We start from the raw sequence: 144,179 nt of genomic DNA, 5'->3' as shown, positions 1-144,179 counted from the left end.
AATTAAAAGTTAAATCATTAAAAATAATAATTGTATTTCTTTGTCAATAATAATAAACGTATATAAAAAAAGAAAGCTATCAAATACGTTTTTATATAATATTTTACATATATTAATATATTATATAATATTCATAACCAATATTATTTAATGAATGTGGATATTAATATCTTATTATAAAAAAAGATAATATTTATATATTATTAAAATTAAAATGTATGTATTAATAATTTAAATCAATTAATAGTAGAAACATATATAATTATATTATTAAAAAAATATAATATTTTAATTTAATATTAATTATATTAAATATAAATTATACAAATTATATTATAATTATACATCATTATTTATTTTTAGATTAGAGAATTAAATTATTATATTATTAATTAATAGTTTGTTTAATTTAAGGTACTATTTTAAGATTTTATTTTTTGATATATTAGGTATAATTTTATTTTAATGTTCTCTATTATATCATTAACTAAAATACTATTTTTTAATCTTAAAAACATTATACTTATGAAAAGAACGTGTATATTATTAAGTTAAAATGCATGTATAATGCTTTAAATTAATTAATGGACAAATTATCGAAATAAATTGTTTGGAAATCAATATTACCAAAATATAATATTTGAACAATGAAGATGTAAATGTAATTTTTATAAGGATCCCGCTAGGGAGACAATGGATTAGGAATTACACGTAAACTACTACAAAAGTGTAATGGTTTACGTTAAAATAACGTGCGAGTAGAAATTGCTATATTCTATAGCAGTTTTTGAATGAGCTGAACAAAGAAAAAACCACGACGTATAACGATTTCTTCACAAATGCAACATTAAAAAAACCGTGGTACCCTATAATGGTTTACAAATATTGGTTTCAAATAATTTATTTTCAAATAATATTGTTCAAATGTTGTGTAGAAATATAATTGATTATATTACTAAGAGAAACGTAATAATCTAATTTGTTACTAATTATACTAAATTTAAATTATATAAATTATACTACAACTATACATAATTATAATTATTTGTTATTAAATACAAAAATAAATTATTATATCATTAATTAATAATTTTTTAATCATAAAAATATTATAATTAAATATATAAACTCGCTTTAAGAGATAAATATATTAATTTGTTAAACAGAATTTTTAAATTAACTTTTGATAATAAAATAATAAAATAATATTTTTTATTTTTTCTTTGTTGGAAGTCCATGGTTAGTTAGGACATTTATTTTGAGATTTATTTTTGATATATTGAGTATGATTTTATTTTGTTGGTTTTTTTTTTTACTATCTATGCATCAACATTTTCGAAGCATACAACTATTAAGAAAAAAAAGAATATTTTTAATAATATTAAATATTTTCAAATTTTATTTTATACAAAATCACAAATAAAATAACTTCTCGGTATGACTATAAATAATCCTTAAATAGAATGTATATTAGTTGAATTATTACAATTAAAAAAAATTTAAAACCCATATAAGACATTGAAGGTATAATCAATTTATTATTATTATTATTATTATTATTATTATTATTGTTGTTGTTGTTGTTGTTGTATAAATTGTAAAAAATATAATTTTTTATATAATTAAATATGTTTATGGTAATTTTTTAAAATATATTTTAGATATAAATTTAAAGAAATAAATATTTATGTGCATTACATGGGTACATATATTAGTATGTATAGATATAAAAAAATTTCTTCATTTTAATGTTTAAAAAAAATGGACTTTGTTACATTAGTATATACTATGCTTAAGCATTGTGGATTACTGCTGAAAAAGCTTTACATTTTTATAATAGAAAAGTTTTGTTTTTATATTTATATCTTTAGCTAAATCGTTTTCTCCAAAGCATATGATGAGAAAGGAAATTGTTAACGAAGAATAATGTCTCAACATTTTTTTATTTAAAAGATAATTAAACTCAAATAATCTTATTTGAAGATTATAGTTTATTTTAGAGTAATATTATATGTATTATCTCTGCATTGTGTACATTACTTTTGTATATTTTTCATTTTTATTTTTTAGAGTAATTGATAAAAAAATGAGAAAAGATAAAATATTAATCTTGTATACCATAAATAAAAAATATACAAAAGATATTTATAAAAAAATATAAATATAATTTTTTTTATATAATATGATATTAAAATTTTTATAACTTAAAATATAAATAAATTATATTATTATAATTCTTATTACTCTAGTATATATTTTTTCAATCAATTATGTTAAATATACACAAAATATCATATCAGTCACTCAATACAAAAATATGTATTTAATATCTCATAGTTATATTTATTTGATTACTGTAAATAAGTTTGATTATTAGTCTATCGCAAATTTAATTATTTTACAATTTTATGTTTGATTATTTTCGTAACTGATTATTTAATAACTATATGTATGAATCAATATGTATAAATATATAAATACATAATAGTTAATTTATTGATTGATTTTTAATATATTTAGTATACATTTAGTACTTTTATTTTTCAATTTGGTTACGTTTTTATGCAAATATTAAAATTATTATTCCTTTAAACCTTGTAGCAGTATGGTATTATTATATGGCCAAGAGGCCTTTGTATGAAGAAAATAAACTAAATAGAAATGTATAATACATTTTTAAAAATTAATAAAAATAAAATAATATATTTTACTAGATAAACATCTAATTATCTATAAAAAGAGATCTTCATTCTCTTCAAGATTTTTTCTCTCCGCTATTATATCTATATATGTCTGACCTTCATATTTTGCATGTGTCATATTAGCTCTTCTATTTTTTATTAATTATTTTAATCATCCGAAAAGTGACATGTAATAATGAATCAAAAGTATAAGAGCAAAGAATTATTATCTTTGCATGAGAGTTTCCAAGTATTTTTCTGGTTATATTCTGAATGCTGTTTCTGATATTGGTGTTTGTTGGCCTCGGTCTAGGTTAGACAAGGGAAATTACAATAACTTAGAAAGAAAGGAAAGGGGGAAAAATGATTATAATAAGGTCTATGCCTTTATAAAATTTAGTATAAAATCTAGTATAAAGTATTAAAAGTTTAGTCTTTATTTGGATCAATATAGACAGAGAAGAAAGAAATGAGGAAGAAAATTGGTAGAAAAAGGATTTTTTTTTTGTTTGGTTGAGAAAAAAAAATGAGAGAAGAAAAATAGTGTGCCCACATGAAAAGTTATTGTCTACTATCAAATGAAGAGAAAATGGGTAAATACTTATCATCACTATAATAGCCCTGTACCTTTATAATATTTTTGTTCTTGATAACAAACAATTAATACAAAAATTATTTTAATTTAGATAAAATATATTTTTTGTTTTTAAAATTTGTTAAAAAATTTAAAAATATTCGTAAGTTTTAAATATATTCTTAATAGCTAAAATTTTAAAAAGTTTAGAACCAATCTAACAATAATATATAATAATTATGTCTAATTTGCTTGTGTTGAAGGTAGTTCTTGTGAAGTTGTTACTAAATTAATTCTAAAATTTTTGAAAAATTAATCGTCAGAGATATATTTGATACAAATAAAAATTTTTTTAAACAAAATAAAATTTAGGGATATTTTTAAAATTTTTAACAAATTTAAAAGACAAAAAATATACTTTATCTTTTTAATTTTAATATAATTATTTTTTTTTCCTTTTCTCACTTTTTGCTTTTTTTCTTCATTTTCTTTGTTGTTAATTTCTTTCTATATCCAAACATTGGGTTATTGAACAATTATTTTTGTTTTGTTTACATTGGAATTCAAAAGCTCTGAAGGGGAAGGAAATCTAACGTGAAATCTAATGTTATCATATGAGTCCTTTTTTATGATGATAGAATAAATGTCATCGGTGAAAAAAAGGGGGTAATTGTCACTAAATTCCCCCACTTTCTTTTTGTGGAGAAGATCTAAGGAAACTATTATTACTTTTTTGACTTTTCCATTATCATCTCTTCCGGTTCTTTCGGTCAGTGTTGTTTGGTTGGTTGGTTCATTAAATTAAATAATGAACTGATCTTACAAGACATGAAGACAAAGATCATGATGCATATGATATGGGCCATGTATAAACCTTTTACTATGATAGGCCATTAACTGGATCAGTGTGTCAGAAAAATGCTACCCATTTCTCATAAATGACAAAACCATATCTATGATATGTGGGCCTCATGATTGAAAAAAAGGCGTGGGCCTAACTTTGAGCCTTATTTTTAAGTTCTATTACTTTACATCCATTAGCATAATTAACTAATTATAAGAATGTTTAAAGTATTATGTGTATTAGTATATAATGCTGGATAAATTTGTGATGTTATATATTACTTAGAATTGTCTACCTCATCTAATAAAAAAAATTAAATAAAAATTCTTTTCGGTCTTTAACCATTTATTTGATAGATATTGTGCCCCTAACAATTATAAAAACACAAATCGGTCCCCATCCACTTTTGTATTTGTTCAATCTATCCGCTAGAACCAATTAACAATAGATTAAAGCTGATGTCTCAGATAACGCCTCTTTCGTAACAGAGACAAATCGCTCACTAAACTCTTCAACCATCTCCTTCCTTTAAAACTCTTTCTTTCTCTTCTCCTCCCTCTTTTCCACCGCCACCGCACTCACACTCCTCCCTCTCCCTCCAATCCTCCCTCTTTGCCACTCCACCACATTTTTTTTTACTTTCTCATTTTTCTTCATTATTCACCACTACCATTACCATCACAACAACATCATGAGTTTCATTTATTTTAATATTTAAATTTTACTTTTTTTTGTAATTTTTTTGAAAAACAAATGAATTTTTTTTTCAAGTGACCAGGATATTTCTTTAGTGTGATTATGTTTTTATTTTTGAATTTTTGGATTTTTATAATAATATTATTGATGACGATAATGATTGTGATGATGATGAAGAGAAGTGAATACGGTGATTTGATGATGATTGTGGTGGTGATAATTTTTATGATGATTTCAGAGAGACGGTGAGACGGATTGGGAGTGTTGGGTGGGGGTGTTAGAATTTTGGAATTGAGAGAAGCAATGAAGAAAGAGGGAGAAGAGGAGGGAGAGTGAGTTTCAAAGGGAGAGGGAGGAGGCGATGGCAGAGAAAGAGAATGAGTGAAGTAGAGGAGAGAGATCGAAGATTAATGGACTCAGAGAGCGATTTGTTCCTATTACAAAAAAGACAAAGTCACATAGATACAATTATCTGACACGTCAATATTGACTTGCTGTCAACTGATCTCAGAAGATGGATTGAACAAATACAAAAATGAATGAGAATCGATTTGTACTTTTATAATTATTTAGGAACGTAATGTCTATCGAATAAATGGTTAAAAATAAAAAAAGACTTTTACTTAAAAAAAATAATAATTCAACCTTAAATAAAGTTAGCATAATCTTAAAACTCTCTCCCCTCCCCCGAATAAAGTTTTGCATAATATACAAAAAAAAAGTTAAAAACCAACATTGCAGCTAATATTCAACTTAAGAAAAAGAATATTCAAAATTTTTAAAATAAAAATATCTAAAACTCAATTAAAAAATTTAAAATTTAAATTCAATAAAAATTTATTTTTTAGTAGATTTCATAATAAACTTGTTTGATAATTTGTTATAACATTGGCAAAAATTGACTGCTATAATATTGATTCTCTAATATTACATCTTTTCTTTAATTTATAAACGAGAATTTTATTTTGTTTGATTAATATTTAAAAGCAATAACCAAAGTACATTAGATTGGTACACCAATGTTTTGTGTGGGTGAGATAATTTTAAAAGGTAATGTAATTTTTTAGGGCATTTAATTGATTTCACATAAAATACTTCCTTGGAATAATAATTTCAAATGAACTTAGAAATTCTAAGAATTCTTTATGAGGTTATTATATATAAAGTACTGGACTTCAAATCTCACTTGCACCAGAGAGAATTTTGAAATTACCTATTTACTTCTCTTTTTAATATCCTAAAACTTCCCACCACTTGTTACTGGTTGTCACCCACCGGTATCATCTGATCTAACCGAACTCATAAATTTCGAATCAAATAATGTCAATTTTGGATATATTATTAAGGTTATTTTTATTTTTTTTAGTCTTAATAAAGAGCTTTTTTTAGTTTTTTTTTTTATGGTATTTTTTAGTTTGACAAATTAAAAATTAATTTATCATAAAATTTGTGCTTTATTTAAGGATTTACATGCTAATAGATTATTGTATGTACAAAGTGATTATTATTTGAGTGGACAAATAAACTAATAAAAAAATTGATCTCTAATTTTTCAGTTTGCGGATATTTAAGTCTCTGAAAATTTAAAAATACATTTAAATTTTTGATCTTTTTAAATTTTGGATATATCGATTCCTAAGTTTAATTTGTCTAATTTTAAAAACTCTCTCACGTATACATCCGTATCAATCAAGTTAGTACAACAGAAATAACGTTTGATTTTTTTTGAACTTGACAGACCCAAATGAACATAAAAAATCAATATATCTAAATTTTAAAAAAATAAAAAACTTAAATACTTTTTTAAATTTTCGAAACCTTAAATACCAAATTAAAAGGATAAGGATCCATTTATCTTTTTTTCTAAACTAATTATTCGACCAAAGTTATTATTATTATTATTTTTTTTTTGTGTCATGAGTTAGCTTTGTCTTAGTCTTCCTATGTAAGGCATTGTCCATCTTGTTGAAACCCAAGGAAGAATGGTTCAAGCCCATTTACATTAGCATTTTTTGTCGGTAGCTTAAAAAATAAAAAGTTTGGATAGTATTCCTACAATTATAAAACCTTAATTACCGATAACACGAGGCTCAATCAATAACGTGGACTTTAATTTAATCAGTCTTAAAAAAAATAGGGAGCATAGGAGCGATGGAATATTGAATTATTAGCCTGTTACTCAGTTAGCATAGCTTGAAATCAATAAATAATTAATCATAGATGCTCTCATTCACATGTTGTCAAATGATGGGAAATAAATCATCTTACTTTTTTCTTTAATGTTATTGCCTCACGTACATTTTCTAAAAATATTTAACAACATCAATTTGAAAAAAAAAACAAATGAAAAAAAAATTCATTCTGCAAATTATAATCACAAATCATCACAATTTTTTTTTAATGTGGTCTTTGCTGTTGACTTTTGACATTTAGTGGCACAAAAAGTCTTTAACTAACTAATTAATCTAGCTCATTAACATTATCATTTTTTAGTTTGGACTATTGAATTTGAAAATACTGTGAAAAATAAAAAATAATATTAAAAAAATAAGTGGAAAAAAAAAGAAAAAAGGAGGGCCCCAATGGGAAACTACTCATTAATTTAACATGTGTGTCAATAATATATTATATTATTTGAATAAATGATTCAAATAACTAGTACTAAATTTTATTGGTAAAACTGAATTTTTTTTATATTATATAATATAATTTTTCGAATTCAAGTACTTGAAAGCCCAAAAAAGTTACAACCTAAAAGCCCATTAATTAATACTGCTATAGTACCGTGCAAATGCAAGCACATTGCATGGCACCTTTCCAAAGTGAGTATCAAATTTTTTTTGGTGGGATCACAAATAAGTTATAGCCTAGAAGCCCATTAAATAATACAACTATGCAAATGCAAGCACATTGCATGTCACATTTCCAAAGTGATGGTCAAATTAGTTTTTGGTAGGATCACAAATATCTGTCAATTTAATAGATCATGGTCAACATTATTATTCTTCTTCCTCATCTCACACTCAATTACTTTCTTGAGTGGAAAGAAGGCGAAATATAATATTATTCAACCATTCATTCCCATCTTATTAGGGTGTAATGCAAAGCAAAATCTTATATTTCAAAACAGATAGTATAAGGAATCAGTATTTTTTATATTTTGTAGTTAGCATTTAACTATTAAAAAAAACGAGTGATCTCTTATTATTAAATATAATTTTACACTATTAAAAATATTATTAATTATTATAAAATACAAAAATTACTGACCTTTTAACACTCCTTATTTCAAAATTGCAGCAATGCATGCCAATGAAAAAAAAAATTAAAGACAATATAATATACATGTTGAAATATAAAATATATATTAAAAATAAATTAAATATCACATATTTATATATAAATATATACCGATTAATTTGGTAGTTAATTTTTACTGTGTTACATTAAAAAAAAAAAAGCTTAGTTATCTAACAAAATTCAAGAAATGGTATAAAGCTAAGTAAAACTATATATTGCTGTTTTTTTTTTCATGAAGAAGAATTAAAAGGGGAGACAGAAACAATAGAAAATTGCAGGAATGACCTTGCATTAATTTATGCTAACGAACCTATATGAACTCAGAAATTCTAAAATAAAACTAAATTAAAAACCTTTTATTATTATTGTCCACGCAATATTTGTCAACTAGCCATGGCAACCACACCAAGTTTCTGAAGGTTGAGCTTAACAACGGTATCAACAAACATCTTGGTATCTTCTTCGGTGTTCCCTTGTGGTATATCCACAATATAAGACTCCAAAACAATTGTATAAGCCCTGTTTCCTACGTTGAATTCGTTCACCGACGTTACCGAGCGGTAATTTTGGAGGCGATGTTCGCCTCCAACTACCTTAAAGCTCAGTATGTGGAGGTCATCGTCTAAAATTTCGAGCCTCTCAGTACTAGTTGATGCTGGGAGGCCCGAAACGACGGTGACCTCCCTGATGCTGCCAACGCCGCCATCTCCTCTCATATTGCACCCCTTTATGAAGTGCTTGTACTTCTGGGGATGCTCGAAGCTTCGGACGAACGGCCATACCGCGTTCGCCGGAGCTTCGATCCGGTAGGTTATTATCGAAGTGCAGGTGTTTGGGGAGGGATCATTGAAAATGTGATATTTTTTTATGATTGGGTCAAGTTCAGCCAATTCTTCTTGTGTTAGAGCTTGCAAATTAGGGTAGTATATTTCTGAAGAGGCCATTATTTTTTTGTGGGTGTAATTATCATGAAGAAGAACAATGTGAAGAAAAAAAGGGAGGTGAGAATTGAAGAGAAGCTAACAGAGGAAGAGGTTTAGTATTAGCATGTGATATTTTGATATGAATAGTGGACAAAACATTCATATGATATGAAAAAACAACACATGAGGATGTGAATATGCTTATTAATATTATTTAGGCGAGTTGTCATATTTTAATTTATTTTATTTTTACGTTTTTATTTGGACATATATGCCCTGGGCAGTTCAATTTTAATATTTATTTTATATATCACCCCAAGATTACGTCACTACTCAAGTCAGGACCATATTGATTGTTTTGTAGTCTCAATAGATTTTATATGTCATCATTTTAATGTGGATCTTGTTAATAAATAATTCAAAAATATTAGTTAAAATTAACGGTATATGTGTAGACATGATACATGATAGAACACAATGATATCGTTTGATTCATGTAACCGACCTCATTTAGTGGGATAAAATTTTTTTGTTGTTATTGTAGTTAAAATTTTAATTATATATATATAAATTAAATATTTAAAGTGTTAGATTGTTTCTAATATATTTATTTAAAGAATAATACTACATATTTATTTTTTTGTTAATTAAATCTAATTAAATTAGTTTAATATAACAAAAATAATTATAGTTAGTATTATTTTAAATTTTATTATTTAATTGAGTTAGATTTAATTTATAAAAAAAATATGAATGCGCAATATTATTGTTATTTAAAAATGATTAACTAATAATAACATGAAATTAGAAAATGTTGTAGATTTTTATATATATATTTGCTTACTTGTTAAGTAAGGGGGGGATTTAAAGGTTGGAGTTTGGACCAAGACTTTAGCTATATGAGGAAAGGGCTTAGCTATGAAATGAAAGAAAGTTAAGTAAATATTTTTATTGATTTGTGTTCGCATGGACACCTTTGTCTTGTGGTGGTTTGAAGCTGATTCGGTGGTACTTTTAAGGCATAATTCTTTTCCTTTTTTAGGGTCTACCATTTAAACTAAACTCTGCGTCTTGTTGACTTTTACACTTTCCATTTATTCTTAATCTCATTTCTTTTCGTAGAAGTGAATGGATACTGGATATGTGAAAGATAAGGGATAACATTATTTATTAATATATTTCATTTTTCTTTTTATTATTATTATTATGCAATTCCATGCCTGTACCTTTGTGCGTGCTTCACAACCTATTTATTGATTTATTCATAACGGTGGATAATAAATTAATAATATATAGTTGTTTCACAACCTATTTATTATTCCATACCACTTATTTGAACTATTTATAAAATTAATTTTTATTTAACCGTGGAAGTATAAAAGTTGACTTTGCCTATACTTTTATTTATATTACTTATCCCAAATTGAAATAAAAATGGAGAATTATATACTTCTATATATATATATGTGTGTATGTGTGTAATTTTTAAAAATAAAATATTGTGTTTGAATATTTAATTGATGATTGTATTTCCATATTTTTTAATTTTCAATTGTCACCCAACGAAGGAATTATGATTTTCTCATCTCTCAATAGTCAATAACATTTCTAAATGAATTTATATGCATTAATTAATATGTAGAACTAATAAATGATAAAATTATTTACATATTTATTTATTATATATTACCAAAATTGGATTTTTTTAATTAATAACATAATTGATGTGGCATGTTCTTTAAAGTATTTCCTGAGTTATTATTTTATTTAATTTATTTAAATACATTAATTAATTAATTAATTAATTAAATTGTGATAAATATTATATTTTTAATATTTTATTTGACCACATTAACTATAACTAATGAATTACATTAATTATTTGATTTGACTAGAATAAATGAGTTAATTTTATTTTAATTTGTATTAATTTTTTTGTCTTAAATATTTTTATTAATAATTTATAAAAGTGTTATAATTAATTATTTATTTAATTTTATTGAGATAAATATAAAATTATTTAATAATTTATTAGACCATATTAATTATAAGTAATCAATTATATTAATGATTTGATTTGATTAGAATAAGTAATTACATAGTTATTTCAGCATAACGGCATAAGTAATTACATATTAAACATATGACATACTCCCATAAATTTTTTTAACCCCTTTATGAGGATTAATTATTTTTATGACAATCAGTAAAACTAATTATTTTGTATAATCAATATTTTAAGACCAAACTATTTTTAAAATAGTACTAGACATGAAGGATACTTTTTATTAACTACAATAATATAAATTTTTTAATTATTGATCATTTAAGTTACTTAAATTTTAACATTATTATGTATCATGTGTAGATTAAGATTAACCATGTGAGATAATGGAATTAGACAGTTATATTTATTTGATGTAGATAAAACTTTACAATTTTATGATAAAATTGTAAAAAATTATCTTCTAATATTTTTAGCAACTGAAATAGATACTTCTTTGTTAGTTAAAAGAAAAAGAATAATTATAGGAGAACTAAATTTTTTATGAGTTAAAACAATAGTATCAATTACATTAGCTTTTGTAACACATCTAAAAAAAAGGGCAAAACACTATAATAAGCCAATGCTAGGCCGAAATTACGTAAATAAGCCAAAACCAAAATCGTTTCAGTAATGAGCCAAACCATATATTTATATAATTCGAACCACAATGATTCGAACTCCATTCGTTAATAATTCGAACCAATACGGTTCGAATTACAACCAAGCTGGTTCGAATTAGAGAGAGAGAAGGTGCATCATATAATTTGAACCAGGCTGGTTCGAATTATAGAGAAGTTGCATCTTAGTGGTTTTGCATGCGGGTTAGATGGTGGTTTAGTTGGTGGTTTATGTTAGTGGTTTATGTTAGTGGTTTATGTTGATGGTTTATGTTAGTAGTTTATGTTAATGGTTTATGTTAGTTGTTTTATGTTAGCTCTTTTAAGCTAGTGGTTTATGTTGGTTTCTTATGTTGGTGGTAGGGGTGAAAAAAGGCCAAGCGGCCTGCCAGGAACCTGCAGCCTGGCCTGTGTTTGGCCTAACCTGGCCTGGCCTGTTATAAAATAGGTACAGGCCCAGGCTCTTTTAAAAGCCTTAATACATTAATAGGCCGGGCCCAGGCTTACTAATTAGCCTTATAGGCTTGTCAGGCCTACCTGGACCTGTTAAAATATAATTAAATATATAAATAATTATTTATTATTAATAAAATTATGGGATATTTTAAATTTATTATATTTTATTATAAATATTTTTGTATATTTTAAATATGTTAAAAGTGTAAAATTTTTTATAAATATTAAATATATGACATATTACATATAACTATTTTTATTAAAAAAAAAAATTTTAAATAATATTTTTATTTTTGTAAAAAAAATTATCAGGCCTTTTAACAGGCTTCAGGCCAGGTCAGGCTGAATAACAGGCCAGGCCTAGTACTTTATAAAGAGCCTATAACAGGCTGCAGGCCAGGCTCAGGCCAATCAACTGTATGACAGGCCAGGCCTGTTAAGAGCAAAGCCTGGCCTGGCCTGGCCTGTTTCCACCCATAGTTGGTGGTTTATGTTGGTTTCTTATGTTGGTGGTTTATGTTAGTTGTTTTATGTAAGTGGTTTCTGTTAGTTGTTTTATGTTAGTGATTTGTGTTAGTTGTTTTATGCCAGCTGTTTTATGTTAACGGTTTTAGTTAAGCTGTTTTATGTTAGTGGTTCTACTTAAGTTGTTTTATGTTAGCAGTTTACTTGTGCGGTCTATGGGTTTGTTTTGCATGTAGTTCTTGTTCATGTATATTTATGCGGTTTAGTTGTACATTTCATGCGCAGCCTCAGCGATGCATCAGGAGCATGCGACGGCAGCAGGGCATGCGACTGGATGACAGATACATTCCTTACTTGCAGATGGCCGGTCTATACCATCTTGCAAGGCTGAACGATAGATGGTTCCAGTTAGACGAGACCCTTGTCAGTGCATTCGTCGAGCGATGGCGTCCGAAAACGCACACGTTTCATATGCCGTTCGGAGAGTGCACGATCACACTCCAGGACGTGGCATACCATGTGCACCCTTGCTTTGTCTACCACTAAATCGAACCATACTGGTTCGAATTACTTGATGCAGCTTATCTATAATTCGAACCAGCCTGGTTCGAATTATATGATGCACCTTCTCTCTCTGTAATTCGAACCAGCTTGGTTCGATTTACTTGAATCAGCATCTCTCTCTGTAATTCGAACCGCATTGGTTCGAATTATTAACGAATGGAGTTCGAACTATTGTGGTTCGAATTATATAAATATATGGTTTGGCTCATTACTGAAACGATTTTGGTTTTGGCTTATTTACGTAATTTCGACCTAGCATTGGCTTATTATAGTGTTTTGCCCTAAAAAAAATATATATTTAATAAATTTATTATAGTTGTGTATTATAGAGAAGGGATTTTGAATTTATTTATGATATCGGGTATGATAATAATATTTTTTTGGAGTCTGATTTTGCATTTGGTTGAAATTTATTCATTCATAATAGAAGAATAGGGTATACTTAAGGTTTAAATTATTACTAAATGTTTCATATTCAAAATTTAACTAGATTACTCTCAAAGAATGTTGTTAGTGAGAATAAAACTCGTAATTAAAAAAAAGACTCTTTAGTTAGTAGGTATCATTATCAAACACTTATAAATGTTTGAGTGATTTCTTTTTTTTTTTTACACATAACAAATATTTTTTTTTTTAAAAAAGTGATTGTATTAGATGGACAAAATCAACTTTCATTTTTGAATAATTAATGGTTGTTTTTGTGATGGAATGGTTTATCACCTTTAATTATTTTTGGGAGTTTTTTTGTAGTTTCAGTTTGAGTTAGCAGCATTAAAAAAAAACTCTGGTAATATTGAAGGAGACAGAAGGGTAGGATTGGATAAAAAAATAACTGATAAGGTAAGAAATAGTAAAAAGAAGAGAGTAGTCGCAATCGTAGAAAAGAGACTGGATGTAGATTTGCGCAAATAATGTGACAAGTCTAACAGAAAATTTTTAATTTTTAAGAGTAGTTTATAAAAATTAATTTTTAAAAAATAATATTTTAAAAATTATAATATTTATACTTAATAGATTAAATTAAAAATAAATGTTAATAAATACAAACAACAATATATATATTTAATAAAATAATTTTAAAAATTTTAAAAATATTATAATAAATATTAACATAAAAATTAAATTAAATATTAATTAATATATAAAATTATATTAATTTTTCAATCTTAATAAACATAAATTATATTTAAAATTTTTTATTTTCAATATTTTTAAAAGTATTTCTATTTTTGTAAATTTATAAATATAAATATATAATATTTTTAATTTATCAAACATAAAATAAAAAGTTTATACTTCTAAAAAATATAAACATCTCATAAATTTTTTTATCAAACTAAGTGGCTATGGCGTATGGTCTATGTATGGTGGTCTATGGCTCACTTTGCAGTATGCACGATTCCCTCCCTCACTTGCCTCCTTAACTTGGACCCACATGCACCCACTATTTTATTGTCTGTTTTTTATTTTTGATTTGTTATTTTTGTTAGAAATAAAAGATTAAATTAAACAAAAAATTTGTGTATTATTGAGTATATTCAAGTTGTCTATTTAAGTTGTCTACAATGATACAATATAAAAAGATATTTATAGGTACTAAGAGAATTATAATAATAAAGACGTAATCTTCTATAATAAATATTCAGATATATTAAATAATACTAATTGTTCATAATTGATCCTAATTATATTCTAACATCCCCCTCAAACTCAAGTGATAACTTGAGTTTGAAACTTATTTAAAACAACGAAATAAAGAGGAAAAAAATTGCATAAACTCATAAAACGGGGCAGACAGAACTGCCGGAAGAAAGCGCAGATGGAACTGCTGCTTGTCTGAAGGAAGCGCAGACGGAACTGCCGCTTGTCTGAAGGAAGCGCAGAGGGAATTGCCGCTAATTTGAAGGAAGCGCAGACGTAACTGCCGCTAATATGAAGAAAGCGCAGACGGAACTGTCGCTTTCTGAAGGAAGTGCAGACGAAACTGCCACAAAGAAACACAGACAAAACGCAGACGGAACTGCCACAAAGAAACATAGACAAAACGCAAACGAAACTACCATGAGAGAACACAAACAAAACTGCCACGAGAGAACACAAACGAAACTGCCACGAGAGAACGCAAACGGAACTACCACGAGAGAACGCAGACGGAACTGCCGAAAGAGAGCAAAAACGATATGATTTCTTCATGAGAAGAGGAAAATAGCGGATGACATTGGTGTTTGAACATTCGACTCGAAAAGACACAAGATGGAAAGAATAAGCTAGTCGGTGAAGTGAAAAAGCATCATAAGGGTGACAAAAGGAAAAGAAGAATGGCATAAAAAATACAAAAACTACAGTGATTTCACCGCAAAGAAAACAATCAATCCTCTTCAAGGAAGATACTATGGCTCTGATACCATGTTAGAAACAAGATATTAAACTAGAAAAAAAGATTTGTGCATTATTGAGTGTATTCAATTTGTCTATTCAAATTGTCTAAAATGATACAATATAAAAAAATATTTATAGATACTAAGAAAATTATAACTAATTGATCCTAATTGATCTAATTATATTCTAACAATTTTTACCCCCTAAAAAATAACTCTGCAAATAAGTGAAACTATATGTTGTCTATGTGATTTCTACATGAAAGAGTATCTAAATATTAAATTTATTTATAAACAAATTTGTTTTTATTTTAAATTTTTATTGATAGTATAAATAATAATTTGATCATCTTTTATAAGTATAAATTTAATTTTATTTATTTGTAAAATAATTATCAATCTGAGCATTTATGAATAAAATAATAATGTACTCAATAAATATGATATTAGATGTATCATTCTTTATTTTTTCTTTTAAAAAAAATTGGTTTCTAATAACAAATATTAAGGTTGGGAAGAAAAATATACCGCAAAGGTACATAGATTAGAAAAATTTGGTTTTTATTTTGATTTTTAATAATTTGTGTCCTATTTTTTATCTATTAGATAAATATTATTATTAGTCAATAAATTGTAGCTTATATAATAGGTATTCTTCTTTTTTATTTAGAAGTCTCGAATTTAAATCTCAACTGATGTAACAATAAAAACAAGTATTCTTATTGAAGCACTAATTGAGGTATATTATAGTGTTAAAGGTAATGAAGGCAAGCTCAATTTCAATTTTAGGAGCAAACAATTGGTTGAAAAGTAGAAAGAACTATATATTAACAGGATTTAATCACTTCTCTTATTGATAGAAAAGAGATCATTAGAAAATAATTTTTAAAAAGAACTCTATCTTATTTATACTTGGCCAATTACCACACAAACCCTAATGGACCTTTTGGACCCACCACTGATAATTTCATTTCTAAAAGCTTTATCCCATAATTATATTGCATTGGCTCCATGAGAGATGAGTCATAGTGTTGCTTATCATTGTTCTCAAGTGTAGCATGATCTTTTCAGAGAGAGAGAGAGAGAGAGAGAGTGAAAGCACTATAAATATTTTCTTTCTTATGTAGAAAGTTTGATAGCATTGGTAGAGAGAAGAGGCACAAACAGCTTTTGCATGTGTGCGGAAATTTGGGCAGCAGAAAAGTGTAAGTTTTAATAATTAAATTGCTTCAAAGCAAGATAGAGAATCTATCTATCGATCAATAATGTATATGTTGGGTTTTCCCATCATTATTGTCATTTTTTGTACACACATAAATATGCACATATATAAAAAGGTTCAGTATCCCTATATCTTTGCTGTGGTTTCAAATCAATTTGACACTTGAGGCATTGAAGAGGCCAAAAGCTAGGTGAATTTAAGACAAATATTTTCTTTTTATTATATGTTACTGTTTTGGGAGCATTCACTGAAGATAATATATTGTTGATTTGTATATTATATATGAGGGAGGGCTAATTAATTAATTAATATGTTGAGCTATGCATAGTTCCCATAAATCCAAGAAAAGCCGCACTTATCTACTCATCTTAAAATAATCATACATGACATGATCATATCTAAGTTAATCAGTGATAGATGAGGACACATAAATAAAATAAGATTGTATTAAATAATTTATAATTATATTAGGTGAATATCAAAATTAATTATTAATATAAAATATATATTAAAAATATGAATGAATGAGTATAAAATATATATTATTAATTATTAATATATATTTTGAGTATATATCTTTTGTATTTGTTAGGTCATTCAGTGCACGAAATGTGTTTCTCTTTCGTATGTGTTTGGTATAATCTCCAACATTTTCTATAATTTCAATCTCACCTAATCCAACTTTTTTTACACAAGTAACTGTAAAAAATATTTACAATTACGGAAGTTTTTTTACTAAAATAAAATAAAAAAAAATATTTTTTTTTCAAACATGATTTTTAAACTTTATTAATTTTTCAAATACTTAAACTTCACAACAGAATATAGCAACAATTATCATTGTCTCCATAATACAAAGAAACAGATAACAAACAGCACCAATAACAATCATTATCATCGTTTTCAAAAATACACAGACACATTCTTGATTAAAATAATTTTTCTCTTAAAAACGCAACCTGAGTTTTAAGTTTTCTAAAAAAATTTCTAACACCTTAAAAACGCAACCTGGGTTTGTATTCAAAAAAATCTGACACCCAAAAAATGCAGGTCGCGTTTTGTTGTTTCAAAAAAATAAAACGTGAAAACAATAAAACGGAAGTTGCGTTTTATTATTTTGATGAAAAAAAATAAAAAATGATTGAAGATAGTAAAACACAGATTACGATTTATATTGACACCAAGCAGTAAATTTTTTATTCATCCGTCTATTTCATTGCATTATATCATTATTATTTTCATATAAAAAAAAATGAGCCCGACATAACCTCTTACAAGTAATATTGGGAAAAATAATTTATGAACATGAAAGTAAAAACAAATACAATATATTTAGGCTTAAATGAAAATCTGAAAACAAATTTTTATTTTTTAAAAATAAAATCACAATTTATTTTTATATCAATAAGATTTAAATTTATAAAAACATTTAAATTATATATGTGTGTGGAACTTTTTTTTTTTAATATTGTATTATTAAGAGTAAAATTCTCCATGATAAATCAAACTCTGTTAAGCATTGCTATAATCATATACAAGAAGTTAGTGACATTTTGTGTTTTTTTAATTAAAATAATATTTTTTAACAAAACGTTAATGATATTTTGTGTTTTAATAATTAAAATAATTTTTTATTATAAAATATTAGTGACATTTTATTCTTTTATAATTAAATTTTATTTTTATTATAAAACGTCAATGACATTTTATACTATTACAACTTTAAAAAATATTAAAATAATTAAATAATTTTATATTTTACATTAAAATTATTTATATATAAAAATTTTAGCAGTGTGTGTGTGATTTTTTTAGATGATTATTTTTATAATTATTTTAAAAAAGGGTCCTTGGACTTGTTTTGTCCTTGTCTATTTGTCCAAATCAAAGTTTGAAAACAAGGCAGCCAATGGAACACAAAAGGGTGAATGTTCCCAATTTGGTATTGGAGGAATTTCCTGCATTGCTAAGTAAAGCAAATGCATGAGGAGAGAGAGAGAGAGAGAGAGACCGTCCTTGAATTTATAAAAACCAACCTTTGCTGCTTCCAATCATATTTTTGGAGCAAGTTTTGTCATTGATGCCTTCCACATGTTCTAGTCTTCTCCTTCATTCATGCTTTGCAGTATGTCACTCACATTCAGCAGCTATGAGAACAGTGCCTCTCTGATCTACAACACTTTCTTTATTTATTTATTCTCATTATCATAAGTGTCAATCAATTATTATCTCCATTATAGAAGCTTTGAGAAAGCTACACTAATAAATATGAATTAACATTTAAATTATTAAAAAAGGAATGAACTTGTCTTAAAAACATAAAATAAAATTATTAAGTAAAAAAATTTATAGGTAAAATATAAAATTGAATTTTTAATATATTTATTATACATTTATTGAAACAAAAAATTAAAAAAAATTATTAGTAACAATCTTAATATATATCTTTAAGATACATAATAGCTAATTTTTTAAAAAATCAATTTAATTCTTAAAAGCTTTAAAGTTTTATTTTTGGTCTTTAAAAATTATTGACCCTTAGCACTTTTATACTAAAAATTAGTCACTAAATTTTAATAAATACATAATATGATTAAATTTTATTATTCTATTTAATTATTTATCTTTATATTTTAAAACTTACTTTTATGGGATTAAACCTTGAAGTGGTTCATTAGTCGAGGTACACTAAATTTTTAAGATCGACAAAAGTGTACCGTATTAAATTTAGTTCCTTTTTTTTATCAAGTGATTGGTGCACTTTTGTGGGACATAATTAGTGACAATTAAGATCTTAGAGGCTATTTTAGTGCATTTGAAACTTAACTCTTCACATCTTTATATTTATTTTCTATATGCTATAATTACCTATGATTCATACTTTTATTTCTATGATAATATAACTCATAAATAATCTTTATTCTTTTTTTTCTGTTCTTTATTCCCCTCATATTACCCTTTTGTTTATCCCCTCATATTTTTACTTCAATTTTTTTTCTCCAATAAAACAATGACTCCTAAACAAGCTCAATATGGATCTATATTCCTCCAAATAACTAACAGAAAAAGTGATTGTAAGATGCTGCCTGCCTGGTCTTGTAAACCGAGAAACAGAATTTCTTCTTTCTACAACAGACACCGAAGAAGCAAGTGGTCATTGATTCCCGAATTCCGATGAAGTTCTGGAATCTGAGCACAGCATCTTTTACACAATTACACAGGCTAAATAATTTTTTTTCTCGTGTTTTCTAACCAGCTATCTACCAATTATAAATCAACATATTTTTTTTTTCCATTACACAATTGTCTGGGTTTTAAACTGTTCCGGCAATTTTACTAAATTGTTTATGAATATTTCTTATCTCCCTTGTTTTCAACAACACAAAATGTTTATTACTCATTTATAATAACACAAATGCAAATGATTAAAATAAGTAATGAACAAAATGAGGGAAATATTGCTTATTGAATTAATGCACGCTAGTTAATCAACAAAGGGAGAGATGAGACAAAAATACCAAACGTTGATTTGCTGATGTAAATAAAGGTGTGGAGACTAGCAAGTTAACATAATACGTCATGGAGTATTTGACATGGCAATAAGAATGCTCCTATAAGCGAGATATCATTTTAATTTATACAACACAATTACACAAACAACACATCTCAACAATACCATTGAGAAACAAAACAAAACGGGAACTGCCTTAGATAGTTAGATATACAAAGCCCAGCCACAGATGCTAGAACAGAAATATTGAATACATTCAAACTACACTTAAAGGAAGGAGGGGAATGGTTACTCATTGAACCATATCATACATTTATGAGCCAAAAAAAAAGAACAAAAGAAAGGGTGGGAAATAAATGAATGTAAGTGGAGCAATGTAACGAATATATTTCCAAACGGCTTCATCTGTACGTCGTCTTGTTAGTTGATTTTTGGTCCTCTCCCCTGTTCATTCCACTTGTGAGGATTTGGATGATGGTTAGTATTTGGTTAGTTTGGTATGCAAGAATTGATTGTGGATTAGGTTTGGATGATTCTGAAAAACTGCAGTTAGGTGAAATTCTTATCAACACCACCTTGGAGAACCCCATCAAAGTTTAACGTCTTGAAAAAAAAAAATTAAAAGCACTTATCAAGAATCATGAGATTCTTGGTCCATCAAAATTATTCGCTGCTTCCCACTTTCTGAGCGGAGGATGTCTACCTTACTATATCCGATCTACACTCAGACAACAAATAAGGCAATTATTAGAAAAAAGAACCAAAAAGATTAGATCACTGACTTTCACCTAAAGAAAATCCATCAGTTCCCAGAATGATTACCTCCAGTGAACTGTCAGGAGAGAACCACCTCAATAGCACACCGAGATGCACTACTGCAGGAATTAGCTTGAAAAGTAAAGGAGTTGTTACCTGCAGAAATTAGCTGAGAAATTATTGATGGGATTATGCATTCATAATAAATTAATAGCAGTGTCACTGAGTTTAAAGCATTGAAACTGATGGCAGCTTATGATATACTTCACGCTTTTCAGACTTAAATAGTTGGTCTTGGTAAACTTCGATATTGCAGAATAGATAATTTTTTCCCACATCAAAGCTTGTCTAACATTGACATTCAAATCAAACTTTCTTTTTAATGAAAGAACAATCTCTTTGAAAGACAGAGAAGTTTTTATTGTCCTATCCATTTCTTTGCACCAAGTTTATCAGCTATATGTGTATATTGCCATGTTCACAGCATTTCAAAATCTGCAAGACTATAACCCCCAATTATGGATCAGTTACGGATCCTTGTAGCTGTTAATTCAAATATATAAAAATGTTTCGTACCAGACTAAGAGCTGTGGTCCCAAGAAGCAGCAAATATAGTTTACCCTGAAATTAATAAAATATCAGAATCCCTATTGGCTGGCAATAATTAAGTATCAATCTATATCACCATTTCTGCCTTTCTGGGTTCAATGGATAAAACAAAATCATTGTATAATAAGAACATTAGGGATGGTTTTTTATTAGAAACCGTTAAACTATCAAAGACTGGATTCATCAGTATAGTCACAACCATTTTAGCACAAACCTCAACTAGATGAAGATTAGAAGCCCGGCTGAGAAGAACAAAAGCAAATTCTCCTATCTGTGCCAATGACATTCCAACCTATACATATGCATGACTTTAGGTTCCTCGACCATTGAGAAGGAAAAAAAAAAAAGCGTTTAGACCATCAAATTACGAAATAAAGCTTACAAGTACTGAAGTCTTGTTATTGTAACCAAATCCTTTGACAACAGAAGCAATTATGATTGTTTTTATGACAATCACCAAAATTACAGATGCTACCAGAATGTCAACATGGTTCCAGAGAAAATGAACATGAATCAACATTCCAATGCTGGCTAGGAAAAGAGCAGCAAAAAGATTGCGAATAGGTTCAATCTGCAGAGAAAGTGAACATGTCAGATTCCTGCTATAAAATACTTTTTACCACCAAGCATTCCAGTTAAGAAACTAGGTTCATGAAATAATCAACAAATTTGTCAATGACAGAAAAATGAGAACCAGATTGTAAACAATGGCTTTCCAGAAGGAATTTCTACAAATATCCCAGTCTTGTGAAGAACATAAATCAAAATAACCAACGAAATGTGCATGGATCTTATTAGAAAGCAATATATTACACAAAGCTACATCAAGCATGTAACAATCAACTGCTATTTGGCATTGTGCCTTACTTGCTCTAGTGTATGTTGAGCCAGATCAGTGGTTGCAATCATCACTCCAGCCGCAAAGGAGCCTAACTCTAGACTTAGCCCCAGCTTATCACTACTCTGGAAACATAAAGGCAAAGAGATACAAAAGGTCAAGCTTCAGATGTAACAGTAAGATTATCATTATTGCTACTAATGCATAATGGCAAAGGGCATTCTTTATGGAGTCAATTCTGGCAATAGGCTGTGTTTATGTTTGTATTATTATATCATATTATTATTACTACTAATACTACAACCAATGTTTCTATTGCTAGTACTATTTGGGAAATGAAAACTAGGACATATTATTTGAAAACAATTAAAGATATTTAAGTGAATAAAGGAAAAAAAACAAATAAACAAAATTTCATGCTCACACTCACTCCACACAGATAAGTAGAGAATAAAGAAGTTTCTGCAGAGACGCAAGAATCCAGTGTGACTTTGATACCACAAATCTCCAGTTTCTTGGGAAGCAACTAATACAATCCATTAACTTTTTCCTCACATGAAGTAAGAAGCCTTCTTATAAGATAATAGCTTCTCAATTCTGGCATTCTAATTATCACTTCATGAGTTACCTAACATGATTCCTTACATTGGGAGAACCCTTTAATTTGTTTGGTTCATAGAAACCAGCATACATCATTGTCAGCATAGACTACTAAGCCTTTTGGTGATTAATAGTTGTAAATAAGCATATAGCTAAGAAGGTTCTGAGTACAGACATTTTTAAATGTATCAAACAGCAAGGGTTTTGCAAGTTGATGTGGGCTCATTATCTCAATTGGTAAAAATATGGTTTTAGAAGAAACTATTATGATTTTACTCCTTATAAATAAATCAGATTACAAAGAAACAATTTCAAATACAAATACAGTAGTTCAGGGAGTGAAAATTTAGAGAGAGAACCAACCCAGGCTACAAGCAAGCAGAAGGCAACAGACGCTAGCTGATAGAGCTCATTTGTCTGCATAAACAGGATTATTACTCAACAGCTCAGAAAGACAAAAATGTACAACTGAACAATGGCAATAGCTAAACAAAGAACCGAAGTTGCAAAATTTCCATTCAATTGAACCATCAGTGCCATTTTTACTACGAAGGAGAACAAGTAACTACTTCCACAGTCCACAGGTGAGATATTACAAGAAAAGTGGGATAAGAATACAGACCTGGGATGACAGGCTTATCATCAGTTTAAGTAACCATGGGAGGCAAGTACGAGACAATATTGACAGAACAGAGAGAAATGCAATCAAAGTCACCAACCTGGATTGGGAGAGAAGTATCATGTTAGGTCATATAGAAACTCCAGGGAACATGCTGAGTCAAATTACGTATAGAACACCAGTCAGTATATTTCAGTCGGAACCAAAACACTTCTTTTTTTTTTTTTGGGGGGGGGGGGGGGGGGGGGGGGATGTTCCACAAATTCACTAAACGGCACAGCAAGGTCCACTGAAATGCTTATCAAGGTAAGTGGTCAGCCAATTATAATGTGGAAGAGTCTCTGTCCTCTACCACTAAATTAAGTAATTAACAACTTCAATACACTCGTTCTCACTTTACATGAATAATTAAGTCACTAATTTGCTATTGGACTTTTGCAGCAATTATAAATTACTTTTTCTAAAACTTTTTATAGCATCAAATTGGCATATTGATAGGAACCGAGATCTAGCAGGAAATAGGGGATTTTATTGATGAATTAGGGATTGTAAATCACAATCCCTAATTGACATATACTGTTGGGTCTAACCAACTCGAGAGAATTTTCCTCTCCTGAACTAACAACTGAACAGAATTTTCTAACTGACTAAAAACTAACTAACCCCTAGTATTTATAGGCAGCAGCTAGTCCTGCTATACTAGCTTAAAAGGGACCTGTTTCTATCACATATTATTCGGAAGTCTACTGTTTGAATATGATTATGCATAATTGAGCAGACTAAAACATGAATTTTCGAAAAAGTCATCTTACAACCATATCTTGTCAGAAGACTAAAACATGCATGAATTTCACTAAATTACTATATGGGTTAAGTGAAAATGAGAAGGAAAAAGCTAATTAGATGAAGAAAAGATCATGTGTTGAAAATAGAGGTACAAGTTTAAGACTTTTAAGGTTATATACTTACAGCTTTGTCATGGATAACACTCCTTGGAAAACACCAGACGTGCCACCCAGAACAGGAAGTAATGCAAAAAGCAATCCAACAGCACAATCCTTCAAGGAAAATTAATATTACATGACTTAGCAAAAAATAGTAAATAAAGAACAATATAGGACATGATAACTGATCAAGCAATAACTAATTATGTACCTGCAAAATTAGGGTCCCAATAGTGACTTGTCCATGAAGGGCATTAGTAGTGTTCTTGTCCATCAAAAACTTCAAGACCTGGTAAAAACCATAGGAAAAGGAAACAGGATTGGTTACAGCCTCAGAAGGCATGGAGTACATGAGTCTGCATCTGAACTTTTAAACATAGGACATTAGATCGGATATGATGTTATACCACTGCTGTTGAAGACATAGAAAGGAAAGCACCAACAAAAACTCCTTCTGAGGCTTTACCACCACATAACTGCAAAATAAAGACCTATCAGAACTTCAACATTGAGAATGTCATATGGCAAAGTCTACTAACAAAAAACACGTTGAAATATAAAATATTGTCTTCCCAGAAACATCTGAAACAGCAACAGCACCAAAAATCAGATTATGCATAATACCTATTAAGAAAGTGACAAAGTGATAATATGGCTTCCTTTTTTATTAAACTACAAAGTACATACTACTGCCGTGCAGGGTCTGCATTTATAAGAATTAACAGGAAATTTATTTTAATTCTATTTTGTTTCCATCTACTCCCTTGTAATCAAAGTCAAACAAAATAAATCCATACTAGAACCAGTTAACCAATCTTCGTGGATCTTGGCAAATAAGGAGGAAAAGTAAACATTTCCCAGAAAGAAAGGTGACGTGAATTAGAACTTAGAAATTAATACTTGGTGATCTCTTGCCCCATCATCATATCTGCCCAGCAGTTTTAAACTAGTAAACTAATCATCCTTGGGATCGGGGGATCTCGTGGAATTTATGCAAAGCAGAAACCTTTCATTCAATAAAAAAAACTAAATTAAAATAATTAAAGTTTGAAACTTCAAGTTCAGTTGTAGAGATCAGTATTTATTTGTACTTAAGGTGTAAAAGGATTGGGTCATGCAATAAATAGATGAGATAGCAAACAGTTTCCATTATTCAGTTGTCTGAATTTTTTTTTTTTTTTTGGTACATGAAGCTATAAATTGATAACAATGACAAACAACAAAATAACTCAGAAATTGGGCGACCTGCAATTGTAGAATCTTACCGACACAGTAAGCCCACACATGCACATAAATAGAAAAATTTGAAGTAGCCCTCCTAGAACAGCAACTGCTCGAACAACACGAAGCTGCAATCATACAGGTATAAATTAGGGTAAGTAAAGCTAATTAACACATGGCACAAAAAAAAAGAAAAAGGAAAGAAAAGAGCACACTTAAAATAATAAATAAATAAATACCTTAGCTGCCGAGAACTCCAGGCCCAATGCAAACAGAAGAAATATTACACCAAATTGAGCCACTGTTTCCACCTACGTATTTGAGTAAATAGCTTGTATAAATAAGCTTGAGTTCAGCAAGAGGCACTAAACATCAGTATAAGCTCATGTGGCGATATAACTTAACTACTGTATGTTTTTTGTTGTTTTAAGTGGCATCGACACTTCTTACTTTGTTTAAAACAGTGAAGAGAACAAAATAGTCTGTCAAATTAGTGGAAAGTCCTTAGGCTCTTTTATGATGAAGTCAAGGGAGGAATGAGGAACCTTGAACTTAAGAATAAAATGTTTGCTTGCACAATGATTTATGTCTGTAGGCCAAAAGGGTCTACACTACAGTCATTCTTCCTTTCATTTTATGTTCCGATTCTCTTCAGCTCAATCAAATTCTTTCATTTATTTGTTGTTTAGAAAAAGATGGTTTATTAAACTTCTCCGTAAATGATGCCTTGTTTGTGTAACTGTTCTGATATAACTTACCAGCAGATATAAGTTGGAAAAAGTAGTTTCAAAAGGAAAAATGAAAATATCCAACATTGTATTTTGAATGCTTAAAAATGACAAATGATTTGGGTTAGAAATTTATTTTTGTGATAACTCACGATAAAATTGGATTAAGTCAAGTCTTAATTTTTGAACTTATCAAAATGGATTTCCTCTGATTCCATTTTACTAAATAAGCTATTTAGAAAGGGAAATATGATCAACCTATAAAATTTAAATTCAAATCAGATGAATTCCGCCAAATCTTACCAAATTTGATAGGACTTGTAAACCAAAGGCAGGGAAAATGATAAGAATTACCATATCAACTCATTCCAAACAAAAGATCTAATCTGCAAATCAAATAATCTCCCCCTTCTAATCATGCCAAAAACACCGAAAATATATTTTGCAAGAATGTGTTGTGCAGTATTAAGTCTAACGATTTTCATAAGTGAAGTTACCAAAATTAAAAGATAATGCACTATCTACAAGAATACACATCAAAAAATTTCACACACCATTTTTTCCACAATTAAGTTTGGGAGCCAAAAGCATTGACTCTTTTCTTAGATTTTAACAAAATTACAAATTGAAATCCAACTAAACTGGAGAGTATATACATCATAAAAGAGTTTAAAAAACATACAAACTGCAAAAGGATTACTGTTGCAAGAATACCTGCACCATTTCACTAATGAAGTTAAAGCCACCAGGTCCAACTATGGAGCCAGCCAGAAGATATCCAGTAATAACCTGTCAAAATATATTTTGAGTCAATGCTTGAAGTGATTTTACAGGGAAAATATATATATAACATCCTAAACATTCCATTTATTACTAATAAGCTTAGAAAAAAAATATTCAGACCGGTTGTCCCGCAAAAGCAAATGCAACGCCACCACAAGTTGCCGAAACTATGGCGACCACCAGGTCTGAAATCAATCTAAAAGATAAGATGAAAGAATTTCTCATCAGCAACAGCACTATAATCCATCTTATATGCTGAAAACATAATCAGCAAAAGAAGTTTACCGCAAATCTAGCTGGAGCACTGGATACTTGGATTTAAAGTTAGATATTATGAAAACATTATCCTGAAAGATGCATATTATATATAGTTAGAAGTTGCAAAACTAAACAGAAGATCAGGAAAAAAAAAAGGAAAAACCTAACAACACATTGTCCTCACCTTTCGGTCTATCAACATTGGGGTATCTTCAGCTCTATTATCATTATCCAAATTAAATACATGATGGAGTTGAAATGACCTATAGTTTTGAAAAAGCACACTTACATAGTATATCGAAACAAACTTTTACGGTAAATGCACCATATCAGACACCCAGTTTAAGTAACTGGAAGATACACTTCACATATGAAATACTAATGTAAAAATAGAAAGAAGTACTTTTCATCCTTTGTCTCGTTCTTCTTTGGCTTGACCCTGGCCACAGTTTCGAGTACAGCCTGATCCAGACATATATTAATAAAGGCCAGAGAATTGTCAATTGTGTAATATATAGAAACCATGGAAATATATGACAAGGGGTAAAAAACTAAAACGTGAATCACCACTAAGCACAGCCGGGTGAAAAGTTTCATATTTTCACTAAAATAAAAGGAGTACCTCAATCATGCTATTAAATCTAAGTTTATATTTTCTGATTACATCAAACTAGGATATCATGATTAGAAAAAAAAAAGAGTTGTTGTTTGCAAGACCAACCTGTTGCTCTGCCACACTGTTGTTGAAGCTCCCCGCATCAGGCACTGCAAGCATATTAAGAGGCAAAGAAGAATGAAAAGGCAGACGCCAAAAATAGGTTCCGAATTTTTCTTTTCTTATCCAAAAACACTGGCGCAAAAAGGTATACAAAACTTAAGTGCATTTCAAAAAATGCACATACATACAACACGCCCAAATCAGTAAGAATGAAAATGAAAATGAAAATGATTTTAAATCATAAGATGCGAAATGACGGTCGCTCCAATAACATGAAATTCGCACGAATCTGCCATTTTCTTCCTAAAGATCAGGAACCAGGGTCAATGAACATTGAAATCAACAAATTGATTGTGTTGAAAAAAATGCAATTATAGAAACTCCAAATAGCTCCGGAGTTGAGAGAAACACAAAATCCGAAGAAAAATCCAACGAGATTTTGCAGAACTGAAGATTTTATAGCCTAATGAGAACTAAAATTCACCAAGTCAGTGCAAATCCTTTCCAAATCGGAAATAAGACTGAAAATCGAGGCACTAAGATTCTAAAACATGCTAGCTCACAACCTAACCCTGTGAGGTTCTACAAACGGAAAATCCAACGAGATTTCGAACCTCTTCACAATCTAGAAAGAACTAAAAATTCAGGAGAAGGAAAAGTTGTAATTTAATCTAGAACCTTCGTTCTGGTCGTTCTCGGTGAACTCGTGCTCGAGAGCTCGATCGATCATTTCCGCGAAGCTTCCTTCCCTGGGTTTCGAGAGCGTAACATTGGACTCGGTCGAGTTGGCAACCAGTTCGATCCGATCCGACTCATCGGGTCGAATGGCGAGTGACGACGGAGGTTGAAGTAGAAGTACGAGCGAAACTGAGAAAATCAAGAGCGTTAAATGGTGGTGACTCTGGCGAGAAAATGAAGGTGATCTTGCAGGGAACATTGCTACGCCGAGGGCGCAGGGGAGCAACGTAGCAGTGCCTGCGACGGCGGAAACGGTGGTTGACGGTGGTTGCCGGTGGCGGAGAAAGAGAAAGAGAAAGAATTGAGAACTTGAGAATGAGCAGAACGAGGACCAAGGAAGACAGTGAGTGCTTGCAACTTGCAAGGTAAAAGGTCAAGCTGTGGTCATTCATTAATTGTCAAAAATCAAAATGCTAGTAATATTATTATTATTATTATTTTATATTATACTAGTAATAATTATGATTATTGAGACTGCTGTAATATGTATAATTAGAGAAAAACATTTCTAAGAAGTCAATACTAAAACAATTGAAAATTAATTAATATTAACTTAAATCTAAAAAAAATATTAATCAGCTAACCTTTTTTTAAAATTAGTTAAGATAATAAATGTTTTATACTCTAATCAAAGCTCTTGCGTTTGAATTTATAAATATTAAAAAATGTTTTTTTTATATAGATATACATAATGAAGGATATTTTATGAATAAAAATTTGTACAATAGAAGCTGAAGTAGATAAAAAGTAATTTGATCTCTAAATTTAAAAATTGGTTTTGGCTAAGTATAGTTAACACTGTTAATATGTAATTAATTGGTGTACAAAATTACAGATATAATCTAGGTTGACTATATTCTGGATGAATAATTTAGTTTTTAGCCAAATTTAAGTGAAAATTTGATCCTCGACAAAAAAAAAAAAGAAAACTATTACACAAATTAATCTTTGAAATATTATATTAACAAAATTAATTTATCTCATATTTTCTGTGATTCATAATCAAATTAATCTTTTAAAGATGAAATGTTTTTTAAATTCGTTTCTGAAAAATTTTATGAATTAAACTGGTCTTTTAAAAATTATGAATGAATCATATTTATTCTTCAGTTAATCTATTAACAAATTGTTGTGAAATATTAATGATAACATACATAACACCCAACATATTCAATTAGAGGATAATCAAATATATTTACAAAAATCTATTAATTTAATAGCTCGATCATATTGGAAATAGGATTTATGTTTGAGAAAAAGAATTAAATTAACATATTTTCATAAATATATTGGTCAGTGTTCAATTAGACGTGTCAAATATGATGTATATTGTCAATTAACGTTCATAATATCAATCATTGACAAAAATTATTAATGGTGTGATCGAAAAATAAATATAATTAATTTTTAATTTTTGATAAATTAATTTGATTAAAAAATCTTTTAGGAACGAATTTAATTATTAACCCAAATTTTTAATTTTCTCTACCTTAATGACAATGTTAAGAAATTTAGGGTGGATTTAAGTAAATCTTCTAAGTAACTTATTAAAATGACTTTGAAAATATAATTTTTAAAGTTGTAATAGTTATATTTGGTAAATTAAATTAAAAATAATTTTTAATAAGTATAAAAATATTAATTGTATTTGATAAAATAAATTATAAAATTTAAAAATTTATAATAGACAAAAATATATAAATAAAATTAAATATTTATTAAAATATAATTTTAATACATTAATAGTATAAAATATTTTATATAATCATTCAATTACATCTGTTTCTTTTAGATAATTATTTATGCAATCGATATGAAATATAATTAATTTTATTAACATAACACTACGTAATTAAATATATGTATAAAAATATTTTATATTAATAATATATCAAAATTAAATTTTATTTATTAATATAAAAAATTATATTAGATTTTAATTTTAATAAATACAAATTAACTTTAAAAAAATTTTTAGAGTATTTTTAAAACACTTAAAACTTTTAAAAATTATTATAATAAGATTAACAGATATTTGGTATTTTCAAAATATAGAAGAATATCTTATCCTTCATGTGAATAGTCAGGAATCAAAAAGATATATATTCATTTTTTTGTGCTTTTAATGTGTTTTTAATAGCACAGCTGGTTGATGGAAATGCACTTTGTCACCACTTGGATTTGTGTGTTCATGTCTTCATTGTTACGATAAGAATGGATGACCATGGAAGGTTTATGTTTCCTATGCTAAAAGGAACAATTCACATGACAAAGCAATTAATATAGTTTGAAAAAGTTGAATTTATTTGCCTATAAAAGCATAGACGAGGCAAATGGTTTGAACACACAAAAATAATAAACAAATCACTTCTCTCTTTTTCTTTATGTTGCTAATACTTTCTCTCTCTTTATATTAAATTTTTCTCCTCCCTCTTTCATACGCTACTAATATATAATAGAAATAAATATATAAGTTTCTTTTATTATTATATTATGATAATTATATTAGTGCATATCAAAGCTAGAGTCTTCTATTTATACTTATTTATTTTATATATTATATCTTCATTAGTTATTTATTTATTTTACAACACGTTATCAGCACGAGACTCTGATCAAATCTTTAGGAAGACTCAGGTAATATTTTCATTATGTCGAAGCTCTCTCATCTTGAATTCAATGCTCTTGATATATCTGGAAACAATTATTTACCATGGATATTAGATGCTGAAATCCACCTTGATTCAATGGATCTTGAAGATACCATTGAGGCTGAAAATAATACATCCCAGAAGGATAAAGATAAAGCCATATTTTCCTTCGTCATCATCTTGAAGTATGATTGAAAAAATGAATACCCCACATTAAAAGATCCTGCAGATCTGTGGAAAGACCTTGAAAAAGGTATAATCATGAAAAAACGGTGATACTTCCTCAAACCCGATATGTTAGAGAAAATTTTCTCGACCTTCCATGCCTCTCGAATGTGCTCCTGCAGCAGCAGTATCGAGAAAAAGAATTTAAAAAATATTCTGAGTTAATTTCTTGCCTTCTTGTTGCCGAACGCAACAATGAGTTGTTATTGAAAAATCATGAAGCGTGTCCAGCTGGCGCCGCCCCATTTTCTGAAGTAAATGTGGCAAATCATTACCCCAGAAGAGGTAAATGGCAAGTTTTTAATAACAAGAAAAATTATGGAAGGAAAAAGAATTATGAGGATCTCACCAGAAGTGGGACAAAGAAAGGAATATCGGGCAGAATAAATTAACCGAGGAGAAGTGTTTCCGCTGTGGTGGAAAGGGCCATTGGTCACGTACCTGTCGTACCCCAAGGCACCTAGTCGATCTTTACCAGGCATCTTTGAAAAAGAACGACAAAGGAAAGGAAACAAATTTTGTTTCAAATGATGCTGAGAACTCCACCACTCATTATGATGTATCTGATTTCTTTGAGGATCTTGAAGGAAATATTGGTCATTTGATCAATGATGGAATAGTTTAATATGTGGGATTGTGAAGTATATACGTAAATAAATAATGTAAAGAACTTATTGTTAAGTTTTATTTTCTATGTATTTAAGTTTCAAATGTGATGTACATAAATAATGAAATATTAATATGAATTTTGAAATCAATAAATGTGTCATGTTTTTAAAATAAAATTTTAGTATATGACATTATCTTATATACAGTGTTTCTTAGAAAAATAATTCTGATCAAGTATTCAATTTAACTGTGCATATTACTCATTTTATTATTTGTTTTTGAAGAATGGCAAGGATATGTAATGAAGATGTATGCCTTGCGGATAGTGCAAGTTCGCACACTATTCTCAAAAGTGATATATATTTTACCCATCTTGTGCCAAAAGAGGAATATGTTAATACTATTATTGGCTCAGGCAATGTGATAGAAGGCTCCGGAAGAGCTGTAATTTTGTTTCCTGGAGGAACAAAATTTATAATAAATAATGCACTATTATCTACCAAGTCTCTGAGAAACTTGTTGAGTTTCAAAGATATTCGCCGAAATGGATATCATATTGAGACTATGAATGAGGGAAATCATGAGTATTTATGTATCACAACTCATGATTCAAATAAGAAAGTTATATTAGAAAAATTACCCTCTCTTTCATCTGGGTTGTATTATACCAAGATTAGTGCAATTGAATCACATGCCACTGTAAACCAGAAGTTTACTAGCCCAAATGAATTCATAACTTGGCACGACCGTTTGGGTCATCCGGGAACAACCATGATGAGGAGAATTATTGAAAACTCTCATGGACATTCACTAAAGAACCAGAAGATTCTTAAAACTAGTGAATTTTGTTGTGCTGCATGTTCTCAGGGAAAGCTAATTTTAAAGCCATCACCAGTAAAGATTGGATTTGAGTCTCCTGAATTCCTAGAAAGGATTCAAGGTGATATATGTGGACCTATTCATCCACCATGTGGATCTTTTAGATATTTTATGGTCCTCATAGACGCATCTTCGAGATGGTCACATGTGTGCTTATTATCTTCTCGCAACCTGGCGTTTGCGAGATTACTGGCTCAAATTATTCGATTAAAAGCACAATTTCCAGAAAATCCAATTAAAGCAATTCGTCTTGATAATGCTGGTGAATTTACTTCCCAAGCTTTTGATGCTTATTGTATGGCTAATGGAATAAGTGTTGAACATCTAGTAGCTTATGTTCACACACAAAATGGGTTAGCAGAATCACTTATTAAGCGCCTCCAATTAATCACTAGACCCTTGCTTATGAGAACAAATCTCCCAACCTCGGTTTGGGGGCATGCTATTTTACATGCCGCAGCACTTATTCGTTTGAGGCCAACAAGTTATCATCAATTCTCTCCTATGCAATTAGCTTTTGGCCAGCAGCCAAATGTTTCCCATTTAAGAATATTTGGGTGTGCAATATATGTTCCCATTGCACCACCTAATCGCACCAAAATGGGACCCAAAGAAAATTGGGGATATATGTTGGATATGATTCTCCCTCTATAGTGAGGTATCTTGAGATACAAACTGGTGATGTGTTTAAAGCCCGGTTTGCGGATTGTCATTTTGATGAATCAAAATTTCCAACATTAGGGGGAGAGAATAAGCTTCCTGAAAAGGAACTTAATTGGAATGCATCATCGTTGATGCATTTAGATCCTCGATCAGGGCAATGTGAACTAGAAGTTCAAAAGATTATACATTTGCAAAGAATAGCAAATGAATTGCCTGATGCATTTTCCGATACAAAGAGGATAACCAAATCTTATATACCAGCGGAAAATGCCTCAATTCGAATTGACGTCCCAGTAGGACAAGTAGCCACTGAAGCAAATTCATGCCAGAAGCGTGGCAGGGCGGAAAATGCCCCAATTCGAATTGATGTCCCAGTAGGACAAATAGCCACAGAAGCAAATACACGCCAGAAGCGTGGCAGGCCTGTCGGTTCCAAAGACAAAAATCCTCGAAAGAGAAAAGAGGTAAATAATGTTCCTGTTGAAAAAGACATAGTAGAGACACCTGCAGTTGTCCAAAATTCTGATATAACGCCAGAAGACGTTCAGGTACCTGAAAATTGTGAAAATGACGAGATCTCGATAAATTATGTCTTTACAGGAGAGAAATGGGACCGAAATAAGACAATTGTCAATGAAATATTTGCATATAATGTGGCATTAGATATCATGCATGAAAGTAAGGATCTTGAGCCAAGATCAGTCGAAGAATGTCGACAAAGAAATGATTGGCCAAAATGGGAAGCAGCCATGAAGGCTGAATTAGACTCACTTGCAAAACGTGAAGTCTTTGGACCTGTAGTCCGTACACCTGTAGATGTAAAACCTGTTGGATACAAATGGGTATTTGTGAGAAAACGAAATGATAAAAATGAAGTTGTGAGCTATAAAGCCCGACTTGTGGCACAAGGTTTTTCACAAAGGCCCGGTATAGATTATGAAGAAACGTATTCCCCTGTAGTGGATGCGATAACATTGCGTTATTTGGTCAGTTTATCTGCATATCATAAACTGCATATGCATTTAATGGATGTGGTAACAGCCTATTTATACGGCTCATTAGATCGGGATATCTATATGAAAGTCCCTGAAGGATTAAAGATATCTAAACCATCCAATGAATATTCGCAAGGGTTATACTCAGTCAAATTGCAAAGATCTTTATATGGTCTAAAGCAATCTGGACGAATGTGGTATAATCGTCTTACTGAGTATCTGGCCAAAAATGGTTTCAGGAATGATGATATATGCCCGTGTGTTTTCATAAAGAAAACTGCTTCTGGATTCATTATAATTGCTGTATATGTTGATGATTTAAATATCATTGGGACTCCTGAAGAGATTCCAACAATTATAAAAACTCTAAAAGAAGAGTTTGAGATGAAAGATCTTGGAAAGACTAAATTTTGTCTCGGCCTGCAGATCGAGCATATAAAAGACGGGATCTTTATTCATCAAACAACATACACAGAAAAGATCTTGAAGAGATTTTATATGGATAAGTCACATCCATTAAGTACCCCAATGATCGTAAGATCTTTGGATGTGAAAAAGGATCAATTCCGTCCTAAAGAAGAAAATGAAGATATCCTTGGTCCTGAAGTGCCATATCTTAGTGCCATTGGAGCACTAATGTATCTTGCTAATAATACGCGACCTGACATATCATTCGCGGTGAATTTACTAGCAAGGTATAGTTCCTCTCCAACCAGAAGACATTGGAGTGGAATCAAACAAATTTTTCGATATCTTCATGGAACGGTTGATATGGGATTGTTTTACCCCTATGGATCCAAGTCACAACTAGTTGGCTATGCAGATGCTGGCTACTTGTCTGATCCACATAAAGGGAGATCTCAAACAGGATATCTGTTTACATATGGTGGTACAGCTATATCTTGGAGGTCCACGAAACAGACAATTGCTGCAACATCCTCTAATCATGCTGAAATACTGGCGATTCATGAAGCTAGTCGCGAGTGTTTTTGGCTAAGGAGTCTGATTCAATATATTATGTCATCATGTGGACTGATTGATCATAAGATAGCTCCAACTGTCCTGTTTGAAGATAATACAGCATGCATTGCTCAACTTAAAGGCGGATACATTAAAGGTGATAGAACAAAGCATATTTCTCCCAAATTCTTCTTCACTCATGACCTTTAAAATCAAGGGACAATTGATGTCCAACAGATCCGTTCAAGTGACAATCTGGCAGATTTATTTACAAAGTCACTCCCAAAATCCTCCTTTGAAAGATTGGTACATGAAATTGGGATGCGCCAATTTCGAGACGTTAAATGATGTCGGCAAGAGGGGGAGACTGTACTCTTTTTCCCTTGGTCAGGTTTTTTCCCATTGGGTTTTTCTTGACAAGGTTTTTAATGAGGCAGTCCCCATCACAAAGGATATTGTACTCTTTTTCCTTCACTAAGGTTTTTCCCACAGGGTTTTCCTTTAGTAAGGTTTTAATGAGGCAATAATCTTAAATGGTCATCCAAGGGGGAGTGTTACGATAAGAATGGATGACCATGGAAGGTTTATGTTTCCTATGCTAAAAGGAACAATTCACATGACAAAGCAATTAATATAGTTTGAAAAAGTTGAATTTATTTGCCTATAAAAGCATAGACAAGGCAAATGGTTTGGACACACAAAAACAATAAACAAATCACTTCTCTCTTTTTTTTTATGTTGCTAATACTTTCTCTCTCTTTATATTAAATTTTTCTCCTCCCTCTTTCATACGCTACTAATATATAATAGAAATAAATATATAAGTTTCTTCTATTATTATATTATGATAATTATATTAGTGCATATCAAAGCTAGAGTCTTCTATTTATACTTATTTATTTTATATATTATATCTTCATTAGTTATTTATTTATTTTACAACATTCATGACTCAAATCCGGATGTTTTTGGGTTAATTTGCAAATACCAAAGGGTATTCTTTTATTGAATTTGAATTTTTCAATTATTTTTTATTACACCCGTAATTCATAACTATATAAATAATAGAGTCAACATTTAATTCGTTCTCTTTCTATTTTTTCAAAGGATAAAACAATTCTTATAAAGAGTAATATTAGGAGTCAATAATTTTAGTATTTTATAATTATCAATTGGTAATTAATAATATTTTTAATGGTGTGAGATTATATTTAATGATGAAAAATCACTCATTTTTTTTAATGATTAAATGTTGACCAGAAAATATAAAAATTATTGACCCTTAAACTTTTTCTTCTTATAAAAAACACGAAAACATTTCAGTTTTTAACAAAATTATTTAAAAACAATAAAATTATTCTCTTAAAAAAACCGTTAAATGATAACAAAATTAGTATTGTAAAGATTTTATTTATAATTGAGGAGATTTTAAATCTTACAAAAACAAATTTATAATATGACAAACTACTATCACTATTTGAGGTGGAGCCTCACAGTGAGGAAGGAGGTATGACTCTCCTACCTTTTAGTTTTTTTTTTATATAAATATAAATTATATATAAATTTTAGTTTAATTCTCTTAAAATTTTTGTTTTAGTCTTATTTGATTGTAAAATCAATTTTTGGTCTCTATTTAAAGTTGTATTTGTTTATAGGCACGTGACACAGTAACATAAAAATTTAAAATTATATTTGATAAATAAAACATAGACAAAAACATTATATCATCACCAATTTTTTCTTTGAAAGGTATTATTTTTCTCTGACATCACTTCCGGCAACAGTCTTTTTTCACTTAACTACTAATAAAAAAAATTTTAAAAATAAACTTATTAATAATTTATAAGTTTAAAATCCACACAAATTATAAATAAAATTTACACAAAATTAATTTTAATTACTATTTAACAAAATTTTAATATAAAAATTGTATTGTCCCAAAATAATTTTGTTATGCCCAAAAAATTCTATTTTTTTACGAAAATAGTCTTATCTTTTAAAAAATAGGCATGAACCGAAGTAGATATTTATTTGCAAAATAATAAAATAAAATCATTCGTTGAAATGTAAGATAATAAAGTTAATCTCTCACCAAAAAAACAAAAACAGAGTAATTATTCTTAAATACTTTTTATTAAGTAAGAAGTGGTGTACTTTTTATTAATTAAACAAATTTAACCTTTTATTTATTATATTATATATTAATTACTTATATTTAGAATCTTAAAATTTAAAAGTTATAACTTATAATTTAAAGGTTAAAATTTAGAATATAAAAATTTAAAATTTAAAATATAAACAGCGTTACATTCCCTATTTCTTTCAAAACACATTAGCATTCGTTGACTTTCTACTCATTAAATTCTGAACAACAAAATTATCTAATATAAGAAAACATTAAAAAACAAAAAGAATTTATCTTCTTCAAAACTGCAAATGATATCCTAGGTCTAGCATTAAAACTACTATTGTAGTAGAAAAAACAATGATAAATTATTAGAAGGATAAATTTGGGATTTACTTAAATAATAATGATGATGATGGGTGTGTTTGGCAACCACGTTTGAAGAAGAAAAGTATGTTACAATTTTTTGAAAGTTTCACTTTTTCGTTTGGCTAATTTTCTTCTCCACAAACGCAGAAGCGATTTTGTTCATAAAATCACGTTTACAAGAAGCAAGAATTTCTAGCTTCTCCGTTACATTAACGGACTTTTAGCCACTATATTCAACATTTATTTATTTTTTACCAACTTTATCCTTTATACATATTATTACATTATTTATAAAATTCTTATTATTTCTCTCTATATGAGCTTTTTTTTATTATTTATTATTTATATTTTTTATTATTTTTTATTTGATATTATATATTTTTATAGTTGGAATTTTTGTGTATTATATTTATTATTATCTTTTTATAATAGAATTTATTGATTCCATTAGACAAAATAAATTAACAAAAAAATAAAACATAAATAATAATAATAGTTAAAAATTATAGCGTACTAAAAAAAATACTAAGAGTACTAAAAATATACTATATAAAAAACATATGAAAAAAGTATAAAAGAAAAATTAAATATGTATAAAAAGATAACATTATAATTTAATATCATGTCCTTTTAAGTAATTATCTATCTAAAAGTAATTTTAACTAATATTATCCAAACAATATTTATTTTATCAAAATCAATTTTGGTATAAAATTACAAAACATAAATCATGTTGACATAAACTTATTTCTACTCAAAGTCAATTCTATAAAATCACTTTTATTCATAACTCCTACAATCCAAACACACGCGATATAGTTGGACAGATTCGTTAACAACATGGTGTATTGGTGTCCGATAAGAATGCTCCATACTTTGCGTTGTCACTGCTGATCTCGGTCCCGTCTCTTCCTTCTATCGTTTACAAATATTATTAAAGAAAAACAACTATTTTTACCCATAGATGTTTAAGACATTGACAAAACTACTCATAAAAGAACAAAATTAATGTTACACCTATAAAACATAAATTTTATACAACGAAAATATCCAAAATTTTAAAATTACCCTTATCCTTCGACTTCAACCTCAACATCTCTTTCTCCCTAAATTCCAAACTTTCATCATCTTCCATCACCACTACTTTTTATCATCTCTATTACTCCTCCTCCACCACCACCACCATATCTCTTCAAACCTCAGTTTCACAGCCTCCCTTTTAAAAAAGATAAAATCATCCAGAAACAAATATAACAAAGCACGAATTTTATTTGGTTTTGGTTAGAAAATAAAAAGGGGAAGTGAAGAAGAAAAATCGAAGGAAGAAACAGAAAAAACAAAATCTTGGCACGAGTTGTGTTAATAATGCACTGAAAGAAAAGGGAAAAAAAATGGAAAAAGGATTAAAAAGGAAAAAAGAAGTTTGACAGTTTTCTCATCCATCCATTATTGGAACACAAATAAGAACTAAAAAGAAGAGGGATAAACGTATGTATAAGATACACTGACATATTTACAGAATATTCATGTAGAGTTCATTCTTTCTTTTTTCACTACCTGGTAGTGGCAGGCAGGATACCCTTGGGAAACTAACAAAATAAACACACAAAAGGATCAGTGGAAACATTCTAATCCAGTTGCTTTCGAGATCTAAATATCTTTACAACAGACCTTTTTTGTTAATTGATCATGATATAATCTCATAAGGTGCAAGCAAGGAGCATCCTTTGGCAGTCTTAGGAACCCTGTTTGTCTTCTATCAAGCATTTCTTGGACAGATTGACTATTGAATCTGCAATGACTCTAGCACTGGATTTCATATAACCACCTGAAACATTACATGAAAAACAAAAAGGGAACCTAATAAACATCTCATAATAAGCTGAGAAAAATTCTTTCTATTTCCAATCTTTATTTCATTTTTTCTTTTACAAAATCTTGAAAGAAAACAGGAATACTGAAAAAGTTAGTTGAGAATGTTGTCATTTCTACAATAGTTAACTATGACCATCTCCTTTAGGGCATAACTATACCAGCAGAGAGGGCCAATATCAGGTTTAGAAGAAACTAACAATAACAATTCATCTAACTAAAATGATAAACCGAAGAGATAAAAAAAAGGGGTTTAATGTCTCTACAACCGATGTGTCCCACACACAACACACAATTCTCTTTTAAATATTTTAGCTTATCATATTATGAGTGTTTCTAAGATTTCAACACAATAGATGATTAGAAAGATAATATGGAAAATGGCCTTTCAATGGTGAAGGGAAGCCTCTGGCACACTGGCTGGAGATGTCACCACTCACCCACATGGCCAAGAGGACATGGTTTGTTTTATGGAATTAGCACAGTGAAAATTTGTAGTAGGTTAGACCCACGAGAGTGTTTCGAGTTAAATATGTGTTAGGAACCCAGCCATACGGGACAGATGAAAAATATAGCAAACCTGACGTGAGCATGACAATAGGAATGTTCTTCTCACGAGCAAACCGAAAAACTTTCTCATCTCTGAGGGTAATCCCATCAGGACTAATCTGCAAGTACAAAATAGCACAAGAACCAGCTATGGTAAGTGACAAGAATCAACTGCAACATAACTCGGATAATGACCAACTCTTATTATGTTGAAACTTGAAAGTATAGATGAAGAGCAAATGACCACTGAAGTTGAAATCAATTAATATTTTACAGCAATAAAGTGAATCTAATAACAAGATTACCTTTAACCTTCCTAATGGATCACCATCTAAGATGTCAGTTCCGGCATTGTAAACTATCAACTCAGGGTCAAAGCTACGCCCAGCAACCTTAAATCACATTGACATGAAAAACAATAAGTAAAAATGAAGGGGTTCATCAACCAAAAAGGGGTAGGAGTTAAATAACATAACTTCGTCAAGTGATAAACAATTTTGAAAATAAATGCCTTATAAACATACGTGAAGGAGTAAAATTTCCTTCCCTTTAATGTTTAAATAACGAAGGGAAAAGTAAGAGTCGGCACATCATGAACCAAACTGGATAGCTATTATAGTTGGAACTTGGATACTTCAATACTGTATAGCTATAGCAAGGAAAAAATTGCATAAATATAAGGATACCTAGTCCTAGTTCAGTAAAATATTCATGCCGAAAGTACGACAGAAAACAAGGCTTTTAGTGAGAATGTAATATACCTCTAGTGCTTCATCTAATTTCTGCAGGTAATCTTCCGTGAGTGTCCCACTCTGAAAGTTCAATAATAGAGAAAAAAAATTGGTCATATAAGCAAAGCACAAGACAAGTATTCACATTTTAACTGACATAGTGAATATACCTTCACTTCAACTTTCTGATTTATGTAGTTCCTTGCCTCATAATCCTAATATTATAAAATGATAAGGAAATTGTAAGAAGTTTGGTAAGCTGCTACCACCACAATATATTGATTATAGCCACAACAGAATATATGCACATTCTAAAATAAAATCAAATAACAATTGACTGTTGCTGAACACCTTCAAAAACATATTTAGGCCGTTTCCCTAATATGTAGAACATTGTTATCTAGAAGGCATAACAATCCATTTCCAAGACATTTTTTGGCAGCACAATTTTGCTGGCATCCTGTACACTTCATTGTTTCAACTCATTGGCAGATACAAACAGATATGCATGGCATGTTAAGCTTGACATAAATGACATTTTCTAACAATTAAAATATATTTTAAATCATTGCTTAAAAGGTTAGCACAAGAAAGAAATACAAACCCCACAAATAATAGCTGACAACAATATGGAGTTTAGTAGATCAACCCCAAAAACATTTGCAGTTCAGTACCATGAACAAAGATAGAGGAATACCAAAGAAAATCTAATAGAAACAATTAGAAAGGACATTGATCTAAATAAACTTTCAGAAAATTCAGGTTTTAACAAAGCCATAATACTTAATAGTATTGCTTGATCTATGTATCTTGAATCATCTAATGACATTGATTAAAAGAGTAAAAACACTCATCTTCCAACCACCACAAAGGACATGATAAACCAAATGTGTGGTAAAAGCCACAAGACATTGGCAGCATGTCTGATGTCATGCAGTGACGATGAATAAATAAGCCAAATGTGAAAAGGGGAAATTAAAGAAAATCACTTCAAAATTATGAACACAAAACAAAGGAGCAGATAGCTCACCAAAGGGTATATTCCAGGGTTGTACATGTCCAAAATGTAGACTCGGCCTGCCATTACACAGTCTTTTCAGTGAAAATCCTAAAAGGTAAGAAGTCAGACAACAGAAGGAGAAATTTTTGTGGCCATACTATCATAGGCAAAGTCTGTTTCATGGCCATTTCCTTGATGTGCATCAAGATCAATGATCATCACCCTAAAGATTTTGCAGACAGTTAGAAGATAATTCTAATTTGCACGTGTTAAGAGCATGTCCTAGCTTGCAATTATAAAGCTTAAACGACAGTTATACTACCTTGATATATTCAACCGAACCAAAGCAAAGTGGATGCAAAGAGAAATATCTGCATAAGCACAAAATCCACCTCCTTTTTCTGCAGAGCAGTGATGAAATCCTCCTCCTACGTTAATGGCCCATCCTCTCTCTTTTGCAAGTTTTGCAGACAAAATAGTTCCACCAACCTACTGCAGTAATAAGAATAAGACCTGAATTTCGGAGAAGCTAAACAGAAAAGACAAGGAAAATGAACAAGGAAAAAGAAAGTTACTTCACCTGCTTCCGGAATGGATGAAGAACTTTTTGTTGCACAAGACAATTGGGAAATAACCCCACCGGAGGGACCTACGTTTATTATTCTATATCAGTGAATATTTAGCATGTCAACTGCATAAAGTTCCAGCAATTACCAATTTTGTACAAAATAATAAAAAACAAATACACAAAAGCATTCCAATAAATATGTAAGTTTATTTTCTTGATTTCTTCCTATTGTACAAAAGGAAAGATAAAGACTAACTACATACCCTTTCATGCAAGGGCACCATAAGTAATGAAAATCAATGAATGAGAAGTATCAACAACAAAAGAGTAAATGGCTACCTCAAGCCTAAAAGTGATGAAGTACCTCAATTATTGTAGCCACATTTGAACTCTCCTTCAGGCTATTCAAGTACGATTCTGAGTGCACCTTTGACAACAAAATAAAAATTTAAGTGTAAAGAAAGAAATGGAATTAGCACTAGTCCTTCAGAATATACATATATTTTTTTAAGAAAGGGTACCTTTTCTTCTTCAGAAAGGTGTGCAGTAAGAAAGTTAACAAGTCATTTAAAATAACTTAACAGCCGTAAATACAACAAGGTAATGATAATTATTACAAGTGTAGTTAAGGTACCATAAAATGGAAAGTACAGTACTCACAATTTGGGGACTCAAAATGGCCTCCCTCCTTTCCCCCTCTTTTTGATAGATAATCAAGGTTATCTAATATCTAATGACTAAAGAAAATGTTCTTAACCAGTACTATGGTCAGCTCAAGTTGACAACACTCAACTGTATGATTGGTTGCCAGAAAAATTTCAGTCCTTAAACAACAATTTTTCAAGGGAAAAATAAAGAAGAAAACGCATATGAAAAGCATAAAATTATAAATTATATATAGTCAAAGCTCCAGTGTTTCCCAATCTCACTGCTCTTACCTTTCAGTTCACATATCATCTTCCACTCCATATAACTAAATGTGTTAACGTGCTTAATTATTTCACAGCAATAGACACACAAACGAAAAAATTGACAGGCATCAAGTGACTGATAGTTGAATTTACTATTGCATTTTTATAAGCATAATATATACAATTTTGAAATAAAATTAATTATTAATCAGTGTAGCTTGTTTAGAATAAGTGAATATATATAAATGAGTGTTCTGTATGATATTTTTTACTCGTAGATCAAGCATTCAAGCTAATGCAAACTCCTAAAAAAGTTAATTACACAGTGATTACCACTAAAAGATCATCCTTTGAAGCTTCAAGAGGCTCAACAATGCATTTCTTATCCAGAACACCAAACGACACTAGGAATCTACAAACTCGCCCCCATTTAGAAGAATCAAACGGGTGCCTACACCAATTCATAATGCACTATTAATTGAAGAAAATAATAATTCAATCACCAGTGTTTAGAAAGAAAAAAGCTAAAAAAAAATTCCTTACAGTTTCTCAATGCCGAGAAAGGATATGTCATATGATTCAGAATAGATAATCGGAACCTGAATTGCACAAAAACCTAACTAAGTTCAAATAAACCACAAGTACTAGTGTGTGGTTTGTAGTGTTGTTACTTCTTAGTTCATACCTTGGAGCGAGGCACATCGAAGTAGAGCTTGCTCGAGAAGATGCGGTTGCGCTGAACAGGGTCGTTTACTGATGAAGAAGACATCGTAAACGACGTCGGTTTGGACAGACGGCGGAATCTGACGGCAGCTGCTGCGACAGTGATGAACGCGAGAACAAAAGCGGAGGTGTAAGGGAAGCGAGTCGACTCAGTAACGAATTTTTGGATGAAAGTGAAACTCATGAATCGGTGGAACTTTCCTAGCTCGTTCTTGAACTCGGACTGCGGAAGCGATAACTGATAAGAACTTATCAATGGCAGAATGGAATGTTCGACGAGTTAACTCGCTCCGAGTTCAACTCGACACGGGCGGTGTTGATGTTGATGACTCACTCGATAGAACAACTAGTTTTTGCAACACGTGGACAATTTTCCTTTTTTAATTATTATTTAGTTATTTAATTATAAAAGGATATTCTTAAAAACTCTTTTATTTTTGTTATTGAGTAAGGAGTATTTTATTATTAATTGAATAAATTTTAATTTTTTATTTGTTATATTTTATATCAATAATATAAATTTAAAACAATAATTTACCAATAAGTTAATCAACTTTTATAAGAATATATAAATAAAACAAATTTATCAAAGGATCGTGTCCATAGAACAAAATAAGGCATTAATTATAAAATTTTAGTATGACTAAGATGATAAATTCACGTGGCTAATTAACAAACGTGTATGGAAAAGAGTTACATCATGTTGATACTTTTATTTTATTTCTAATATAAAAAAATAAAATTTTAGTCTTTAATTGTAACAATAACTTAAAAATTAAATATATGGTTGGGCATTAGGTTAGCAATAGGACTGGCAATTCATACCCTATTTGCGGGTACTTAATCCGGTCCAACTCGTTCGGGTAGGATAGGGTACAGTCCGAGTATATCTGCGGGTAGGGCAGGGTACGGGTTTAGAGTGTACCCTATCCTACGCTACCCGCACCTCATATATAACACATAATTTATAAAAATTTCTCTATATAGTGAAGGAAGTAAGCACTTTTTAATTTTCATATGGAACTAGCAAATATGTTGAACCGAATTATGGGAAGGGAAGGTGCTGAACATGAATGTGGTGTCAGGGAACCAACGAAATCGGACCGTGCGACACACCACCATCAACACGGACGGTCCGAGTTGTAGGCGCGAAAACGGAGGGTCCGAGTTGTAGCATGTTGGACACGCGGCACTCAACCCTTGCTCTCCAGACGGTGCCCCACATACATAGTAAAAAGGATGCAACATTAACTCTCACCATCCGAGTTTCACTTTTGAGCCTTCACTTTCCATCCCCAAAAATTCCATTGCTGTTCTTCATCCCTCTGCTGTTGGTGATTTGCATGGTGGGGAGAATAAAAAAATGTCAAAAAAAAAAAACTAAAGATGTTGATCGTCCTGAGGTACATATTATTCACTATCTCAGTTTGCCTGATTATGTAGGTTTGTTTAAATTTTTTTTTAATTTTTATAAATATAGTTATTATTGTTAAAAATTTAATTGTTATTATTATTGTTAGAATCTGAACTTAGAAATATGTATAAAATAGTTAGGAGTAATTTTAATTTTTTTTATTTTTTCACTATTTTTGTATGAAAATTATTATTGTTAGTGTGTTAATTATTATTATAGTTAGTGTGTTTAATGATGATGATGCTGTATAAATTGTTGTTGTTGCCGTGGTTAAAATAGAAACGTAATATTTTTTTAATTTGTTTAATGTTTTTTTTATAATTTTTAGAATTTCGAAAAAAGTGAAATATTAAAATAGTTAGAAAATAAATTACAAAAATAAAAAGAGTAGTGCCGAACTGGTATTAAAAAAATTTTGGATACAATTTTTTTGAAATTTTTTATAAATTTTTAACTATTTATAATTGTTATAATGTTATTCAATATTATTGTGGCTACAACAGTTGAAAAAAATTAATAAATAAAAACTGAATGGTTATTAGTATTAATTTACAAAAGCGTGTTACTTTAGTTAATTGTAATTATCATTGTTAGAACAGTTAACTATCTAATATAAAAAAAATTAGGCAAATATTTACGATGATTATTAATGTTTTTAAAAATTTTGATATTTGTGTTTAAATTTATTTAAGTAATAGCTAATACGTAATTAGTAAAACAAATAATAATAATGTTATTATTCAGAAAAATTATTGATATATCGTAAATAAAAAAACAAACAGCATCTCTAATTTACTAATTTTATTGAGATTTGATTTGGAAAGTATATATATGTATGTATTATCTATGTATTTGTATCTATTAGTTAATGTTGTTAATAATTCATTGTGGAAGTAGTAATTATTTGTTTTAGTCAAATAATTTATAACAGATGTATGGTTTCAAGTAATATTTGTTGTTGAGATAGTTGTGAAGATTTTGTTAATAAGTGTGTGTAGTTTAATAATGATTGCTTTGTAGGAGTAAATTAGCAATAGTTTGTGAGTTGACTAATAACTTGTTATGTTTTTTGTAGAAATTAAGAATGTTGACCTGTGACCATCCAATTCCGCCGGATCGGTACAACGATCGGGTAGAGGACTATTTACGAGTTACTGGATTCTATCATGCATCTCAAATTGGTGTCGTACAAAATCAGAAAGCACTCGTCAATGCTCTAATAGAACGGTGGCACCCAAATACACATACTTTTCACCTTCCAATTGGTGAGTGTGTCGTAACTCTTGAAGACGTGGCCCTAATTCTTGGTCTCCCGACGGATGGTCTTCCAGTTACTGGGATGACAATGAGTAGTTTCTCAGCGTTGGAGGCAGAATGTTTGCTTCAATTTGGCGTGGCACCGCGTAAGTCGGAGTGTAGAGGATGCTGTATAAGACTGACTTGGCTTCGGGAACTAAAAGAAAACATTCAGTTGACTGATGAATTAAGTATACAGAGGTATGTGAAGTGCCATATTATGTTGCTCATCGGGACGATCTTGTTTGGGGATAAATCTGGGGCAGGTGTTCATTGGAAGTTTCTTCCCTTGCTTTGTGATTTTGCCAGTATTGGACATTATAGTTGGGGTTCGGCTTGCCTAGCACACCTCTACAGGGGGTTATGCAGGGCATCTCGTTATAACTGTAAGGAAATAGATGGTCCAATAACACTTCTGCTCGATTGGACTTGGATGCGACTGCCATATCTATCACCGCTACCCAGAGAACCGCACAGTTTTCCACTAGCCAACAAGTAATGTTACTTTACAATCTACCCGTAGCTTTATATTTAAAATTCAGTCTAGCTAATTGAATATATGATATTAAGTGGCGTAACTGGGAGCGTGGTGACCGACGATATAGATATTTGAATCTAGCTCACTTTAGAAAGGCCTTTGATGAACTGCAGGAAGGCCAGGTGTGTTTTAATTAAAGATTTATGAGTTTGGGGCATTTTTATGAGGCATTTTTATTGAATTTGATAGTCTGGGTTGTAATCATGAGTTTTCTTTATTTTTCCCAGTTTGTGTGGGTTGCATATGCTGTGGATCGCGTGGATCCAAACATAATTCCTCCTGAGATCTATATGCAGTCGGTTGTGTGGTCCGCTACTGTTCCGTTGGTGTCATTTGAATGTATCGAGTGGCATGCTACCGATAGGTATAGGCGACAGTTCGGTTTAGTTCAAGGAGTACCTCTGCAGGAGCAGTCTCTGGACAAGGCGCATGGAGAAGTCCTGACTGGTCCTAAGAATCTTAACTGGGCCACAACACTGAGTCATTCAAGTTGGGTTATGCATTGGACAAACAGGTATCACTACGTTCTTTCTGAGCTTCCCATGCCTTCACAACATCCATTGGAAACTTATATGTACTGGTATCAGTCAACATATGGGGAGCACTTGAACTTGTTGAATCTTGTGGGTCAAGAAAGTGATGAGGACCATCAGGATATGGATGAGGGTAATCAGGATATGGATGATGGTGGTGAGGGTATGGATGAGGATAGTCAGCATGCGGATAATGACAATGAGGAACTTGAGCCACAGTCGGTTCCACCTCCTACTTCGAATCCACTACCACAAGAACAACCTCAGTTCTCAAGCCAGTATGTACCTCAGACACAGTTCTTCCCGTCATTTTCAATGCCTCAACAATATTGGGGTATGTCACAGTTTGAACCCGGAGAAGGAGGTTCTTTCAGCCAGTTGCTTGAGTTCATGGCTGGAGATGCAGGACAACCACAATATGGCAACCAGCCTGATAATTACTTAATTTACTAAATTAACTTATAAATACTAACGGATATTTAACTAGTTTACTACTTAACTAATAAATTCTAATTTAAATTTAACTAAATCAATAACTCTCTTATAAATTTACTATCTTAGACTTAAATACACAAATACGTAACCAATCTTTCGTATAATTATGGAGAATTACGTACCTGCATTGATATAATCCGGAAACTCCGGAACATGCATGACTTCCAAATCCAAAACTCGCATGAATGATGGCTCCTCAAACGGCACATCGTTTGCCAGAGCAGTTGCCACATCAGACACATCCGGAGCCATAGCTCCGTCACCTTGAACCTCATCTCCATCTGGACCAACAACTTCGTAGTTGCTTTCGAACTCTTCTTCACTGTCGCTATTGTAATCCTCCCGTAGAATATTCCGGTCGGCCTCAGATTGCTCAAACTCAACATACAACTCGATGAACGAGAGTTGACTCCAATTTTCAATATACAGGAAAAACATATCTTGCATGCTCGCTTCGTCCGTTACATATTTCGCTTGAAACTGGACAAATCCACCAAATACTTGTATAGAATTTCTGTATAGAATACATGATATCCTTCTTGCCCTCTCAGAATGAATCTTTTCACATATCACACCCTTGAGCTCTTCAAATGAGATCGTAAAAGGAATCACCAAAGCTAACGGATTTTCACAAACAAATGTTACTCCTTCAGATGTTTGTAACAAAATCTGACCAAAATAATACACCTTCAATAATACTCTGTCACTCATTTCACTCAATCACATTAACAACCTCATAAACTTGAGTTTTAGATTTTTGGCTCCTTTAACGATAGAGAGGAACTAAAAACCAGAAGGACCGTTGAAGAAGGAGAAGAAGAAGATGCGAGAGTGATTGCTCAGATCCAGTTTTCACCAACTTTTATTTAAAGTCCAACCAAATCGGACCATGCGATTAGGTTCCACTGAATTCAAAAAAATAATAAAAAAAAGCATGTTGGACCCTCCGATTTCACCACAAAACACAAAAAAAACCAACACCCATAACAAATCGCATGGTACGATTTCCCTCATCCAGAATTTCATCATCTCTCCTCCCCCAAATCGGACCTACCGATTTGCTTGCAAAACAACACGCCCAAACAACTCGTACCGTCCGAGTTGTAGAACCATGCATCCATATCCAGATAACACACACACAAAGCCTCCATATCAATAAAAATGAGCCGGAAGTAAGAGTTGAACCCACAACATCTCTTATGTAATGACTTATAATAAGTGAATAGCTACTAAACTAGTTAGTTAATTTAGTAATTTAGAGCATTAGTTTTTTATTTTTTATGTTATTAATACGTATAAAATTCGAAATAATTGAATTTTATATTTACTTTGAAAAATTTTGATATTTCTGCGGGTAGGGTAGGATAGGGTAGGGTTTAGAATTTTAGGGTGCGGATAGGGTTAGGGTTGAGAGATTCTCAACCCGCGAATAAGGTAGGGTAGAATTTTAATAAAATTTTTAACCCGCGGGTAGGGTTAGGGTAGGGTCCAAACCCTACTCTACCCTACCCATTGCCAGCCCTAGTTAGCAATCTATACTTTATCCGTGGGTACCCAATTTGAACCAACCTGTTTGGATAGGGTTGTCTATCCTACTCACAGCGGGTAGGATGCGGTACGAGTTTACCTGCAGGTAGGGTAAGGTACTGATTTAGGATATATTCTATCCTACTTTATCCGCACTCCTAATATATTATATAATATATATGTAAAAGTTATGTATGTAGTGAAAAAAGTGAGTGTTGAACTCATAATCTTTTACTTATAAAAATTTGAAATAACTACCAAATTAATTGATGATTATATTATTTGTAATTTTATATTAAATTTTTTTAAAATTATATTATTTTTATTTTTAATTTGAACTTAATTTTTTATTTTCTATTTTATTCATATATATAAAATTTGAAATGGTTGAATTTTATATTTGTTTAAAAAAAATGTATTTTTCTGTAGATAAGATCGAGTAGAATAGGATTTAGAACTTTAGGGTGTGGGTAGAGTTAGGATTAAAAAATTCTCAATCCAAAAATAAAATAAAATAAAATTTTAAAAAAATTTTCAATCCACAAATAAAATTAGAATAAAGTCCAAACCTTATTTTACCTTATCCATCGCCAACCCTATCAATGAAATATATAATGCATAAACACTATCAAATTAAATGTGGATCATGCATACTCTTACATTGATGAGGAAAAAAGAAGAATAATGTATCTATAACGTTTTTTAAGATAATTTTATCAAGAGCGATACTTTCTTAAAATATTTATACTCTGAAAGAAGTTTGGGAGAAGACCCCAAACCTGCTCCTTTTTTTAGCACATACGCAATCTAGGATCCAAGTTCTTAGAAAAAAAATAAATATAAAATCGTTTATTTTTTCTAAGATAATTTATTTATATAAATCATATCAACACCAAAATTAACTACAATTTTATTTTTTAATTTTTAATATAAATTATAGATATTTTAAAAATTTTATAAATAAATATAAAATTATGAAATTTAAACTATAACTTGTTAGCAATATAATACAAACTTAAACTTATGTAAAAGTAAATTGTTTAATTACATTCTCAATGATATTCAATTTATATAAAATTTCACACATAATTTATTAAAAGATATATAATTACAAGTTAGCAGTTAAATTGAAAAAGATGTCATTTATAAAATTCTTTCAATAATATTTAAAAATAATGTTATATATTTAAATTTTTTATTAACTAAGTTTAATTAAATTGGTTTAATATCAACAAAAAGTAATTATTCATAGTTTTACTCCAAATTTTATTATTTAATTTAGTTAGATTTAATTCATAAAAAGACTTAAATATATAGCATTATTTAATATTTAATTTGGTCTCTTAATTTAATTTTCAAAATTTATAAAACATGACTCACATTAGTCCTTAAGATACTTTTCGACATATAAATGTTAATAAAGTGTTAACATTAACGGTTATATGTCACGTAAATTTTTAGTTTTGACATTCAAGTAGTCTAAAAATGATGACGTATTACTTATTTTGAGAGAAAAATTTTTATAATAAACACCAGTTACGATATTATTTTTAGATTATTTGAGTATAAAAATTAAAATAATATTATTTTACAAAATCAAATGTAATATTTGACTATTTATGTGAACATTTCATTAATGTTTGTGCGTAAAAAATTAGGGGTTAAGTATGATTTTGGTCCCTAACATAAAGGTCGAAAATTTATTTCGTTCCTGACTTTTTTTCATTACAAAATAGTCCCGAAAGTTTCAGCTTATTTTAAAATTGTCCTTTTTTATCAAATTTTTTATTTTTATTCCAAAAATACCCCTAACTAAAAAAACAACAAAAATAACGTTGAATAAGGGGAAACAGAGAAGGGGAGAAAGGGAGAAGGCTTGCCGCTCCAATCCGTTGCCGCTTCTCGTCGTCATTCAGTGGCTGGATCTCACCGCTGCTCCTGTGGTCTCGGCGGAGGTGGTCGATGGCGGTGGGTTCTGGCTCGAGGCAAGAACAGGGCCGCCACTGCTAGACGTCGTTCGGTGGCTGGATCTCGCCGCTGCTCCTTTGGGCTCGGCAGAGGTGCTCGAAGGCAATGGGTTCTGGTTCGAGGCAAGAACAAGGGAAAGCTTCGGTGGTGAGTCGAGGGAGGAGAAGAGGTCGCGTTATGACGGTGGCGCTATGGTAGCGCGAAGAGAGAAGAAGAAAAAGGTTGCGGCGCTTTGATGGCAGATCAGCGCTGTGATGGCTGTGATGATGGTTTTGAGCGGCTCGCCGGCTTCTGTTTCTGCTTCCATTCTTCTTCTGCTTCTGCTTCTATTTTGCTTTTACTTCTATTATGTTGTTGATTTTTTATTATTGTTGATTTTGGTTGCTTCTGCTTCTGATTGATTATATTGTTTTATTGTTGTTGTTATTCTACTCCTGTTTCTGTTTTTTTTTATTCCATTGTTGATTCATTGGTGATTCATTATTGTTGTTGTTGTTGTTGTTGTTGTTGTTGTTGTTGTCCTGCTTCTACTTGATTACATTGTTGATTTATTGTTGTTGTTATTTCTGGTTCTGTTTTTGCTTGTGCTTGTGCTTGATTTTGGGAAAGAAGGAGAATATGCATTTTGATCTGAAGGACGATTTTAAAACAAACTGAAACCTTCAAGACCATTTTGTAGTGAAAAAAAAGCCAAAAATAAAATAAATTTTTGACTTTTATGTTAGGGGACAAAATCATATTTAACCAAAAAAATATTTTAAGATTAATATAAGTCACTTTTATAAAATTTTAAGATTAAATAAAGATAATTAAAAATTTGAAAGATTAAATTGAGATTGGCTACAAATTTAAATATCAAATGATTCTCTCTATTATTATGTTGGATTTAAATTTTTTAATTTTAAATTATATTTAAAAAAATAAAATATAATTTATCACAATTTATTTTATAGATAATACTAAAAAATAAATATTAAAAAAATATATTTAATAATAAAAAATTTTATTTTATCTTCTAAAATAAAAATCTAAAATTTAAAAGATTAAAATTTCTTTTTTGTGATTCCGAAATTAATTTGTGTTGATGAATGCTACGTCATGATCTAACGTTGGGTTGATGCAATCCTATCTCTTGTATTCAGGTTTCTTCTGTGTAATGGATTATATTGTTGGACTATAACTCGTTCAGATTCATAATTGAACTTCAACCAATAGGACAAACTCTTAGTGTCTTATGTTTATCAAATACAATATGATGAGAAATAAGAGGATGATTTTTTCCGGATATACCACTATATTAAGGAAATTAGTTAAAAAATAAATTAATAAAAAGTTTGTACTAGAAATTATAAATTCAAAATTTTAATAGAAAATAGTATTTTGAGAATTAATCCTTTCTCTAGTAGAAAATTAGTGGAAATTTAAAAATATATATATAAATATATTATTTTAATATTTCTATTTTTTAGTTAAATCTTTAATTTTTTTTTGTTTTCAAATCATTGACAGAAAAGTTGGTAACTTATTTTAGTAATAATAATTATTATATTATGAGTATTATGGACTTGGCTTTTATTTATAAACATGTACAACTTTTATATATATATATGGGAGAAAAAAGCTCAACTAAAAGATCAGAAGAAGCAACACACAGAGAGAAGAGATTTTTCAAGAAGAAATAACAACTTCCTCATCATCAATCGTTGTTAGCTATTAGTTTCTAATCATTCTGCACTTACAGGCATATCAGTCGTGGCCATGGCTGATGATGATGATTCCCCTGTAAGTTTTCATTTATTGTTAAAAGAATGTTTCACAAATTATCTTCGTAATAAAGTTTACATAATTTCTTAGTTAGCAGGTTGTGATGTCCAAATACTACCATTTTTACTCGTATAGTCGTATACTCTTATTAATTTATGCGCATATCATATATGTGCTTGTACTATACCAAATATATATATTATTCACTTTGTTTCTCTTAAACTCTAGTAGATACGAGTCTTTATCACTCAAGTTTTGTAAAACTTCTATTGGAATAATTTATTTTGTATTTGGTAAATAAAAAATTTGAATTAATAAAAAAATCTAATAATAAATATTTAAATTTATTATTATATTTATGTCTAGCATAATTTTTTTTAATTTTAAAAATTATTTTATCAAATATAATTGTTATTATTTATATTTAAAAAATTTATTTTTAATTTAATTTTACTAAATATAAATACTGCAGTTTTTAAACAAATTATCTTTTAAAAAGACAGTTTAAATAACCTACTCTCAAAAAACACAAATTTTACTAAACAAAACATAAGTGGTTTGCACTTTAGTATGGTCTTATGATATCATGATGAATAATTGAATATGATGTTTTGTGACGAAATTTACTAAACTCTACTAATGAACAGAGTATAGGGGACACAATATGTAAAGTTTTGATGCCATTCATGGCTGTGGTTGAAGTATTCATGATTGCTGTGGCTAATTGTTTCAACTATCAATCAAGATGCATTGGTAAAAATCAGAAACCTTACTACAATTATGAGGATCTCGCTCGCCTTGCTCAAGGAACCAGATGTAATTTTATTCTTTTTCTCTTTTTGAGAAATTCTATATTTTTTACGTAATATAAAATTCTTATCTATATTATTTGATAATCACTTATTTATTATACATTTTTTAGCTATTTTGTAGTGATAATAAATTAATTAATATAGAAGAAAAATCACTCTTTGCAATTCAAATTTTACTGATTAAACCCTTTTTTTTTCCAGACATGCGAGTAAGAATTAATTATGGGCTCGTTTAGAAAGTTTTAAAAGTGATTTTTTTTTAATTTTTACTTATGAAAAATAATAGTATTAATATTTAGTACAATTTTTAAAATTAAATTATAATATTCTAAAAAGTTATTTGAGTATTTATAAAAAAAATAAAAAAGTAACTTTTTTATAATAAAATTTTTTTTATCACACTTCTTTTAAAATAAACACTGTTCAAACTAAAAAATTAAATATAAAATAATTTATTTATAAATTATTTTTAATATAACTATCTATTATTTAAGTTATTTTTTAAAAAGAATATAATTAAGTTGTCTATCCAAATTGATGTATATCTCACTTTTATTTTAGTTTTGTTTGTTAATTAAAATTTAAAAGTATCATTAATATTTTTGGGTTAAAGAAAGTGCAGAGATGTTTGTTTTTTAATTAATGATGCAGTTACTGTTAATGAAGTGGAGGCATTGTATGTGCTGTTTAAGAGGTTAAGTAGCTCCATAATTGATGATGGTTTGATTCACAAGGTAAGTAACTTTCAAGCATATATATTTACTCTTTTAATTCCTTTTACTCTAGCTTATGATGTCTCGAATATTATTCGAGTTAATGTGATGATATAATAGTTATATGATTTCGTCCTTTATAATTGTAGGAGGAACTTCAATTGGCTCTATTCCAAACTCCAAATGGAGAAAATTTTTTCCTAGATCGAGTAAGCAATAATTCTGATATAAAAATGTGGAACGACTAATAGAATTTATTGTTTTTTTGTCAGTAACATTTTAAAGTATAAACTAAAAATATATTATTAAATTATTAAAAAATATTAAATTAATAATTAAAAATAATAAATTTTACAAATTTTTAAATTTTTTTTATTTCATTTTTGTTAGCATTTGACATTAGAGCTAATAATAGATAAGATAAAATAAAATTTAAGTTTGTAAATAGAATTAAGATGAAACTTAATTCTAGTCTATCTTATTTATAAATTAAAAATTTATCAATTTTAATTTTAGTCTCATTCTAAAATTTTACACTTGACTCGTAGGCTGACACTTTGTTTTTGTTGGTGATCACTTTAGAGACTAATAAATTCGTAGACAAATTATAATTACGAATGATATATAATAGTTTGATGTAAACTTTTAATTTGTTCTTAATATTTGGAAAAATATTTTTTATTATTTTTAAAATTTAACTCAAAACACTTTTGGTAGAATTTAAGATATTTATACTATTTGGCAAATTTGATATTTTTTATTTATTACACATATTTAATAAATAAGAAAATTAGAATAATAGATAGTAATACATTAGTATACATATTAGTTAATACACTAATAGTCTAATACTAATAATGTTTTAAACTAATTTGTTTCTTCAACTGTTTAGGTATTTGACCTTTTTGACGAGAAAAGCAACGGTGTTATCGACTTTGACGAATTTGTCCACACGCTCAGTATTTTCCATCCTTATGCTCCTCTAGAAGAAAAAATTGATTGTAATATTCAAATATTCATGAAACAAAAATAATATATTCTCCTAAATTACATCTTAGTACATCTTAATTTTTTAAGAAGGAAGGTTTTTATTATTTTTAATATCTTTTAAATAATAATATATTTTACCTTTACTTCATTAAAAAATTAAAATGAAAGGTAGCCGACTGAAAATGGGCGACTAAAATTTAATTTTCGAATATTTCTGTTTTTCATTACATCTAATATCTAACTAGGATGATTTTGCAGATGCATTTAAGCTTTATGATATACGAAAAACTGGATTTATCGAGCGAGAAGAAGTGAGTGTCCAAGTTCATGTTCATTATATATGATGAGTTTTATTATTAATTAGTAGCTCATGTAATTAAGTTGTTCTACCTTACTTTAATTTTAGCTCAAGCAAATGGTGAAAGCCATGTTGATGGAATCTGACATGAACCTTTCGGACGATCTTCTTGAAGCTATTGTTGACAAGGTTAGCTTCTATCCAAATACGAAAAATTTAGCTTTCATAGATAGGTTATTCATTATTCAAGCAAGATGGTTATATTGATGTAAAATATCCTTTATTTTTATATGGTTTAATTAGTTTGTTAGTTTCTATAATTTTATCAAATTTTTAATTAGGTCTTTATATATTTTTTTTGTTGGATTCTTATAGTATTTTTAATTTTATAATTAGATCTTTTATAGTGTAAAAAATGTTAGAATTAACTAATTTTTTTTTTTGTAAATTGAAGGTATTTATAATTAAAAACCTAACTAGATATTTGACTGCATGTATTTTGAAAAAAATATTCTATTAATTTCAATATTTTTGACATAAAAAAATTTACTTATAAAATTAAAAATATTGTAAAGATCCAATTCAAAAGAAAAAAAATATAAAAACTTAATTAAAAATTTGATAAAACTATAAAGACAAACAAAATAATTAAATTTTTTTATATTAATATATATATTTTAATACTTAATAATCATATAATTTTATCAGTATATAATATATTTTTTTGTTACCATCCACTCTTCTGAATTTGTCTAATTGTATGTTTTATATTTTGGTGATGCTACATATGATCAAATTATTTTAGTAATCAAGATCAATAAAGTTAGTCTAATAATTTAAGAATGGACCGAAATTTTAATTGAAAAAAGAAGAGAATAAAAAAAGGGTAATGCTAGGTAAGGTAACTAATAATTTTTTTGAACAATATGAATAATCATCAATCAAATAAAAATATACTACATCTCCAAATTACCCACTTAAATCTTAATATTAAAATAACCATCCGTACACTCAGTGAAATGAACATCCAATATATCTATTATTCACATTGTTTAGTATTTTCATTATCTATCTATATTTTTTCATAAAAAAATACTTAATTAGACTTAACTACAAAAATTTTAGAGATTAGAGGTAATTAATACATTTGAATACAAATGGTATCAAAATGTATTGCTTCAAAGAAACAGTAATAAGTGACAATTGAATTGATGAAATAATCTAGGAAAACAAAATACTCATATCAAGTGAGATGTTTCCTTGTCATTTATAAGGAACATTGTGTTCTATATGTAGACAATTGCTGATGCCGATAAGGATAAGGATGGTAAAATCAGTAAAGAAGATTGGAAAGTTTTTGTGAGTAGAAATCCATCCATATTGAAGAACATGACACTTCCTTATTTGAAGTAAGTCAAAATAATGTCATATCCTCTATATATAGTTTCCATTTTCTCATGGAGAAATGCTAACTGAAATTCGAAGTAACTTTGTGTTAACTATTATGTCTTTTCACAGGGACATCACATGTATATTTCCAAGTTTTATTTTCAAATCAGATGCTGAAATTTGATCTAAAGGAAAAAAAAGGTAATTAGTAACAAATAATGGCTTGGAGACTAAAGTGTTTAGTGTTCCATGAAATAATTATTTGGATCTGATTTGAAGTATGACCTAAGGACAGTAGAAATGGATTTTTTTTTTGTGAAGAGTGAAAATTATAATTAAATTTTTTTAGGAAAGTATGTATTTTTTTTCTAATTAAAAATAGGGAGACTCGAACTCACAATCTTTAAGTGAGTATGGAGAGAGTATATCATTTGAACTATAGCTCATTGACTGAAAAGTATGTATTGCATATGATATCTTTGTTTATTTTAATATTTTTTTCATTAATACAAAATAATTTTGTAGTGACTCATAACTTTGTTTGAGAATGTCTATTATAAATAGTGAAAATACGAAGTTAATAGTTAAAAATTATTAAATAATAATTTAATTAAATTATTTAATAATTTTCAATCATCAATTATTTATAAAATCAATTATATATAAGTCTCTACTATTACGAAAAACTTACTAATTATATTTCTTTAAGCATCATATAATAATTCTCAATCTCAAAGGAAAATTCACACTTTCACATATCGCAACTTCAAAGTTCATATAATTTTTTTTTGAGTTGTCTACCGTATCTTTTAATTTGATAGGTCAAAAATTAATTCGTCACGAATCAAAACTCTATTTAAAGGTTTGCTGCTGACATGCATAAGGTAAGATTCAAACTCTCAATATTTATTTAAGTAGACAAATAAATTAACCACTCGATCTATCCAAATTGATTAAAATTCATATAATTGGTACGAGTAAGTAACATGTGATATCAACACGTTACATAAATTGTAAATTACCAATAAATCCGGATTTGAAGTTTGAACATTACAATTACACATTTACACTTGGTGATTAATGTTTGGAACTGTTAACCAAATTTAATTTTTATGAGCGGATCTTAAATTTAGTCATAGTGAATATAGACTGTCTCGTATTTATCGTGACCCAATAGAAATGGGATATTGGTCGCTTACAAAATTAAAAGATTATACATAAACACTAAACACTAAGTACTATGCTGGCAATCTTCTTTTTAGAGTTTAGTTTCGATTTATAGACTCTTTAAAATATTTTATACACTTATATAATTAGATTTTTTTAATAATTATTCATGTAATTAATATAAAAAATAACATGTAAAATTATTTTATATTGATAGTATATAAAAATTAAATTTTTTATAAACAAATAATTTATAAGAATAAAAAATCTTAAGGCTATGCTGGTTAAGGTAAACAAAATTAAGATTTGATGTAAAATTAAAAAAAAATAAATTAATTATCTAAAATATAAAATTATAATAAAATTTAAATCATAAAATCTTAAGATTTAGTATACATGTAAAATCAATTGACTTATTTAACATTGTAATATAAAAAGGTTTAAATTGAGAATATAGTTACAAGGTGGCAATATTCGCCATTTACACTCTTTGCAGCCTTTTAATTTTCTTGTTCTGCATCAGATTCCTAAGTTCTGAACCACCGATCCAAACACAATCAAAGCTTCCCCAAGAAAATAAGAAAAGAAAAGGAAATTAATGGCAGACAAGCCAAGCCGATCGCTGATCGTATTCGGAGACGGGTTGGCCCGTTTCATCGACCCATCATCACACATCAACCTTCATTCTCTCGCTTCCAATGCTTTCTGCGGTTTCTTGAGCCTCCCCAATTCCCCTCTCTCAGGTTCATTTTCCTCTTCAAGACAAACCCATTTGGTTAATAACACTATTATATTAAGAAGTTTGGATTTTGATGCATCTTAAGTGTTATTCCACCAACTGTTTGTGATAATGTCAAAGATACCATATGTGATGATAGAAAAGTGATCTGCTTTTAGTTTAGTTTCTATAATCTGTACACTTTCATTGTAACATCCCATAAGTGGTACAAAATTGGAAAAGTGTTTAGTGCAAGAAATTTTATGAGGATATGGTTGCTAGAATTGTGTTGCATGTTGCTTTACTCTTGAATGGATAGACAGAATAGTGGATTAGATTACTTTATTGTGAGTAATTCTGATAGTATTTTGCTGACTGTGTGGAATTGCTCTTTCTAAGTTTCTATAATCTGTTTCTGAATAAGAAGACTTTTCAAAAATCAGTATCAGGGATTTTTTTTTTATTGAATTAGTGTAGTCCTCTGACAGAATATTAGTTTCAAGGTGAATTCTATGGTGTCTAAATTTTACTAAATTTATTTTTTATAGTAAATTTTAAATATTTTTAAACCTTTTTTGCAAACTAGCATCACCTTTTAGGCACCATAGCAATCACTTGGTTTGAATGAAAAATCAATCACCGAACTTCTTTTCCTGTGACATCAAAATTCACTTGAATATATAGTTTTCAGAAAGCGAGGAAGAGAGGATAGTTAGAGAGTTTGCTGTATTGCTGGATGCATGTGATGCTTGTTTAAATACGGTGAGACTCATTTACTAAGAAATTTTTTTATGTTTGAACACACACAGCTTCAGAAAACTGTGAATAACATATCATAAATGGTTTTTGATCCTTGTCAGAGTGGTAACCAAGATAATGCACCAAAACAAACCTTACCTGATAGGTATTTTCTTTAATACATTTTCGACTCTCTTTTATTTTTATAGCATTGTGCTGTTTACTTGTTTAAAGGAGATTTTAACGGCCAAAGCACTTCCTTATACAGGTTTATGGGAATGAAAGCTGCTATATTGACAAACAATTCAGGCTTGAAATCTTTTAGTGCTAAACTTGGCTTCAGTGTTCTTGAGTTAGATGAGTTAGTGAAGACTAAGGAGTTACAAGACATTGTGGTCCTTGAGCTGCTCAAGTTGCTTGGCTTTCAAGAAGGAAAGGTGGTGGACGACAACTACTTTGATCTTGTTTTCCTTCACGTGGGAGCTGGTGAGAAAGTTGATAGTAATGACCAAAAGGAGATTGATACTGAAATGGAGTATGTCAATGGCTTGGTTGGGGAGATAATGAGCCAAGCGCAACCAGGATCGGACGTTGGTTCTAGGCTACACTTATCTGTTGTCATGAGCTATGGGAATGTCTTGGAGGGTGATGACTCCAAGTATTCGGTGTCAAAGAGGGCAGATGAGAAGAACTCTTATCTTTCAGAGCTCTTTCCTTTGCAAAGTTATACTATGAAAGGAGGAAGCCCTCGAAAGGATGTAAGGTAATTAAGCGCAAGGGTAACTTAAGTTCTCAGTCTTGCTTCCTCTTTGGAATTTCTTTATTTATACCCTCATGAAATGATACAGGCACCATTGTCCCATGTTGATTGCTCAGTGGCAACATGCTGTGACTCGCAAGGATGAAACACAGAAGTTTTCTTTCGAAGATTTCAAGGAGGTTCGCTTTTAAATTTTTACTTCTGGTTTTATTCACAAGTTAGTTATTGATTAATCTAATAAGTGTTTCTATGCAACTGAACACAGTTCGTTTAGAATCTCGATTATTTTAAACGATTTATCCAGATATGTGAAAAGCTGATTTTGTTTTTGGTAAAAGAGAAAAGAAAGTGATTTTCTATTAATATATTGGCATTTCGTTCAAACTTATCTTATTCTCTTCTTGTCATGCAGCATTGTGGGAATCTTACAATACCAGCAGACAGGTTCTTGCATGAGATAGCCTTTAAGCTTTGGAAAGCTCCGAAGTATGGAGCCTAAGTTCATTTTCATTTCAAGCCTCTTGCCATAGCAGCAGAGTTCAATCTACTTAACTTCTAGTGTTAACATGTCTGGCACCAATTGCTGGTCAAATGTTGATAACATGTTTATTTTCATGGCTTTTACTTTCCAAATATTTATACTGCCATCTCATGAGTATTTCACGAGTTTTAGGCCAAGCTTTACAGATGTTCCAACTACCAATCTCATGAGTATCTAACGAGTTTGAGTAAATACTAAGAATTTGTTTGGATAGGTTTATAAGTAATTTTTTTAATTTTTAATTTATAAAAAAATATAATATTAATGTCTAGTACAATTTTTAAAATTGAATTATAGTTTTTAAAAAATTATTGAAGTGCTTATGAAAAAAAAATACTTCTCTCATAATTAAATTTTTTTTTATTATATTTCTTTTAAAATAAATATTTTTAAAATTTAAAAAACAAATATAAAATTATTTATTTATAAACTACTTTTAATATTAACATTTATTGTTTAAACTAAACCTAAATATCCTGACACAATAACTATTCACGTTCTCTGCTTATTAACTTTAATTTTTTAATAAACAATTTTATGATATGGTATTCAACTTTTTTATTTAAAAATCAAAAGTTCGATATATTGAAAAAAAAACCCTTAACAAGTGATTTGATGAGATTTTTTACCTGGCAAAATACTATACAAGATAATAAAACATGTAACATACGGCCATAAATCCATTAATAATATGTAATTCAAATTTATAACTTCACTCGTGGGATTTGAGACTTTGTTATAAACAAATATTTGACATATTTTCATCATTGTTAGTACTTAATTTTTGTTGATGTGATTTTAATATTCACGTTAACTATAATGTAAAATAGTTTATTATCAATATAGAAAATCTTACTAATCCTTGTAAAAAATATATATTACAATGCAATTCACCTTGTATGAAAAATTTGAATAAATAATGAGAACAATATAGAGGTTATTACATGTGAGGACATCTATAAATAACAGCTTGACAAAGGACGAAAAGAAATTAGAACAAGAACTAGGTGCCCAATGTGAAAAACAGAGGTAACAATGCAATCTTCTCTAAAATGGAATATACTTGATGGTTCTACCCTGCATAAATAGCAGGTTTCTTAAAATCATTAAATTACACCCGTGTTTCTAGAATTGTTGAAGAACCTATGAGAACTAATATGCACAAAAATCACATTCAATGTGATGGCCCATCCATCGTCACACAAATTCACCCAACATTGACAACTATCTACAAACTCAATGCTGGACATGACTACAAAGAATCATATTTTGATTCAGACATGATTTTCTTTTTTACATACGGTTTATTCCTACATGGCTACCAGAAAACCGATTCCAGCACCCACTGATCCAATACTACCATAACTCTTTCTGAGTAATTGCAGTATCAGGTATAAATACACTAATGTAAACATCCAAATGGAAAAGAAGCAGCCCGCAGATTCCAGTTTCCTTTGCCATCTGGAGCCAACTTATACACAACCTGGTGAGCATGACTATATATGACCTGCACATCATAAAACACATTGGTTTCAATGCCAAACAATTTCACTTTCAAACTAACAAATTAAATGGTAAATTCACACATCATCCAGCAAAACATAAAAGCTATACTTGAACCAAAAAATAGACAATCATGCCATGCATTGTGAGAACAGTGAAAGGGGAAAATAGTTGTCGATCATGAGCTGTTCATATGGGAATCAACCCATTTCAACCTCAATCTAGAAGATGCAAAGCAAAGCAAAAGTACCTCTAGAATGCAAAATAATAACTTGCAAGGCTAGATTGGAAGCCCGCCACTCAAGTAGCAGTTCCACTGCTCTAGTCCTGCTGCACACTAATGGTACCTGCAACATAGTACTTTCAAAGCATAATTCATGCTGGACATAACATAGAGATATACAGTACCAGTAGAAATACAAGTGAAGGGCCCACCTTATTTGCCCCCTCACCCAGCGGTTTGGTCAGGACCACTGCCTTGCATAAACTGTGGAGAAGGAGCAGGAACAATAAATTGCGGTTGGCCTGGAACTGGTGCAGCGATTCCTGAAATGGTCAACACAACTGCAAATCAGTAATCACATACATCAACAGTGAACTTCAAGAAGATTTTCTCAGTAGTGATCGTGAAATGCAGCATGACTACATGCACATCTGACAGCATCATTCTACATTGGATACAGTAATAAAAAACTTGCCTATACTAAGTGCTGATCAAATACAAATTTAATACTCAGTATCCACTAAACTTCAATCTAGCTCTATATTATCAATTATCTCCACATTCTATCAAATGTTAATTAGTAACTAAAAATGCTTACATAGGCAATATTTTCATTTCTTTAATTAACCGCTTTGCAGAAAGATATACTAGCAACAGGGAAGTCTATGCATTTCTGGAATATCACTGCTTATTATAGGTTTTACTGTGAATATTAGTTCCTACGTATATCAGCTTTCATGTCTCAAAAAAGCCTACAAAACAACCTCCAAATCAACTATGTTGCAGAACTCTTACAATCACAAGTGAAAAGTACAAGAGTGTTTACAAGTCAATAAAAAAAAGCAGTGTGTACCGCTAGGATATGGTGTTTGAATGGCAGGCATAGGTGAAGTTGACATTGCATTAACATTAGATCCACCATATGGCACGATCTGATGGCCTGGTATTGTATAGCCTTGCATTGCTGTATACCCATGTCCACTAGGCATAGCCTGACCCACTTGTCCATAGGGATAAATGGTTGTGTTTACTGCACCAGGCACTCCATATATCTGAAGGTAGTGCTGACCCATATATGGATTGTACATACTCTATTAAACAAGATGACAGAGGTAGAAATAGTCAGCAGAAGATCAATAAAAATAAATTCTTTCTAACCCAAATTGAAAAAATAAAATAAAAATCAATATGACCTGTGGGTAGACGTATTCAGGTCCATACGTTGTATACCTGCAAGGATAAAAAAACAACCACATATAATGGAAAAGATCACCTCTATAGCATGATTCTGGTGTAATACATCCTGATGCACAATGCAAATGTAGTTAGGAACACCTCACATACTTAAAGATAAATGTAGCAAATGATTAGTTTTTATTACGTTCCGTTGACATAAGTTTTCCACTAAACAATAAACAACTAATGCCTTATTCTATACGATTCTCCTATCCTAATTAATCCCTACTACGAGGATGCCACATGTTGTAATTGTATATAAAGATCGCCATATGAAAAAATGCCTTAACCAGGTTGAGTTTTGGGTTTTAACATTCAATAGCAATATCACTTGACAACAAATAGTCATAATATTGGAGATATATCCATAGATGTGACAAGTATATAGAAGAAGCTAAAGTAGTAGTAACTATTGACAACAAAGAGACAAACAAATCTTTAAATAAAATTATCTCAATGGGGCATAACATCCAACTCACCCATAAGGTGGATAAACCAACCCCTGTTGATAGCCGTATGAAACTGGTTGCTGGTAGCCGAAACTTCCCAAAAAGGCTCCTCTCGCTGGTTGCAAACCTCCAACATATGGGGAGGCTGGTCTTATCCGTCCTATAAACGACAAAGGAATCAAGCACCAAATAAAAGTAACCCATGTGGAAAGAAGTAGACTATGTTTATGCTACAACAGTACTCATAACAATGAAATATTGCTTGGGCACAAGTCAACAAAATTGTTTAAGAAAAGTAGACTGAATTGGTAAATGGGCCAATCAGAGAGATCAAACTAATTTTAAATTGACCATACATTGACATGCGTGAGCACTTAGCAGACATAAGAAATTGTGGACCAAAAGAAAAGTTGAGACAATGACAGTAAATCAGATAAACGCTCACCTTGCATCTTTAGGATGAAGTACATGTTCTTTAGATAACAGTACATGTTCTAAAAAAAATAAAAGATAAAAACCCAAACTCCACAGAAAATACTAGTCAAGATCACAAGCAATCAAGCACTTTAAATCACCGCCCACAAATTTATCTTGATAACATGGGCATGTAAATGTGGGTTTCCAACCATCTCCAAAGTAATATATATATATGTAATGTAGTAAAAACGACAAGACCAACAATGATAGAAGCAACGATGAAACATCAGTCAATGTACTCAAATTTTAGTATGCGCAATTGGAGTAGCATAAACATCAGTCAAGGTACTCAGTAAATGTAGTCAATTAATTGAGACAGTGGAAGAATGAAATTAGTAATAGAATACCATAAGGCAGCGGAGGGCGTGGTCGACCGAGTGAAGCCAAGTTACAATTAGCTCTTCTACCATCAATGATTGGAGTTGGATCAGCACACGCTCTCCTAGCAGCCTCGGGATCCCGGAAAGTCACCTATACCCTCCAATTCCATGCAGAAACCAAGTCATTCTAATAGTATAAACTTGCAAAACCAACAATTTTTTTTTTAAGTAAAAGCTAGCAATTACAGTGGAATAAAGAGATACTCACAAAACCATATCCTTTGGATCTCCCGGTGTTCTTGTCAGTGATTACTACGGCCTCAAGAATTTCACCAAACTGCTCGAAGTGGCGGCGCATGGTTTCACTTTGAGTCTCCCATGCCAGCCCTCCGACGAAAACCTTGGTGTATGTGGTGTCACCGAAAGGAGAGTTCAATAACTGAAACCCCGAACTTGAACTCGATCCCGAGCTTGGGCCCTGAATCGCTTGGTATGCCATTAACAATCAAGATGGTGGCGATTCTCCTCCACAGGCACCCACAAGGACAAAATGAGAACACTGAAAACGAAAACAACAAAAGAGGAATGAAAATCACCGAGAAGAATATACAAAATGATACTGAATTCAGATTGGGAAGGGATAGGGGGAAACTCAGGCATCCACGTGATCAAGAAAAGAGAAGGAAAAAACAAAGAAAGGTGCGCAGTAGGAAGAAGAAGAAGTAGATTACAAAGGAATATACTGAGAACCAGAGGAAGGAGAAGAGATTCGAAGAACGGCGAATATAAGTTTTTTTTTGGGGGGGGGAATGGAGGAGAGAAGAACAGTGATGAGTGGGGATAACCTAATGACATGGTCTTACAAAAAATAAAAAAGTCTAACCCATTCGTGTATTTTTTGACCATATATAAGATAGACATTAACCACAAAATTTAAAGCTACTTTATACCTAGGACAAGAAATTAGTTATCTAACTAAAGTGTATTATGACGTACTACTGCAATTAAAAGTACTAATAAAATGTCTATTAATATTTTTTATAAATTAAATATATATGATAATAATAAATGAGGTTAGTCAACATGACAAGTATTTTATATTATAATTAATAAATTTTTTGTTCAAATTTTAGAAATAACAAAGTAAAAAACTAGCATTTCTGCATTAAAAACTAGCATTCATCAGCAACAATGTTAACTCTAGCAGGTTTCAAAGTGATATATATAAATGTAACGTATTTAGAGGTGGCCAGCCTAATTATTGATGAAATTAGCATTCATCAGCAACAATAGAAAACTAGCATTCATCAACAACAATGTTAACTCTAGCAGGTTTCAAAGTGATATATATATATATATAATGTATTTAAAGGTGGCTAGCCTAAGTATTGATGAAAATTGAAGAGACCCAATACAAAGTTAATGCCAAAAACATGGAATTTTGATGCCATCAGTTATTTCTAACAATTACAAGAATGAAGAGTTCATAGTTTTGGCAAATAATTTTGCCTTGTGCGGTCCACATCACTCTAGTCCGAAATTTATAATAACTAAACTTCCAAGAATATCTGTGACTCCACCCTAAAGAAAGCTAAACTAAGCCCTAAAGAAATCTTCTCTTTTGTAAAACTATAAGCCTATAAGAAGCCACTGTAACTTTGGTTCATTTGATTGGAAAATTGAACTAATACAAGAGCTATGCAATCTTCCTACACAAGAGTTACTTGCTGTCCCATGTTCCCTTAATCCACGAAAATCCCTTAACAGAAAACCCCCAAGTAACTGCACAAATTCAAAACCTAAAGAATGATACTACGAAAAGCAAACAGAACAAGCATCAATTACATATAGATCTGATCCAAAAACTATTTGTTTCTCCATCTTCAGTGACTCAAACCCTAGAATTCAGGCATCAATTACAGATTAAAGTTAAATCAGACCAACAAATGAACTCAGTTATAGGTGGTTTCAACCGCACAAGGTAGCACGCTTCAACTCTAACAACACAGAACCATATGATTCGATGCAGAGGGAAGCAGAGGTAAAGAGGAAAGGAAAACCAAACCTTATTCGACGCCGCAAGACTAAAGAAACTGTGAAATCATGCGTTGCAACCTCCTTGGCTCTTTCCCTGTACCCTAATTCTTAATGTGCAATTAACGTAGCACTCTTAATGGTTCATGAGACAGATTCAGTTGATGCTTTCCTCCGATTGCCGGAGATTCATACGGAGAAGGAGGTGCTGCGGCGTGTTTTCGATTTGAAACAGCGGAGGAACTGGCAGGTGAAGTTTGAGGAAGTTTCTAGAAAAGAGAATAGCTTAGACGGGTGCCCGTGGTGGTGCTGAAGTGAATGAAGTGAAGTTGTGGAGTGGTTGTTTCCGCCAAGTACGGTGTTGCGGCAGTTACGGCAAGGCCTGCGTTAGGGTCTTGTGTTTTTCTCTTTCCCCTTCTTCTTTCTCTGTACACCAAAAACCCAAAAAAATAAAAATAAAAAAGCAGCACTCCCAATTAGTTAGTTTGATTTACATTTGCCAGAAGGGCTTCTTTTTAATATTCAATAATTACAATATGACCCACATATTTTCTCCTAATTTTATAAATTTATAGATCTCCAAGCACCACATCAAAGAAAAAACGGCTAATTTTGTAAGAAATGAAAAAAAAAATGTGAGTATCATGGTTAATTGGTATGTTTTTTTTATATGAATTTAATATTTTTTATTTTAATTTAGATAACAAATCGAATCTTTAAATTTGACAAATTAAAAGGTCAAATTTTCATAGTACACTTCCCATTTGTGGTAAGATAAATTTTATTCGCTTTCAAACAAAATTCGATTTGTAGGTTTAAAATTTTTTTCAATACAAACATGTAAATTTGACCCTCATATTTATATTTAAAAAAAAATAAAAATCACAAATTTAACCATCAAATTTCTAATAAAAAAAATTAAAATTCACAAATTTAATCCTCATATTTGTGACAATCTACACCAAAAAAAAAAATACACACACAAATTCTTTATCTTATTTAAAAATACCATCAAAATCTCAATAATAAAAATAAAAAGCAAGAAAAAACCTATTTGAGATCTTTCTCAGTTCTCACAGATATTAAACAAAAGAACAGGTCTTATCTTATTTTAACATTACCTTTTAGTAAATTCAATAAAAGTTTTATCTGCACCATAAAATCTCCTATTTTTAGAATAATCACTCGAATTAATTAATGAGATTTGTAAAATCAAATATTTTAGTCTTTAAATTTTAAAATATATAAAACAGTTTTTAATGTTATTTTCATTAAATAATATAGTATTTTTTAAATTTGATTTAAAAAGTAAAATATAAAATAGCCTTAAAAAAATTAAAATATCAAAATAGATTAAAATTTTAAAACAGTCATTTTGATTAATAGATTAAATAAAAAAATTGTATTATCCAACCAAATAAATATTAAAAACTGTTTTGTGTATTTTAAAACATAAAAAACTAAAGTGTTGGACATTAAAAATTTTTGGAACTAAATTACTTAATTACTTCCATTTTTATTTCTGGTTTAGAACTGGCCAAGGTTGAAGCCGAAGAGGATCTTGGTCATGGTAGCTGTTTCAAATAATATGTTACTCTCTCAATGTTCAAGGGGTTCCATTTTCTTGTTGCATTAATACCCTTTAGAATTTTCCATATACTTTGAGAATAATCAGAATATTGTATAACTTTTCTGGGAAAAAAGAATACTGTATAACAGCTGGAAATATTATAGGTGGCATTCCTAAATTATATATTGAGCCAAGTGCCGTTGATTATTGAAATTTAAGCACACTAATTATTACTTTACCTTCTATATGATTGACATAACTTTTAAAGAGAGAAATTTTCTACCCATTCAAATAAAAACATGTTCTCTCCATATGAAAAAGTTAAATTATTTTATAGTGTTTTTAATTTTATTAAATTTATAATTAAATTTTGATGAATTCGACTAAATTCTTTCCATTTTAAAAGGTAAGTTACCTCTTATTACATGTTATAGTAAATTGATTGAAATAAATTAGTTTATCATGATTAAATTTAATTTTTATTTAATAATACATTTTATAAAATAAATTCCCTTAATTTTATCCAATTGAATTTAAATTTTAAATTAAGTGTAAATTGTATAGTTCTTCTTTTCTTTTTTCATTTTTTCTCTTGGTGTCAACAACTCTGACTTTAACCCTTTTTTTTTTGTGACAACCCCTTTTTTTAATTGTCTTTATCTTTGTACGAAAAATGAAAATATTTTTGAAAATACGGAGGAACTAAGATAGAATTATCAAGCGATAGCGTTATGAAAATTTTTTGTTTTTTTGAATTTTTTATTTATTCATTTTAGTTTTTGAGATTTTTTGGTTGAAAATAGTTAATAAATATGTAATTTAAAAAATTTACAAAATAAAACTTCTTTAATATTTGTTATAAATTGTTAAAAAAATTATATTATAGTTCATTGGTTAAGTTATTATGAATAATGAATAAATTTAACAATGATAAATCAATTTATTTCAACTAATAATTATGTGACATATAACAAACTAACAAAGGGTAGTTTTTTTTTTTTTTTTCAAATTAAAAGTGAGACTCAAACCCGAAAATGTAACTTAGGCGAAAATACTTTTTAAAATTGAAAATATTTGATAGAATTCACCTTAAATTTTTATATTTTAAAAACTTTTAATTTAATCTCTACATGAATTTTAAATTTGTAATCACATTTTTATTATTCAAAAAATATTTAACTATATGCCAAGACATATTCGCTATTAATGTAAGATGGATAAAAACATTTTGTAATATTTACTGTTAAGGATTTAATAACAAATTTAAAACTAATCTAAGAATCAATTGAGAGTTTTAAAGATATAAGGAGCTAATTACAAATTTAGAAAAACAATTTAACTATACGAAAAAAAGGAACATTGAAAGCCATTTTCATTCAATTTCCACAAAATGACACTTATTTCTTGTTCTGAAACTTATCATTTGGTGAATTTGAAACAAAAATAAAGACCATCCTTCAATTCAAGGGTGTGCATCATCTAACGCTCTAAAAGGTTTCTAAACAAGTAAGTTCCCATTAAATACCACCCAATTAAGAGTAATGAAAATGATGATAGGCCAATTAAGAAGGGCCATCCAACCATCAAAACACCAATGCAAACAACCACAACAAAAGGCAAGAAAGCCCTTAAAATTGACATGAAATCAACCCAATGACCCTTGAATAGTATCAAGGCTCCAACATTTATCATGTTCCAGCTCATTGATCCACCATAACATAGCCGGTTAAGACAGTTGGCGACGAACAAATGGCAGTTGCATGTGAAGAGGTTGTAAGTTTTGTTCTCGAAACAGCGCATGCTCGAATGCAAGGCATCGTCCCATGTGATTGCTGTCCCATACTCAGAGTGCAGGTAGCCATGCTTGCATGAATGCGCAGATATGTTTTGGGGGAAGCAACACTGTTAACATGTCATTACCAGATTCCACAGAATGTCAAATTGGAGTTAACACTTTCAAACTGTTAAAACTAAATTGAACCCAAAAGTTTTATAGGCAAAGGGAAGGGGAGAACTTTGAAAATGAATTGCTTTCCAAAAAGCATAGGGGAATCCATTAAAAAAATATAAAAATAAAAGTAAAATTATGAATTTGTTAATCCTTATATTCAAGTTTAGCTAATCTTCCACATCATTATGTAGCTGGAATAAAACACCAAAATTATAAATTATAAAAGCTTTACAAAAGCACCCATAACCTAATTCTTATGTACTAGACTACTAGTGTATGTGTAGTTGTGTATGTAAACCAATTTCATTGTTATGCTGGTTTGGACTAGCATCTTTTGATACCTGTCTACCTATTTAGAAATAGTAATTTCAAAATGTGTGTCTTTGCATGTGCACGCGTGCAAGCACGCATGCGCTGCCGGGGTGAAACTAAAAGGTGTTCTAATTTATAATGCAAATGAATCTTAATAAATCAATGAGGAAAATTCAGGCCAAATTTATTTTGAGCATCTGGATCAATATGCAACCTATTTTCAGCAAAGACATAATTATGATGTCGCCAGCCATATCATGTTGGTGTTTTCCTAATTCATATATGTTTAGCCTCAATAGTACCATAAATAAAAATTGGCAGTAAAATTTCTATGCCTTCAAGTAAACAATCTGAGAGACAGACGACAACAACAAACAGAGATAGCAAAGTTGATATACATACCTGTCTTCGATCAAGTTGCAAGTATCTAGCGACTCCACCAAAAGCGAAATTATCAACATTCACAAAATTGGATCCAAAAAAATCTAAAACAACTCCATCCTCCCTGCAAATGCCAACATGACCAATGAAGGGCGCCAACCATGAGACAACTGGGAGGGGATTCCAAACTAAACAACACGGAAATTTCGCCTTCTTTGGATCAATTGGATCTAAAGGCCACATGTCATGCTCTAAGCTTCCCAAGGAGCGAGAATGCTCAATGTCATAACTTGCATTTAACTCCATGTGAAAAGTCTACAGCATTACATATATCTTTGCTCAAATTTCTGAGTAGATGCATCACTGTTTCAAAACAACTACCCGAGACATCCCAACTCGACTCACAACTCAGCGCAAATATCCAGCAAAAAATGTATGCTGCATAGATAAGACAACATATGATACCAGATAAGCTCAAGCGCACAAACACTAATCAAAACTTCCTTATACATTATAAATGTTGAGGCATCAAACTTCATAGTAGGAAATACTTAAATTTCTAAGCATGGAAGTATCTCTGTCAACACTAAAAACAATCATAATAAATCACGAAAGTTCACAAGCACAAAATGCCAAAATTAAATACCAATGCATAATGTAATTACCATATTTGTTTGTACTCAAATCTAGAAGAGGGAAGTAAAAACAGCTGAATATGGTTGAGTGAGTGCAATAAAAGAGGAAAGAGAGGAAGTGTCAAGTCAAAGAGTGATCCAGCTAAATGAGCTCAGATTCAATGTAAGGTCCATGCCGAAGCACGTGTGGATAAAGATCGCACGAGGCAAAACCTGCATAGCAGTTATATTGGCCGGCTAGCCAAGATTCGCGGAATGGAGCTTGGCTGACGACATAGGATCCAAGGACTAGTTAGTTAGTTAGTATAAATAGGACTCGGTCTCCTCCCACATTCTCGGATTTATGTTTTTCTTTCTAGCCTTCTTTTGTTTTTCATTTCAATCTACATATTTAGTATGCTTTTTTTTTTTAAAAAAAGAATGGTTTAACAAGATTTCAATTTTCTTCTAAGGCTTTATGTTGATCATTGCCAAGTTGCTGAGTACCCCTCTTGGCATTAATCATATAGTAAAGGTAATCATGAAAAGTGAGTTTCGGATAGTTTCTTGTTTTGAAATTTAATCAATTCAATTTTAACCAAACAATAGTTATGCACATATATCATCAACCAACCCCAGCAAAAAGCAGAATAAAATTGCCACCCTATTCCCACAAAAGTGTAACATACTGTGGTTTCATCCGTGGATTAATAACTTTTTCAAAATCGTAAACACCAACACCAATTTCGTTCCATTGATGTAGAAAACCTTTACCTCATTAGCCAACAATGTTCCTTCAAGTTATAGTTTAGCAAATTTCCCTCCAATTGTTAATAATAAGCTATGGGTTTGAAAAAAGCTGAACTGTATGAATAGACCAGCATTTCAAGAATCATTAGAGCTAACTCAACTCAATGGTGGAAATTAATTAGCCACTTACAACATTCTTGCATTGTGCTCCACATGAGGTTTATATTGAACTATCACAACAAAGGTCATGTCATAACAATTTTTTCAAACCTAGCACAAACCCTCATGCCAATAACTCACAGAACAAACAGAGTTCAGCAAAAAAATAAATAAATAACAAATAAAAAAAAATCAAACACAAACAATTTTAAACCACAGGTTCTAGCAGAAAGCCAATTACAGCACTAACAGTTTAAAAGAAAAAATAAATTTCAAACAGAAACATTTAATCAAGTACAAAAACTTTCAAAACAAAGAGTGTTTCAATATTACACACATAACACATTAAATCATTCACCTATTCAAGAAATCAACTTCAGTCTCAGAAAAGAATTACCATAAGAATCAGCAACTGAGGGGAAAATTGTAGTTTTAGTCAAAAGGGGTATAAGTAACTATAATGTCCCCATTTTTATAGATGAATACCTAGATTTCTACAATGGAGATGTCAAACAATCAGATTTCTACAACTGAGCTAACCTTAACCCAATTCATACCTGAAGAAGAAGATCTTGTGCTTGAAAAAGATGAAGAAGGTTGCAGAAGACAAATTAAACTCTCTTTGGGGTTATTGCTGAGAAGCACCTGATGAGGACACCATAAAACTAGCAAGGAATCAGAAATTTCCTTAACAAAGTCCAAAATCTCTTTGTATCACTTCAGTAGGAAATAGGAATTGTTATTATTAATATTATTAATTTGTTATACTATGTTCTGTATTAATTAATAATTTTTTTAAAAAAAATAAATATATCGGTATACTAATGTTTGAGTAAATTTTAATAGTTCATTTTAATTTTATATATATTATATATTTTTTATAATTAAAAATTATTGAAATACCAAAAAAATTTTCATTAATTTATTACATTTATTTTATTGTTGTTTTGAAATGGAAGCAATGAATGGAAAATGGGAAAGGTGCATGAACCTTTTGCTGATTTTTTCAATTTCCTTTATCCATGGTGGGCCCTACCATGTTTAAATTCATTTGTGTAAAGTGTAAACCGCTACTACAACGTATCCATTTTTTAATGGAAAAGTATATCTACCAACATATTATCTGCCAACTTCTTCTAACATTTATTTATATTTGTATTTTTTGAAAGTGTGTTCATAAATGTGTCTAATAATTAATATATTTTAAATATATATATAAAGAGATACATCTAGAAAATATATTTATAAAGACACTTCTATTAAACATAGTTATAAAAAAGACATTTTCATTAGACACATTCACGAACACACTTCTATGAAACACAATTATAAATAAGAGTTGGTAGAAGTTGGCAGATATGCTGTTGGTAACGTAGCGGAACCGTTTTTTAATACACCAACAAAAATACTCTCCGAATTTGATAACGATAAAAATATATTTAAAATATTATTAAATACGATAAAAATAATTAAAAATATTATTTTTATAAATAATATACAATTTTTATATTTAATAAATTATTTATATATTTAATTTAAAATTTTATAAAAAAATAAATAATTATTTAAAATAAAAAAAATAAAAATTCAATTTTTTTAAAAAAATTTCATTAATTTTTTCTTGATCATTATTAAAAATAAATTTAAAAATCTATTTAGCATAAATAATTAAACTTTAAAATAAAAATATCTATTTTTTAATTATAGTTGTAAAAAATTATCAAAATTTAATTTTTAAAATATTTTTAAAAATATATTTAATAATAATATTTTTATCATATTTTAAAATATTTTAAGAATATTTTTGTCATTAATAAAAATGAGAATATTTTTGCCCGTGTGTTATAAAATTAAAGACAATTTTAATAGTTTATCCAATTCAACATATTATATGTATATTAAAAATTAGAGGTAAAATATTAAAATTGCATCCAATATTTTGACTCTGATAAAAATAATCCTCACTTTTAATAATACTAAAAATGTATTTAAAATATTATAAAACACAACCAAAATAATAAAAAATATATTTTTTTATAAGTAACAAGTGAATTTTATGTTTAGCAAACCGTTTATGTTTTTTATCCAAAATTTTATAAAAATATTTAGATAATTATTAAAAAAATACATATAAAAAATTAAAAAAAGAATCGATTTTTAGAATTTTTTATTTTTTAAAAATATGTTTGGTTATTGATAAAAAAAACACAAAAAAATTATTTTGGCATAAAATCACCAATTTTTTAGTACAAAATTATTTTATTTTTATAATCATACTTAAAAAGAATGGTATCAAAATTTAATTTCTAAAATATTTTTAAAGATATAATTTAATATTGAATATTTTTGTTGTATTTTATAATATTTTAAAAATATTTTGTCATTTCTAAAAGAAAGAATTTTTTTGTTAGAAATTTAAAATTATATATAATTTTGATATTTTATCCAAAAATGAGTTATATGTCACATTAAAAATATATAAGATAATATATATAAATATCTAATAGACTATTTAATTTGATTTTATGTATATAGTATTTTTGTAAATTCATAATTGTTTTCTGATATTATTTGTAGACACTTATTTTATAGCTTTTGGTTTTTGAGATGGTTATACTTTAAAGTAATTTAACTATTATATTTTTTATTATTATTATATTAAGATATTTATAACTGTTTTAATTTTGAATAAACAAATAACACTACTTTTTATTATCTTTTATATATAAGTTACTATTTTTATTCAAAATCTTGTGCAATACTATAAGTAGTTTGATTTATTTAAAAATATTTTGTTATTTTATTTATATTCATATCTGCTAATTTTATACAGTTAATATATACACTAAAATAGGGTGAAAGATTTTAAAGTTACATTAATAATAACATTTTAAATCTCTTTTTTTCTCTCCCTTCTACCTTTTGTTTATTAACTCATAAGACATAAGCAAGCTGCAAAAATGCAAATAAAATAATGAGCGGTGATAGACTCATTAAAAGATAGAGGATAGTTAGATACATTCTCTCTCTTTATTTAATTTAATTTATTTTGGTTTTGTGGATTCGGCTTTTGGGCAAACATAATTTAATTTCTGTTGCTGTGTTGAGAGCATGACAGGTTTCACAATGCTCCCGTTTGCCCATCTCTTTGCCATACTTCTGTTGCCGCCATGCATCCCACCCCAAGTTCTCAAAGTCCAACTACCTATTATCCCATAAAAATATATTATTCATACATCAAAATTAATCATAAAATAAATTATTATTTATTTTTATATAAATATTATATTATTTAACTTATTTATATATATATTTTATATTAATCAAATTAAGTTAGTTTAGTAATTACTATATTATTCTATTTAATTAAATATCGATTATTCGAATTTTACTTTATTTATATATGCAGTAATTTAGTTTTCGATAAATTCTCAAATAGAATTTAAATTTATAACAAATTAGTCAAAAACAAATTAGTCCTTCACTAGTTGGCTTTAAAATACACATATTAGGATTAGTCACATAAAAATATGTATTTATATATAAAAAAATTGAAAAACATTAAATAATATAATATATTTGATCAAATATATGTTAATATTTTAATTATTATATTCGAATTAAATATTTTAATGTGATTAATCTAAAATAATGTGTAAAAATTTCGATAATACTTTTTTTAATTGAAACAAAATAGTCTTTGACTAAAAAAATTATTAAATTAATTCTCAATCTTTTAAAATATCAAACAAGTTAACAAATCTATGGACAAAGTAGATGCTATGTAATGTAATGTACCCTTGTATCATATCATCATCATCATTATCATTATTTAATCTTCTCATCATCATCATTATCATTATTTAATCTTCTATTAGATTCAAGGTGGATGTTATAATACTCCCCTTATATTTGAAATTTTGAAACTCTTTTAGATTATCAATATTGTAATATGTGTTGGCACAATTTTTTAATAGATATTCTATTAATAGAACTTTTATTATATATTAATAACATCATCAAACAATTAATGCCAATAAATTATATTTAAAAAAATTAATATTTAAAAAATTAACACTAACATAAAAATTATACTTTTAAATAAAAACCATAAAATAATCATAAAATATATCTTTACCTATTAAGCAACGTTTTTTTTTAATTAGTGTTTTATTAGTGTTAATTTTTTTATTGAAATAAAATAAAAAATTATTGTTTTCATAACAATTCTTTTATTTTTATCTTTAAGATTTATTTTGTTTTAGAATTTTATAAACTCATTAAGTATAATCTAAATCGTACTGGTATATTTTTATCTTTTAAGATTTATTTTTATATTTTAATTAATTAATAATTTTAAATTTTATTTATTTTAATTATTTATTTAATATTATAATTCATTTCATAAAACTGATCACGTATACTACTTTTTTTTTATCTATAACATCATGATTTTAAAAATTAATTATATTATAACATACCATTTAATTAGGATATATATAAATATATATTAGGAACAGAATTAATATTTTTTAAAGTGTTATTTTAAATCAATTTTAGGTTATTATTTAAATTTAATTTTATATTTTTATAGTTAAAACTAAATTTAAAAATAATTTTAAATAAGTAGTCACAAATCAAAGAGTAGAATAGTGTTAAATTATCGTCAGATTTGTAATTAGAATTATTGCTTCTGATATTTAACTCATGAAATTAGGGTGTAAATATGTTTTTGTAATTAAACCTGGACCGATCATATCAGTTTGCATTGATTTGAATATCGAATTAGAATTAGATTTCTTTAAAAAAAGGAAAAAAATTTGCAAAAAAAAAGAATAAAAAAATATGAATGATGGTTAAAGTTTGATAAAGGTTAGGTAAAAATTATATAAATTTATATTTTTATTTTTAATATATAGGATAATTAGTTTAGGTCAACTCCCAAACTCTAAAAAAAATATTTTGTGAAATTTCAAGTTTTTTATTTTTCAATAAAGTTAATAATAATTTCTAGATTTTTTTTAAAAATATATTTTTGTCTCAATCTTGTATCTTGTTCTCTTTAAAAAATATTAGAGAATTAAGTATATTTAATTAAATTATGCATATAAATTATTTAAATTATATTAATTTTTTAATTTCAATAATAAATTTAAGAATATTTTTTTAGCGTAATAGAATGAACTAAATATAAATAATTAAAATTAAAATACAAATGCTTAAGATAATTAATTTTTAAAATTAGAAAGAAGAACAATAATTAAATTCATTCTCTTATACGAAGTATTTATTTTACGTTATATAATATACATATAAATTTAAATTTTTAAAATTAAAGTTAAATTCATAAATATTTTTAAGTAATTAATGGCATAGAATTTTTTTTCCCTTTTAATATGCTTACACAAAATAAATATTATTTTGGTCTTTTTTTTAATATATTTAAATAATATTAATACTAAAAGAATATTTTGTCTTTTTAATTAAATAAATTTTAAACTAAAATTAAATCATTTTAATTTTAAAGGATATTTTTTTAGTCTTTTAAAATTAATACTAAAAATATGTTTTGATTTTTAAATTTTTTATTTTTTTTCAATTATAATATTATAATAATTTTTTTAAATGTTACAATAATTTAATATGAGTAATATTAATAAAAAGTATAATAGCCACACAAAAAAATAATAAAAAAGTATAATAAGCCCAACCAGACCATAAGTCCAAATGGATCCAATATAAAATTTAATGCTAGCCCAAACAAATTTTAAATAAAAAAACACAAAATAATCATAAATGCTAACGTTCTTTCTAACTTCTTAAAAGAAGTTTTAATATTCCAAAGTTTCAAGGAGTATGGAATCGCGTCGTAGATTCAAGTAGTCCCAATATCCAAATACAAAAGATTTTTCGCCCATAACGAAAATATATTCATTTTATGGGCGTGTTCTTTTTGTTGTTAAACAATTGAGTCTGACGCGTTCTGTAAAAAAGGTTACAAATCCTTGTAACAAGTTACAAACTATTACTATTTGCATGATTAAAAATATCATTACCATTCATATTATTTTCAACTTTACCGTGTTTTCAATGCTACTAAATATACTGTTTCTACATGAGAATAAAAGATGTACAGAATTATAGAACTTACTATTGAGTATATTGTTCACTCCTTCCCTCCAAATGAATGCAAGGAAGGTCCATGATTCATAATTCTTCAATCTTCATTAATAAGTTCTCATGTATTATTGTTGAAGATCAGGTTCGCCGCAAAAGGCGTCCGGTTCAAATGATTTTGCAGATTCATCACTGTAAACTCCAGGTATGACCCGATCTCTGATTTCTTTTGATGATTGATGACTTTGGTCCCCATTGATGTTGAAGAGAATAAGAGCAAATACAAGTAATGATGTTCCCAAACTGACTAGAGTGATTTTCAATCTGTTGAGGACAGGCTTGACCTTAAACATAACAAAAGATTCTTAGTGAGTTAATTGTTATTCAACAAAACATTATCCACTTGTTGTTTTTGTAACTCATTATGAACTGTTGATGAGATAAATGGAAACCATTGCTTGTGAAATAGAAGCATATATGCAAAGCAAATAACAATTTCCACATACACAAGTAGAAGACGACTAGCATAACTGTAAGTTTCAATAAATATTGAAAACTTGATATGGCAATTGCCATTTGACATGTCTTTTTCAGTCACAACTCACCATAATGATTCTAGCTGCTCTACAAACATAATCTCAAGAATTATCTGTTCCCAAAGAAAGCAAGAATATATAAAAGTAACGAATTGGTGTATAGAAGCAGCAATAGTTTAATAGAATGCTTACAGAAAATGATCCTAAGAGTCTGTCCCGTGCCAAAACTTCAGCAGTTTTCACCCATATCTGTTCAGAAACAACAATCAATTCGGATAAAGGACTTCTTCAAAATGCCTCATACATTCCAATAGTAATGTAAATTTGTTTTTGTAGATGCCACTCAAAGTTAAACAATGAGGCATTAGAACCTAACTCACATATAGAAGAGAGAAAATAAAGGGAGAGAGATAGAAGAGAAGAGAAGAGAACATCATACCTGGCCATCATACCACCCTGTCTCCTCATCTGAAATATCAAGAGGTTGATTATCAGAAAGTATATTCCCAAATTTCTTCACAAGATTGAATAATCTTCACGGTAATTATCAGAAAACAAAGAATTATCAACTAGGAAGACAACCTAGAAATTTTGTCCTACTCACATTGGTCATGTCTCCTGAATTTATTGGAGAACAAAATATTGGTAGTTTTGAAGAAATCACAAGGCTTTTTGTTCATGCTAACTCAATTGAACCACTTAGCAAAGTATTACTATTATACTCTACATAGAAAATAAAGAAATTATATGTTCTTCCCATAAGGATGACTTAGTAATTTTAACCAGCATCCTCATCCTACTAAACCAAGATTGCTTATTACCTTAGTCCAACATTTGCAAGATAAAAAAATAAACAATTTGTGCATAGAAACAAAGAAAAGTTCTCTAAGTAGACAAAAGGGTGCTCTACACATCCCAGCTTATGAGTGGTTAATAATTCTGATAGAAAAACTTTCAAGTGTACCAGTATACTAGTGGTTCAGTCATTTTTAACTGTTATCTTAATTATAAAAATATAAATAATATATATAATTAAGATCAGCGGTTAAAATTTATTGAAATATCAGTGTACCGATATACTTGAAAACTTTCCATTCTGGTAAATCACTAATTTCCACAAAACAAACTGATATTACATACATCTTTAGGGAACTAAATCACTAATTTATTCCTAACATATTTTGAAGGGGAGCTTGAAGCTACGGTTGAGTTGTTTGACATGGAGGTCATAGATGCAAGTCATAGAATCTGCCACTTACGTAATTATCATATTAGGCTGTCTAAATTACACGCAAAATAATCCTACATTACATTCTTTGGGTGCGTCCCTCTCCCGGACCCTGCATTAACAAGAGATGCTTGTACACCGAACTGCCTTTATCCCAACATATTCTAGATTCCAAGACCATCTTAAGTTACTTTTCATTCAAGGGTTTTGCAAGAAGTTATTTTTTTACTAAATTTCTCATAATGCCTTAGTTAAGCAATAAACAAACAAATTAACAAAATGGTAAAGCAGTGAAAGTGATTAGCGATAGAAAAGGAGTGGCAAATTGAGAATTACACAAGCACGAAGCAAGTTGCATATTTGAGACTAAGAGAAGAGAAGAAAGGAGTAGTGAGTAATTACATTCAACAGTGGCACTGAGCAGTCGGTTGCCAACATAAGCCCAACCGAGATACATCCTCATCACGGCAAGCGTCACAACCAAGACGCCGCTGGAGGCGCCGCACAGCACCCTCTCCAGCGGCTCCGATTCCGCTCCCACCGTGCCGAACCACGCCACAGGGAGGCCCACAAGCACCGTGAACGACGCACCGAGAGCGAAGAGGCGGGACGTGTACTCGACGGGGTCGCCGGCGGCCCAGGAGAAGGGGAAGGAGGTGGAGAGAGAGTTGTACTCGTTGATTGGCTGCTGGTCACGAGGGACGGGGCACTGTGTTTCGGGAGCGGGCGCTGGCGGGTTGTTGCTGCTGCTGCTTCTTCTGAAGGAGGAGGAGACAGGCAATCGGTGGTGGCCGGAGAATGGTGAGAGAAACCGTGGTGTGGTGGTGAAGGGAATCAGTTTTGTTTGTTGAGGTGCTGCTATTGTGATGGTTATGGTGCTGAAGAGTGGTGTGGTGGACATGCTTCTTGTTGGAGCAACCAACACCAACAGTATGTCTTTTCCGGTGTTAGTAGTTTAATTATATGCAATTAATAGATAATAATAATTTTAGGTTTATATAAAATAAAAGATGGAATAAATCCTAAACTTCCACCCCACCCACTAGTATGCCTCAAAATGATCGCTTAATTTTTCATTCTTTGGTGATAAAAAACATATCATGACTATTTCGAAATAAAACATGAAACAACACTAATATGTCTTCTCAAGAGAGAAACGAGAATTTGGGAATTGCCACTCCTGATAACCATTAAATTAGAGCAACATGTATACACTTGCCCAGCCAAGAAAATCTAAAGCTGAGTTAAGATAGAAAGTAACTAAATGCTTTTTCCCTCGTCTTTTTCCTTTTGTTTCTTTTTTCTTCTTTTCTTTTTTTTTTTATACATTTTCCACAATAACCTGAAGAGATCAAATGTTTACAATTTCAAATTTACGACCTCTACGGACAAAGAATAATTTTGTACTCTTTTCTTTCTCTTTTGTTTACTTCTTTACTTCCCATTGGGGATTTCTTCAAATGTAACTACTGCAACTAAACCTCCACTGCACTTATGCAGTTTCACTTAGGAGGGTCTCTGCTCTTTTTATCTGAAGGGGTTGTGCCCAGTTCCCACTTTTGAATGAACTGGCACTTTCCTCTGTTCAGCAATCACTTAATATGCCAACAAGGGCAAAAAAAAAAAAAAAAAAAACGGCTGCTCCCCAGCTCTTCGAACCGAGGAACAACTTCAAGTATTATTACAAAAGCTGCTATGTTATGGACAACTTCATTTACTGTGGGGAGCTCGCTATTCCGGCAACCAGATGTTGAAGACGGGAGAGACGAGACATCAGCTGGGCAAATGATGGCCGCAAATGTGGCTCCCTGAATCAAATTCAACCCAAATTAATAACCAAAGAGATAGAGCAAACACCAGTATAGCAGATACATAAGTAAGGTTTAATCACTCTATATACTATGTTCTACTAAACTTTCAATCGGGTCCTTATAATTTAAACTTTCAAACGGGTCTAAGAAAGCCTTGTTTTTCAACTAGGTCTTAATTTAATTATGTATTCAATTCCTTACATTATAAAAAAATTCAAAAGAAAATCAGCAACTTATCACCCAGTATAAGGGGCTTGAATTGATCATTACATTTTCAAACTAGAGAAACCTAATTGAAAAAGGTTTGTAGATTATAGGTACCTTTGTTGAAGTATTTAAACTATAAAGACCTAACAGAAACTTTTTATATAGTGTAAAGACTCAATTATTAATTTTTAAACCAGAATAATCTAATTGAAAATTGAGAGAAACTAGATGGAGCCCTGCAGTGATTTAACCTGTAATTGAAAATCTATGGTCTATTGAGAAACACACTAACATACCATTAAATTTAGAAAATAAATAAATAAATTTAAAGAACAAGAACATAACAAAACTTGGATAATTGTCAGTTTGGATTGCCATTTGAAAAAATTACTTATTTTTTTCATCTTTTTAAAAAAGATCTTTTTTTAACAAACAAAAATTATTTCACATTTGGATAGGCTTTTTAAAAAGAGTTTTTAAGTATCAAAAACGTATTTTGCTTTTGCTTTTTTTAATAAAAGTACTTTTTTTAAAAGACATCCAAATAGGTTTTAAATTGAATAAAAGTACTTTATCTGAAAAAAAGGTACTTTTTTCACTAAAAAAGCCAATCCAAACTAGCACTTACACTAGAGGAAATCATCCCTCAAATTTTAGAACATCAATTTCTAATTATCATGAATCACCTGGGATACATTATACTGTCATGAAATTAACAGTGAAGATGGATCATGGATACTATGTGTATTTCAAAATTTCCTACAAGAATAGATGCTAAAGTAGCATTCAGAAAGCATAATTGAAGAATAGGACTTACATTTGCCAGCAATCACGTATTATTTGTGCAACTGCAGGATTCACATTGTCTGGAATTTCAAGCCGTTTATTTTGAAACCCAACAGCTCCAACAACCTGCATTGGGTTCAAACCTTTCCACGGAATCATCATGGTAGCCAACTCCCACAAGATTACGCCAAAACTATACACATCGCACCTGCAAACAAAATTCAACCATTACATTATTGATTTTCATTTATGCCCCTTCTCTAATGAAGCTGACTTAACTTACTTCTCATTGGCTGGTTCATTTCTCAAGACTTCTGGCGCCATCCACTCAGGCTGTAGGTAAAAAGATACATTAGATATTCAATCATTATTTTTGTTAAGGTTTAACAACACCAGTATAAGATCCCGTATCTCTGAAGCATTACCGTTCCTGCACAAGACTTTGATGACAAAAAGGTATGGTGCTTCATCCGTGACAGACCAAAATCACAAACCTGTAAAGAGAAAAAACACGAAAGAAAGGCAAAAAATAATAACTATCTTGATCTTAATATTATGCAAAGAGAGCAAAGGCATTTTAAGAACTTCTAAAATACTCAATACTAAAATGCGTGAAGATGCAAAGAGATAAGCATCAATTTTCCATCAACTCTTAATAGGGAAGAAAGCTAAAAATAATCAGTGTACAACAATTTTTCATCACTTGCATGTGCTTTATTTATTAATAATTCCACCTAGAATCCCACACCCAACTTGAGATTCGTTTTGTTGCAATGTAGAGAAATATGAGGGCCTTGAAACATGCTAATGGTATCAAGTCAAATTTCAGGTATCAATATCAAAATGGCGAACTTTATTTAATGTGGAACACCAATGAATCCAATGGCACTCATTTGAAATTCTTTAGACACCTGTCAAGCTTATCTTCTAGGCAACTGTCCTGGGAATACTTCATTACAAATCCACAAAGATTTGTTATTAGTTACATTTTATATGATATCCATCTTGATATGGGAGACCGACATTGGATAATTTTGCATTAACTCACTTTTATCCTTATCAATTACATGTGGAAATGATTTAACAAATAATATCATTATTAATATTTCTTTAAGAAACAACTTCTATTCATAAGTTGTCTGACTTTTCCTGCTACTGTTATTTTATACTACATTATATATATAAGTTGTCATACAATGTAAATATAAAGAATTTTACCCTTTCGTCCAATCATATGTTACTTTTTGAATGATTTCAAGTAACTACGGTGGTAGTTAAAAATCCTACAGTTGAGCCTAATTACAGAATGACCAACTTCTAAGTTCTAACAATCAAGCCTAGTTGCACAATTTCACTCTTCTAATTTTATTTCTCTCTTTGCCTCTCCTATAGTTTAAGCTGTCAAACAAATTCAAAACAAGGAATCAAGTATGAAACTATGAATACCTTAACAACCCAATGCTTGTCAACAAGAAGATTTGGAGACTTCAAATCTCGATGGACAATGGGAGGATTGCTTGTATGCAAGTAATTCATTCCTTTAGCCTGAAAAGTGCAACGTAAATTCACGTGAGAGAATTAAAACTGCAAATAAATTTTGGATGTTTGGTGAGAATTGATTGACCCCTTAACCTTACATCACTTTTTGATGGTTCATTATAAAGGGGTTTACAATAATAAAAAGGCTAATATGTTTTGGCAATGTGCTACTTTTATTGGTCGGAGTAAGAATGCTCAAATTAGAAGTTTCTATGCCCCTGAACATACTTCAGGGTAGGATTATACTTATGAACTCCTTTTGATGTTTTCAGCTAATGACTATTTTGAGGGAGATGCTCACATTGGCATATAGGTATTGGACAACCTTGTATTTTTATGAAATCTGTTTTTAATCTCTTCTTTATGATTAATTCCATTCTCTGCCCCATCTTAAGAAAAAAAGTAGGAAAAAACCATTTTCAACTCATACCACATCAAGAGCCATTCGCAACCGCCGCTTCTCATCAATTCGAACATTGGGCCGATGTAATAGCCTGTATAAGCTGCCTCTGTATGTAAACCAATAATTCTATAATGAGCAAAACAATAACATGGCAAAATTAATTAATCAACTGATTGAGTTATATGTTGGTTGGATAATGACATCAATGAACAAAATGGGGTACAGAATCAATAAAACACTTCAAATAAAAACTAACAATGAGTCTGTCCAAGAAACCAGGAAAACAAAACACTGTACTGTTCTCATCCTTCATGCAGTTTCTCAATCATATGTATAACTTAAAACATCTATCTAAAAGCAAACTGACCTAGGAAGAAACTCTGTTAAGATTGAGAAATGTGGAGAGCGAGTAATTGCTCCCATGAAAAGCACGACATTAGGATGCCGCAGCCTTAACATGATCTCAACCTGCAGAAAAGAAAAGTTATGTGGGGTGGGCATATTAATGCATTACAGATAAGCATGTAAAGACATTTGCTTACTTCAGATTTGAACTGAGCTAGCGCATCACCAGAGAAATCTTGGTCGAGAAACTTTTTCACTGCAACTTCCTGTCAGGCAAACACATTCATACAAAATTATGAAAATCAGACCAAAAAATATGACCAAGTATTTCCATAGGTAAAGCAGGTATTGATTAGAAGATCTTCACATGGAAGCAAATTTAGTTCAGACAAAAAAAAATTGTAAGATCATTTGTGTTTTTTTTTTGGGGGGGGGGGGGGGTGCGAGATCAGAATATAGATCAATAACAGAAGAGTTCATTCAACTTTATATAGTACTGTTGTATTTTCTTTACAACTTTTTATGCTCTTATTTTCCACAGAATGTGTACTTCAGTTATGTTCTGGATTTGTTTCTCAAAAGATACTCCGCCAAAAGACCAACTATGAGTGACCAAAAACAAAAAGGGCAGCCCGGTGCACAAGCCTCCCGCATTAACGCAGGGTCCGGGGAAGGGCCGCACCTAAAGGATGTAATGTACACAGTCTAACCTGATAATTACATCAGTGACTGTTTCCACAGCTTGAACCCGTGACCTTGAGGTCACACGGAGACAACTCAACCGTTGCTCCAAGGCTCCCATTCTATGAGTAACCAGAAACAATGCTAATTAAAATAGTGACTAATAATATTATATGCCAATGAAAGCATATATATGACATTAATAAAGTACTCCAGAAAATGACTAATATTTTATCTACAAATACTATCAAAGCTTAAAAAAAATCTTACAAAAATATATTCCACCTAGTAGTTATCTGAAAAACCTTGACATGTATAATTCCAATAATTTTCTTTAAGAGTGTAAAAGCAAAACATAAGAAATCCTTGACGTAACTTAAGACAAAACTTCAAGCAAGTATAAGAGCACTTACAGTTCCATTACAATCGGCACGGTAAACTTCACCATAAGAACCTGCAAGAAGTTTGTATGAGATAGATTAGCAAGATAGCATCATAAGCACAGGGAGAATATTTTCAACCTTTTTATACCAGATCTCCTTTAGTGAAATCCATTCATTCAGATAGCAAGAATTCTACTTAACAAAATATACAAGTAAACCTCACATTTAAGCAGGGGAATTCACTTACCAATACCAATGCGCTCACCAACAGAGAGATCTTCCCATTGAATTTCCCATTCTGTTCCTTCACCAAGTACTGGATTAACTTCCTTGCTTTTACCACCATGTCGTATACCACCTCCATTGACCATCTCATTTATTTGAGTGGATGAATCTGTCCCCCTTCCAGTGTTGCTACAAGTTGCTTCAACCTTATTTGGAAAACTATTTTCTTCGTCGTCACCAAAGAAGTCAAACCCATTAACAGCTGCTTTGGGCTCAGAAGATTCGATAAAATTTTCTTTACACATCTTATGGGGATTGACAGCAAGTGAATCAATTAATGAATTAGATAGCTCTAAACCATTAATCCTGTCAGAAGCAGCTACAAGCCCCTTCCTTGTATTATCACCCTGTAAAGAGTTACAAAATCTAATGGCATCTGTATGCAATTCTTTTTTCTGTCCAGCTAACCAGTCAGCTGATTTACATAACCTAGTATTATTGGCGCAGCCTAGCCCTTGAGAGGGTATGAGACAATTCCCATGGCTTAATAACAACCCATTTGGGTCTGCTTGAACAGCATCAACATTTTTTACATTTACTTTATGCTCACCCATATCCTGAAGATTCATATCAGAAAAAAGATCAGAAGGGGGTAATGCACCACTCTCTAATAGAACAGTGTGCAGCTTTTGAGCAAATTCCGGGTTCTTTGCTGCACTGAGGACATACTTGGAGACATTATTTACACGGATCTTTTCTGCAGGTGATGGTTCTGTAGGTGAAGAGCATTTGTATGCTTCTGTATCATTTTCTTCAACATGATGTATTTTATCTGGTTTTGTTTGACTGCCCATATTTAATAGTAGTTCTTCTGGCTGGACCCTCAGGGTTGAGATTTTGCCAAGTTCAGATGGGATTCCCCGCACTCCAGTTTCATCAGCAAGCAGCGGATGTGTTGTGTTAGGTAACCCTACAAGTTCTGCACAACCCCTGACAGCAAAGCTGTAGTTTTGGAGTTGATTACTAGGTACCTCGGCTGGAATAAGAGCCCCAGGAGCACCCATCATATCAATAATGTATTCACTGCATCAGTTGAACAAATCAGTAACAGCAATTGAAATTGTTCCAACATTATGCAAGACCAGCACTATTAATTTTATTTAAAGGCCATGGGCCAAATGCTAGGTCATTAAGGTAAACTGTTTGTGGTCTAATATCTTCCAAATAAGTTCAAATTGAGCAACATGAAATTATTTGAGAATCCAAATAAGCATAAATTGCAATCAATAACTAAATGTAATCCAATAATCTATCCACCAGTGCAATAAATTGAACAGTTTTTCCCTGTGAAACTAAATTACCTACACCAGAAGATGCAATATGCTCAACTAACTCATACAGGTGGACTAGTTCCTCCATCTCAAAGGTGAGGCAGAGTTTGGCAAAGTCGGGAATACAAAATGGAAAAATGTGAAATAAAATTGCTCTTGGGTGCGCTCTGCCTCTGGATGAACATGAAAATGAAATATATAATAATGCTTCTAACCCAATAGAACACATTCCATGTGGAACCAAACACATCAGAGGCTGATTTGAAATGTTTAGGGAATTAAATTTTCTTAGAAGCAATAATAAAAATGTAAAATAACTCATTAATCTGGGTAATAGCAATATTAAGATAAATACCTTCCATCATCTGCTTTAATTAAATTCACTGCTCCATCATCTGTTCCTGTGTAATAGCTCCCTTTGACAAGCATGCAGGGAATATTAATCCTATCAGCTAGTACCTAGGCACCAGAATAATTAAGAATAGCATTAGCTGAAATCAAAGACCTTGCATGAGTGTGACCAACTTTGAAGTCATGGTGACATAACAGTTACTTAAAAATGATTCTTTCTTTTTTGTATTTTTTGGTTAAAGAGAGGCAAAGGAAGTTCAATTTTATTGTTCTACATATGCCAGGTTAATAAAGATTCAAAAGTAAGAATTCTGCCGACCTGGAGGCCTTATGCTTTGTTATCAGATCATCGCAATGATACAATCAAAACATATGTGTGATCCACTTTAATGACAATATGTCAAATAGACACAGGTAGGTAAAATGGGACCACAAAATTTCACAATCAAAAAATTGTTTTCCGCATATAAGTTTGAAGATGATTAAAAAAATTGACCGCAATAAGTTGTCTAAAGTGTTTCAAGTTTTATATGCAAATCACGTTGCATAATAAATTGAGAGAATCTTACCTTGAAAAGTAGGGCTCGGTGACGTGAAAGTCCAACATCAAGACTGCCAAGGGGAAGAACAATAGATCTTAAAGAATCTCGAAGTTCACGACTCCTCACAGCCCAGCTTTTTGTAATTTTATCAGCACTACCAACAGGTCCACCCATTTTACTGACAACAATATCAGCAAGTTTCTGAAGTAAGCCGCTCAAGATTAGTCCTAGTTCAGAAACACCACACTCGTTAAGTAAAGCATAGGCTTTTTCTTCAAGCTGCTTCAGCTGAGTATCAACTGTGCGATTCACCACAATCACTTCACAATCAATATTTCTTGAGACTGGTGTAGTTTGCAGATCCACCAACAACGGCATCTTTCCCCGTTCAGTCAAATTTGATGTGATGCCATAAACATCATAAAATCCATCCATCACTTTCTCCTCATAACCAATGATATTATAGTTCTGCCAGAGATAAGACACAAACAGCATGGTTACAGCTTATGAACCTTACTATGAGAAAAGTTTCTTTCACCTAAAACAAATCATCGTCATTAACAACAAATCTCCACAAATAGTAAGATGGCAAAGTTAATGGAACATTGAAAATAGATAATAATTAAAAAATATATATTTAAATATCACTTTGCTCTTTTTGGACATTCATCTTATTTCATCTAATTGTACTGACATTCAGTTATCCCTAAGTATAATTTGTTAATTCCAACATTAAATTGCATCATCATAAACACAACCCAAGTTGAATTCATTAACTCCAATATTAAGTTGTGTTCTGCAAAGCAAATCAGCATTTTCAGCAGACTCTAGAACCACAACTACACCGACACAGCAGCCAAAAATTTTCCCATAACGACCACGAACGTATAAAACCATGAATGGAAATGCCCAACACTAATGGCAATAAACTTCACTCCAAATAAGAAACATCCATATAACAACAGATAAGTACAATCCATAACATTCTCCCTCATTGATTGAGCAGAGTAACTATAAGAATAACAATCATATCAACCAAGAAAAAAAGAGAACCATTTACCCACATTAATCCTAACCAAGACAATCAATAGTCATATTAATCCTTTCTAGCTATTGATGTATCGGTAATTAGGGACTACTAATGTATCTGCTACTCTGTGCGTGTGTGTGTGTGTGTGTGTGTGTGAGAGAGACAGAGAGAGAGAGAGTACCCAGTAACGAAGGGACTGAAACTGAACGAGTCCTTGAGTATCAGAAAGAGAAGCTTCATATCCGAGGCTGATCTGTTTAGCGGCATCGATCTGCGCAGATTCAGGGTCCTTATGGACATCGGGATCGGAGGCGCTGATCGCGAGAGCCAATTGCATCTGAAACTCCTCTTCCTCCAACAAACCGAAATCACTAACGACGCCGTTTTCGCTGTTGCTGATGCTGGTGGTGGTGGTGCTGCTAGGGTTTGGAATTGGATCCACGACGATTGGAGTGGGAGAGGGGAGAGCGGAAGAGGAAGCGGAAGAAGTAGAGGGGGCGATAATCGGCGGCGGCGGCGGCGGCACGTGGTGGATGGCGGTGGTGGGAGTGGCGGTGGTGGCGCCACCGATGTGAAGCTTTCGAAGGAGGTGCTTCATTTTGGGCATGGGTGTGGATCGGGATCAGGATGAGGATCATGAACCACGCAGGTGCGGAGTACGGTACACAATTAATTTAATTAGGTTGGTTGGTTTGGGCTTGTGTACAAGTTTTCAAGTTTGAGGAAGAAGAACAGAAATCACCACCACTTAAATTAACCGCTCACAGTTTCTCTCTCTCACACACAAACCCCATTCATTCATTCATTCATTCATTCATTCCCTCCAATGCCTACTCTTCTTCTCGTGTACTAGTTTCTTTCTTTCTAACCATTCCTATTTTCTTTTTTACTTAAATCATTTTTTTATTATAAAATTCAATAATCTTGAGTTTTATTCGGTCAAGTGTTTACGTGACAGATTAAATAAGATGTGACTCGTCTTCTCACATCCGTATTTAAGTTTTTTATCTCATCATTTAAACCATCACATTAATATTTAATGAAGTTAAATAACATCAAAAAGCTGAAACTAAAACTAAGAAAAAATTTATAGGGACGAAATCCAAACATATAGATATTTTATATAAATTAAAAATTTATTTAAGCCCCTTTTTATTTCGGTGTAATCCAATTTCAATTTAATTTTATACAAACACTTATTTATATATTATTGAATTAAGAAGAATAATTACTTTGTATACTAAAGTATGAATGTTGAATAATTATTAGAAAAAGAGTTAAGCATGATTTTGGTTTCTAAGGTATAGACTGAAAATTTTTTTTTATATAAAATCGTCCATAAGGTTTAACTTGATTTTAAAATTGTCCTTATTTTAAGGATAAAAATTGTGTAAATTAAATTAGAGTTTCATTCTTGTTTTAATTTCCATCTCCTATTTTGCACCAAACAGAATACTGATATTTATTTCAATCTATGTCTCTTAGTCTTTGTCTCTCAGATTCAGTCTTTCGGTCTCTATCTCTCCACCAAACACTACCTTAAGTACTAAAATCGTATTTAATCCTTAAGAAAATATACATGATTAAATAATGAATATAAAATATTTTATGAAATTAGTACTTTTGATTTATTAATTTGGGATAAATTAAGAATTTAATTTTGATACATTGTTAGTTTAAAACAGTTTTATATGTGCATTCAATTATATAATATTATATTAACAAAAATAACTATTTTTCACATTAATCATATGCATCAAAATTAAACTCATAACTTTTTTCTATTTGTTTTAATTTTATATTAAAACTAAAAGATTATAAGTTCAGTTATTTGAATTAATAAGTATTTTTTTATAAATTATATATAACAAAAATATTTTTTAAAAAATTATATATAATTCTATTTCATATTATATATATTCTATTATGATTATGTTAAAGTGACTATAGTAGTTATATAAATCTTGTTAAAATTAAAATTATACTTTTTATATTTTGATAATATTTTTATTTTTTAAATTAAAAATATTGTTAAATAATAACAAAATATTACTTTAAAAGTGTCTAATTAATTTTCATTAAAAGTGTGTGCTTAATTGTTATAAATCTAATTATTTTAAGTTTAAATTGCTATTGTTGGTCCAAAAGAAATAGTTCTGACTGTATACAATATATTTAATTGGTTTAAGTAATGTAAATATAAATTTTCAGATTTGAATCTTATAAAAAAATTTAATAATGATAATGAGTTAGTTTTGTTCTTATACTACCTCTTTCTTAAAATAATATAAATTTAATAAAATTGGTATATCTCAAAATTGTTTAATTTAAATACATTGAATATGCATGCAATGGGTTGAAGATATACAATTTTTTTAAAAAATTAATAGTTATTTGTTACCACAAGTATTATTGGATAATTGTAGTTTAGTTTATTCTAGTTCAACTAAAAATTTACAATATTCTGAAAAAAAAAAAAGAAACATGTGTCAATAAAAATATTTCTACAAATTTTAAAGTATATATGCCAGGTTTTTACTGTTATTTTTAAATCAAATAGATTTAGCAATAAAAACATTAAAAATTGTGAATAAACAATAATAAAATGATACAAATAATAAATATCTAATTATTTAAAACAATATGTTTCAATGCCTTATATTAAAAATAATTCCTAAGAAGTAATAGGAACAGTTGAGGCCTGTACCTGTTGAATGCATTTTATGAGCAAATACGCGTTACAGATAAATGGGGCTGATTCAATCTTCGCCATTGGATTCATTGACCAACAGCTTTCTAATCTGACGGCTGTTAGAGATGCCAAAGTCAAAGCTTGTATATCACACTTACACCCTGAAAAATCCACAACCACAAATGAGTATTTAGATTTGAGAAATGTTCACAAACACAAATTTTAATTTAACAGTGACTAATTGATTCTAGTCCCCCTTCGCATCTAACAATGAATTACGAAATGCTATGGTTATTAATTTTTTTAATTTATTAAAATTAGAATTTCTTTTAGAAGTAATTCGCGAAATTATGTATTTTTCTACATATATAATACAGATGATTTGATCCAATCTATTATTGAAATAAACAATTCGTATATATTATCTTTCTAAAAAAATTAATACACCAAACAAAATACTTAAATTTATTACTAATTATTTTTTATATAATAGATAAAATTGTATAATTTGTTGATATGAGTTGAAAATTTAAAATATATGTATTTTATAAGTGTAATGTATAATAGAAATTAATATTCACGATTTGTATAACAAAAACAATTGTTATTCACAATTTTATAAATCACAATTTTTTTAAATTAAAAAAATTAAAATCGTGACTCACGATTTTTTATTTTTGTTTGTTGTATCTAAAATCATGATTCATGATTTTTGTTTTTTTTTTTTTTTGTCTTATTTAAAATTATTATTCATAATATTTTTTATTTCATATAACTATATTACACCAAAATATCATAATATTAACAAAAAATACCAGTAACAATCCAATATATAAAAAAAATTAGGCCATCAATATTTTTTTATTAAAAAATTATTGTTTATTGAAGTGTGAGTTTAAATTGGTTTTCAAAAAGTAAAGAAAGAAGGATTAAACCTGAAATTCCTCTTTCGATCTTTTACTATTTTTATAAAATATAGTAGCTATTTTTACTTTCATAATATTTAATTTTATAAATCATACAAGAATTTTATAGAATTAAATTAAACAATACTTAAAGCGCCTTTTTTGTTCACCATAAAAAATTAAAAAATGTTAAAACATTTTTTTTTATCTTTGAGTATTTTACTTTTGATTTTTGAGTAATTAATAAGCAATCTCAAATGATATTTATTTTCCAAAAATGTTTTGTATATATAAAAAGTTCAATCATCATATATTTATATATATTATGTGTATTATTTTACATATTTTTAATATATATTACTTTAATTATCTTATATACAAATAACTAATTAGTAACTAATTTTCTTATACCCGTATTATAATTGACCTACCAATATCATCAACCCTTATTCATTTAGCAACTTTTAAAATTTCATCCAACCATGTTTCTAAATTCTAAGATGGATCCATGAATCAAGCAAAAAACTTCCATGTCAACGATATTTAATATTCTTTTGCCTTTAAGGTAGAGAAGTAATATTCACTCTTCAATATAAAAGTATATATCTCGTAATTATTTTTTAATAAAGATGTTTCATTATTATAATACTGTTTCAAACATAAATATAAGTATATAATTTTCGTTAACAATTCCAAAAATAAATTGGCTAGAAAAAATTATCTAGAGAAGCATTTTCCCTTTTTTCTTAGCTTATACGTTCAACGAATATTTCAATTAACAAAAAAGGTGTTATTGATGCTTTTTGTTCCTCTTCCTAAACATAGACTCAAGATTTTTGGATCTGTAAATACCTCTCCACTTGTTAATTTTGTTACTTGATTAGAGAGAATAAGTGGCATAAGCTTTTCAATTTGATTAGAATGAATTTTGCTAGAAATGCTTTTCCGGTATCACATGATTTGGACGAACAAAAATGTTAATATTAAACTTTCTATGTTATATATATATATATATATATATATATATATATATATATATATATATATGATCAAAGATATGCCATTATGATGTAAAAATATTATTCAGCCTATGTTACACTTGCGGTACATAGTCGATCCCAAACCCGGATAAAGGAGGAGGGTTGTGTTAGGTCTTTGACAACCAACATAAAAATATAGTCGAACCCCCATGACATGAATCAAAGACATTATTGTGCTAAAGCTAGGTCGTTGCCCGAAAGTAACGCGTCGTATAGCTCGAGTACGGTGTCAAATGAGCAAGAGCCGCTGCATTGGTGCCTGGACGTAGTGTTAAATGAGCAAGGGTTCTCGCGTTTTCGTGGACGGACGAGTGTAAATAAGTTAGTTCACAAAGTAAAAGGTAAAGGTCAGAGCGACAGAAGGTTGAAACTTGGGACATGAAACATAGGCACTCTAACAGAAAAGTCCATAGAGGTGGTGGACACCATGACAAGGAGGAAGATTAACATTATGTGCCTACAAGAAACAAAATGGGTTGGTGCGAAGGCGAGAGAGTTGGATACTTCTGGTTTCAAACTTTGGTATACAGGAAAGATGAAAAATAGGAATGGGGTTGGAATAATTGTGGATAAGCAGTGGAAGAAGGACGTAGTGAATGTCAAGAGGGTGGGAGATTGGATCATCTCTATCAAACTTGTGGTGGATGGAGGTGCTTTCCACGTGATTAGCGCCTATGCACCGCAAGTGGGTTCGGACGAACAACACAAGCTAAGGTTTTGGGATGATCTAGAGAGTTTGGTTCAAGACATATCCTTGGGAGATAAGATTTTCTTAGGAGGAGATTTAAATGGCCATGTTGGGGAGAAGTAACTGGATATGGAAGTATTCACGGAGGCCATGGTTTCGGGGTGATCAATGCCGAGGATAAAACTATTTTGGACTTTTCCTCAACCTTTGATCTTCTCATCGCAAATACATGTTTTAAAAAAGAGAGACGAACATTTTATAACCTATAAGAGTGGCATGACAAGCTCTCAAATCAACTTCTTCTTGTTGAGGAGAGTCGACCGGAAATTTTGCATTAATTGTAAAATTATCCCGAGAGAGAGTTTGACAACACAACATAGGGTGCTCGTCATGGATTTTCGCGTTGATCAAAAGTTGAGGAAAAGACATCATACGAAGAACCCAAGGACGAGGTGGTGGCGGATGAAAGGTGAGGAATAAAGAAGATTCCTAAGACAGGTAGAAGAAGAGGCAAAGTGGGATAGGAATGGAAGCGCGGAAGAGACGTGGAGGGAGATGGTAAAAGTTGTTATAAGAACAGCAAAAGAAAGTTTTGGTGAATTTAAAGGAATAGGACCAAGAGACAAAGAGTCCTGGTGGTGGAATGCAAGTGTACAAGAAAATATAAAGATAAAAAGGGAGTGTTTTAAAGAATAGTCTTTATGCCGCAATGCAGATAACTGGGAAAAATATAAGGCGGCTAAGAAAGAGACAAAAATGGCTGTAAGTGAAGCAAGAACAAGAGCATATGAGGGTCTATATCAGTCTTTGGGCATGAAAGAAGGAGAAAAGGGTATATATAGAATCTCAAAGAGCCGTGAAAGAAGAACGAGAGATTTGGATCAGGTTAAGTGCATAAAGGATAAGGATGGAGAGGTGTTGGCTCAAGAGGAGAAGATTAATGAAAGGTGAAAGAGCTACTTCTACGAGTTATTTGATGAGGGACAGAAGACTCTTCCGAGCCTTGGTCGGTTATGCACAAGAGAAGAAGACCAAAACTTTGACTACTATCGAATGATTCGAGACTTCGAGGTAAAAGAGGCTCTAAAGCAAATGAAAAATGGCAGGGCAGTAGGACTGGATAATATCTCGATTGAGGTTTGGAAGGACCTTGGAGAAAAAGGCATCAACTGGTTAACCAAGCTTTTTAATGAGATTTTAAGGTAAAAAAAGATGTCTGATGAGTGGAAAAAGAGCACCTTGGTACCTATCTACAAGAATAAGAGGGATATACAAAGTTGCAGAAACTATAGAGGAATCAAGCTTATGAGTAATACTATGAAATTATGGGAAAGGGTGATAGAACGGAGGTTGAGAAAAGAGACACAAGTAACAGATAACCAATTTGGATTTATGTCAGGCAGATCTACCATTGAAGCGATATACCTATTAAGAAGGATGATGGAGAGGTATCGTAGTAATAAAATGGATCTACATATGGTGTTTATTGATTTGGAAAAAGCGTATGATAGGGTACCAACGGATGTCTTATGGAAGGTTTTAGAAAAGAGGAGAGTAAGGATCGCATATATTCGTGCAATTAAAGACATGTACGATGGGGTCACAACTAGTGTGAAGACTCAAGGTGGTGTGACGGAGGAATTTCCTATTGGTATATGATTACACCAGGGATCATCCTTAAGTCCATACCTTTTCACATTAGTCTTGGAAGTACTCACATAGCACATCCAAGAGCCTGTGCCATGGTGCATGCTTTTTGCCGATGATATCGTCCTTATGGGAGAGTTAAGGGAAGACCTAAATAAGAAGTTGGAGTTATGGAGAGAAGCTCTAGAAGTGTATGGTCTGCGTATAAGTTGTAGCAAGACGGAATATATGGAATGTAAGTTCAGTCTGAGAAGGGAAAACTCTAATATAGAGGTGAAAATTGGAGAAAACATCCTACGAAAAGTTAAAAGTTTTAAGTATCTTGGGTGCATCATACAAGATAATGAAGAGATTGAACATGATGTAAATCATAGGATCCAAGCAGGTTGGTCAAAATGGCGGAGTGCATCTGGTTTTATATGCGACAAAAAAGTGCCTTTAAAACTTAAAGGTAAATTCTATCGCACCGCTATAAGACCGGCTATACTTTATGGTACGGAGTGTTGGGCGGCTAAAGGGGAGCATGAACATAAGCTGAGTGTGGCAGAGATGAAGATGTTGAGATAGATGAGTGGTCATACGCGATTGGATAAAATAAGGAACGAATATATAAGGGAGAGAGTTGGAGTAGCACCCATCGTGGAAAAGATGGTTGAATCGCGTCTTAGGTGGTTTGGACATATGAGAAGAAGACCGATAAAACATCCAGTCAGGAGGGTGAGTGAGATGGAAGATGGACAAGGGAAGAAAGGTAGAGGAAGACCTAAGAAGACCATCCATGAGGTAGTCCAACGAGATCTACATGTAAACGGTCTCTCTGTAGACATGACACATGACAGAGCACAATGGCATCGTTTGATTTATGTAGCCGACCCCACTTAATAGGATAAGGCTTTGTTGTTGTTGTATTGTCATCTAAGTTTAAAATATCAAATCCATATGAATATTTTATATTTTTTTAATATTTTCATAATCCAAACCCCCTCCTCCTCCTCCCACCACCACTATTTAAATGATGATATTACAAATGGAAACCTTTATATTGAATAACATAAATTGGAATTAAACTTCTACACTTACATATTTGATAAAATTTACGATTTTATTGATAAAAAATATAATCTTTTGATAAAATTTACGATTTTATTGATAAAAAAGGAGTTATTTTTCAATTCTTTATCTAAAAATTAATAGTGGGAAGTACACACAAAATGGTTCAAGTATTCAGTGTCACTTAATAATTTTTCAGTGGCTAGAGTTTGACATTTCAGCTCTTAGAAATAGCTTAAGAACTTATTTTGCCTCAGCTAATTTGGCATAGTTTGGTAGCTTTTACTTTGGAAAGGAACCTTCCTTTTTGCCTAGTATGCCATATAGGTCCAGCAATGTACCATATCTATTTAAAAGAATTAAAGAGAAGAGTTAAAAAAACAAAAGTGTATAGCAGTTAGGAAAACTGCAATAAAGTGCTATGAAAACCCTAAAATGCTACAAAAGGTTGCATTTATTAATTACCTATCCTTTTGGTGAGCTGTCTTGTTTCAAGATTTCTAATGAACTTAAATATAGAAAATCATCTACCATCACCCTTTCTATTTATTTATTTTTAATTTTAGGTAAAGGCCTAAAGGTTTAGTCTTTTGTATGGAAATGATGATCAATTTAGTTTTTGAAGTTGAATAGAAATTACATTTGATCCCTGAAAACTAACAAACCACTATTTGGTTCTTGATTCTAAATTTTTATAAAATTATAAATGATGTGAAACTTAACTAAAAAATAGTACGTGATTACTATTTTGTTGATGTTTCACATGAAATAAGCATTGTTTTAATAAATGTAAGACAATATCAATCACACCAGACCAAGCATTTGCCATCTTATGTATGGCTTGTTCTAAAATATGGAAAATATACCATAAATTAGAATAGGTTAGTATTTGTATAATTCTCCTATAGTGTATTCATTTCATTTGATATTGAGTCAATACACACTATTCTATTATTGAATGGGAGTGTCAAACCTAATGCCATACAACATTCAGTAGTGGAAAGGCGGGTCAATTATCTTGATTCGCTCTAAGAAATTATTGTAGCAATGACTCCAAAAAGAAACCTCAACTACACAAAATATAGATTAAAAACGAGAAAAAAATTCATCAAAATCAGAATACCTCTTTAGTATTTTGCACTATAATGACATTTTAGAACTGGAATGACTACTATTCATACAAAGGGTACATCAAAGGAGCTCTCAAACAATTCATAACACAAGCTCCAATCATTTTGGTAATAAACAATCTTTGAAGCCAAGTAGCCTGTTAGCATTCATCTATGGGGTTGTGATCTAGAACAAAAGTATTTCTTGGTCAAAATTGCATAGCTATGTTTATATGAATCCATCAAATTCTAACGAGGAGGATCACATAACTCAACCTCTGAACTCATATTTTCTGCTTCTTGCTTTTATGCTTCTCAGTGCGGTCAGAATTTCCTGAATGTTCCCTTAAAGAACCATTAAGTTCTAGATTGAGTTCAACAGCGGTTTGAGTCGATTTCTCATCATTCGCATCATCATTCTTTTCAAGACGCCTCTTGAACTTCTTAGACACTGCACTACCATCATGGGTCAGCTCGGCCTTCCCGACAGAATTTTCAACCACTCTCCCAACCACTCTCCCATTGTCAACATTATCCTCTTCAGTTCCAGGTCTCTTGTGCTTCTTCTTATGTGAGTGGGAAGATTTAACCTCCTTGTGGAGCTGCTTCAGCTCACCGAAAGCAGCAGAGGCCCTGTGGAGATATGCATTAATGGCATGTGAGGCACCGTTATCAGCAGAGACAAACTTCGATAGAATTTTTGCAGCTTTCGACAGTGAAATATCCTTCGACGAAACACAATATCCAGAAATTGTCTTCATCTTCCTCCCCTTTAGCCTTCACACATATAGCTACACTCATGAGGCATCAAAAACAAGGTTAGCAGTGAGCATTTTCTGGTTCCTGATAAGACAACATTGTTCTTTTTTTACAGTACCAATAATGATGATTTAAGTTCGCGAATTAAACAAGCTATACCCCGACCCATATAAGGATGGTTCATTGACCTAAATAGTTCACCGTTTTTTTCTTTCTGAAGTAAAAAATAAAAAGGAAGAGAAGTGGAGAATGAATTAAGTGGAAATAGTTAGCACTATCCTTCTTATTGTGCTAAGAACTAAGCATACAAACCATTTAAGTTAAGCATTATGATTAGTAAACACAAAGTTCATATGAAAATTCAATGATTTATATAACAATAAAATTCAGAATTTCACAATTCCACGTAATAACTGGTCTATATTTCATAATCAAAAGTTCATATTCAAGTTCAAATATCAAAGTTTATAACTAAAAAAAATCAAGATGCACAAAAATGATAAATCATAGCATAAATGCCTAATCCACATTCAAATCCATAATGTTCCACCACAAAGTCAGATTATCAATTTTATTTAGCAACAGCTAAGTGACTAAAATGATAAAATCAGCAACAACTAAGTAAGAAGAAAGTCAGGAACACAGTATAACAATCAGCCATCAACAATTAACAACACAAAATCAGATTATCAACCATCAACAACAATTATAAATTATATTAATTTAAGTTTATTTTAACTGTTTTAATATAAAAAATAAATCATAAAAATTAACTCAGAAAAAACTGAAGAAGCACTGCAGCAGTAAGTAGTGGGCTAGGAGCCGAGGAGTGCTTACCAGAGAGACGACGAGGGAGGAAGGTGAGGGACGGTGAGGTAAGCAGAGGCCGGAGACCGGAGAGGCGAACCGGCGAGGAGAGAAGTGGGAGCCACGTGAGCTCGGTGAGGGACAGCGGCGAGGTGAGCGACGGCAGCTGTGATGATGCCGGCCGGCCACAGCGACCTCTGGCCAACGGAGAGCACGGGGATGAAGGTGGCCGCTAGGGCTTGAGAGGATGGGAGTAATCCTGCTGTATCATCATGCATCAGTTTAGGGTTGGTTGAATTTCTTATTTGATTTTTTATTTGGGGAACTGTTTAAGGGAGACAAAAACTCACCAAACAATGGGCTTATTTGGTTGCCATTTTAAAATTTTTTTAAATGATATTTTTTTAAAATTTTTTTATAAAAATAAAAAATAATTTATATTCAAATATATCATATAAAAAAATCTTTTTATTTATCAATTATGTGTTTATTTAGGTGTCATTAAATCCATAAACCATATCTATTTTTTAATTTAATGTATTTAATAAATTTTTAATAATAAAAATAAAAATACTAAAAAAAATAAAAAAACATCTTTTTAAAAAGTTACAATTTACATCTTCTTTTTTAAGATTTTTTTTCTTTAAAAGAAAAAAAAATATTTTTTACGTAATAAATAAATAAAAAAGTATTTTTATCTTATTTTACCCAAACATAATTAATAAATAAAAAGATCTTTTTATATAAAATATCTACACATAAAATCTCTTTTACTTTTGTAAAAAATCTTTAACAAAAAATCTTTTCTAAAAATAGCGTTCAAACAAGTCCTATGTTTGAATAAAATAAGATAAATTACTTATTTATTTATTTATTATATGAAAAAAAATTTTAAAAAAAAGATTTTTTTAAAAAAATATAAATTATAATTTCTCAAAAAGAATATTTTTTATTTTTTTAATACTTTTATTTTTACTATTAAAAATTTACTAAACATATTAAAAAAAACTTTTTTTATTAAAAAAGATTTTTGTTATCAATTTAACCGCGTCAAAATAAACACTATTTTTCTAAATTCTTTTTAAAATTGCATTTCAATTAACCCCAAATATTATATTAACAGACATACTAAAAGTGGCCAAAATTGAATAGAATTCATTCATTTACGTATTTATTTATTTTAAAAATAAATCACACTTAACAGATTAGTAAGCTAACCATTAGATTAACCAACTTGATTAAAATAAATTCGTTTTTACAAAAATAATAGTGGATTATTGGTGAAGATGTGATTAGCAGCGGAAAATAGCCTGAAGAAAATGTTTAGGAATTGGTAACCCAACTTGGTCATACACGATTGTGTGTTTCATGTTTTGCTAGAATGGTTTCATATTTGAATTTGCCGGACATAGTTTGTAGTTAATATGAAAAGAGGCATAAGATTATGGCAAAAAGAGCATAAGATTCTGCGGTCCTATAGTGTTTGGATTATTAAATGATTTAATAATAAAATATATTTTTAAAATTTTTTTAATAATTATTAAATAGTTTTTATTTAATTTTAATTATAATTTAATTTTTTATATATTATTTAATTTTTAAATTTATTTTTTTTATTTTATAAATTATTATTTTATTATTTAGCTATCATATTTATTAACAATTAGAAACAAAAACAATAACAAAATAAATTTTTCATCAATTGTGACATTGGTAAATATTTTGACAATACAAATTAACATTTCTTTTATAAAAGTATTTTCTTATTCAATCTATTGACATGGTAAAATTGAATTGTGCGGTAGAATGAGTTTTCTCAAAATTCAATCGATTGATGTTACATTGGATTGAATTTTGTAGGTGATTAAGGATATTTTTGTATTCAATCAATTGGTACGATATATAAATTTATATCTTAGTTTAAAAAATACATATTTTTATGATGAAATAATGTCATTTTTATTTATTATTTCAACAACTATGTCATACAAATACGATGTCTTATCAATTTTATTTTATTTTATGCAATTAATTTGTTTATAAAAAATATTTTTTTATTTGTTTACATTCTATATATGTTTGTATATATATTAATACTATTTTCATTTTTTAGATGTTTGTGACATAAATTAATATTTTTTAATCTTTATCTAATTTTTTTCCTACCAATCTTTAGAATAATGTGTTTTGCATTGATTAATCCTTAAAATAAAATTTTCTATAGAATTGGAATTCTATTTCATATTTTGGTATAAAAAATAATACTGATTTCAATTCTAATGTAATTTCAATTTTCATATTAAAATTATATACAAATCAGACTAAAATAGATTTGATTTCTAATTCTATTTTATTTGTTTTTCTTAGTATCCCATTTTGTATAATTGCTCAAACATCCACACTTTAACAAAGTAAAAAAAGAAATTTCTTACAAAAATTGGAAAAGAAATAGAAATAGAGAACAAAAATGACAGAATATGAAACGTGAGACAAACCATTGAAAAAGAAAAACTAAGCAACCAGAAGAATTCACATTGGAGTGACGATGAACCAACAAAAAAGAAGAGCAAACACAGGCACTATTTGGATGTCTCTTGCCGTGGCTAACATAAAAAATTTTATTTTTATTTTGAAAATGTGTAACTTTTATTATTATTTAATCGTGTCTAATCGAATAATTTTAATATATTAAAAAATAACTTGTAAAATAATTGAAGAAGCACTACAGCAGTAAATAGTGAGCGAGGAGCTGCAAAGTGCTTACCCAGAGAGACGAAAAAAGGTGAGGGACGGCGAGGTAAGCAGAGGTCGGAGACCGGAGAGGTGAGCCGACGACGTGAGCGACGGCAAAAAAAAGTGGGAGCGACGTGAACTCGGTGAAGGACAGCAACGAGGTGAATGACAGTGACGCTTGGTGAGCGACAGCGACTGTGACGATGCTAGCCGGCTACAACAACTTCTGGTCAATGGAGAGGAATGGGATGAAGGTGGCTGCTAGGGTTTGAGAGGATGGGATAACACTGCTGTATCATCATGTATCAGTTAAGGGTTGGTTGAATTTCTTATTTGATTTTTTATCTTTTTTTAGGGTGAAAAAATTAAAACGACATGTTTAAGGGAGACAAAACAACCAAATAACGTTTTTTTTGAAGTTTTTTTTTTTAATTACATTTCAATTAAGTCCAAATATTCTATTAACAGACATACCAAAGCCAAAATTGAATAGGGTTCATTCATTTACATATTTATTTATTTTAAAAATAAATTAATTTTCATTCATTTACATATTTATTTATTTTAAAAATAAATTAATTTTTATAAAAATAATATTAAAATTATTGGTGAAGATTTGATTACCAGCGAGAATAACCTGAAGAAAATAAATTATGAGTTGGTAACCCAACTTCGTCATACACTATTGCGTGTTTCATGTTTTACTATAATGGTTTCATATTAGAATTTGCCTAACATGGTTTGTACTTAATATGGTAGAAAAATCTCTAAATAATCCTATAAGTAGGTTATTGGTTATATATATAGAGAGTATGAACAAGTCTTTAAAAAGATTTTGTGAGAAAAAGGTACTAAATCACCAAAATTTGTAATGATAAACTTATATGTTAATGGAGATGAAAAAGGATAAAGTATTTTTTTTTTTGAAGTTTGATAAAAATTTTAAAAGTACTCATAAGTTTTATTTTGTTTTAATTTTGTTCCAAAATTTGTTGATTTGCATCAAATATATCATTGATGGCTAATTTTTCAAAAAATTTAAGATCAATTTAACAACAATTTCATAAGAATAACCTTCAATATAAGCAAATTAAGTATAATTTTTATGCATTATTGTTAGATTGATTTTAAATTTTTTAAAAATTTAGCCGTTGAGAGTATATTTGATGCACATAAAAAATTTATGAGACAAAATTAAAACAAAATAAAACTTAAAGGTATTTTTAAAATTTTTATCAAATTTTAAAGATAAAAAATATACTTTACCCGATGAAAAATTAACAAAGATAAAGTGTTTAACATTCATATTTTTTCAAGAACCTGTAAATTCTATAATTCTTCAAGACTTACTTGATAATTTTTTCCCCTTCAAAAACCAATAAGACTTGCACAAAATCTTTTCGAAAATTTACTTAGTATTTATTTTTAATCTAAAGACCTATAAATTCATGACAAAACACTTCGCAGATTTATTTGTTCTATTACTCAAGATGTTTTATCAACTTGAAACAGTAAAATTTAGGATTATAATGTACAAATCAAATTACTAATTTGAACTTCAATTAGCAATTTAGCATGCTTTTAAATTCCATTATATTATCTCAACTTTTTCTTTTCTTTAGATAAAATTACGTGTTTTGAATAGTTGCTGAAAGTATTTATGTTTTTGTAATACAAAAGAAATATTGATAGGTAAAATTTCAAGGCTTATTTATCCTTCCATCTAATACTGATTTTCACCTTACAGTCAAAATGGATCTCCACCTTGCTTCATGTAGGTATTCTACACTCTACAGTATATAACGAAAAATTGGAAGGGATGATAAATAGTTAAACATAAAGCATAAAGTACTTGTCATCTTAACTAATCTCATATTTATTATTGTTATACATAGTTAATAAATAAAAAGCGGATTCATATGCACATTGATGCCTATTAATACACTAGCTGAGACTAATGAGTTTATTCAAACGTATGATTTACTGATTTTACATGCATACGAATATGTAACTTTAATAGCACTTAATTCTACTACCTGACCAATATTCTAAATTTTTTCCTTTTTTTTTTGGGTGAACTTTCCCTCTATTTTATTAAGATGGAGAGGGGAAAGAGCAGATATGTGTTGTGGTTGTATGAAACTTAAGAGCATTGGATTATCATCATTATCATATTCAGAAGCAAAAGTCAGCAGCTGCAATGACTGTATAAATAGGAGAAGGAGTTTATGTACAACTAGAAATGATGAAAATGCTTGATGAAAGGAATGAGGGACTATGCGGTTGCAGCAGCTTGTTCTTCGGCGACCTGTGCTGCCGGCAGAAGGGTGCAGATGAGGTTGCGGTCGCCATACACATTATCAACACGCCCTGATAACAACCAACCATAGTTTTGAATTCATTAGTCTATATCTATTGGAGAGAGAGAAAATTATGGAAATTAAAATGAGTGGTTATGGATATTTCTAGAGCATGCATTAAATGTTCTTAAGGAACACACAAGAGTTACCTGCAGTGAAGTTACAACTAAATTATTGCAGGGTAACACTCATGTTTGTTGATCCTTAGAAAAGTAATAGAACTGTCCTACCTTTTTTTTTCATTATTCTGACCAATTCTTTGATGATGTAGCATTGATGCTTAGTATATCTTACAATAGAGACAAGTGAACAATCGTATAGTTACCTGTTGTAGGCCAGAACTTTGCGACGCGGAGCCAGGGAGCTGGGAAGGCTGCATATTCCCTGGAGTATGGTTTGGTCCATGCATCTCCCATGAGCAATGATGGTGGATGAGGAGCTCCCTGCAAAATATTTAAGATAATCACTCAAAAGTGCACGAATTAGGTTGAAATTGTAAACATAATATCTAGACAAGTATAAATAATCACTCTTCATGGGTTTGGGAAGGGTGAAAATTTTCAATGGAGGAGTTTGATGTGTTTCACTTGAAAGTTGAAACTCATCCGTGAAAATTTCCACCCATGTTGGGTTTGTTTGCTATGTTGGTAAAAAATGAGGGATTCATTTTCATGAATAGGCTCCATATGTAAAATCAAACAGAGTTTATCAACGAAATTTTACCCCGATATTTGCCAATATGAGATGCAATCTAAAGAAGTATTTTTCTTCTCATTAATATTATCAGAGTCGAGAGAACAAAAGGTTTTTACCTTGAGCACATTGTTGTTAATGTCAGCTTTTCCTTTCTCTATCTCAGCAATTTCTTCTCTGATGGAAATAAGAGCATCACAGAACCTGTCTAACTCAGCCTGCAATGAATATAAGAAAAAGACATCACAACAAAGAAACTTCAAGGAAAAGTGGAGATAATTAAAAATAGAAGTTTTTTCAGAAAGGTCTACCTTGCTTTCACTTTCAGTGGGTTCAATCATGAGTGTGCCAGGTACAGGCCATGACATTGTTGGTCCATGGAAGCCATAGTCCATGAGGCGCTTTGCAACATCTTCAGGCTCTATTCCAGCAGTGTTCTAAAATTGAAATCGCATTACAGAGAATCAGACATGAAGAGTTCTGGCTAATTGAGAAAAGCAACTTCAAGTTATCAAGTGATCCTACCTTAAAGCCTCTTAAGTCAATGATGAATTCATGAGCAACAGTTCCATTGACTCCACGGAAAAGAACAGGGTAATGATTCTGTATACATCAAAGTATATGTGAAAACAAGTTTTAACAACTCATAAGAAGAATAAAAAGTTATAGGGAAAAGAAGCACAAATTATCTATAAGAAAGCACAAACCTCCAATCGTTTCGCCATGTAGTTCGCATTCAAAATGGCTATCTTTGATGCATCGGTGAGTCCTTTCGAACCCATCATGGCAATGTAAGTGTAGGAGATTGGCAATATGAGTGCTGAGCCCCAAGGTGCAGCAGAGATGGTACCAAGAGGTTGAGAGTTCTCCGGGGCGGGAATTCCACCAGTGGGTACCTTCATTATGATATCAGATAATTAAATACAAAGAAGACCAAAGATTTTATTAACATCAACTTAAAAAAATGGTTTATCATAAAATAAAAAAAAATAAAAGGATCTCAGTTCAATAATTCATAAAAACCATCTCTTCTAAAATCATGACCTGTTAGGAAGAGGTACATAAATAGTTTTAAGTAGCTGCTTAGATGCATATAAAGGGTTTTATATCTATTAGATCATATACAAGGAGTAACAATGTCATCCAGTTTGGTGGAAGAAAAACTAAGGACTCTATTAAAAGTTAAAATCATGTGCTTTTAGTGAAATAACTAAAATCATGCATGTATATTACACAAAATTTCATCATAACCAAATAAAAAGGGCTTACCACAGGGTGTGAAGGTAAAAATGGTGCCAAGTGTTTCTTTACACCAATTGGACCCATACCAGGGCCACCTCCTCCATGAGGGATGCAAAATGTCTTATGGAGATTGAGATGGCAAACATCTGCTCCAATCCAACCAGGGCTTGTAAGACCCACCTGCAAACACAAACATTACAAACATCATTCAAAGTTAGGCACGACTGCGCAAATTGTTTCCTTTTCGATCAACATGATATGTAGACGAGCCTTGTTATTTGAACCCATTTTTCAGACACTAGACACCACACTCACAAAAGTCATGCAGGACCCATCATTACAAGATTATCTATCTTCTTACACAATACATTCTTTTTCCCACTTGGTATCTGGTGTCAACCAAGACTTGGCGTTCAAGAAACAATTTGTATTCAGAACGGGGCTAAAATTACATAAGTTGTATACTGTCAAGTTTTAGAACACTATAGGGGTTAAGATTTTGAATTAACATAACTCACAATTTGGATAGACCAGAAAAAAAGGAGAGAAACTGGTTTCATGTTACACAAACGTACATTAAGGTAAAATATGCATATAAAAACAAACCTGTGCATTCATATTGGCACCATCCATGTATACTTGGCCTCCATTATCATGAATAATCTTGCAAATCTCATCTATACCCTCTTCATAAACACCATGGGTTGAGGGATATGTTACCTACAATCAAATCATAACCAAACTTAGTATAGAAAAGGCTCAAAGTTTGACAATAATGTCAATTTGCTGATATAACTAGAATATACAAGTATCAATCTATAGAAAGCAAATTTTACCATAAGAGCTGATAAGTTGTCCTTGTGAGTTTCAGCGGCCTTCCTCAACTCTGCAATGTTAATGTTACCCTTGGCATCGGTTCCCACAGATACAATTTTCATGCCACACATGGCAGCACTGGCAGGATTTGTACCATGTGCCGAGACAGGTATAATGCAAACATTGCGGTGGTGGTCTCCTCTTGCCTGCAGTTTCCAATTTCCAAAATAATTAAGAACCATTGCAGGAATTTATTTAAGCAACATTAAAAAACAAAAAATTGATCTCTTATAAATATATAGCAAGAGACAATAGGACAACTGAAGGTTATCAACTATCGGATGAAATGAACAAGTACAATGTTAAATAAAAATGTCAAATACTGCTTTGGAATGTAAGTAAATCAGAAGAGTCATAAATTAACTCATAAATTGATAAAAATCCTTTCCAATAGCAAATATTTTCCATAAAAGTTAAGCAGACATATTTAAAATGAGCCAAGTCATCATACCAAATGATATGCTCGAATAACCATCAGCCCAGCATACTCTCCTGCAGCTCCAGCATTTGGTTGCAAAGAGAAGGAGTCAAACCCGGTGATGGTACACAGCAAGTCACCCAAATTGTCAAACATTTCCTGACACCAAATTTTATTGTTTAGACACAAAATAAAATAAAAAAATCCCTTCTCTCCCATATTTTCAGGCCAAAGATCATTTATAAGAATCTAAAAGGAACCATTTGAACATCTAACTAGCTACCTGATAACCTTGAGCCTGTTCAGTTGGTGCAAAAGGGTGAATATCAGTGAAGCTGGGCCATGTTACTGGCATCATCTCAGTTGTTGCATTCAACTTCATAGTACAAGATCCAAGTGGAATCATGCTGTGGCATAATGAGAGATCCTTGGATTGTAACCTATGAATGTACCTGAGTAACTCATGCTCAGTGTGGTACCTATTAGAACAAAATAAAGTTGAGGTAAGTTTCTAAAAATGTAACCAGAGGAATTATATTCAGATTCCATATGAAGGGATTACGTGTTGAAGATAGGGTGTGTCAGATAAGGGCTGTCCCTAGTTAATCCAGAAGGAATCGCAGACTCGACTTCTGGCGCAAGAGAAGCAGCTGTGAAGGAAACCTGTGTATGAACAAACATTTTAGAGGGACTTAAATAATTCAAGATTAATGATACAATTGATAGTTATGAAAAGGATACATCATATTATATATTAATCATACTTACTGGCTTGCCACCAGCAAAGACTTTGAGAAGTGTATCAACATCCTCCAATGAGGTTGTTTCATCAAAAGCAACGGTTATCTGAAAAGCAACCAAGCTCAATAATCCAAAGACAAACAAATGATATTAATTGATTTGAGTTGCAACAAAAATAAACACTTACAGTTTTTCCATCTACAACTCGCAAGTTTATTTCACTTTCCACAGCAGCATCAGCGATTGCGTGGGCATTGGGAACCTTAACCTTCACAGTGTCAAAGAAGGGAAGATCCTGAACTTCTACTCCAAGTTTCTTCAATCCCAGGGCAAACACGCCAGCAAGACCATGAACGCGTTGAGCAATGGTCTTAAGGCCTTCAGGTCCATGATATACAGCAAACATAGCAGCCATATTTGCAAGCAGTGCCTATGATAGTTATAAGAACCATTCATATGCGCTCATTAAAATAATTTAAGCATTTTGAAGAGATTGTATACGATATGATATCAAAGAATATATATAACTGAATAATATACAGGTTGAATGGTAAATAAAAGTACGTACAATATCTGTGTGTCATGTTAGAAATATAATTAAATCATTTATGTGTAACACTATGGTGGTGGTTCATAACACAGAACTTCCAAACCAAACTTGAACTGGAACAGAAATAGACACTTTAGAATTTACAAATTAAAACTTCTAAATAAGTTCTGAAGTCTACACACAGGACAACTATATAGCTAAAATTGGTTGAACCAAATCAGCAAAGTTACCTGAGCAGTGCAAATGTTGCTAGTAGCCTTGTCCCTCCGAATATGCTGTTCCCTTGTTTGCATCGCCATTCTCAAAGCCGACTTTCCAGAAGAATCAACACTGACACCAATAATCCTCCCAGGCATCATCCTCTTGTACTCTTGTGATGTTGCCAAGAAAGCGGCATGAGGCCCTCCATAACCCATTGGAACACCAAACCTCTGAGCCGAGCCAACAACAATATCTGCCCCCAACTCACCAGGAGGCTTCAACACAGTCAGTGCCAAGAGATCACTGGCCATAACAACCTTAACCCCATGAGCATGTGCCTTCTTGATAAACTCCCCATAGTCCAGAATCTCACCCTCAGTCCCGGGGTACTGAACAAGCACACCACAAACATCACCTTTTGAGTAATCAATATCCTTAAGATCCACGGTGGCAACCTCAAGATCAAAACCAGCAGCCCTTGTCTTGCATATATCAATTGTTTGAGGATGACAGTTACTTGCAATAACAAAAGTCTTCTTCTTCCCTTTCTGGATGTTGTTACACATAGACATTGCTTCAGCAGCAGCAGTTCCTATTGAAAAATTAATTAATTAACAAAGAGTTATACATACATGATTACATGTTACATTCATAACCAACTAATAACACCCATCGACCGAGCATAGATATTCGCAGCCTTAGCTCAAAAGGCAAAGAGGCCGGAGAGGCTCTCACCCCTCACCTAATAAGTCAGCAAGATAAAGATGCCAGATTTGAATCTACCAATCAAATCCAAGACTCCCCTTCATAACTAACTACATAGCCTCACAAAGCAAGACTCACCCTTCATTTGTAAGTTGTAACTAGTATTAGCAGCCTTGAGTTGCAAGGCAAAGAGGCCGGATTCAAATCCACCAACAGAATCTGTGGCCTCATATACAGTACCATCGTGCCAGGACTCAGAAGCAAAAACAAACAAAATGAATGAACTAACTAACTAACTCCCTCCTAACTGTCGGTAACAGATCTAACAAACTTCAAAACAGTAAAATAACCGAATTGGCGGAGTTACCTTCATCAAGCAATGAAGCATTGGACATAGGCAAGCCAGTGAGATCAGTGATCATGGTCTGGAAATTAAGCAATGACTCGAGACGGCCCTGCGAAATCTCAGCCTGGTAAGGAGTGTACTGCGTATACCAAGCAGGGTTCTCCATGATGTTCCTCAAGATGACAGGTGGCACATGAGTGTTGTAATATCCCATTCCAATAAAAGACTTGAAAACTTTGTTCTTCGACGCCAAATCCTTCATGTGCTCAATCATCTGGCCCTCCGTCAATCCTGCATCGAACTTAGAGAAGGCGAAGTCGTTGAGGCGAATGGATTTGGGAACGGTGGCGTCGATGAGGGAATCAAGAGAGTCGAAGCCGCAAGACTGAGCCATCTTGCTCTGTTCTTCTTTGGTAGCGGAGTTGTGGCGGCGTGGGAAGGTGTCGCTGGGCTGGAGGGCAGTAACGGAAATTCGGCGAGTTTGTTGTTGAGAGAAATGATGGAACGATGCTCTGTTGCGGAGAACAGAGGGAGTTACGGTGGAGACGCATCTGGAGGGAGAGTAGAGAACGGGGGAGGAAGAGGAAGAGTTGGAGAGAGGCTCGTGGCGACGGTGCTGTTTTGTCTGAGAGAGGAGGCGCTTCAGAATGGCGCGGTTTGCGAGCCTCCTTGCACGTTCCATCAATGAATGCAGAGATTCAATCGATACAATGAAAGAAATGAGATTTGTCTTGAGCTTCTTCTTCTTCTTCTTCTTCTTCTTCTTCTTATGTTACGATTACGATTCCATTGGAGTGTGTGAAGTGAGTGGAGGATGGTGGATTGGACCTCCCGATAATATAGTGTGGTTCCTGGCTACAAATCTATCAAAATTTTTTAAATAAAATAAACGAATACTTACATTTTAGCTTTTATTTTTGCATGAAAACAGTCCGTATAAAAAAATAGTTGATAATAAATTAGATATTTATCATTTTTAATTTATTTTTTCTTATCTTCGTATGATTTTTTAAAAGTAAAAACTCACACAGTTTGTTTTCATGTAAAATTATTAGTTGAAAATTGATAGATAATAATTTAGAAGAGTGTTAAAAAGTTAGCAATTTTGCGAAAATATTTGGTAACCAAAGAAAATCAGCCAAAAACAGTCATGACTTGCCTTATTTAGCATTCATTAATTGTTGCGACAGTTAATAAATGTTAAATAAAGCAATTTCTGACTGTTTTTTTTTTTTGTCTCCCTAGCATTACCCGCAACTTTTGCAAAAATGTTTGGTAATTTCATCCAATTTTTGTAATTTATAACCATTAAATAGCCATTAATAATGATTTTAATGGTGTGAGATTGATGTAAAATTTCATCTAATATCTTACTTTTTTTTACTAGTTACATGTAGGCCAGAATTTAATAAAATTGCTGGCCCTTAGACTTTTTCAATAATTTAATCAAACATATCAAATTAGTTAACAATTCTCAACTAATAACTTTATATTAACAAGATGAGTTTTATGGGAGTGAATTCTCTATAATAGAGAAAAAACTGGATGATTTCAATTGTGTAATCTTATATTTTATTATTTTTTCTTATATTTATTTTTTATCCTATTTATAAAATTAATTATGAAAAATTACATTTTATTCTCTCATGTTAAAAAAAAAATTGAGAGGATGTATTTTCTGAATTTTACTAGTAAAGCGTTTAATATAAAGTAAGATGAAAGGATGGATTAATTAAGGAATTAAATTTAACGTAGAAAATAAAAAAAAAAAAAAACATGAGACCCTGAATATTTTGTGAGGATGATAAAGTGTAGATTCAAGATCTGGTGGAGATGGTAGGTGGTTGGTGACTGTGCGCCCACCAATGAAGGAAAAGGACACATTCCAAAGTTATCACTGTCTCATGTATTTACAAAACACCACCACAAACCGTGGAACTCAAATAAATGTATGGAAGGCATTCAATCTTTAAGGATTGAGTTTCAATGGAAGACATTAAAAGGGTGTTAGATTTTGGGGAATTAATACAACTTCAATTCTCTTTCCCCTTTTTTCTTTTTCTATTTTATTTTTTTATTTTTTGGGTTTTTATGTAGGATTGTAGCAAGTGAAGTTGCTGGCAGAATCTCTTTCACAATTGGCTTATCTTGAGTGTGTAATTTGGCAGAAAGAAACAAATGGGTACTTGGGGTTGGTGTTTTTAGGGCATGAAAAATAATGTGACTCACTTAGATCCAAGTGAATGGTGTATGTAATCACACGCTAGAAAATAACCAAGTAACCGTCACAATCAAAAACAACTTGAGATTTTGATTAGAGTATACTTAGGCTATTCTACTAATTTTAATTTTTTTGAAATTTTTGAGGTATTTGCGCAGCACACACTGGATTAGTAAATGAGATAATTGTGGTGGTTATTGTGTTTAATGCTGACTGACAAATGCAATCTAGATTCTGAAGTTGTAAGTCAAAGATTTTTGTTCCCCGTGGCTTCCTCTACCTTTGAATCCATATTAATAGTATAAGAGGATTTTTTTCAGGGAAAAAAAATCTGACTAAAAAAAAAATTTTTTTTTATGAGCCAAATTTATATATATCTTAAAAATACATGTTAAAATTTTGAATATTTTTTATTTTGATTTTATAACAATTACATTAACAAATTAAATTTTGTACATTTTTATAAAATAATTTTAATTAGTAATTTTAATATATGTTTTTATGGATGTAGTTTATCATTTGGATCTTTTTATATGTATGATTATTTAAGTTGTTTATTATTTTTATTGTGCTCCATCTAAGTGTGTAAACAGATGAATCATGAAATGTGATTTTTATTGCTATGACCTTTAGGAAATCGGAGACATTGATTTCCTTTTTTAAAAATATTATTTGTACATTAAAATTATTAGTTATTAAAATTAGTTATTAATATATTCATATATAAATATATGTGTAATTTAATTTATTTTTAATGTGTATTTATATTTTAACATATATTTTATACTGGTGATAAACTTTAATGACTGATTTTAGTATACAATATCATTACTCTTATTTCTTTATATGGTGATGTCCATAAATCATATTGTCCGATTTACATTGTCTAATTTAAAAAAAATAATCACAAATCAAATAGTTTAATTTGTGTTTTTCAAAAATAAAAGAAAATTACATTAAAATTAGATTTTTTTTATTTTTGTTTTCAAAAATAACAAAATTTAAAAGTATAAATCAGATCGAATATGATCTTATTTATAGTTTATTTTCCCTCTTCAAACAAATCAGATTGTCCCATTGATTAATATCAATAAAAAAATAATGTTATATAAAAAAATTCAAATTTTCAATAACCACATATTACACATATATTTAATCATCAATTTTTTTTGTTTGGTAATATCTCCTAATCTGATAGGTCAAGGCTTAATTCGCCGCAAATCAAAACTCTATTTAATGATTTGCCTATTTAAGTAGCAATAAAAGTGAGATATAAATAAGTTTATTTTTTAATAATAATATGCAATTAAATAATAATATAACATTTCTTTTAGCTCTCTTAGATCATTTATTTTTAGTTTTCTATAGGATGTAAGTCTATTTTCTTTTAAGAAAGTACCTACCTGTCATGAGATTCTCCTTACACCATTAATAAGGATTAAATGTTTAATGAATCTAATTAACTATCAACTAGGTTAAATCTCGGTCATTTATTTGTTTTGTACATGGATTCTCATTATATCAAAATGATTTTTACTCATAAACTTATTATTTATAATAAATAAATAAAATAATTATGTGACCGTGAGGGCCTGAGAGGGTTCATGCGTCTAAAGCAAAATGGAAATGGTAAGGTAGTAGGTGGACACTAGCAAAATAAATAAATAATATAATTAAAGAAATAAATAAGTACAAAGAAAGAAAAAATGGGAAAAATGAGTTGGTGAAAGGACACTATTTTGGGGCTAAAGAATCTCAATTGGTGTGGAAGAGAATAATATCAATTTCGCTTAAGGTGGTAGGTGAGGGAAAAGAGATGCACATTTAACACTATGCAAATTATTATGCTTAATAAAAGGAAAAATAATGGTAGGTATCTATGGTAATTGAATAAATAAGGGGTTTGGTATGTACAATAGTAATAGTATTTGCAATAAGGGTTGAAATGCTAGGAAAACAAAAAAAAAACAGCCAAAATTTGTTTTATTTAATATTTATTAATTGTTGTAATAATTAATAAATACTAAATAATGTAAGTTATAACTGATTTTGGCTAATTTTCTTTAGTTACTAAATATTTTTCTTGCAATAATATATTCAACCAAACCGATGACTAAGATCCAAAGATTAAGGAAACTTATTTGCATATTTATTGAGATTGCTTTTACTAATTCTAAAATGGATTTACTTTTTTTAGTATATACATTCAATACATTAATATTTTAATTTGGCTTCTTATGAAAGTTTAAAACTTTTGAAAATTTACCTAGTCACGTCAAAAATAGAATTATAAGACAAATACTCTCAAATACAAAGATAAAAATAAAAAATAATTTGATTAGGAAAATCTATTTGAGATTTTTATTTTTTAGGTTATGTTTGTTTTTTAGAACTGATACTCAGATTGTGACGAAATATTGTATTTAATAATTAGAGATTATAACCAAAATTTTAATTTAACTTTTTCAAACATAATCTTAGTTATCTTTTCTCTAGTTTTTTTTTAAATATATATAAATATTTGTCATTGATTAATTTAATGAGGTGAACTTGTTTGCTCATTACTTCACTTGCCTTATAAAAAAAGGAGTTTCATTGATTCTGAACCTTTTTTCCATCGATTTGGATGGTTAAACTAACGGAAGAGTTTTAAGTGTATTAAAAATATCGGTGTTATAATTTTTTTAATTATTAATTTAAATTATAAAAATATATATAATATATATTAATTAAAATTAATTATTAAAACAATTAGAACACTAATATTTTTGATACACTTAAAATTTTTCTTAAACTAAATATGGAAGAGAAGATGTTATAAAAGTGTCGGCATAATTGCACTTTCAACCTTGCTAGACCTTTGGTCCAAAAGGGGAGTCAGATTCTCATATAATATGCATTAATATGACGATGGTTTTAAAAATTGACAAAGAAAAAAAGTACTTGGATTTAATGTTCCATATCCTCTTTATCAAGTCTTTTTCAATTAAATATTATCAAAAACTTTTATAAGATATATACTACATCTTAATTAGTTTATAAAATTCCAATACTATAAGATTTCAATTTATTGCTGAGAGGAAAGTAGAGTTATAATGGCATGATTCATTGGTCCGGTGGAACAAATGGGTGATCTTTCCTTTTACCAGTAAATCCTTTCGTTCACCCTCCTTTTTTTTCTATGGTTGCACAATGTTTTTATAGATGATTTAATGGATATATTTCTCAGCGTTTTAAATTTTTATAAATAAAAATAATAGTTTATTTGAGATAAAATACCTTTTCTAATATATCTTTTATTTTTAAAAAAATATTATATCATTTAATTTGTTGTTATTAGGATTTAGGAAAATACACAATTATTTTCCCAAACTATGTTATATATGCATTTTAGCTACTACATTTTTCAAAATGTATAAATAATGAACAAATTGACCATTATTTTGTAATTCTTAACCAAAAAATGTAGACTTTAGTTAAAATGCAAGGAAAACCATTTATATTAACTAAAATTCATATTCAAAAAATATGAAAATAAATTATTGTACCGATTTATAAAATCTATAAATTAAAATGCGCACATTCACACCACACTAAAATAGTACAATACCAAATTACCAATAACAGATACTAACGCTACCTTTTTTTTTTTTTTTGTCTTGAACGCTAACTTACAGAAATTATTTTTAATATGGAAAGAGAATTGATGTTTTAGTTGAATATTGATATTTAAAGTGTATTACAATATTGTATAAATTATTTAACACACTTTTATGTATTGACTAAGATGTTACTACCTGTTCAACACGCCTCCACGTGTTGGCCAGAATTCTGCTATGTGTTGCACCACGTCCCCACATGTTGACTTCTCACAAAAAAATTCACCTATTAAAAATTAGTGAGTTTTACGGTGCCTTTGTTATGTTGTCTAAATTGCCTAATTTTTTTTTTAAAGTAAAAAATAAAATGTTTAAAATAAAAAATAAATCATATAAAATTTATTAAATATTATTTATTTACCCTTTTTAGTAACTTAGATAAAAAGTGATAAACACTATAATATTCACCTTAAAAATTATACCAAATATTCTCATTTTTAACAAAAATACCAATATTTTTTTCATACAAAAAAAATTAGCCGACTGACTTATCTTTAAAAGTAAAGATTAAAATTGAATTGAGAGAGAGGGGGGTCTTCCTTGTGGTAAAAATATGTCTTATTCAGGTTTGGGCCTTATATAGTTTTCTTGCTAGGAGGCTTATATAATTTGATTTGGTCCATTATGAGGTAAACTTTTTCGTTTGGGCCTTGATTGTTTGGATTTTGATCAGTTGGTCTCTTTTTAGATAGGAACATATTGGCTTGCATTGGATAGTCTCAGATCAATTGAGAATCTACCTAAACAAGTGTCAAGAATTTGAATTCCACTTTGTACAATAATCTACATAGAGTCCGAGGAATACCATGAAAAAAAAAAAAACATTCTCCCAAAATTCCAAATTCCATTTCATTGACTTAATGACTTATCCCCAGCTGCCTTAAGAAACATGTTTCAAACGATTGTAGAGGAGCTGCTTTAACCCTTTATATAACTATTTGATAAAAAATTTTAGGCGTCATGATGTTTTATCGCCTAAAAAGAAAATGTATGTAACTGACTGTAACTAGTTGTCTTGTCCATCCATAAGAATTACAAGATAAAAAAAAATAGAAAATTTAAAAACTAAATTAAAGATAGTTTTGGAATTCGGATCTAAAAATATTGGGTTAATAATTAATTTATCTCAAAAAAAATATTCATTTTTTAAATTAACTTTCAAAAGATTAAATTAATCATATTAGTTTGATAATTTTTGAAAAATAAAATGTAAATCAAATTAGTCATTTAATTAATTAAATAATAACGGATCACGTTAAATATTACATAATATGATAACGTAGTATATTAATGCCATGTATTACAAATAATTGTCTAACATATCATGTCAGTGACATGTAAAATGCCACATGTTATCTGACATGTTATAAATTTGTTTAGAGTTAAATTAGTTTTTAAAGACATGCACGCAAATTATTTTTATTTCTAAAATTTTAAAAATTAATTAAATTAATTTTTATATAAATATCTCTTATTTTTTTCATAATATTAAATTTTTAATATTTTAAATACTATTCATTAATTTTAATATTATTTTTTAGGTCATAATAAACAAATTTTTTTACATAAAATAATAGAAATAATTAACTTATTAAAAAATAATTTTATCATTTGTATTTTAAAATTTTTCATTTTAAAATTTTAATTTTTCTTAGTGAAATTTTTTATTTAGATCATTTTATCAAATTATTATTAATTATATATTTAAAATTTTAATTTTTTGAATCTTATTAAATAAATATAGTAATTATTTTAAAATTTAATTTGTTTAGATTTTTTAGTTTATAATTTTTGTTATTGTTTAACTTATGTGATAGAACTCAATAATTAAAAAATTGATTGATGGAATCTCTGTTGAATCTTAATATCTTAATGTAATGTTTTTAATATTATTACTACTTTAATCCCCATTTCTTTATGTCTTTCCAATTTTTTTATTTAATTTTTGGTTTTCCACGATATCTCTTAACTCGACATGTCAATGACTAATTTTTTGTGAACCTGAGCTCCATTTAAGGGGTCTGTCGCTGGCCAATTGGTTACTGCATGCACAATGCGAAATTTGAACCCCTCACACTTGTTTAAGCGGACGAGTGAACTGATTACTCGACCAACCAAAGTTGGTTAAAAAGAATTTTGAACTAAAACGAAAGATGATATGTCAGATAACACGTGACACACGCGACACATTAGTCAGACATATCAACCAATCATTTTGTGACATGTGCCATTAACCTATCACATCATTATGTGACATGATATTTAACGTGACACATTATCGTCTGATCAACGAAATAATCAATTTAATTTATATTTTATTTTTTAAGAACTAATATGATTAATTTAACTTTTTGAGAACTAATTTAAAAAAAATAACTTTTTAAAAACGAATTACTATTAACTTTAAAAATATTTGTAAGCTCTTATCTTATGGGAAAAAAGAAGAAAATATAGAAATTGAAAAACAAGGGAGGAGGAGTAGAGGAGAGGATCAAAGCGGGAAAAAAAGGGGTTGTGAGGAGAAGAGAAGCTTTTGTAAAGTGTTGGATTTGTATGTATTAGTCTTACTATGTGGTTTCTCTTTTTTTATTTAGAGTAAAGTATTGTTTTTATCTTTAGTGTTTAGGGTAAGTTTTAAAGTTGTTCCTAACATTTCAATCGTCCTATTTAAGTTTCTAACGTTTCAAAATTGACTCAATGTTGTCCTGCCGTTAGGGATCCATTAACAGAATTGACGGCGGGACAAAATTGAGACGATTTTAAAACGTTAGGAACTTAAATAGAACGAAAACGTTGGGGGACAAAAATTATACATAGAAATAAATTTTAATTTTATCCTTCAATAATATCAATTTTTTACTATACATAGTATTCAATTATTTTTTAATCATATATAAGTAAATTACACTTAATCATATTACTTTTATTTTAAATAAATTAAATTTTTTTTAATTTTACTCTTAAAAAATTTTTAGTTATTATGAAATGTTTATAAAATGACTAGTATATAAATTTGTAGAAAAGAAAAAAATAATATATATACAATAAAATATAAAGTATACCTTTTGTCTCTAATGTATCAAAATTCTTTAAAATTATAAAAAAATAAATTTATTTAAAATAAAAGTAATGTGATTAAGTGTAATTTATTTAGATGTAATTAAAAAATAATTGAATACTATGTACAGTAAAAAATTAATATTATTGAAAGATAAAATTAAATTAAAATTTATTTTTTATGTATTGTTTTTGTCCCTAATGTTTTCGTCCTATTTAAGTTCCTAACGTTTCAAAATCGTCTCAATTTTGTCATGCCGTCAATTCTGTTAACGGATCCTTAACGGCAGAATAACATTGAGTCAATTTTAAAACCTTAGGAACTTAAATAGAACGATTGAAACGTTAAGGACAATTTTTGAACTTACCCCAAACGTTAGGGACAAAAACGATACTTTATTCTTTTATTTATCTATAATTTCAGAGTTATGGATGAATTTTCTGTGGTTAAAGCCAAAAGTGTAAAACGCAACGCCTTCACAAATTGTTTGCCATGGATTTTCCATTAGTAATAAGTTCACTCAAAACATAGACTTTTTCGATGGATTACTGAATTTGTCGATAAAGTTTGTGAAATTTTATCTCTTCTATTATGCGACAAAAAACTTGTAGCAAATTCTATAAGTAATTTTGACAAATAATTCTGCAGCAAAAAAACTGTCAGTAGTTAATGATTGTCAATAGTGTATTTTTTAGAGAAAAAAAAGAAGCAGAAAATGTAAAAGTAAAATTCTATGAAGCCTAAACAATAAAGAACAAGCGGACACATAAATTTTAAAATTTTATATAATTAATATATATATAATATAAAATATTTTTAAATAAATTATAATAATATTTTAATATTTATCAATACTAAAATATAAATAAAGATTTTAACTATTTTTATTTTTTAATTATATAAATATTTAAAATATTTTTTTAATAGATAATAATATATAATATTTTTAAATTTATTTTAAGAATATGGATTAAAAATAAGAATGAACGATACATAATAATATTTAGGTATGCTCAAACATATTTAAAAAAGTATTTTTATATTTTATTAAAAATTTAAGATATCATTGGACACAAAAAATTACACGTATCGAACAAGTGTCAAATGAGTGTCGCATTCTAAATATATTCGACATGTAGACATGACAATTCAACAAAATATCCGTATTTAATAATGTAAAATAATTGAAGAACAATATACTATATGTTTTTTTTTCACATTTTTAATTGCTTATAACATTCATGACCTCTCTAACAATTTAGGTATTATTTCATAATATTAATTAATATTTAGTAACTTGTGGAAATAAAAGCTTTCACAACAGGTTGTTAATGACTTGACTTGGCACACTTTTGCAGGGCAGAGATTCTAAGGTGCCAATTAAGAATCCACCACCTTCACTTAATTATTCCAGGATTGATATAATCATAATTAAAGTTAATAAGCCGTCCTGGTTAACATTATATTGATGTCACAACTTTTGATCCTCATTGAAATATATATACATAAAAGATGAAAGACATTTTATAAATCGTTTCATATTTGTTTGACTCTCTCTCTCGTCAGTGTTCGATATTTTCAAGAAACTTTTGTATGCTCATAGTCGTAGCTCATAAAATATTAATTGAGTGCTTACAAGACATGCATTAAAAATGTATTAAACTCTAAAAATATGTAAAGGTTTCTTTCTGGCAACAACTTGTCAACATGCATTTAACATTCAAAGCCCTATATAAAAGAGTTAGCCCTAGCATCACTCTTAGGTTCAAATTATAAACAGTGTAATTTTATCCTTAATTCAACACTATATCCAATTTATAAAAAAATTGTGTAAATTTCACCTGAAAATAAAATACAAAGTAATTTTGCGACGATGATGGAACCAGTGGTGATGGTGTTAATGGTACTATTAGTCATCCTGGCGGTTACGGCCGCCATGGATGACAATCAAACCCAAGTCCTAGAAGGCTGCCAAAGTTCTTGTGGAGACATTCAAATTCCATATCCATTTGGAGTTGGAAAATCATCAAAAACCGGTAAGAATTGTTATTTATCGGAGCGATTTAACCTAGTTTGCACAAATTCAACCTTACATAGAGATAGAGATTCAATGCCAATCATAGCCATAAACATCACCAAAGGCCAAGTTGACATGATGATTTTGATCTCAAAAAGTTGTTATGACAAAGATTCTGGTCCCACCATAACCGCTGGGACCGAATCATGGCTAAGAACCACTTATTACACAATTTCTAGCATGGACAACAAGTTCATAAGTGTTGGTTGTGACACTTATGGCTACCTAAATAGTTTCTTCGATGGTGCAACATATTCAACCGGTTGTTTAACGAGATGCTATCGAGAATCGACGATTATCGTCGACGGAAAATGCGCCGGGATTGGGTGTTGTCAAGTGGATATTCCGGCCGGAATGAGGAACAACACGGTTCAAGCATTTAGCTTTGAGAATTTCAATAGATCCTTGGGGTTCAATAATTGTAGCTATGCTTTTGTTGCCAAAAATGGAAATTATACATTTTCTAAGGATCATTTGGAAAATTTACCTTATGAGAGGATGCCTGTGGTTTTTGATTGGAGCGTTGGAAATGAGACATGTGAAGAGTCTTTGAAAAGTGGTAGCAATGTTTGTAAGGGTAATTCCAATTGTGAGGAATCAGAGGCTGGAAATGGTTATCTATGCAAATGCAAGGAAGGTTTTCAAGGAAATCCATATCATCCCATTGGTTGCATAGGTAATAATATTTACTTCATTTTATATTATTTTCCTTTACTATATATATTTATTTTATGACGAAACATTAAATTGTTTTCATATTAAGTTGATAATTGAAAATCATTAAGTGTTTGTTTGAATGTTATTAAATCGATAAAAAAAATTAATAAAATTTTTTTTTATTTTTTAGTGTGTTTGACAAATTTCTAATATATAATAAAAATAAAAATACTAAAAAAATAAAAAAATCATCTTTTTCTAGAAGTTACAATTTACATCTTTTTTTAAAAGATTTTTTTCTTAAAAAAAAGATGTTCACATAATAAACTAACAAAAAGTACTTTTATCTTATTTTACCAAAACATAATTGATAGATAAAAAGATATTTTTACAGGAGATATCCAAACATAAAATAATTTTTACTTTTATAAAAGATCTTTTAAAAGAATATCATTTAATTTTTCTTTCAAAAATGACATCCAAACAAACTTTAAATATTTTAATATATTTGACTAAAATATTATCTAACAATTTTTAGTTATTAACTTCACATGAACACACCTGAGTTTTCACCATTTTTTATTATTTTTTAATTGTGACTTTCTATCGCATTTTAAAACCGAAAAATAATGCTAGGTTCTTTTTTTTTAATTTAAAATGATGATTGAATTGTGTTATTTACTTAATTATACTCATTTAATTTGAGATAATTAAACACATAAAGATATCTTTATGTAGACACGTATGTATTATATCAAATAATTAGGTTAAATTATCTAAAAAAATTTAATTGTTTATTTTTCTTAAAGTGAGTAATTATCTTAATTTTAATTACCAAATCAACTGTCAACATATATCCTTCTGCTAGTTTGAACTATGGAAAAGTATATGTTGACTTGGTGTATAATATAAGATGAATATACAAAATATTTTTCTTAATAGTTAATTGTGTTTTCATTTTATCGAATAATATTTTCACATTTTACGGTTGATATTCACAAATTTAGTTTAAAGAGAAATTTAAAGAAACTGGAGGCTAGGAGAAAGATTCTTAATATATAAGCTATAGAAAAATATATTAATTTTAAAAAATTAGAGTATTACTGTTATATTTTAAGGAAAGTACGTAGGGATGAATATTTTTTAATTTAAAAAATTAGAGGATTACTCTTATATTTTAAAGAAAGTAGCGAATATTTTTTAAATTACACAATATATTTTAATATTTCTGATGATGAGTTCGTGTCCCGTTCTGCTCATCTCATTGCAAGATATATATTATAGATTATAAATTCCTGCTACTACTTTATATATATTTGCTTCAATTACAAATTAAAAAAAAAAGTACATGAAAGCTTGTCAAATATATCCTGAGCTTTGCGTTTTGTTTGCACTTGTGCAAGTAGGATTTATTTAATTTTTGCTTAGTCATCATGGCAATATCCGACAATATATAATAAATCAGATTGTAAAAAAAACTTACTTTATTAACTTAATATTCTAATTATATATATAATTTATAATTATATATTTATTATATTTAATATTATTTATTTATTTCATTAATAATTAAAAAATATAAAATAAAATAATTTTGAGCTAATTTGTTATTGTACAAATTTTTTTATATTCTTTAATTATCACGAGAATAATTAAGTAATATTACATGTAATAAATATGTAATTATTATTAAATTACTCTTTTATTTTAGTCTATGACAACAATAAAAAAGTCTCGTGACTCACAAATTCAGTCCAACTATTATATTAAATAAAATAAATTTATATTATTATTTCTATATTATTACCGATATTTTTTTTTGACAATTGTGTGATTTCTCTTGTGATGCTTTGCAGACATTGACGAATGTAAGACAGGAAAGCACAAATGCATAAGTGAAAGTAATTGTCTAAATACAAATGGGTCTTACACATGTTTTTGTCCTAAGCGTCAAACTGGAAATGGCACAAAGGAAGAAGGGGGATGTCAACAGCAAAATTTACTTCCCAAGGTTCTCATCGGTAACAACCTGAACAAAAAATACTTTAAAATATCCATTATTTTAAAATTTTAATATATTCAGACCCAATTATCTCCAAATAAATGTATTAAATTTTTGATGTGAAAAACATTTTAGAATGAATAAAGTAAACTTTTAGTCTATCTATAATCTATCAATAACCTTTAATATAATTTTGTTTTCTGCATGCATGGTAATTAGGTAAAAATTTATGTGTAGTTATCTTTATGTGAAGCTGATAATTAAAAATCATTAGATAATCTGACAAGTTTGATTAAATTATTATTTAATAGATTTTAGTTATTAATTTCACACAAAACAACTATACGTGAATTTTCACTTGGTAATTATAGTGAAAAAATATTTCAACAGTTGAAATAGTCCAATTAAGACACTTTTAAATATAGGTGCAAGTGGAGGAACCATTGCTGTTGTTGTGGCAACTTCGTTGTTTATTTTGACACATCAAAAAAGAAAGCACATCAAACTCAAACAACAATACTTTAAGCAAAATGGTGGCTTAATGTTGTTACAACAACTCTCTACAAGAGAAGAATCCTCACAAATTACTCAGATTTTCACATCAGAGGAACTAAAGAAGGCTACCAACAATTATGATGAGAACTTAATACTTGGAAGAGGAGGTTACGGTACAGTTTTCAAAGGTTTTCTTGACGATAATAGAATTGTGGCAATCAAGAAGTCTAAAATAGTTGATCATAGCCAAACAGAGCAGTTCATCAATGAGGTGATTGTTCTATCTCAAATCAATCATAGAAACATAGTGAAACTGTTAGGTTGCTGCTTAGAAGAAGAGGTTCCTTTACTAGTTTATGAGTTTGTTAACAATGGTACCCTCTTTGATTTTATTCACAATCAAATTCAAAACAATGTGAATAATTTGTTAACTTGGAACACACGTCTAAGGATAGCAGCAGAGGCTGCTAGTGCTCTATCTTATCTACACTCAGCAGCATCTATACCTATTATCCATAGAGATGTCAAGAGTGCAAATATTCTCTTAGATGACAATTACACTGCAAAAGTTTCCGATTTCGGAGCTTCCAGATTGGTTCCACTAGATCAAGAAGCGTTGGCCACCATGGTGCAAGGAACTATTGGATACTTGGATCCAGAATACATGCAAACGAGTCAACTAACTGAGAAAAGTGATGTGTATAGTTTTGGAGTCGTACTTGTAGAACTTCTAACAAGCGAAAAGCCTCTTTCTTTTGATAGGACGGAAGAAAAGAGAAGCCTTGCTCTTTACTTTCTGTCCTGTCTAAAAGAGGATCGCTTGTTTGAAGTCATTCGAGTCGAACTTTTGAGTGAAGAAAACAAGCAAGAGATTGAAGAGGTTGCTTTTCTTGCGGCAAAATGTTTGAGACTTAATGGGGATGAGAGACCAAGTATGAAGGAAGTGGCAATGAAATTGGAGGGATTACAGTTAATGCAAAAACAGCCTTGGATCAATGGGAACAAAAATTTGGAAGAGACTTGTTACTTGGTTCCCGGTTCATCATCCAAAACATGTGAATTTGGTGATAGGAGTTGCCATAAAAATGCTGGGTATGATAGCATCAGAGATCAAGTACTAATTTCTTTTGATGATGGAAGATGATTATGGCATCATTTTATGTTCAAGTTTTGTATAGAACCTTTTGTAATCTTTATGAACAAATATAACATAAATGAGCACAGAATATTTAGAAGTTGGTATCAAATTTGCAAGAACAAAAGCTCAATTATATCAGTTGAGTAAATGTACATCAAAACCTTTAGTTCAAGGGAGAGTTTTTTATTTCTGCAAAGCTAGGTGCCTAAGCCTAAATTAAAGTGAAAAACAAGATATTGCTTGATACAAGATATTTCTTTTTGAGTTTTCGAAACTTGTTTCTTCTCCATTACTTGTTGAACACCTTCTTTTAAGAGCATCTCTGTATGCAGAAGCTCTAAAAAGTTGAACAAAATTTTCATTGGAATTCTTATATTTGAAATAAATTATCTACATAAATTGAATTCAATAAGAGTGTTTAGAATGCCTGTGAAAATGAATTGAATACTTCATTTGACAACTTTCTCTTCATTAACAATAACTATATGTTGCATGCATACATGTTGAAAAAACCTACAAAAACTTTTGACTGTTGTTGCATTGTTTTGGATTCAAATTGTCTCGAATTATAGTAAATTAATCATATATGAATTATTATACCTACTGTGTGTACCCATACGAATTTCTCTTGACACACACATGTGTATGAAATAGAAAAGTTAATTAGCAAGAAGGCCAAGAATCATTGCACACTTTTTAATGTTAGTTTTGGATGTTATTTTTTTTAATGTACAAATCTTTTGTTAGTTTATTCTTCTTGTTCCCATTAGTAAGAGCAATTGAGTTAACATTCTTGTTGTGATTAAGGATTGTTATGTTAGAAAAGAAAAAAAAAGGTGCAAAAAGACACGAAGGCGATTGATAATTATCTTCGAAAACACTTAAGTTTAATAAAATTCAGAATAACATGACAAATTAACTGAACTTAATGTACAGAGACTGATTTAACAAAACAAGTATTAGAATTATACTTTTAAAATAACTATTTATTCACATTTTTTTTAACAATTAGGATAATAATGCTACATAATTAAAACAAATTAAAGAACCCTACGGAACACAAGAAAAGAAAGGTTCCTTGAAGTTGTAGTGGTAAGCCTGGTAATTAAGTGGAATATAGCATGGTGAAGATGAACCTATTCATCATCTATCTCTCAAGTTTGAAATATGATGCTGCGGCACAATGGGCAAGAATATGGCGACTCACAGTTGGCACAGCGTCGGAGCCAGCGGAGCAAGCAGCCATCATGAAAAACATGCTTGCAGTTTGTACGAACAATTTCTACGCTTGAATCTTCATTACCATGGTCAAACTTCTCCAAACAAATGGCGCATTCAGCATCATCATCTTGCTCATCAGAATCTTGAACAACATTGTAGGAGGTAACATGAAGGTTGACAACAATCTCCCGCGTGTTGGAGTCACACCTTCTTGCAGTTTCGACTATGTTAGATAAAATTTGGTCTAATAGCTCAGGGGACACACTTAGTGAAGAACAGATTTCTTGTAACAAGATTGTGTCTTCTCTGCTGAGGTGTGTGAGTGGAGTACCACTACATAGGATCTCTGAAGGAACCAAAATTGCTTCCCTGGCTGTACTTGTAGTACAAGAAGACTGAACCTCAGCAGCTGGATTTGAGCTTTCAATAATTTGGATCAATTTTTTGGTGCAATTGAAGATGATCGAGAAGCAATCACCGAAATAAAACTCTTCTTCAATGGGATTGATTTGCAAAGAAGAAGAGAGGAATTCCATGGAAACGTATTATAAGAAGTTAATGGGAGATTAGGAAGATTAATAAATTTGAAGTATTAAAGTCCCAATAGAAAAGTTGGAAGAGAGTAAGAAAAAGAATGACACAATAAAATTATAGAAATGGTGTTTAAATAGTACTCTAACAAACTAACTAAAAGATAAGATAAAATAACTTAATTCAAATATTTTAAAGATAAGATAATTATCATAATTATATATTAAATATTAAAGATAAGATAATTAAATTAAAACTTGATTTAAATTTAATTTATTTTAGGATAAATTACATTTCTTTGATGACTCGATAAATTATATTTATTTATTATAAATTAAATTTAAATAATTTCACTTATATTGAGTTACAAATGAGACAATTATATAACACAATTTAATTTAAAACATCTACTTAATATTAATTCTCAATCAATTTATTCATATAATTTATCCAAAAATAAAAGTTGTTTTGTATGAATATGAATACATCGTGTTGATTAGTTAAAATAGGTGTCCACAATTAATTATATGTAAAAAATTAAAAATGAATAAAAATATTTTGATTTTAGATCAATGAAATTAAATGTACAAAATTATTTTTAACTAATGATTCGTTGAACCGGAATCCGCCCGGTTTACACAAAAACGGAAACTCTTTCCCCTTTCTTTCTTTCATTCAGAAAGAAATCAAATCACACAACCCCAGCCAACAAAACCTTTCACTGTAAGCCTACACCACCGCCGCAAGGAGTGGCATACTGCCGCGTCCGTCGCACTCAAAGTTCGCCATCCGTCCGTCTATCTAGCTTCCCTCGTGATCCAAGTCTTCAACCCCTGTTCGCTGTCACCGATCGCGGCTGCTTCCTCGAGCTCGGCGTCCGTCGTCTTTGTCTACTCAGCCGCGCTTCCGTCGCCGTTTGTCTGCCGTTCACGTTCGCGTCTTCGTTCGCGTTCTTCGCCATTCACGTTCGCTCGGTGTTCACTGTTCGCGTTCACTCGCCGTTCACTGTTCGAGTTCGCATTCGTGTTCGTCTGGAAGCCACGTTGCTCTGCTTCAAACACCGCGACCAACCCGCGCGCTCCTCCTAGCCGTCGAACTGCTCTCTTTTGTCGCCGTCGTGAGTTTCCTAAACCCGACACCAGACAATTCACTTACACAACACCAATACTCTGCTTCAAACTCTGCAACTTCTAATTTCTATTACAATAAGTAACTATTTGATTTGGTAGTGGTTCGGATTTTTCATAGACTGAATTAAAGTTACAATAGTTATGTTCTCTTCTCTATCACATTGATATTAAGCTTTGAATTCTCTTATTTTGTTTTAATTTTACCGCACTCAACATGTTTGATGAAATGCGTTAACCATATTTCTGGTTGGTTTTATAATTTCTAGCTTTTAGAAACTTAGTAAGTTGATTGCATGTGAAATTAGAATAATTGGATCTTAGTAATTAGGAAAGTTTAGCTGCACAAATAGCATCTTTGCAGAAAACATATTAGCATGATGATTCCACATGCATTAGTGTTCTTCTGGTAAATTTTAACTGTTATTGTGAATTTGTTAATTTGCTAGTTGTTCTTGTGTTGTTGTTCTGTTGTTCTTCTGTTACTTCTAATTAATTTTTTTTATTTTTGTTGTGATTTTCTGTTCTTGATTTAAGCTGTGATTGAAGGTTCTTTAGTTTTGGTATTCTTCACTTTCCTGTAAGCTTAGCTTTTAATTCTTTGAGCATACACGGATCAAATCATTGTTTTCAGCAATGGTGATTTTTAGATTTTTTTTGGGTTGCTTTGTTTTAAATGTTCCTATTGTTGTTGTGTTTTTGCTTGATTTAGATGTTCTTTTTATTCTTTTTATTTTTCCGAATGCCCAGTCAGTACTTGGTTGATTGGTTTTGCTCACTGAATGTATTTGATGATAAATTTTAAATTGATAACTCTATTACTGCTTTACTGTCTGTTTCTGTAGTTAAATTTTATTAAAGTTTCTTGAATTTGCACTGCCTATGTTATTGATTCACTATTCCTTCATTGCTTTTTTTTTTTGTTGTTGTTGTTAATCATTGTGATGAGCTTTGTTAAAATTGGGTTGAAAACTACTAATCTTTCTTCATTTTTCACTGTTCTACCTTCTGTTATTATTAAAAGATTTGCAGTTGGTGATCTTTTGATTTATTATATGCTTCATGTTTTCATTGTTCTGTTCTTATGAAGAAAAAATTTGCAATTAGTGATTTTATGATTCATGTTTTGGTTGTTTTGTTACATAAACAAAATTCTGTTTTCATTGTTTGGTTGCACTGTCCCTGTTATTGATCTCCGCCGACTTGCTACCCCTCCTCCGTGTTGGATTCTTTTTGTTTAAGGCTTTGTTGTGTTTTTGTTTCGGGCTCTGTTGTGTGTTTATTGTGCAACACTATCATTTTTTGTTTTACTTTTTGACTAAGCTACATTAAGGCAATATTCTCTATCTTTAACTTGTGCATTGTAATTCAATCCAGCTATTTTTAATGGAAGTATAATTATGTTAATTGTCAACAAATTTGCAGCAAGTTATTGCATATTTTGATGATTAATTACATTTCGTTGGTGATATTTTACGTAGGGTTTTAAATTTGAAAGATATTTAGGATGTTTATTTATAATTTATTTATTATTATATTATAAAACTTTTTTTTTTTGTTTAAATCACGGTTAGGCCGATTGGACCAATAAATCAATGAATCAATAACTAAAACGGTTTAATGACCGGTTTGGTTTTCGGAACTTTGAGAAAAACACATTATAGTGATAGTGGTATTAAAATTGCATAGACCCCCTTCCATTTTTTTTTATTTTTTATTTTAGGTGATGGGAAGAAGGGTCCCTGCAAAACATTTCATTGACAAAACCATTTGCATATTTTTCCTTTTACTTTTTAGGTTTGATTGCAACCATGGCTATAATCACAACTCTATGTAGTGTTAGATTTAGAAGAAAAAAAAGCATCCAAGGAATCTCAGAATCCAACTGGCCCAAGTCTTTTGATGAATGCAACTTCTCCGGATTGAACCTCAGAAGTTGTGTCGGGCATGGTGTCGCCGGATCGGCCTCAAATGTCAAACTTCATAGTAAAAACAAACAATAAGGATAATAATTTGTTGGAGAAGGAATTACCTCTTCCGCCCACAAAATTAAAAATTAAAAAGTCAAAATCTTTTCACAAGAAAAATGCCATTTCTAAAAAGCTATCTTTTAACGTGAGTTTGAAGTTACCGAAGAGTTTGTCAATCTATAGCAAAAAATCATGATGACAATGACAATGGAAAGAAAACAGATAATTTAAAGAAAGATGATGCGTCTTTTTGAGATAAACCTCAAAGTGGTCCCTGAAGTTACCCTCGAGCCTCATAGTGATCCTTGAAGTTAAAAATTACTCATATTCATCCCTGAAGTTGTACTCCGGGACTCAAACTCGTCCTTCCGGCCAATTTCGTCCAGCTGGCGCAATCGGAAAGTTGATTTGGACTCGTTGGTGACACGCTGTCAGCACAACGGCTAGCTGACGTGGCGACATAAGCTGTTTTGACTCAATTTGGTCCTCAAATTGAAGTTAAAAACCATAATCCCCAATTGATTCTCTTCTCCTCTCTTCTCTATCGCACCAGAGGTGACTCTTCTCTGTTGCTTCTCCTACAGTGTCTTCTCCATCTTCAAAAACCACACGTTATGGCTAGCGCGAGCAACGCAGTTGGGAGCTCCAACAACTCACGATCATTCTGAAGCATCATGAGGAGAATGAATAGAAACAGATATTCGCGTTTTAGAGCCGATAACAGGATATGAAAAATTACAAATTATCTTAATGGGATATGATCTTCTGTAAAATTTCTCGTGTATCATTTGTGAAAGTGTAAGTTACTATTAATTAGAATCATTATGAAAGTGTAAGTTGCTATTTCCCTTCTAACATTGGTTACATGCTTTATTCTAATGTATATGTAGCTTGAAAAAACTTGACCAGTAAGCATTCAAATTTTGATGATTTTGACAAAAGGACATGATTTCATCAAATAGAATTATGTTTATGAAATAGTTCTAATCCATTTTTATTTTCATATTAAATTTATTGTTAAACAGTTTCCTTTAGACGTTGATTGTGGTTGTGTTTTACACCTACATATGCATTTATGTTGAACTAGATTTTTCTATTCTAATGCAAGATCATTACATCTCTATGCCTTAAAAGATTAAAACAATTGGTGATGTCATATTTGTATGCGTTTCTGGTTAGTTTGTAGCTTTTATCAGTAGAAAAACTGTACCTGAAAAGCATTAGAGTTTTCTTACTGACGTGTTAATGATTTTATTTGTGATGTGAAATTATGCAGATTGAATGTGCTATTGCTATAAAACTTTTGTCCAAAGAGTCCAACGAATGCAGTCCTGATATTGCAAAGGTAATGGTTTCATCAAATTTCAAAGAGCCTGTTCTATGATATGATTATATTGTAAATATAACAGTGCACAGATGGTATTACAGAAGATTTTTAAGAGGATGTATTTCCCTGCTTATGCTTGTTGCAGCCATTTTTGTGACCTAACAGAGTCCTGTAGTTTTTAAGAGAGGTACAGAAAAGGTATCCAGTAGAAGAATCCAAGAAAGAAATGTGGTATACATTTAAAGACATAAGATAGAGGTTAAATGACAACTATGGCATAGTCAAATACTAAAAACTCAAAAGAAACACCAGAAAACAAAGGACATAGAAGAAGAGAGGTTCATAAATTGAGTCATAGAGAGGGAATGGAAGAGAGGAACAAAGAGAAAAAGAAAAAAAAAAAAATGTTTTGTAACAGAACAGTCTTGAAAAAAGAGGGAAAGTTGGAAAAGCAAAACCACTTGGAGCGGAGGAGGGTCAACTGCGGTGAAAGCAATGCTGTGGCGAAGCTGCCACGACAGCTTCTTGGCGGGTTCAAAATCTGCCACGCCATTTTGTTATGGCGCTGCCATGACTGCAATTTAGAAAAAAGCAGCCTTTTTGCATTAATATTTCTCCGAGCAGGCGAGCCCTCCTTGATGAGTGTTTTCCCCATTTATTTTCATTTTCTAGTTTAATGTCTATTTTGTTCATTAGTTGGCACTTGTTGGAGGAAATTTTCTCTGATAAAGACAACAAATTTAAAATGTTCTTATCCTGATGTATACTGTCTTCTGCTTGGAATTATACATCCAGAAACTTGCATATTGCCTTTCATATCTTCCGAAATCAAAAGAAGATGAAGAAAGCTGGTCTGTGATGCTGCAGAAGCTCTTGGTTTTGACAAATGATAAATTAAATTTTGGCTTTCAAGAGAAGAGAGTTAATTGGGGATTAGGGTTTTTAACCTCAATTTGGGGATCAAATTGAGTCAAAACAGTTTATGTCGCCATGTCAGCTAGCCATTGTGCGGACAGTGTGTCACCAACGAGTCCAAATCAGCTTTCCGGTTGCGCCAGCTGGACGAAATTGGTCGGAAGGATGAGTCTGAGTCCCGGAGTGCAACTTCAGGGATGAATATGAATAATTTTTAACTTCAGGGATCACTATGAGGTTCGAGGATAACTTCAGGGACCACTTTGAGACTTACTTCTGCTTTTTTTGGATGAAAACAATTATATTGCTTTTTTTTTGGTTAGTAACAATTATATTGCTTTCAATTATAAAAGTGAACCCCAGGAGTTGGGTTTGAGCATTCGATAATTTGGATCAATTTTTTTGGTGCAATTGAAGATGATGGAGAAGCAATCACCAAAATAAAACTCTTGTGGTATGGCTGGGTCTTTAATGGGAGTGATTTGCAAAGAAGAAGAGGTGAATTCCATGAAAAGGTAACAAAAGTAATTCGTTCGGTTTATTCTATTGTTATGTAGTTTTTACAGAGTGCTGATATTTTTTAATAGTTTAAGAAAAAACAATCTTTTATTAGTGAATCAAATTTTTTATCTCAATTATAACTGATTTCAAATTTAGTTCTGATTTGATACATAGATTTTGTATATTTTTCATATATCTTAAATTGTTAAAAAGATTTGATCGATCATTTATATTGATAATATATTACGAGAACAATGTGTTATTACTGTTTTTTTTGTTAGTAAATATTATTGATTTTTGCATTGATATTACACTTGTTACATCTTCTTTGGTTGGACGTGCATAATCATTTAAAAAGTGACCATAGCTTTGATGCATTAGCTCAGATTAGGGGTGCACAGACCCGGCCCGGCCCGAAGGCCCGGCCCGGTCCTGAACACTTTAGGAACTAATTTGGAGTGATTTCATCGGGTTTAGGGTCGGGTACGGGTCTCAAAAATAGACCCGGTCATTATTTCGGGTCGGGTCTGGGCTATAGCTCGGGTCACCCGAAGTCGGCCCGGTGGCCCGGTCATCATATACAATTAATATTTTGTGTTATTAGTCATGGATCATGACTATTCTTACGTGGAATTTAAGTATTGTAAACCTTAATATTTTATGTTATTAGTCATTATAAGACTATAAGTTAATGTTTTATGTTTAGAATGCATAAGATTTTAGACTAATACATAAGATTGTGTTATTTGTATTGATTTAAATATTTGGTATTATTAGACAATATTAGTATTTATTGTGGTTATGCTTTAATTTTGAAGAATGGTTGGTTCTTGTTATATTTTTCTAAGTGAATTTTACCATGTTAACTAATGGTTGGAGCCTTGGAAATTTGGATATTTTTACATGCTAGTTTACAAGAAGGTATCAACGTAATGTAATGTTAACGGCCCGGTTTTCACCCGGTTTTCACCCGGTATAATTGTGGCCTGAAAGTGTATTGGTTTCATCGGGTCTAGGGTCGGGTTCGAGTCTAATAAATAGACCCGGTGTATATTTCGGGCCGGGTCTGGGTCACATCAAACCCGGCTTCACCCGGCCCATGTGCACCCCTAGCTCAGATATTAAAGATGTACTAAAATAAATTGATTAGTAACTTTCGAGTGGAAAAAAAAAAAGGCAAAGTAAATAAACTGTTTTTCAAATTACAATAATCAAAATTTTTTTTGGTATATGACCAATAATTAATTAATTAATAAAGATTAAAAGCACAAAAGTACGGCCGATTAAGTTATCAAGATATCTAGTAGCCCAGCCCAAAGTTGATCGGCCTATTCATGCCGGATGATTAGTAATCGAGTATATTAAAAAAAAACGAAAAGAGCTAATAAGTTTTTGATTTTTTAGGGCAAACATTTAAATTCTTGAGAATTTAAAAATACATTTAAATTTTTAATTTTTTTTAAAATCTGGATATATTTATTTCTCATGTTCACTTGAGTTTGTCAGACCCAACAGAAAAATTAAGCGTGATTCTCATTGTACTGACCTGGTTGATACGGATGCATATATGAGATATTTTTTAAAATGGAAATAATTAGACACACTGATTAATATGTCCAAATTTTGAAGAGATCAATAACTTAAATGTATTTTTAAATTTTTAGATACTTAAATGTCTGCGGAGCAAAAAGTCAGAGATCGATTTGTCCTTACTAATTGACAAACATTATTTTTTTAGGATAAAGTGACAATTAGATCATCGAAGATTTCGACCTTAGACTAATTAGTCCTTAGAAAAAAATGTATCAATTAGGTCCTCCACAATAACAAACATTAGACATGTATGTCCTTCTGTCAATAAATAGTATAAAATGAAATGGAGTTGTTCATGTATTTTATTATCTACAATGGTGCATATTGATCCGTTGTTGCCACATGAGTATAGAAACGATATCTATTTATTACAAATCCTATCAAAATAGGTGAAGTTTTATTCCAAAAGTTGTTATCTACATGACGATCTTTCATGAATAAACACATCACAATAGATACGTAACGATACATATAAGCATCACCATTCAGTTTTACGTGATGCATTGATAGATGAACATCATGTGTCTACTGCTTACTATTGTTGAGGAACAAATTGGTATTTTTTTTTTCTTCAGAGATTAATTAATTCGAAGTCAAAATCTTTAGGAACCTAATTGTTATTTATTTTTTTTTCTATTATTTTAGGGTATATATTCAAATAGTCTTCTAAAAAATTTTGCATTGGATATATATTCAAATATATATATATTCTTTTCTATTATTTTTGTATATTTACATAAATAATGAATCATTATTTATACTATAATTTAACTATTCAATTATTCATAGTTCATTTCATATGTATTCCTAACAGAGTTGTAACTTAAAAAACATTAGAATAGATTTAGTATTGATATATATATTAGTTGACATTTATTTTTTAATTTTGTTGAGACCGGTCTGATTAGTCATAATTTTTTATTAATTTTATTACCAAAAAGATTTCTTTTCTTTTTTCTTTTTTCTTTTTTCTTCCCCGCCAATATAATTTGTATATATTTTTATTTTTGAGTGATTTGTGTATGGTTATGAAGTGTAAAGATTCGTTTGGAATAAGAGCAAGCGAACGTGGAGTTTGAGTTTGTGATTGATCAGAGAATGTTTCTTTATGGTTGTGCGGTGCCCTTAATTATATAAATTGGTATAACAATCTAATCCATGATCTTTTACTCAGAAACTCTATCATTCATATCTCAAATTTGTTGCAACATTTCCAAACACAAGGATTTATTGGTAATGTATATATATATAGCTGTGGACGGTTACGTGTACTACTTTTTTTTAGGGAAAAGTCTAACGAATTAGCAATTTTTGTGTTTTCTGGCCAGCACTTAACCATTAAAATAAAAGTGAGTGATCTCTTATCATTAGATATAATCTCATACTATTAAAAATATTATTAATAACTAATTAATAATTACAAAACACCAAAATTACTATCCTTAACATTCATTTTTTTTAGATTATATAGAAAACAGAACTTTGTATTCATGTTAGTGCTCCTTTACTATCCCTTGTTTATCATACCCACTATACTGTTATATATATATATATATATATATATATATATATATATTTAAAAATACTATTTGTACAACTAATAAATTATTTATTATATATTTATTTATAAGTATATATATTATTTAATTTATATTTTATATTTTATATTTTATATTTTAATATGTATTTTATATTAATAATTTATTTGATGACTAATTTTTTGTATACAAATAATATAATTATTTATAAATTTTAAATAATTGTTTATCTCTTGAATTATTTTTTAAAATTAAATTTAGTCTATTTAATCATGATGGTATATTATAAGACGACATACATATTTCTCAAGAATATGAACTACTCTAGATAATTTATAAGTTCAAAACATTCTTCATTCCTTAAATTAGTTTTTGGAATTAATATTGAAGTCTTGAACTAATATTCGAAAAAATTATATAATTTATTAGACATAGTTAACACATGACATAAGAATATAAGTTAAAATTATATCATTAGTAGAAGATTTTAAATTTTTATTTTAATAAATATATAAAAATTAGGGTAAAAAACCATAATAAGCCAAGTGGCTCAGAAAATTACGTAAATACGCCAAAGCAAAAATCGTTACAGCAATAAGCCAGATCGTATTTTTATATAATTCGAACCAGGTTGGTTCGAACTCCATTTATTAGTAAATCGAACCAGGTTGGTTCGAATTATGGTTTTTTTTTGTTAGTAATTCGAACCAGCCTGGTTCGAATTAGTAATGAAGGTAATTCGAACCAAGGTGGTTCGAATTATAGAGAGAGAATGTCTGCATGTAATTCGAACCAGGCTGGTTCGAATTACACCAATCATAGTTCGAACCAGGCCGGTTCGAACTATGTGTGAGACTGACTGTATATATATGGTTCCAAACGTGAGTTACTCTCATTAGAGGGAGAAGGATGGCTAGTGAGGAGAGTTTTGTTGTTTTGGTGCACCACAGAGGATCTGTTAATAGAAAAACTCGTTCCGGAGTAAAGTTCACAGATAAGAATCCTCTATGTATTGTCATAACATCTACGACGAGTTACGATGACCTTGTTAGCGCTGTACTAATGAAGCTTGGTCTGGAGGGTGCGAAGCGGGTAAAGAAGTTTTTCTATCGCATTCCAGTCACGGTGCTACAGAATACGGTGAAGTATGATTGCTTCACGATTAATAATGATGCGGACTTGCAAGTAATGTTTCTCTGTCGGCGGCAGTTTCCGGAGGTGAGGACACCGGAGTTGTTGGCCCGGCTGGTTGATGTTGTATCCAGCTCCGGCGGTTCGAACAGGAATACGAACACTATAGCGAATGCAGCAGGTTCTAGTTCCCGGCCTGCCGTTGCTTCCTCGTCCGTCCCTGTGTACGAACCAGTGGTCCAACATGTCGCCTCCCCATCTTTCGCTGTTGACCTCAATGCCACCGAAAGCGACGAGGTAGTGGAAAGGGAAAATTTGCCGAACGCTTTAGTGGGAGTTGCACCTGTTGGCGTAGGAGACGGTTTTTTGGACGATGAAGACGAGGATGACGTCGAGCCGGATATGATTGACGATGATAGCGCTGATGATATTGGAGCGACTGGGCCTGCATTGGAGGTAGGTGGTTCTAGCTCTGGCACACAACAGTATCCACCACATTTTTCCTCATTGGACTTGGACGCCATGAGACATGAGGGGGTTTTAGGGCACGCTGTTGGATTCGGAGCTAGAGATGCGGAAGGGAGTACTGGTCTGACAGAGTTCCAGGTTGGTCAGCAATTCCAGGATAAAGATGAGGCCCTTTTAAGTGTGAAGACTTACAGCATCCGGCGAGGGGTACAGTACAAGGTGGTGGAGTCCGATCACCGCCGGTATGTGGGCAAGTGTTTCGAGTTTGGGAATGGGTGCACATGGTTGATTCGACTGAGTCTCCGGAAGCGCAAGGGCATCTGGGAGGTCAAACGGTACAATGGACCTCACACTTGCCTGGCCACATCCATCTCTAGTAACCACAGGAGTTTGGATTATCATGTGATTTCGGCTTTCATTATGCCAATGGTTAGGGCCGATGCATCCGTGAGCATCAAGGTGCTCCTGAACGCCACGGCAGCGCACTTTGGTTTTAGGCCGACTTACCGGAGGGTTTGGATGGCGAAGCAGAAATCTATTGCCCTCATATACGGTGACTGGGATGAGTCCTACAACGACCTGCCTAGGTGGGTCTTGGGTGTCCAGCTGACGATGCCTGGGAGTGTTGTGGTCCTGAAGACGAGCCCGGTTCGAGTTGGAGGACAGGTGGACGAATCTCAAGCGTACTTCCACAGACTTTTCTGGACTTTCCCGCCCTGCATCGAGGCATTCCGTCATTGCAAGCCGCTAATCAGCATTGACGGCACACATTTGTATGGGAAGTATGGGGGAACGTTGCTCATCGCGATTGCACAGGATGGGAACTCCAACATTCTACCTGTGGCATTCGCACTAGTAGAGGGTGAGAACGCGGAATCCTGGACATTCTTTCTCTCACACCTTCGACAGCACGTGACCCCGCAGCCCGGTCTGCTGGTTATATCGGACAGGCACAACGGCATCAAGGCTGCGCTTGAGGCCCCTAACGGCGGTTGGCTACCGCCATCTGCGTACCGTGCATTCTGCATACGACACGTTGCGGCTAATTTTGCCCTAACCTTCAAGGGCAAAGACGCTAGGAGGCTACTAGTGAACGCGGCGTATGCGAAGACCGAGGTTGAATTTGATTACTGGTTTGATATCCTGCGATCTGAAGATCCGGCGATGTGTGAGTGGGCGAACCGGATTGATTACTCGTTGTGGACTCAGCATCGTGATGAGGGGCGGAGATTCGGTCACATGACGACGAACATCTCCGAGTGTGTGAACTCTATCCTGAAGGGGGTCAGAAATCTCCCTGTAGCATCCCTGGTGAAGGCAACATATTGTAGGCTTGCGGAACTGTTTGTTCGCAAGGGGAGAGAGGCTGAGGCCCAGATGGGAACAGGACAACAATTCAGTCAGCATTTGGTGAAGTGTATTGAGGCCAACATGAAGACGGCCAGGTGCTTCACGGTGACGCTGTATGACCGGGATAACTCCGAGTTCACTGTAGCAGAGACTACTCCGACTGGTTCTTTCTCCTTGGGTACTTACAGAGTATCACTTGCCTCTCGGACATGTGACTGCGGGTACTTCCAGGCTCTTCATTTTCCGTGTCAGCACGCACTTGCGTGCTGTGCATACTCACGGGTCACCTGGACCTCTTACGTTCACAGCGTCTATCAGATTAGCTCGGTCTTCAATGTGTATCGGATGGGATTCACACCTCCCATCCCAGAGGGCTTCTGGCCACCTTACGACGGGCCCACAGTGATTCCAGACCCTGCCATGAGGCGTGCCAGAGAGGGTCGTCCTAGATCCACTAGGATACGGACGAACATGGACGAGGCGGATCCGAATCGGCCAAAGAGGTGCGGCCTATGTCGCCAACCTGGACACACGCGACGTAGTTGCCCACAGGTTGCAGGCTCGTCTCAGACAGGACACCATTAGTATGCATGTTGTTAGTGTTAGCATTATCTACATTAGTGCGCATCTTGCTAGTCTTAGAGTTATTTAGATTATATCCCATGTTGTTAGTGTCAGTATTATTTACATTAGTGCACATGACTTTTAGTTTGATTGTTGCGAGTAGTAATGAATATGGCTTTTTTAATTATGTATTTTTTTTCTTTAAAGTTCAATCATGTATGATCCTGGTTTGTACTTTTTTTGTTATGTTATAGTCTGTTTATCTATGTTTTTTTTTAATTTGTGTTCTGGGACATTCATTTTGTATGATCAATGAATCTTGAAACAGTTTAGCGCTTATTTTCTCTTATTGAACTGTGTCCGGGTTGGCGACATAGGCCGTATCTCTTTGGCTGATTCGGATATGCCTCGTCCATAGATACACAGCTTAGTCAGTCTCACACATAGTTCGAACCGGCCTGGTTCGAACTATGATTGGTGTAATTCGAACCAGCCTGGTTCGAATTACATGCAGACATTCTCTCTCTATAATTCGAACCACCTTGGTTCGAATTACCTTCATTACTAATTCGAACCAGGCTGGTTCGAATTACTAACAAAAAAAAAACCATAATTCGAACCAACCTGGTTCGATTTACTAATAAATAGAATTCGAACCAACCTGGTTCGAATTATATAAAAATACGATCTGGCTTATTGCTGTAACGATTTTTGCTTTGGCGTATTTACGTAATTTTCTGAGCCAGTTGGCTTATTATGGTTTTTTACCCTAAAAATTATATTAAAAATTAAACTTTACACGTTTTTATAATAAAGTTTTTTATTAATAATTTTAATGTACCTTAAAAACACATATTAATTAAATCTTAATTAATTTATCGAATGGATCGGATCATTATTATGTGAATAAAAATTATTTTGTAAATAAAAATTCAAGTACAATTAATTTTATATAAAATTAATAATTAAAAATTATTAAATGATAATTTAATTAAATCA

At 30.5% G+C, this 144,179-nt stretch overlaps 13 protein-coding genes and 1 long non-coding RNA gene across 20 annotated transcripts; 4 read left to right on the top strand and 10 right to left on the bottom strand.

Moving 5' to 3' along the window:
* Positions 1–8,302: 8,302 nt before the first annotated feature.
* Positions 8,303–9,049, bottom strand: LOC130936765 (abscisic acid receptor PYL2-like). The gene has a single exon (XM_057866919.1). It carries the CDS (start codon positions 9,037–9,039, stop codon positions 8,479–8,481), a length of 561 nt encoding a protein of 186 aa, XP_057722902.1. The 5' UTR covers positions 9,040–9,049; the 3' UTR covers positions 8,303–8,478.
* An 11,230-nt stretch (positions 9,050–20,279) lies between these two features.
* LOC130935471 (K(+) efflux antiporter 6) lies at positions 20,280–29,463 on the bottom strand. The gene is made up of 20 exons (XM_057865229.1): positions 29,031–29,463; positions 28,356–28,399; positions 28,038–28,096; positions 27,819–27,897; positions 27,662–27,723; positions 27,497–27,572; positions 27,308–27,382; positions 26,105–26,176; positions 25,910–25,993; positions 25,052–25,120; positions 24,856–24,933; positions 24,670–24,758; positions 23,704–23,800; positions 23,445–23,498; positions 22,511–22,606; positions 22,026–22,214; positions 21,858–21,935; positions 21,611–21,655; positions 21,101–21,190; positions 20,280–20,996 (listed from the first exon to the last, which is right to left on the bottom strand). The coding sequence occupies exons 1-20, from the start codon at positions 29,287–29,289 to the stop codon at positions 20,910–20,912; spliced, it is 1,782 nt and encodes a 593-aa protein (XP_057721212.1). The 5' UTR covers positions 29,290–29,463; the 3' UTR covers positions 20,280–20,909.
* A 10,404-nt stretch (positions 29,464–39,867) lies between these two features.
* On the bottom strand, positions 39,868–45,225 carry LOC130932482 (histone deacetylase 2). 3 transcript variants are annotated; one of them, XR_009067462.1, is made up of 14 exons: positions 44,883–45,225; positions 44,741–44,796; positions 44,531–44,648; positions 43,651–43,713; positions 43,299–43,367; positions 43,041–43,207; positions 42,877–42,941; positions 42,749–42,795; positions 41,889–41,933; positions 41,749–41,799; positions 41,293–41,379; positions 41,019–41,106; positions 40,238–40,394; positions 39,868–40,155 (listed from the first exon to the last, which is right to left on the bottom strand). XR_009067462.1 is itself a non-coding variant. In XM_057861812.1 (13 exons), the coding sequence occupies exons 1-13, from the start codon at positions 45,102–45,104 to the stop codon at positions 40,303–40,305; spliced, it is 1,170 nt and encodes a 389-aa protein (XP_057717795.1). In that variant the 5' UTR covers positions 45,105–45,225; the 3' UTR covers positions 39,869–40,302. The 3 variants fall into 3 exon arrangements, 2 of the variants coding, with proteins under 2 accessions (XP_057717795.1, XP_057717796.1); XM_057861812.1 differs by having other exon boundaries at positions 39,869–40,394; XM_057861813.1 differs by lacking the exons at positions 39,868–40,155; positions 40,238–40,394; positions 41,019–41,106; positions 41,293–41,379 and adding an exon at positions 41,393–41,636.
* Positions 45,226–54,304: 9,079 nt separating this feature from the next.
* LOC130932700 (calcineurin B-like protein 10) lies at positions 54,305–59,070 on the top strand. Its single transcript, XM_057862098.1, has 9 exons — positions 54,305–54,473; positions 55,103–55,271; positions 55,919–56,001; positions 56,130–56,189; positions 56,873–56,981; positions 57,229–57,281; positions 57,377–57,457; positions 58,565–58,677; positions 58,787–59,070. The coding sequence occupies exons 1-9, from the start codon at positions 54,450–54,452 to the stop codon at positions 58,839–58,841; spliced, it is 747 nt and encodes a 248-aa protein (XP_057718081.1). The 5' UTR covers positions 54,305–54,449; the 3' UTR covers positions 58,842–59,070.
* Positions 59,071–60,298: 1,228 nt separating this feature from the next.
* Positions 60,299–62,763, top strand: LOC130932699 (uncharacterized). Its single transcript, XM_057862097.1, has 6 exons — positions 60,299–60,567; positions 61,234–61,304; positions 61,403–61,446; positions 61,549–62,043; positions 62,129–62,219; positions 62,453–62,763. The coding sequence occupies exons 1-6, from the start codon at positions 60,423–60,425 to the stop codon at positions 62,537–62,539; spliced, it is 933 nt and encodes a 310-aa protein (XP_057718080.1). The 5' UTR covers positions 60,299–60,422; the 3' UTR covers positions 62,540–62,763.
* An 848-nt stretch (positions 62,764–63,611) lies between these two features.
* On the bottom strand, positions 63,612–69,292 carry LOC130936091 (uncharacterized). The gene is made up of 9 exons (XM_057866079.1): positions 68,855–69,292; positions 67,058–67,348; positions 66,817–66,940; positions 66,023–66,152; positions 65,501–65,537; positions 65,161–65,398; positions 64,520–64,630; positions 64,335–64,431; positions 63,612–64,088 (listed from the first exon to the last, which is right to left on the bottom strand). The coding sequence occupies exons 2-7, from the start codon at positions 67,286–67,288 to the stop codon at positions 64,533–64,535; spliced, it is 858 nt and encodes a 285-aa protein (XP_057722062.1). The 5' UTR covers positions 67,289–67,348; positions 68,855–69,292; the 3' UTR covers positions 63,612–64,088; positions 64,335–64,431; positions 64,520–64,532.
* A 2,447-nt stretch (positions 69,293–71,739) lies between these two features.
* LOC130932919 (protein REVERSION-TO-ETHYLENE SENSITIVITY1) lies at positions 71,740–75,329 on the bottom strand. 4 transcript variants are annotated; one of them, XM_057862381.1, is made up of 3 exons: positions 74,919–75,105; positions 73,059–73,475; positions 71,740–72,295 (listed from the first exon to the last, which is right to left on the bottom strand). In XM_057862381.1, the coding sequence occupies exons 2-3, from the start codon at positions 73,341–73,343 to the stop codon at positions 71,873–71,875; spliced, it is 708 nt and encodes a 235-aa protein (XP_057718364.1). In that variant the 5' UTR covers positions 73,344–73,475; positions 74,919–75,105; the 3' UTR covers positions 71,740–71,872. The 4 variants fall into 4 exon arrangements, with proteins under 4 accessions (XP_057718364.1, XP_057718363.1, XP_057718365.1 ...); XM_057862380.1 differs by having other exon boundaries at positions 74,958–75,105; XM_057862382.1 differs by lacking the exon at positions 74,919–75,105 and adding an exon at positions 73,703–74,860.
* A 5,068-nt stretch (positions 75,330–80,397) lies between these two features.
* Positions 80,398–83,528, bottom strand: LOC130932570 (protein CONSERVED IN THE GREEN LINEAGE AND DIATOMS 27, chloroplastic). The gene is made up of 4 exons (XM_057861916.1): positions 82,844–83,528; positions 81,653–81,681; positions 81,406–81,462; positions 80,398–81,021 (listed from the first exon to the last, which is right to left on the bottom strand). Exons 1-4 carry the CDS (start codon positions 83,340–83,342, stop codon positions 80,806–80,808), a joined length of 801 nt encoding a protein of 266 aa, XP_057717899.1. The 5' UTR covers positions 83,343–83,528; the 3' UTR covers positions 80,398–80,805.
* An 89-nt stretch (positions 83,529–83,617) lies between these two features.
* Positions 83,618–92,929, bottom strand: LOC130932569 (probable serine/threonine-protein kinase SIS8). The gene is made up of 13 exons (XM_057861915.1): positions 92,257–92,929; positions 91,073–91,513; positions 90,508–90,611; positions 88,844–89,904; positions 88,627–88,667; positions 87,730–87,798; positions 87,555–87,655; positions 87,215–87,293; positions 86,692–86,790; positions 85,671–85,739; positions 85,529–85,578; positions 85,277–85,453; positions 83,618–84,249 (listed from the first exon to the last, which is right to left on the bottom strand). Exons 1-13 carry the CDS (start codon positions 92,680–92,682, stop codon positions 84,156–84,158), a joined length of 2,811 nt encoding a protein of 936 aa, XP_057717898.1. The 5' UTR covers positions 92,683–92,929; the 3' UTR covers positions 83,618–84,155.
* An 8,278-nt stretch (positions 92,930–101,207) lies between these two features.
* LOC130932968 (uncharacterized) lies at positions 101,208–103,087 on the bottom strand. The gene is made up of 2 exons (XM_057862442.1): positions 102,803–103,087; positions 101,208–101,997 (listed from the first exon to the last, which is right to left on the bottom strand). The coding sequence occupies exon 2, from the start codon at positions 101,965–101,967 to the stop codon at positions 101,491–101,493; it is 477 nt and encodes a 158-aa protein (XP_057718425.1). The 5' UTR covers positions 101,968–101,997; positions 102,803–103,087; the 3' UTR covers positions 101,208–101,490.
* A 4,255-nt stretch (positions 103,088–107,342) lies between these two features.
* On the bottom strand, positions 107,343–114,488 carry LOC130932486 (glycine dehydrogenase (decarboxylating), mitochondrial). The gene is made up of 16 exons (XM_057861816.1): positions 113,659–114,488; positions 112,616–113,178; positions 112,023–112,265; positions 111,863–111,940; positions 111,657–111,757; positions 111,378–111,573; positions 111,128–111,253; positions 110,637–110,822; positions 110,407–110,520; positions 109,828–109,980; positions 109,266–109,454; positions 109,084–109,161; positions 108,870–108,995; positions 108,678–108,776; positions 108,191–108,308; positions 107,343–107,875 (listed from the first exon to the last, which is right to left on the bottom strand). The coding sequence occupies exons 1-16, from the start codon at positions 114,317–114,319 to the stop codon at positions 107,781–107,783; spliced, it is 3,126 nt and encodes a 1,041-aa protein (XP_057717799.1). The 5' UTR covers positions 114,320–114,488; the 3' UTR covers positions 107,343–107,780.
* Positions 114,489–124,360: 9,872 nt separating this feature from the next.
* On the top strand, positions 124,361–129,091 carry LOC130935691 (putative wall-associated receptor kinase-like 16). Its single transcript, XM_057865557.1, has 3 exons — positions 124,361–125,328; positions 127,166–127,330; positions 127,737–129,091. The coding sequence occupies exons 1-3, from the start codon at positions 124,449–124,451 to the stop codon at positions 128,948–128,950; spliced, it is 2,259 nt and encodes a 752-aa protein (XP_057721540.1). The 5' UTR covers positions 124,361–124,448; the 3' UTR covers positions 128,951–129,091.
* A 1,007-nt stretch (positions 129,092–130,098) lies between these two features.
* On the bottom strand, positions 130,099–130,701 carry LOC130934874 (probable E3 ubiquitin-protein ligase RHY1A). Its single transcript, XM_057864399.1, has one exon. The coding sequence runs from the start codon at positions 130,699–130,701 to the stop codon at positions 130,099–130,101; it is 603 nt and encodes a 200-aa protein (XP_057720382.1).
* A 683-nt stretch (positions 130,702–131,384) lies between these two features.
* LOC130933103 (uncharacterized) lies at positions 131,385–138,279 on the top strand. Of its 2 annotated transcripts, XR_009067613.1 has the most exons (4): positions 131,385–131,813; positions 135,070–135,138; positions 135,916–136,353; positions 136,453–138,279. It is a non-coding gene; the product is annotated as an uncharacterized LOC130933103 (long non-coding RNA). The 2 variants fall into 2 exon arrangements; XR_009067612.1 differs by having other exon boundaries at positions 135,916–138,279.
* The last annotated feature ends 5,900 nt before the right edge of the window (positions 138,280–144,179 follow it).

The sequence above is a fragment of the Arachis stenosperma genome, chromosome 6 (genome assembly GCF_014773155.1).
Source record: "Arachis stenosperma cultivar V10309 chromosome 6, arast.V10309.gnm1.PFL2, whole genome shotgun sequence".
Taxonomy (NCBI): domain Eukaryota; kingdom Viridiplantae; phylum Streptophyta; class Magnoliopsida; order Fabales; family Fabaceae; genus Arachis; species Arachis stenosperma.
The sequence above is the reverse complement of the archived record's forward strand: the minus strand, read 5'-3'. Positions and strand labels throughout refer to the sequence as shown.

What these genes read in the sequence shown, in the direction of transcription:
- LOC130936765 (XM_057866919.1), bottom strand. Translation starts at nt 9,039, where the DNA reads ATGGCCTCTTCAGAAATATACTACCCTAATTTGCAAGCTCTAACACAA.
- LOC130935471 (XM_057865229.1), bottom strand. Translation starts at nt 29,289, where the DNA reads ATGTTCCCTGCAAGATCACCTTCATTTTCTCGCCAGAGTCACCACCAT. An exon ending in TGGAGTTCTCGGCAGCTAAG is followed by an intron (nt 25,994 to 26,104) that starts GTATTTATTTAT and finishes GTATGATTGCAG; the next exon opens with CTTCGTGTTGTTCGAGCAGT. An exon ending in TCTGCTTGCTTGTAGCCTGG is followed by an intron (nt 22,607 to 23,444) that starts GTTGGTTCTCTC and finishes TTATGTTTCCAG; the next exon opens with AGTAGTGATAAGCTGGGGCT.
- LOC130932482 (XM_057861812.1), bottom strand. Translation starts at nt 45,104, where the DNA reads ATGAGTTTCACTTTCATCCAAAAATTCGTTACTGAGTCGACTCGCTTC. An exon ending in ATCAGAAAGTTGAAGTGAAG is followed by an intron (nt 41,800 to 41,888) that starts GTATATTCACTA and finishes TTGAACTTTCAG; the next exon opens with AGTGGGACACTCACGGAAGA. An exon ending in ATCCATTAGGAAGGTTAAAG is followed by an intron (nt 41,107 to 41,292) that starts GTAATCTTGTTA and finishes TTGTACTTGCAG; the next exon opens with ATTAGTCCTGATGGGATTAC.
- LOC130932700 (XM_057862098.1), top strand. Translation starts at nt 54,450, where the DNA reads ATGGCTGATGATGATGATTCCCCT. An exon ending in TTGAAGCTATTGTTGACAAG is followed by an intron (nt 57,458 to 58,564) that starts GTTAGCTTCTAT and finishes TTCTATATGTAG; the next exon opens with ACAATTGCTGATGCCGATAA. An exon ending in ATGACACTTCCTTATTTGAA is followed by an intron (nt 58,678 to 58,786) that starts GTAAGTCAAAAT and finishes GTCTTTTCACAG; the next exon opens with GGACATCACATGTATATTTC.
- LOC130932699 (XM_057862097.1), top strand. Translation starts at nt 60,423, where the DNA reads ATGGCAGACAAGCCAAGCCGATCGCTGATCGTATTCGGAGACGGGTTG. An exon ending in CCCCAATTCCCCTCTCTCAG is followed by an intron (nt 60,568 to 61,233) that starts GTTCATTTTCCT and finishes TATAGTTTTCAG; the next exon opens with AAAGCGAGGAAGAGAGGATA. An exon ending in AGCCCTCGAAAGGATGTAAG is followed by an intron (nt 62,044 to 62,128) that starts GTAATTAAGCGC and finishes GAAATGATACAG; the next exon opens with GCACCATTGTCCCATGTTGA.
- LOC130936091 (XM_057866079.1), bottom strand. Translation starts at nt 67,288, where the DNA reads ATGGCATACCAAGCGATTCAGGGCCCAAGCTCGGGATCGAGTTCAAGT. An exon ending in ACGCCCTCCGCTGCCTTATG is followed by an intron (nt 66,153 to 66,816) that starts GTATTCTATTAC and finishes TGTCGTTTATAG; the next exon opens with GACGGATAAGACCAGCCTCC. An exon ending in TTGGTTTATCCACCTTATGG is followed by an intron (nt 65,538 to 66,022) that starts GTGAGTTGGATG and finishes TTATCCTTGCAG; the next exon opens with GTATACAACGTATGGACCTG.
- LOC130932919 (XM_057862379.1), bottom strand. Translation starts at nt 73,343, where the DNA reads ATGGAGTTAAATGCAAGTTATGACATTGAGCATTCTCGCTCCTTGGGA. An exon ending in TGCAACTTGATCGAAGACAG is followed by an intron (nt 72,296 to 73,058) that starts GTATGTATATCA and finishes ACATGTTAACAG; the next exon opens with TGTTGCTTCCCCCAAAACAT.
- LOC130932570 (XM_057861916.1), bottom strand. Translation starts at nt 83,342, where the DNA reads ATGTCCACCACACCACTCTTCAGCACCATAACCATCACAATAGCAGCA. An exon ending in CAGGGTGGTATGATGGCCAG is followed by an intron (nt 81,463 to 81,652) that starts GTATGATGTTCT and finishes GTTTCTGAACAG; the next exon opens with ATATGGGTGAAAACTGCTGA. An exon ending in GACTCTTAGGATCATTTTCT is followed by an intron (nt 81,022 to 81,405) that starts GTAAGCATTCTA and finishes GTTATGTTTAAG; the next exon opens with GTCAAGCCTGTCCTCAACAG.
- LOC130932569 (XM_057861915.1), bottom strand. Translation starts at nt 92,682, where the DNA reads ATGCCCAAAATGAAGCACCTCCTTCGAAAGCTTCACATCGGTGGCGCC. An exon ending in TTCAGTCCCTTCGTTACTGG is followed by an intron (nt 91,514 to 92,256) that starts GTACTCTCTCTC and finishes TATCTCTGGCAG; the next exon opens with AACTATAATATCATTGGTTA. An exon ending in GTGCCGATTGTAATGGAACT is followed by an intron (nt 87,799 to 88,626) that starts GTAAGTGCTCTT and finishes TTTGCCTGACAG; the next exon opens with GAAGTTGCAGTGAAAAAGTT.
- LOC130932968 (XM_057862442.1), bottom strand. Translation starts at nt 101,967, where the DNA reads ATGAAGACAATTTCTGGATATTGTGTTTCGTCGAAGGATATTTCACTG.
- LOC130932486 (XM_057861816.1), bottom strand. Translation starts at nt 114,319, where the DNA reads ATGGAACGTGCAAGGAGGCTCGCAAACCGCGCCATTCTGAAGCGCCTC. An exon ending in GAGTTGTAGATGGAAAAACT is followed by an intron (nt 111,941 to 112,022) that starts GTAAGTGTTTAT and finishes GTTGCTTTTCAG; the next exon opens with ATAACCGTTGCTTTTGATGA. An exon ending in TCTTTGCTGGTGGCAAGCCA is followed by an intron (nt 111,758 to 111,862) that starts GTAAGTATGATT and finishes GTTCATACACAG; the next exon opens with GTTTCCTTCACAGCTGCTTC.
- LOC130935691 (XM_057865557.1), top strand. Translation starts at nt 124,449, where the DNA reads ATGATGGAACCAGTGGTGATGGTGTTAATGGTACTATTAGTCATCCTG. An exon ending in TCATCCCATTGGTTGCATAG is followed by an intron (nt 125,329 to 127,165) that starts GTAATAATATTT and finishes GATGCTTTGCAG; the next exon opens with ACATTGACGAATGTAAGACA. An exon ending in ACTTCCCAAGGTTCTCATCG is followed by an intron (nt 127,331 to 127,736) that starts GTAACAACCTGA and finishes TTTTAAATATAG; the next exon opens with GTGCAAGTGGAGGAACCATT.
- LOC130934874 (XM_057864399.1), bottom strand. Translation starts at nt 130,701, where the DNA reads ATGGAATTCCTCTCTTCTTCTTTGCAAATCAATCCCATTGAAGAAGAG.